General features: G+C 46.3%; 1 protein-coding gene and 2 pseudogenes across 1 annotated transcript; 2 read left to right on the top strand and 1 right to left on the bottom strand.

The window, feature by feature from the left end:
• The first annotated feature begins 34,947 nt into the window (after nucleotides 1–34,947).
• On the top strand, nucleotides 34,948–43,054 carry LOC140388559 (glutathione peroxidase 2-like; annotated as a pseudogene).
• Nucleotides 43,055–43,214: 160 nt separating this feature from the next.
• LOC140388558 (uncharacterized protein C3orf62 homolog) lies at nucleotides 43,215–81,523 on the bottom strand. The gene is made up of 3 exons (XM_072472956.1): nucleotides 81,107–81,523; nucleotides 69,104–69,207; nucleotides 43,215–44,195 (listed from the first exon to the last, which is right to left on the bottom strand). The coding sequence occupies exons 1-3, from the start codon at nucleotides 81,520–81,522 to the stop codon at nucleotides 43,942–43,944; spliced, it is 774 nt and encodes a 257-aa protein (XP_072329057.1). The 5' UTR covers nucleotide 81,523; the 3' UTR covers nucleotides 43,215–43,941.
• Nucleotides 81,524–89,860: 8,337 nt separating this feature from the next.
• Nucleotides 89,861–105,718, top strand: LOC140388560 (glutathione peroxidase 2-like; annotated as a pseudogene).
• The last annotated feature ends 12,056 nt before the right edge of the window (nucleotides 105,719–117,774 follow it).

Below are 117,774 nucleotides of genomic sequence, written 5' to 3' on the forward strand. Positions count from 1 at the left end.
TAGACTATTTTCTAATGGGAAGATGCTTAGGGAATCAGAAGCACAAAAGGGACTTGGGAGTCCTTGTTCACGATTCTCTTAAGGTTAAGGTTTATGGACAGCACGGTAGCACAGTTGTTAGCACAGTTGCTTCACAGCTCCAGGGTCCCATGTTCAATTCCCTGTCACTGTCTATGCGGAGTCTGCACGTTCTCCCCGTGTCTGCGTGGGTTTCTTCCGGGTGCTCCGGTTTTCTCCCACAGTCCAAAGATGTGCATGTTAGGTGGATTGGCCATGCAAAATTGCCCTTCGTGTTCAAAAAGGTTAGGTGGGGTTACGGGATAGGTGTTGGACGTGTGGGCTTGAATGGGGTGCTCTTTCCAAGGGACAGCGCAGACTCGATGGGCTGAATGGCCTCCTTCTGCACTGTACATTCTATGATATTAATGTGCAGGATCAGTCGGCAGTTAGGAAGGCAAATGCAATGTTAGCATTCATGTCAAGAGGGCTAGAATACAAGACCAGGGAAGTACTTCTGAGGCTATGTAAGGCTCTGATCAGACCCCATTTGGGGTATGGTGAGCAGTTTTGGGCCCAGTATCTAAGGAAGGATGTGCTGGCCTTGGAAAGGGCCCAGAGAAGGTTCACAAGAATGATCCCTGGAATGAAGAGCTTGTATGAGGAACGGTTGAGGACTCTGGGTCTGTACTCGGAGTTTAGAAGGATGAGGGGGAATCTTATTGAAACTTACAGGATACTGCGAGGCCTGGATAGAGTGGACGTGGAGAGAATGTTTCCACTTGTAGGAAAACCTAGAAGCAGAGGACACAATCTCAGACTAAAGGGACGATCCTTTAAAACTGAGATGAGGAGGAATTTCTTCAGCCAGAGGGTGGTGAATCTGTGGAACTCTCTGCCGCAGAAGGCTATGGAGCCCAAATCACTTTGTCTTTAAAACAGAGCTAGGTTTCTGGTCAATCAGGGGCTATGGGGAGAAGGCAGCAGAATGGGGATGGGAGAAAAATATCAGCCATGATTGAATGGCGGAGCAGACTCGATGGGCCGAGTGGCCTAATTCTGCTCCTATATCTTATGGTCTTATTCCTTTCTTCCTCCGGTAGTGATCTAGCTTTCTCGTACTTTATCTAGCTTTCAATACTTTATTCTCCTATTTTTTTTTAAAAAGTTACTTTTATTTTCTGTATTTTGTTCCATTGGCTCTTGTTCTTCATCTCTGTAGGCAAAAAACCCTTTTTCAAGAAAAGGGATGCTGAAATTTGCATAGTATCCAGAAGGGTAGTTCGTTTTCAATCAATTGGACTGCAGAATTTAAAGATTGATTTGCTTAAATCATAGATAAGTAATTATTTTGATTGAAGGACTATGTTTGTCTTGTGGACCTGGAATTTTCTGGCGCCTAGATTATTTAACTGCTTTGGAGTTAACATTCAAGCAGGCAATATTCTTCTCCCTGCTAAGTTTAGCTTAAAAACATTATTCATGTCTTCGTAGGTTTGGGGGCAAGGAGGGAAAAGAAAGAATAGCTTTATCCAAATTGTATTGCTATGTGCATGGCTTTGAGCTTGCTTGAAAGTCCCATTTTTATAAGGTATACACTACCCCTTTAAAAACTGCCTCAGGAAAGGAAGGTAGTGACTTCTTTTCTGTGCAATGATAACACTATCTGCTTTGATTTTATCGTGGCTTAGATTGGGAACTGGGCACATGGAAGTGCAGTGTGGCATGGTCAGGTTGAAGCAGTAACAAATCGTGTTGCCTTAAAAGTGTATTTTTAAACAATCCAGAGAAACTTAGGATACACTGCCCCTCATTTTATTTAATTCCTGCAGGAGGAGGAGCACCTTGAGTAGGGGATAATAAGCAGCAAGACCTGGACAATATTCAGGCTTGCACTGATAATTGGCAGATAATATTCATACCACACAAGTGCCAGGCAATGGCCATCTAACAAAAGAGAATCTAACCGTCTCCCCATGACATTCAACAGCATTACCATCACTGAATCCCCCGCTATCATCATCCTGGAGGTTACCATTGGCTAGAAACTGAACCGAACCAGCCATATGAATACTGTGGCTACAAGAGCATGTCAGAGGCTAGGAGATCTGAAGTGAGTAACTCATCTCCTGACTCTCCCAGAGCCTGTTCGCCATCTACACAGCAAGTTCAGAAATGTGATGGAATACTCTCCACTTGGCCTGGATGAGTGTAGTTCCAACAACACTCTGTCCTGTGGCTCAACACTGTACAGGACAAAGCAGCCTGCTTGTTTGGCATCCTATCCACCACCGTGCAACATTCACATTCAGCAATGCACAATGGCAGCAGTGTGTATAGTAGAGAAGGTACACTTCAGCAATTATGGGCGGCACAGTGGTTAGCACTGCTGCCTCATAACTCCAGGGATCCAGGTTCAATTTCTGCCTCGGGTGACTGTGTGGATTTTTGCCTTTCTCCCCGAATCTGCGTGGATTTCCTCCAGGTGCTGCAGTTTTCTCCCACAGTCCAAAGATGGGCCGGTTAGGTGTATAGGCCATGCTAAATTGCCCCTTAATGTCCAAAAGGTTAGATAGGGTTACTGGGATAGGGTGGAAGTGTCAGCTTAAGTAGGATGCTCTTTCCATGGGCTGGTGCAGACTTGATGGGCCAAATGGCCTTCTGCTCTGGTTCTATTCTATGGTTCTAATTAACCAAGTCTCCTTCGGCAGCACCTTCCTTAACCGAGAAGGACAAGGGACACCACCACCTGCAAGTTCCCCTCCAAGGCACACACCACCCTGAGAACTCTTATCACCCTTTCTTCACTGTCACCTGAGTCAGAAACCTGGAAGTCCCCAATAGCCCTGTTTCGAGGAAAATCTTAAAGGAGGAAAGGGTTGAGAAGCAGAGAGAATTCCAGGACTTAACGCCTCAGCAGTGAAGGCATAGCCATCAATAATAGAGCAAGTGCAATGAGGGGTGCGAAAAGCCAGAATTGGTGGTGTGTGGATATCTGGGAGGGCTGTGTAACTAGAGGAATCTGAGATAGGGAAGGGGTGAGGACAAGAAGTAATTTGACAAGGAGCATATCATTTTTTTAAATCTATACTTCGAGGGACCATGATTGGGAGAAGATTACAACAGATGTTGTAAAGGCAGGGCTTGCAATTTGAGTGTGTGTAGCAAACGATGACGGAAGATGTTTTAAAGATGTAAGATATGTATATGTACTCTAGGCAGGTGTTAATTGATTTAAATCCTTAGACGTGACTAACAAACAAAGGTGAATACCTATCATTTTTACTTAAAACCAGGGATTCAAGTTCAGCTGGTTCTTTTTAAACAAACAAATAAGACGTGCTTTGTCCGTGTGGAGTTTGCACATTCTCCCCGTGTCTGCGTGGGCCTCACTCCCACAACCCAAAAATATGTGCAGGGTACGTGGATTGGCCACGCTAAATTGCCCCTGAATTGGAAAAAAATAATTGGCTACCTTAACTTAAACAATAAATAAGACATGTTAATCATAGAATGATTTGCACAGAAAAGGGCCATTTGGCCTCGTAACTAGTTGTGAATCACGAGGTTGATATGAAACAGCTGCACGCCATTTGTCCACATAAAGATAAGTAGATGCAACAAAAGGCCTTCATCATTAAACAAAAGATTTTCTTTTTTTTAAACTGTGTGACCATATACCAGAGGTTATGCAATGATTCCGAAACTAAATCATAGTGTTTTCCCGCCCGCCCCCCCCCCCCCCCCCCCTAGTTTATTATGGTGTGTTCATTTCATGAGTGGAAATTGCATCAACATATTGAGGGATATTCATATTTACCTTTTAAAGTTATCTCTGCAAAGTTTTCCAAATCGATGATGTAGAATGGTTCAGAGAAAAACTAAACCTGGGACTGGATGAATGTAGCTTTTGAATATTATCGGCAAGAGGAGAAAATGCTGAAAATGTACATGAGGTAGATCAGCATTAGAGAGTTAATGTTTTGAGTGTAGCCCTTCATCTGAAATTCCCAGTGAAACATGAAGAAAGCAACACAATTTGAGGATTAAACTGATGCAACCATTGATGGTCAACAATATACGTTACCAGGCCTCTGAGAAGTCGGGAGAGCGCGTTCAATGTTGGTCTCCACAAAGCGAATGGAACGGCACTTGTGAGTATCTCCCAGGGGATCGGAGGCCCCAGGTGCTTGCCCTCTGGGCAGGGTGGCACCCTGGCACTGCTGGTGGCACCAGGGCACTTTGGCAGTGCCACCTGGTTGACAGCATGGCATTGGCAAGGTGCCCAGGTGGCAGGGGCAGTGTTATGCTGGCATTTTTCCTGCTGCGGGGATCGGGCCCCGAGGTGCCCTGCGCATGTGCGGGTGGGGCCCTGAGGACCCCCTCATAGGTGAGTTGGAGCTTTGTCGGGTGGTGGGGGGGGGTTGAATGATCAGCATGCCATTTTTATTTTTAAAATATGTATGTTAGCAACTATGGGGGAAACACAACTGTGCAAATGAAACCATTGTGAAATGTTCTGAACAAAATAAAATTGGTTACATTTGCCGGATATCTGATCAAAGGGTGGGATTTGCCAGCCCAATAGAGATTCATAATGTAAGGATCTATCTCCGTTAAACCAGCCCCCTTTTTTGATCAGTTTGATCATTAAGGATGTTTTGCTTCAATTATACAGAACATTGGTGAGACAACATCTCAAATACTTTCTGCAGTATTGATCTCCTTATTTAAGTAGGGATATAAGTGCGTTGGAGGCGGTGCAAAGGAGGTTCACTAGATTGAATACCTGAATGAGTGGATTGTGAGGGAAGGTTGGACAGGCTGGGCTTGTTTCCACAGGAGGTGTGAGTTGTGACTTGATTGAAGTTTATAAGATTATAAGATCCTGAACGGTTTAAACAAGCAGGACCTGGAAAGGATGTTTTCTCTTGTGGGTGAGCGCAGAACTAGGGGGCATTGTTATAAAATTAGAGGATACCCTTCTAGGACAGCGATGAGAAATTTCTTCTGAGAGTTGGGCAACTTTGGAATTCTGCCCATAGAGGCACTGAATATTTATTTTTGAGGTATTTGGAAATTTTTATAACAGTGACATAAACAATAACATGGAAAATAAACATTTTACCCCCCCCCCCCCCCCAGCCCAATCTTCACACACCTCAACCATACAACAACAACAACCCCCACCCCTTGGAATACTGCATCTGCTGACATTTTAATTTTTCCCGAGAAAGTCGACGAACGGCTGCCACCTCCGGGTGAACCCTAACATTGACCCTCTTACGGCGAACTTTAATTTCTCGAGACTGAGAAACCCAGCCATGTCACTAACCCAGGCCTCTGCACTCGGGGGGGCTTCGAGTCCCTCCACATTAACAAGATCTGTCTCCGGGCTACCAGGGAGGCAAAGGCCAAGACATTGGCCTCTTTCGCCCCCTGAACTCCCGGATTTTCCGACACTCCAAAGATCGCTACCTCTGGACTCGGCATCACCCCTGTTTTTAGTACCTTGGACATTGAGCAAAATTCTGCCAAAACCCTCTTAAGTTCGGGCATGCCCAAAACATGTGGACATGATTTGCTGGGCTTCCCATGCACCTCGCACACCTATCCTCAACCCCAAAGAACTTACTCATCCTAGCCGCTGTCATGTGTGGATTACCTTAAATTGTGTCAGGCTAAGCCTGGCGCATGATGATGAGGTATTAACCCTGCTTAGGGCATCTGCCCATAGCCCCGTCTCTATCTCTCCTAGCTCGTCCTCCCACTTGCCCTTAAGCTCCTCCACCGGAGTTTCCTCTGCTTCCGAAAGCTCCTGGCAAATATCCGATACCTTCCCCTTTCCCACCCAGGTACTGGAAGCTACTCTATCCTGTATCCTCCATGGCAGCAGCAGCGGAAAGGCCGGCACCTGTTTTCTCAGGAAGTCTCGCACCTGCAAATACCGAAAACCATTCCCTGCTGGCAATTTAAATTTATCCTCCAAAGCTTTCCAGCTGGGAAAGCTCCTGTCTATAAATAGATCCCCCGTCCTTCTAATTCCTGCCCTCTGCCAACTCAGGAACCCGCCATCTAGACTACCCGGTACAAACCTGTGGTTATTATAAATCGGGGTCCAAATCGCTGCTCCCTCCCCTCTCTTATATCTCTGCCATTGCCCCTAGATCCTCAGAGCCGCCACTACCACCGGACTTGAGTATCGGGCTGGTGAGAACGCCAGAGGTGCCGTTACCAGTGCACCCAAACTGGTGTCTTTACATGACGCCGCCTCCACCCGCTCCCATGCCGACTCCAACCCCACTACCCGCTTCCTAATCATGGCCATATTAGCCATCCAGTAGTAATTGCAGAAGTTCGGCAGCGCCAACCCCCCCCCCCCCCCCCCCCCCCCCGACTGCGCTCCCCCCCCCCCGACAGCGCTCCAGCAACACTTCACTCGCGGGGTTTTACTCGCCCACACAAAGCCAGAAATAATCTTATTCAATCACTGAATATTTGGGGGGGGGGGGGGGGTGGATACGTTGTTAGGCAAGAGAATCACAGGTTATCGAGGGTAGAATGGAATGTGAAATTCGAAACCGACAGATCAGCCATGATCTTATTGAATGGTGAAGCAGGCTCGAGGGGCTGAATGGCCATTTCTCCTATTTCACACATTCGTATGTAATTTTTAAATAGAAAATTTCAGAGGTGTTTTTTATATTACCAGTGTTGTACAACTGATCTTTAAAAGTACCAAGACCAGCTAACTATATTGATCCAACGCTGAACCATGGGCTTGCTGAATTCGTATGGTTAATACCACATTATCCAATTCTGTTGCTCACATTGTGGATCAAAGAATGTTTGAGTTCTGATTAACTTGACTGCCTGTTGGCCACGAGCCTTTAGTGGAGATAATTTGATGTATTGAACAGTTTATTTACTGCACTTGCTGAGATTCTATGAAAGGCAGTATTGGCCTGTGCACGTGCTGTACAAGAACCCATTTTACTTCCCAGTGGCAAAACCTTCTTGTATGATATTGCCGGGATAACCCACCAGTTTGGAGTAGGGTGTTACAGCACCAGTTTCTGCCTTTGGCCAAACTGCAAAATTGAGACTTCCCCTGCTGAGTAAGAAAGTGCAAATAAAATTATTTGCATAAATAAACACCGTATTCCATTTTCAAAATGTATTTTCAAATCATGAAGACTCATCTGAGTCCCTGTTTATCTGCTCACTTTCAGATCCTCTCTCCGGCAGTCCACATACAGTGAATTCACAAGTTTAACTCATAAATAGGAAGTTCTTAGTAGCAGCGCCTCTATCAGATTTTTCTCTAACTTTTCCCATTTACTTCCAGCCCCTCCCTACCTGGTAAAGCTCAGATCATGAAATATAAGCAGTTCTCCCATTCCTTGTTGCTAAGCATTAGTATTCCAGTATACTGTGCAATCTTTGAATTCCTACTCGTTTTAATCATCACTACCTGTACTTAAAAATATAAAGCTGTCATTGTAACTAGTTACATGATAACTATGAATCAACAGTCAAGATTTCTCACCACAGTGAGTCATTCTTTTCAGCTAATCAGAAACCAGCACGTTGGCAGCGGGAAACAATGAAGGGTGGATTGGGGCTTTAAACAGTGCAAAGAGTGCGAGACGTCTCTGGGTGTGTGGTGGGAAACAGCGAGAGCAGAGCAGGGCTTAAAACTGCACTGTCATGACCGCTATCCTTCCGAGACGTACGGAGGTGGGGATCTTGTGTTCCCAGAATCCTTGGGGGAATAAATGCTTCCCTGTTAAGGGTCGAGGTGACTTGATCCCTTTTGGTATAAAGCCAGTCGGTCAGGGACCGGCTGGCTCTCACTCGGTTGGGTATCGCCAAGTGTTGTGTACCTAAAGCTCCTGAAATTATTCCACTCATCTCAGTGTGGACTCCCCCTTCTTGCAAGTACAAAACTGGCGACGAGGAGTAAACCTGGTCAACTGTCAACGCTGAGGCCTTACAGCTCAACCACCTCTTGGTATTCGTATTGCAGGACTGGGCTCGTCATGCCGCTATTGGGCCAGCTGAACATCTTTGGCGCTGGGGTTGGGCCCAGTAGATGGAGCGCATGCGCAATTTTTTCGCACCAATAATATTGCGGGGCATGAGCGCCAAATGATCTTGTTAACCACTTGCGGAGTCCATACTCATGGGGTTATCTGGAGCCTCATGTGCCTGGTGGCGCCAGCCACCCACACCTTTGGTCAGCTCATGGAACTGGTCTCAACATTTTAGCCCACCACCATCCGCAATTGTCCAGCGGTATCGATATAACATGGCAGAGCGAGACACATTCTCGTGTCCAAGTTCATAACCCAATTGCGGAAACTTGTCAAGTCTTGCGAATACGGGACTTCGCTGTGCGATCGCCTCGTCTGCGGCATTGGTTCAACAGAGGCTCTTAGCCAAGCCTTTCCTGAACCTCCAGCAGACACTACAGATTTCCATGTCGCGAGAGTGTGGCGTCCAGAAAATACAGGGTAAACGGATGCGGTCCCTCCTGTGGTGCCCCCACCCGGTCTGACATATGGCAGGGCCCTGGCCCGTGATCACAGGCTCCTCATCCGTGACGGGAACCCTCCCCCTGGCGACATCCTTGCGTGGCCCCCATTCATATCCCTGTTCAGGTGAATGAGCACACGCTGCTGCGAATGGAATTGGACACTGGGGCGGCGGTGTCCGTGGTGGCCTAGAACAGATTCAACCACATCCGAGGGGGCGTCCAAACTTTGGCTTTGACGGACATGCGGCACGTTTGGCTACATACACGGGAGAACAGCTACAGATCATGGGAAGAGTGTTGGCCCCCGTTGTTTATGGCCATCAGTCAGCCCGACGACCTATTACCGTGGTTCATGGGGACGGCCCCAGCCTACTGGGACGCTATTGTGTTCGCCGCATGTTCCTGGACTGGCAACGCAGTCTGCAGGTAGACTTGTGCAAAATGCTCGAAGTTCCCAGAGGTTGTCCAGCCCGGTCTGGGACACATCTGATGTGGCGTGGTTAAAATCCGGGTAGACCCGGCGACTCAGCCACACTATTTCTGGGCACGTCCTGTTCCCTATGCCTTGGTGGATAAGGTGGACCTGAACCCGATGAAAAGTCTGGTCATCATTTGGCCCATGCGCTTCGCTGACTGGGCGGCGCCAGTGATCCCTGTCCTGAAAGCGACGGGTCAGTCCGCCTTTGCGGCAAGTACAAGCTAACAATCAATACTGCCTCGAGGCTAGACCGCCAGCCATGCATCGTATAGAGGACCTGTACGGCAAACTGGTTGCTCCTTCACAAGCTTGACATGAGCAATAAATATTTACAGCTACAACTAGACCGGCCCTCTTGACAATATGTCACAATTAATACACAGCAGGGCCTCTCCGAATATACCCGGATGCCCCTTTTTGAGGGCTTATTGGTGTGTGCAATTTTTCAGCGCATCATGGAGAATATCTTGCGAGGCTTGTTGAGTGATCTGATCATGGGAGCTACCAGACTCCTAAACGACCCTCTTATGGACTGACCTGATTAATACTAAACTCCTGTATGCTTCACCCGATGCCGGTGTCTATGTACTTACATTGTGTACCTTGTATTGCCCTATTATGTATTTTCTTTTTATTTTATTTTATTTTCATGTACTAAATGAATTGTTTGAGCAGCTCGCAGAAAAATACTTTTCACTTTACCTTGGTACACGTGACAATAAACAAATCCAGAAAGAGTGTCTGGCAGTGTTGTTTGGTGTAAAGATATTCCACCAATACGTATACAGTCAGCAATTCAACATCATGACAGAACATAAGCCTCTACTGGCCCTTTTTCGTGAGGACAAAGTGATCCTGCCCATTGCGCAGCACACATCCAGCGCTGGACACTACTACTGCCTGCATATGGGTACTCTTTTGAGTATTGGCCAGGGACACACACGTCACATGTGGACGCACTGAGCTGTTTATCCTGCCGATCGAGGCCTCGTCTACCCCTTCGCTGGACAAGATCGTGGCTGTATTGAACTTGATGGACTCTCTGCCTGTCACCGCATCACGCATCCGCGATTGGACCCTTGCCAAGGTGGCATCTCATCTTGGTTGTTGACCAGCATCATCAGTTGCCCAGAGAACTGCGGCCTTTCTCTTCCGGATACCCAAACTCAGTGTGGAGGATGGTATCCTACTGTGGGGCATGTGGGTTGTGAGCCCAGTGAAAGGCCATGAGCTCGTATTGAAGAATCTACACAACGGGCACCCAGAGGTATCTAAAATGAAACTGCTGGCGAGGTGCTATGTCTGGTGGCCGGGGCTCGATTCCGACAGAGAGGGTAGCTCAGCAGTGCCCGTCTGCCAGGAACACCAGAACCCCAGCTGCCTCACCTCTTCATCTCTGGGAGTGGCCGGGCCGTCCCTGGGCCCAGCTTCAGGCTGATTTCAATGGTCCAGACTCCATGTTTCTCCTGCTGATCGACACCCATTCAAAATGGTTGGAGGTCCACCGGATGACGAGAATCATCTCTCACGCTATCGCTAAACTACATCTTATTTTCCATACATGGCATCCCCAAGGGCTTCATTACAGACAACGGGGCTTACTTTACAAATGAGGAATTCCCAGTGTTCAGCAAGGCCAATGGAATTCGGCATGTAAGGACGGCGCCCTAGCACCCGGTGTCTAACGGCTTGGTTGAGAAGGCCATCCAGACATTCAGGCAGGGGCTCAGCAAGCAGACTCCGGGCTCCATGGAAACGCAATTGATTCAATTATTGTTCGCCTACTGGACCTCCTACTGGACCACATCACATGCAGTAACAGGAGTGACCCCAGCAGAGTTATTCATGGGCTGGCGACTCTGTACCCACCTACGTTTGCTATTCTCGGATTTCGAGGCAGACCTACGCCATGCCCAGGAGCAGCAGGGACATTGCCCTGCTCTGTATCGTCCATCCCGACATTTTTCTCCGGGAGACAAGGTGTTTGTTTGGAATTTCGCTCTCTGTGCCCACTTGCTCCGGAGGGCTGTTATCCCCCAGACCGCTCCAGTCTCCTACTGCAACTACGGCGCCATTTGGATCACCTTCGGTTGCAAAAACCTTTGCCCGGTTCCTGATGTACACCCTATCGAGGAGGATCAGGTTCCGCAGTCTGACAGTGGTGCCTCGTGAAGGCCTCTATATGCGTCTGCAGGATATGACCTCTTCAGAGTCTGAAATGGACATGCAGCCTTCAGCGGCCTCTGAGGTAGAATCCGCTGCACATCTGCCCCCTGCCACTGTCCTATTGTGGCGTTCCAGAAGAAATCTGCGTACCCCAGTGTGGTATTCGCTATCGGACCCAGTGCCTTGGGCACATGAGAGTCCGTTGGTTCTCCCCCCTCTGTTTTTCCTCCTCCTCGTCAACGGCCAGTGGAGGGTCCTTCAGACTTTGGGGGGGGGGGGGGTGGGGGGAGGAATGTCAAAACCTCTCTCCATATGAGACTTACGACGTCAGGGATCTTGTAATCCCAGAATCCTTGGGGAATAGGTTTATCCCCGCGAATGGAGAGGGGCGACTTGATCACTTCCGTTATAAAGCCAGCCAGTTAGGGACTGGCCGGAACTCACTCGGTTGGGTATCACCGAGTGTCGTGAATCTAAAGCTCCTGAAATAAATTTGAATGATTTTACTCATGGATGGTTACATCACAGAAGGAGGCATTTGGCCTGTCAGGTTCATGATGGTTGAATGCAAGAACAACTCTCCTAATCCCACTCCCCTGCTTTACCCATAACGTTGTTAACATTTCCCGTCAGATCATTATCCAATTATTTTGATGGTCTTGATTGAATCTGCCTTCCCCACTCTCGGGCAAGTGCGTTCCTAACCACTTGTTGCACCCACTGAGAAAGTGCCATGTTGCTGAATGGGAGGTTTCTCCAGGTAAGATATTAGAATGAGGTCCTGTATTTTGGTTCAAGTGGGTCTATTTAAAGATGAGCAGAAAGTTGACCTGACCAATATTCCTCCCTCAATCTTTATCACCAAGAGCAGCGGGTTTCAGCAGCCTTGATGCTGTTTTTGGTTTCATGCCATTATTTTGGCAATCTTACTTGGAGAAGCCACAAGTTCGTTTATGGAAGGTGGTCAATATTGCAGACTTTTCTGTCAACCCGATATTCTCCTCTGCTCAATCAAATGTGTTTATTCAAGCTAAATGTGGTCAACTTCGGTACCTTACCCAAGTGACAATTCCCTGTTTTGGCTGATAGACAGTTTAAAAAAAAAAAGACTTGTGTTTATAGAGCATTTTTCACAACCTCTTGACATCCCAACTAATGAAATATGTACTCTGGAAGTGGCGTCTCTGCTGTAATGCAGGAACATTGGTGGCCTAGTGAATTGTGGAAGCCATTGCAGAGAACAAACTAATTCTTCTGTTCAACACACTCACAGTCACTCAGTTTCAGCAGGGGTCGCTAGAGATCTGTAACAGCAGGGGTCGCTAGAGATCTGTAACAGCAGGGGTCGCTAGAGATCTGTAACAGCAGGGGTCACTAGAGATCTGTAAGAGAAAAAGAAAAGGTGGACGCTTGATCAATTTCCTCAGTTTTAGCGCTGGATTTTCACAATGACAGACTGGCTGTCAGTCCTTAGCCACCAGTGTCCAATTCTGTGAATGTGTGAAGCAAGTGAGATTTTATAACAAGATACACAGACTAGGACCATCTCGGTTTCTATTGCTGTCTTATGCTGACTTAGCAGTCATGATATTCAAACACACACATCATGATAGACACACCAACAGACAAATCAGAACACACAACACCACAACCAATGACAGAAAGATATAAAAGCACAGACACGACCCCCGGTGGTCAGTATTAGCTGCAGAGGAGAACCAGGACACATCTGTTGCCAAACACACTTAGGGAGACAGCACGTGCAGAGTATCCAGAACGAACTGTATTATAAGAGTTATAATAAAATAGAGTTGTACCACATACAACTGTGTTGGCTCATCTGTGCACCAGAGCACCCAACACCACATGGTACAGGAGTGGATCGATACCTGCCGGCATACCTCCGCGTACACAGACAACCAGCAGTGCCCAGGCATGATGTACGAGCTCCCGGTTCCGCAGCCGCTCCAGTGCCACGGCGACCTCCGCGAAAACTGGCGGCGATTCCAGCAAATGTTCGAATTGTTCCTGGTGGCAGCTGAACTCCAAGACCTGGATGATAGGGAAAAAATTGAATTTCTCCTCACCATCGCCGGTGCAAGGGCAAGAGAAATATTCAGAAGGTTCAGGTTCTTCAGGAGGCAGCAAAGGTACGATTACCAGGCAGTCCTGGGCAAATTCTCCAAGTACTGTGAAGAAAACGCAATCCAATCGGCACATAAAGGTAAGAAAAGCTGCAGTACTCACCTCGTGGCTGGGATCCCGGAGCCCGAATTCCCAGAGGCCGAAATCCCGGGCCTGAGAGAAGGCTGGGTCGAGGTCGGCGGCCATCTTGCTAAAGGTATCACGCTAGCACAGTTGCGCGAGCAGTGCGCAGAACCGGAAGTTTCGTTTGCGCATGCGCGAGATGCTGCGCATGCGCAGTCAAGAAAACGGCCATCGGTAAAGGAACAGCGATCTGAGCATGCGCAGTCGCTTCCTACGTGCTACATACCGAGCGTCAGGATGTCAGAGGCCCCAGACTGCACCAATTTAAAAGGGAAACGTCCCAAATCCAATTTAAAAGGGAAACATCCCAAATCAAAAAAACAAAAATCTGTTAAAGCTGTAAAACAACCTTCCCTCACCTGGAATGACAGCACAGTGCCGCAAATTGACCCAGGAGATGAATTTGACCTCCGAAGAACCCTCCGACAAGCAGTTACCTACGCACAAGCCGATGATTCCGACCTTGAATACTTCGATGACGATCTTTACAGTGTTTCCGGACCTCGCGAGCCCAATGATAGCTCCGTGGTCCTATATGACTATGACTCGGACGAACCTTTCGTGTTGCACATTGGCGGCCCCCACATTGAATCCGACGCAGATGCGGATTCATTTTTCGGATTTGAGGATCTTCAATCCAGCAGATATGACGTTCCAACTTATCAGTACCGGATGATGCTGCAGCCTGACATTAACAGACAGGGAGCGGTGCAAGCACACGGAGAGTGCCCTGCTGCCACACAGAGCGTGGTCCACGTCCCGCTCAACGTTCCCGACTCTATGAAAGAAGACATGCAAGACTCCAGAGTGCAGTCCTCGCATGAACCAGAAGTGACTCCAGTGTCACAAGCCTCCACAGAGAGCTCGTGGACAGCCTCCACGATAGAAGCAACGCAAGACTCCAGAGCACAGTCCTTGCACGAACAAGAAGTGACTCCAGTGTCACAAGCCTCCACAGAGAGCTCGTGGACAGCCTCCACGATAGAAGCAACGCAAGACTCCAGAGCGCAGTCCTTGCACGAACAAGAAGTGACTCCAGTGTCACAAGCCTCCACAGAGAGCTCGTGGACGGACTCCACGATGGAAGGAACGCAAGACTCCAGAGCGCAGTCCTTGCAGGAACAAGACCATGAGGGTCTAGCAACCTCTCCTGACCAACCAGCGGCAGACGATGCAAGTCTGCCATGCTCACGTGAACAGCAAGAAGGCTATAACAGCCTACCATGCTCCACTACACAGCAGCATGAACATGACGGTCTCTCATGCTACAATGCAGGGCACAGCGCTGAAGACTGTTCAAGCCCAACTGAAGACAAGCCAAAGGAATCGCCTCGTCCAAGCCCGAAGAAAAAAGGTTTATGCGCTGACCTTCAGGATCATTATAGCCGAACAGAGATTAATAATGCTGCACGGCCACAGAAGGATGCTGAGGATTTGCTAACGAAATTAATTGAATGTTTAACTTGCAAGGAGCAGACTGAGAATTGCCAGTGTTTTAGTACGGATCGAAAAAATGGACAAGACATTGATCCTCAGGTAATGGAAATAACACAACCTGAATCATATCTACAGCAGGGACAAATGTCTCCCTTCAACACAACACCGCAAAATCCCAACTTCGGAGACCAGCAGTTAGTCAGTAATGACTCTTCAAACCTTGAGGGGAACATTAATTGCATTGAACCTATACACGCTCCACTGATTATTGAGCAGAACATTGGAGCAAGAATCCTGAGGACACCGACATCGAGTAGCCAGATAACGAATTTAAAACCCACAGCAGTTTCAAGTGAACCAAGTGTGCTTTCCACTAATGGTGAAGATGCAGATAAGGTCGACCCGATTATCCATTGTACCACACTAACCCCAGTGATTAAGCAGTTATGTATGGGGAGTATAATGTGGGCAATTGAGAACAGTAAAAGAGAGACTGTGACCATGCCAGTCCCAGCAAAATCAGACCCAGAGACCATGAAGGCATGTACATTAGACAAAGATACATATGAGGCACCTGAGAAGAAAAGTGAAACGGAATGTTCTTTGGAAAATAGTACAATGTCGATAGAAACATTGGATCCTATATTCGAGACCATACCTATGGGAGAATTTGGGGGTAATAAACAAGGTTCTGCAATGTCTGGGGGAAGATTTAAAATTCCAAAGAAGAAAAGCCCAAATGAAGGACAACGGCAAGACAATGACAGTCCACCGACATGGTGTGCACCACCAGATGAAAACTCTGACAATTTACCCAACCCTAGTGAACAGCAAGCTGCTAATGAGGATCTATCCACGGGATGTGAGACGAGTGACGACAGCATCCCACTTCCCATGCAAAAGGTGCAAGGTGACGGACCTCGCCTAGTGCGTACCGAGGCACTCGACGATCACGGTGGGACCACTGACGACTGCGGTGGCGGCGCACCGCTTCCACCCTCGATGGCTCGACCCTCTCCACTGGTTGGTGCATTCCTGCATGTTCCGACTCCAGAAGTGCAGCTTCAGGGAATCTCGGCTGCCTCCAGTGAACCTGTTGGGACTCCGGACGGGGGGCATCGACGGAAGGCAGACCGGACTCCAGATGGGGAGCAGCCAAGCGCCGACTCTGATTCGCGCACGCCAGACCTTGCTCCGGACGGGCGGTGTCGCGGCCTCGGTGATGGCACGCTCAGGGTGACGGCGGATGCCACGGCGACAGGGAATGGATCGCGTGGCAGTCCCACTGGGTCGGCAGTGGCAACCAGCACCGGCGGTCCAAGATGGACACACCAATTCGCGCCATCGCCAGACGTTGATGCGAGCAACAATTCTCTCTCCAAGGCGACATGCTTCGACGTTTCTCTGCGGAGTCGCCCTTCCGGCACAGCAGGTGGCCGGAACCAGCGTACACGGTCTCGGCCAACTTCCACATCTGGCACAGTCATCGCCTTGCATGATATTAGTGATGGTGCTACTTCGATGGCAACGACCCATCGGCTACAAGATGCCGTCCACCACAAACATAAAAAGAAAAAGACTCCACCTTGTTCCTGGCATGCAGGGCGGATGGATTGGTGCGTAGGCGCAATCAGCGAGCTTTGCGCCGCCTTCCACGCTCGCAACTGAACCGTACGCACACGCCGGATCCTCCACTGGTTCCCAAGGATGACTTCGTGGAGATGCCACGGATCATGCCCCTTCCATCGCCACCAGAACCAAACCACAGCCAAGGCACCACTAACAAAGATGTTGAATGTTATATTTGCACGAATGAAAAAACCAAGCACTGCACGAAGTACAACAAATGGTAAAGTAGAGACTTCGGCAACAGCATCACCTCCAACAGTCCAAGGTGAACCAGTGTGACCCCAAATCTCCACAGCTGAACCGGCTTGAGGACCAGCCCATTCTTGAGGCGGTCACCCATTAGACTGGACTTATAACGCTGTTCATACGTTCAAAAAGTCAAACACTTCTGTATTATAACATGTTGTTGTTTATTGTTCCAGATATCGTCTGACCAGACCAATGTTCAAGTTTTTTTTTTTTCTCTCGCATCCAAGTTTTGTTATGGTACAACCTTGTTAGTGTGACGCACCCGACATCGCCCCATGTAAATAGTTACGTCATATACACACGCTGTACATAACACACACACACACTCTTCGATGCACTCACGACACAATTATATTTATAACCACGTAGGCACATATCTTTGTAAAAAGGGGGGATGTCATGATATTCAAACACACACATCATGATAGACACACCAACAGACAAATCAGAACACACAACACCACAACCAATGACAGAAAGATATAAAAGCACAGACACGACCCCCGGTGGTCAGTATTAGCTGCAGAGGAGAACCAGGACACATCTGTTGCCAAACACACTTAGGGAGACAGCACGTGCAGAGTATCCAGAACGAACTGTATTATAAGAGTTATAATAAAATAGAGTTGTACCACATACAACTGTGTTGGCTCATCTGTGCACCAGAGCACCCAACACCACATTAGCCAGCATGGTAAAATGGTTTAGCAATTGATCCGCCATGAGATATGCTGATGTATATCATGACATACACCTAACAACTTGAAGCTCTCGACCCTTTCTACTTCGTTCCCATTGATGTAGACAGGGGCATGTTCTCCACTACGCTTCCTAAAGTCGATGATAATCTCCTTCGTTTTGTTGACATTGAGGGAGAGATTATTGTCGTCGCACCAGTTCACCAGATTCTCTATCTCATTCCTATACTCTGTCTCACCATTGTTCGAAATCCGACCCACTACGGTGGTGTCATCAGCAAATTTGAAGATCGAGTTGGAAGGGAATTTGGCCACACAGTCATAGGTGTATAAGGAGTATAGTAGGGGGCTGAGCACACAGCCTTGTGGAGAACCGGCGTTGAGGATGATCGTGGAGGGGGTGTTGTTGCCTATCTTTACTGATTGTGGTCTGTGGGTTAGAAAGTTCAGGATCCAGTCACAGAGGGAGGAGCCGAGGCCAAGGCCACAGAGTTTGGAGATGAGTTTCGTAGGAATTATGGTGTTGGAAGGCTGAGCTGTATCGATAAATAGGAGTCTGACATAGGTGTCTTTGTTATCTAGGTGTTCCAGGGTAGAGTGCAGGGCCATGGAGATGGTGCCTGCTGTGGACCGGTTGCAGCGGTAGGCGAACTGTAGTGGATCAAGGCAATCTGGGAGGCTGGAGCTGATTCGTGCCATGACTAACCTTTCGAAGCACTTCATGATGATGGGTGTCAGAGCCACTGGACGATAGTCATTAAGGCACGCTGCTTGACGTTTTTTTGGTACAGGGATGATGGTCGTCTTCTTGAAGCAGATAGGGACCTCGGATTGTTGTAGAGAGAGGTTGAAGATGTCTGCGAATACCCCCGCCAGCTGATCCGTGCAAGACCTGAGTGCTCGTCCTTGTTTGCTTGTTACCAAAACCTAATTCACTAAAGCTTCTTTATCTGGAAAGGAGTTGTCTTGGTTTTGTGGTATTTCAAACTGCTTGTCCTGCTGTTAACCCTTCGTGGGACTTTTCCCTTTCATTTAAAGTCTCAGGCATTCTCAGTGTTACTTTCATGTTTCAAACATCATATTCTTCCAATTTTCAGTACAGGCGGCAGGGTGGCGCAGTGGTTAGCACTGCTGCCTCACGGCGCTGAGGACCCGGGTTCAATCCTGGCCCCAGGTCACTGTCCGTGTGGAATTTGCACATTCTCCCCGTGTCAGCGTGGGTCTCACCCCCACAACCTAAGGGTAGGTGGATTGGCCAGGCTAAATTGACCCTTAATTGAAAAAAAAAGAATTGGGCACTTTAAATTTATTTAAAAAAACATTTATTGCCCATTCTTAGTTGCCCTTGAGCAAGTGCTGGTGCGACATTTTTGTGATCTGCACGGTGAAAATGGTCCTGCCGTCTGGCTGGATAAAGAATTCAGGGTCTTCATCCAATGACTGATGGAATAATGATATACGATAGGATATGGTGATGGATTAGGGGTATTGTTGCTGGACAGTAATCCAGGGACCCAGGACCCGGGGGCTCTGGGGACCTAGGTTCGAAACCCACCACGGCAGGTGGTGAAATTTGAATTCAATAAAAATCTGTAATTAAAAAGTCCAATGATGACCACGAAACCCTTGCCGATTGTCGTAAAAACCCATCTACTGTCCTGACCCCATCTGGCCTAATTTCTTCTGGCCTAATTTCTTCAAGGGCAATTAGGGATGGACAACAAAGGCTGGCCTTGGCCAGCGACACCCACATCCCATGAAATTATTATTTTTTTTTCACAGCCAAATTGAGATGGTGTATGTTGTTACCATGCTGATGCTAAAATTTCAACTCCTCTTGAAAACATTAAAACGATGTGATTCCGATCGGGAAACCGATTCGTTCCGGAAATATGAACAATGCGAAATATGTAAATAGCAGAACCTGTGGCCAAAGTCGCATCTGGACCTGCAACCAAAAGTGGCTAAATAACTGAACAAAATGTGAAGAAAAATGTACAATGAAAATGAAAATCGCTTATTGTCACAAGTAGGCTTCAAATGAAGTTACTGTGAAAAGCCCCTAGTCGCCACATTCCGGCGCCTGTTCGGGGAGGCTGGTACGGGAATTGCCTCCAAAGCCTAATGCAGCTGCTGCCAAGCACTCCGGAACGGTTCACAATCCGTTTTGAACCAGAACAATGAAGAATATTTGGAAGTAGAAAGCTTAAATGCAGCACTGGAACTCTCCACAGCCCGTGGACATGGTAACTTTTTAAGCTTGTAATAAATAGTACTGCAGTGACTCAGCCTCCTAAAATATGAGCCAGATGTTGTCAACAGGGTCCGAAGTAGGTGGCACCTTTGGCTAACCCTAATGTCGGGCAATGAATGATATGGTGTGCCTCGCAGCTGCTCTGTCAGTATAATTCCACCAGGGTTACAAAAAGATGTCTAGCTTCAGTCATGATCACTGGAGCCCTTATTTTCCTCATTCATACAACCTCTACAAATACCAAATCAGATTATCAAACCATTCAAAAAAATCATAACACAGCCAGTCTTTCCCCACTCTAATCTAGATAAAATTGTTTTCTAACAACATATTACCTTCCAACCCTGAAAAAACATAAGCATCCCTCAAAAAGTGTTCATACTGGTACCCATAGGCTTTCTGTCTGTTTCAGGTCAGGTCAGGCATACATGTGATTCATTTAGTATAGTATGCCTGATTCACAGTATCTCACGAACTCTGTATTTTCTAAGTTTATTGGCTTACTGAACATTACTAAGAAATATTTTCTGCAATGAAAGCAAGGTCTCCCTTTTGGGAATGGGCCCTCTTTTCCAGAGATCAAAACTGGAAATCCCTGCGGTTGTATCAGTATTTGCAGGTGATCGCCAAAAGCATGATGATATTATCGGGGGACAGAAGAGTGTGAATATTTGCAGGGATTCCCTGATAAGAGTTCTACAGGTCCAGAGGGTGGCACGGTTGCACAGCAGTGAGCACTGCTGCCTCGCAGCACCAGGGATCCACGTTTAATTCCGGTCTTGTGTGAAGTTTGTACTTTCTTCCTGTGTCTGTGTGGGTTTCCTCCAGGTGCTCCAGTTTCCTCCACAGTTCAAAGGTGTGCCGGTTATGTGTGCTGGCCATGCTAAATTGCCCCTTATTGCCCAATGATGTGCAAGTTAGGTCATATTATGGGGTTACACATTCTCCCCGTGTCTGTGTGGGTCTCACCCCCACAACCCAAAGATGTGCAGGGTCAGTGGATCGGCCATGCTAAATTTCCCCTTAACTGGGGGAAAAAAAAAATTTTGTACTCTTAAATTTTTTTTAAAAATTAATGTTATGGTGTTACGGCAATAGGGCGGGGAAGTGGGCAGGGATGGTTTGCTCTTTCGGAGGGTTGCTGTGGAGCCGATCGACCGAATGGCCTCCTTCTGCACTGTAGGAATTCCATGGTCATGACAGAATTTGAAATGAAAATCGCTCATTGTCACAAGTAGGCTTCAAATGAAGTTACTGTGAAAAGCCCCTAGTCGCCACATTCCGGCACCTGTTCGGGGAGGCTGGTACGGGAATTGAACCATGCTGCTGGCCTGCCTTGGTCTGCTTTGAAAGCCAGCGATTTAGCCCAGTGTGCTAAACCAGCCCCTGAATTTGGAATAATTCTAGATATCAACCGGATTGTAAACATATTAGGCAATAAATTGAGATTTTTAGTAACCCGATATTTCAAATTCTAGATTTTGTCATAACTAAGAGCTGTATCTGCGAAGGTCAGCCAGTGTGGGTCCCGAAGGTCGGACAGTTGGCAAAAAGTGGGTCCCGGGAAAAAAGTTTGAAAAACGCTGATTTAAAGGGAATGATACTTGGTTTGGTTCCGCCATTAATTGTCTGGAAAGACCTTTCTTGTTAGTTTTATATAAACTTTGGGTTACTTTAAATTTATGTTTCTCCCGAGCTCTACATTTTTTCACTTCAGTGTTTTAGAATGTAGGGTTTTTATTTGTATGGTTATCTTGCTTAATTTTCAACTGTTTGCTTGTTATTAGCTTCATTTTGTTTTCTGCATTAATTAGTTTTATATTAAGTACCTTGAAAATGACAGGCGTACCATACTTCTAATCTGTACATCTTTAGAACCACTATTATCAATATTAATTTAGAGGTTAAATTAGCCAATGTCAAAGCATCTATTTTATCATCTCGATTCTGTATTAGACACATTGTAGCTCCTTTGTCTCTTAATATTTACTTCCTTCTCATGGTTAACGGGGGATAATTGTTTCTTTCACCTCTTCTGATGTAGAAATATAACCTACCAGCAAACGATCCTTGCTATTTGTCTTCTCTGGGGCCTTAATTTTTTTCTATGATTGACCATCTCAACAGTTCCATCTTTAATGTGAGATTTGTGTGACGAAAGCAGGATTTGAGATTTAGGAGTAGATTATAAACATTTGGCAATTTAAGGGTTAAAAGCCTGGGTTAGGGCGGCACGGCGGGGCAGTGGTCAGCACTGCTGCCTACGGCGCTGAGGACCCGGGTTCCATTTTGGCCCCGGGTCACTGTCCGTGTGGAGTTTGCACCTTCTCCCCATGTCTGCATGGGATTCACCCCCACAACCCAAAAAATGTGCAGGGTAAGTAAGCCAGTTGGCCACGCTAAATTGGCCCTTAATTAAAAAGAAGAATTGGGAACTCTAAATTTATTTTTAAAAATGAAAGCCTGGGTTAGAGAGTTGTTTGACTGCAATAGTCATGTGTTTATTAAATTTCCAATTAAGGGACAATTTAGCACGGCCAATCCACCTACCCTGCACATCTTTTGGGCTGTGGGGATGAGATCCACGCAGACATGGGGAGAATGTGCGGATGTACACATGGTCAGTGACCTGGGGCCGGGATCGAACCCGGGCCCTTGGCGCCATGAGGCAGCAGTGCTACCCACTGTGCCACCGTGCAGCCAGTCGTCATGTTTTTTAAAGAATCTTGTTTTCCAAGATCAGAAAGCTTTTAGGAGCCAGAGGTGAAATTGGCCATCGTAAAAGTCTGGGGGGGGGGGTCCCTATGGAGTTAATGTGTTTTCAGTCTGCAGAGTTAATTTGTTTTCAGCTTTGGGAGATGTTGTCATTGCTGGGTGGTGCTACTGCATTCAGACATTTTGAGAAAGCTTTTTGAGCGAAGTCTTAACTGGCTACCTTTTAGTCCACAAGTAAGGTATTTTGCTCTGACAGTAGGATACTTTAAAAAATAATAATAGTATTTAAAGCAGTGCAGACCTGTCAGAGGAGAAGGGGAAGCTGAAACAAATCAGTTGCAACAGCTTTTTGAAGATATCCAGCCAGAGTCTGCAGGTGTTCTAACAGGAGCCAAACCTGTTCTGGAATGCAAGTATTACTCTGTACTATTGGGATGTAGGATGGGTTGAGAGCTGTCTGTTTTTCATTCCTTGTTGTTTAATTGGGAATAGAGATAGTAATTAAGGGTATTGTATTTACTGTATTGAGTTATATTGTTTAAGGGGTAATTGTAAGTTATTTTTGGGTGTAATGTTAAAGAGTTTAATATTGGTGTTAACAATAAAGTTTTATTTTTAAAATACCAAATTCCCCGGGCGGCACGGTGGTTAATCATAGAATCATAGAATTTACAGTGCAGAAGGAGGCCAATCGGCCCATCGGGTCTGCACCAATTCAAGTCCAACTTAGATCTCCGACTTTAGGAATCTTCTTTCTGGCTCTTATCAAAATTACACCACGGGGGAGGCATTGACATAGAATTAATATCACCAGACTAGTAATCCAGAGGCCCAAACGAAGGCCCACCACAGCATCTGGTAGAATTCAAATTCAGCTAATAAATCTGGAATTAAAAAGAAAATCTTGGTAATAGTGACCTTGAACCATTGTTGTAAAAACCCATCTGGTTTACTCATGTTCTTTTGGGAAGGAAACTGCCATCCTTACGTGGTCTGGCTTACATGTGACTCCAGACCCAGAGCAATGTGATTGATCCTTAAATGACCTCTGAAATGGCATTGCTGCCTTATGGCGCTGAGGACCCGGGTTCGATCCTATCCCCAGGTCACTGTCCGTGTGGAGTTTGCACATTCTCCTAGTGTCTGCGTGGGTCTCATCCCCACAAACCAAGGATATGTAGGGTAGGTGGATTGGCCACGCTAAATTGCCCCTTATTTGGAAAAGAAGAATTGGGTACTCTAAATTTATTTTTTAAAAATACCAAATTTCTATTTTTCCGTGCAATCACTCCTGGAGTGAAGTATTCTTTCTGCACAGTTTTACAAAATAAACTAAAGTATTGGGTTTCGGTCCAGTATCCTAGCCACTGTTGCGGTCTGGTGTGGGATTGTAATACTTGCTGTTTGATTTTTGTTGTCAATGGCCTCACTTTCACAACATTGATGTTCTTCTGAACTTAACACTCTTTCTCTAAACAGCAAAGTATCAAAATCTCATCTTTAGGCCAAAATGAAATTTTGTTATGAGCGGGAAGAGACCGCCCTCCAGGGTGACAACTCGTTTTTGGTGTCTTTTAAATCAGGATGTAGATGGACCTCACGTTGATTGAAGTCTCTTTGAGTCTTAATTGATTTCTCACAGAAATTACATATCATCCTGTGGCCTCCCCACACATTTTGCAGAGTGACATGCTAGACAGTGTGATACAGAATTGGTTTTATCTACAAGTCATAAATTCACCATGGTGTTGTGATGTAGTAAACCAGAGAATGCAACCAAGAGATACTCCAACCACCACCTCAATAGGACATCTAGATCACGGCACCATGAGAAGGTTTTTAAATCTTTGTTATTGTCACAAGTAGGCTTACATTAACACTGCAATGAAGTTACTGTGAAAATCCTCTAGTCGCCACACTCCGGCGCCTGTTCGGGTACACTGAGGGAGAATTCAGAATGTCCAATTCACCTAATAGCACGTCTTTCGGGACTTGTGGGAGGAAACCGGAGCACCCGGAGGAAACCCACGCAGACACGGGGAGAACGTGCAGACTCTGCACAGAGAGTGACCCAAGCCGGGAATCAAACCTGGGACCCTGGCGCTGTGAAGCAACAGTGCTACCCACTGTGCTACTGTGTTGCCTATGCCATTGTGGGTTGAATATCTTACTAACTCACAACTTTCTGCTCTTTAGACTGCAAGGTCCCTCACTTCCTCTCCACCTCTCTGTATTCTCCCATTAATTGTGCATTCCTTTGCCTTCCCCAAATGAGTCACCTCACACTTCTCTGGGTTGAATTCCATTTGCCACTTTTCTACCCACCTGACCAGTCCATTCATGTCTTCCTGCAGTCTACAGCTGTTCTTATTATCAAACGCGTGACCTATTTTTATGTCAACTGCAAATTTCTTGATCATGGACCCTACATTTACATCTAAATGTTTTTTGTTCTTTTTCTTCTTTTAAGAGTTAGAGTACCCAATTCAGTTTTCCCAATTACGGGGCAATTTAGCGTGGCCAATCCACCTACCTTGCACATCTTTGGGTTGTGGGGGGCGAAACCCACGCAAACACAGGGAGAATATGCAATCTCCACACGGACAGTGACCCAGAGCTGGGATCGACCCTGGCACCTCGGCGCCATGAGGCTGCAATGCTAACCACTGGACCACTGTGCTGCCCTACATCTAAATTGTTGATATATCTTATTGAATGTCTTTTGGAAAACCAAGTATACCACATCTATTGGTTCCCCTTTATCTACCCTGATAGATACATCCCAAATAAATATTTCAAATATGATTTCCCTTTAGTAAAACTATTTTGACTGTTTCATCAAACAATTATATTTCTAAGTGTTGTTAAGACTTCCTTAATAATAAGATTCCAGCATTTTCCTCTTGAATGATGTCAGACCAACTGGCCCACTGTCCCCGTTTTCTCTTTCTCTCTTTTGTTGAGTGGCGTTGAAAGGTAGCAAATATAACAATCTGCTGGAATTGTTCTAGAATCTAGGGAATTTTGGAAAATAATAACCAGTGCATCCACTATCTCCTGGGGTGCATCTTTATGATGTGGGCAATTTAGTATGGCCAATCCACCTAACCTGCACGTCTTTGGACTGTGGGAGGAAACCAGATCACCCGGAGGAAACCCACGCAGACACAGGGAGAACGTGCAGACTCCGCAGAGAGTGACCCAGCAGGGAATCGAACCTGGGACCTGGCGATTTGAAGAAAATATGGAATTCAACTGTATTATGATCATTTTCCCCCCCCCAGAGGAACTTTTACTATTAAATTACAAATTAAACCTGCCTCACTGCACAGCATTAGATCTAAGATAGGTTTCACCTTCAGGTGGTTGCACAACACATTCCTCCTGGAAACTGTCATGAAAGAATTCTACAACCTCTTCTTCCAGATACCTTTGCCAATTTTATTTGTCCAGTCTATATGAAGTTCCGCCGTGATTATTAAATTGCCTTTGCTTACATTGTCATACTATTAGCGGGATACAGATCTAAACTCCAGTGTCGGGCCAACGTTTCTGCAAAGTGATTCTGGGTATAGGATTATTTTCATCCTAGAAAGATCTTTTGATGAAGCCTGGGTTTTACTACTGGGTCAAGTAGACCCTTCCCTTGGAACTAATACCTCATTGAGCTGTCTCTTGGAAATTCTTTCTGTGCACCAAAGGATTTACCATAAAGGCTGCTCCCGTAGTCTCCACTCCCACATTATCGTCTTCTGGTAGAGGGTCCTGATGGGCAACGGCTGTCTATGCTTGAGTTCTTCCCTGCCCCGCTACCGATTTAGAGTGGAGCATGTTGCAAAAAGCAGTCAGGTTTTGAAGTGCCTTTATGCACTATTCTATTTCACCCTTCTATTTTATAGCCGATATTTATGTGGAGTGAGACATTGCAGCCCTTATATAGCTACCTAAAGAGGTTGCTCCAGAACATTTAACTCCGTCTGTTAATCTTAACTGAGGTAGTCATAGTGTGAAAGGTTTAGAAGGAACGGAATTCTTAAAATGCATCCAGGAGAGGGCAGCATGGTGACGCAGTGGCTAGCACTGGGACTACGACACTGAGGACCTGGGTTCGACACCCAGCCCTGGGTCACTGTCCGTGTGGAGTTCGCACATTCTCCCCGTGTCTGCGTGGGTTTCACCCCCACAACTCCAAAGATGTGCAGATGAGGTGGATTGGCCACGCTAAATTGACCCTTACAAATTAATAATTGGGTACTCTAAATTTAAAAAGAAATGCGTCCAGGAGAACCTTTTAAGCCAGTATATAGAAGGTCCCACAAGAGAAAGGGGGATCCTGGACTTAATTTTCGGTAACGAAGTCGGGCAAACGGTTGAAGTATCAGTGGGGAAGCATTTTGCAGACAGTGATCATAACTCCATTTGATGCAAGATTGTTATGGAAAAGGACAATGATGGGGTTTAAATCAAAGTTCTAAACTGGGGGAAGGCTAAAATCAGATATAATTTGGCCTGAGTGGACTTGAAGCAGGGACTTTTAGATAAATCTTTGTCAGAACAGTGGGATGTATTCAAGGAGAAAGTAGGGAGAGTACATGAGCAACATGTTCCAATAAAGATAAGGGTGGGACAGACAAATCCAGTGAACCCTGGACATTGAGCGTTATACAGCATTGGATAAAGAGCAAAAGGGAGGCTTAATCCAGACATTGAGGGCTCAAAAGAGCAGACACCCTAAAGGAGTATAGAATGTGCAAGGGGGAACTTAAAAAGGAAATTTGGAGAGCAAGAAAGGACAAAAGGATATTGGCAGGTAAAATAAAGGAAAATCCAAAGTTTTTTACAAGTACATTAAGGGTAAAAGGATAACTAGGGAAAGAGTAGGGCCATTAAGGAACACTCGATCATCATGAAGTGCTTTGAAAGGTTCGTCATGGCACGAATCAGCTCCAGCCTCCCGGATTGCCTTGATCCACTACAGTTCGCCTCCCGCTGCAACAGGTCCACAGCAGATGCCATCTCAATGGCCCTGCACTCTACCCTGGAACAAAGAACAAACAAAGAACAAAGAAATGTACAGCACAGGAACAGGCCCTTCGGCCCTCCAAGCCCGTGCCGACCATACTGCCCGACTAAGCTACAATCTTCTACCCTTCCTGGGTCCGTATCCTTCTATTCCCATCCTATTCATATATTTGTCAAGATGCCCCTTAAATGTCCCTATCGTCCCTGCCTCCACTACCTCCTCCGGTAGTGAGTTCCAGGCACCCACTACCCTCTGCGTAAAAAACTTGCCTCGTACATCTACTCTAAACTTTGCCCCTCTCACCTTAAACCTATGCCCCCTAGTAATTGACCCCTCTACCCTGGGGAAAAGCCTCTGACTATCCACTCTGTCTATGCCCCTCATAATTTTGTATACCTCTATCAGGTCGCCCCTCAACCTCCTTCGTTCCAGTGAGAACAAACCGAGTTTATTCAATCGCTCCTCATAGCTTATGCCCTCCATACCAGGCAACATTCTGGTAAATCTCTTCTGCACCCTCTCTAAAGCCTCCACATCCTTCTGGTAGTGTGGCGACCAGAATTGAACACTATACTCCAAGTGTGGCCTAACTAAGGTTCTATACAGCTGCAACATGACTTGCCAATTCTTATACTCAATGCCCCGGCCAATGAAGGCAAGCATGCCGTATGCCTTCTTGACTACCTTCTCCACCTGTGTAGCCCCTTTCAGTGATCTGTGGACCTGTACTCCTAGATCTCTTTGACTTTCAATACTCTTGAGGGTTCTACCATTCACTGTATATTCCCTACCTGCATTAGCCCTTCCAAAATGCATTACCTCACATTTGTCCAGGTTAAACTCCATCTGCCATCTCTCCGCCCAAGTCTCCAGACAATCTAAATCCTGCTGTATCCTCAGACAGTCCTCATCGCTATCCGCAATTCCACCAACCTTTGTGTCGTCTGCAAACTTACTAATCAGACCAGTTACATTTTCCTCCAAATCATTTATATATACTACAAAGAGCAAAGGTCCCAGCACTGATCCCTGTGGAACACCACTGGTCACAGCCCTCCAATTAGAAAAGCATCCCTCCATTGCTACCCTCTGCCTTCTATGGCCTAGCCAGTTCTGTATCCACCTTGCCAGTTCACCCCTGATCCCGTGTGACTTCACCTTTTGTACTAGTCTACCATGAGGGACCTTGTCAAAGGCCTTACTGAAGTCCATATAGACAACATCTACTGCCCTACTGAACACCTAGATAACAAAGACACCTATGTCAGACTCCTATTTATCGACTACAGCTCAGCCTTCAATACCATCATTCCTACGAAACTCATCTCCAAACTCCGTGGACTTGGCCTCGGCTCCTCCCTCTGCGACTAGATCCTGAACTTTCTAACCTACAGGCCACAATCAGTAAAGATAGGCAACAACACCTCCTCCACGATCATCCTCAACACCGGTGCCCCACAAGGCTGTGTGCTCAGCCCTCTACAATGCTCCTTATACACCTATGACTGTGCGGCCAAATTCCCCTCCAACTCTATTTTCAAATTTGCTGATGACACCACCGTAGTGGGTCGGATTTCAAACAATGGCGAGACAGAGTACAGGAATGAGATAGAGAATCTGGTGAACTGGTGTGACGACAATAATCTCTCCCTCAATATCAACAAAGCGAAGAAGATTGTCATCGACTTTAAGAAGCGTAGTGGAGAACATCCCCCTGTTTACATCAATGGGAACTAAGTAGAAAGGGTGGAGAGCTTCATGATTTTAGGTGTCCAGATCACCAACAACCTGTCCTTGTCCCCCCATGCCGACACTATAGTTAAGAAAGCCCACCAACGACTACTTTCTCAGAAGACTAAGGAAATTTGGCATGTCAGCTACGACTCTCACCAACTTCTACAGGTGCACCATAGAAAGCATTCTTTCTGGTTGTATCACAGCTTGGTATGGATCCTGCTCTGCCCAAGACCGCAGGAAACTACAAAAGGTTGTGAATGTAGCCCAGTTCATCACACAAACCAGCCTCCCATCCATCGACTCTGTCTATAATTCACTCTGCCTCAGAAAGGGAGCCAGCATAATTAAGGACTCCACGCACCCTGGACTTAGTCTCTTCCACCTTCTTCCGTCAGGAAAAAGATACCAAAGTGTGAGGTGACCCACCGACCAACTCAAGAACAGCTTCTTCCCTGCTGACATCAGACTTTTGAATGGACCTACCCCGTATTAAGTTGATCTTTTCTCTACACCTTGCTATAACTGTAACATTACATTCTGCAGTCTCTCCTTCCTTCCCTATGTACGGTATGCATTGTTTGTACAGCATGCAGGAAACGATACTTTTCACTGTATACTAATACATGAGACAATAATAAATCAAATCAGTGCTAATTTGTGTGAAGCCGGATGACGTAGGTAGGGTTCTAAATGAATACTTTGTGTTGGTGTTCACTAGTGAGAGGGACGATGTGTGTATAGAAATCAGGGAGAAGGACTGTGATTAAAATTAAAGAAACTAACATGGACAACAAGGAGCTTTTGAGTGGTCTGGCAGGCATAAAAGTAGATAAAACTCCAGTGCCAGATGAAATGTATCCCAGGCTGAGTGAGGCAAGGGACGAAATAGCAGGAGCGCTGGCAATAATTTTCAATTCCTCTCTGGCCACAGGAGAGGTGCCAGAGGACTGGAAGATAGACAATATGGTACCATTATTCAAGAAGGGAGGAACAGATAAACCAGGAAACTACAGGCCAGTCAGCCTAACCTCAGTGATGGGGAAACTATTGGAGAGACAGAATTAATCTGCATAGGGATTGATCAAGAACAGTCAGCATGGTTTTGTTAAGGGGAGGTCATGTCTGACCAACTTGATTGAATTTTTTGAAGAGGTGACCAGGTGTATAGATGAGAGAAATGCATTTGATGTAGTCTACTTGGACTTCAGCAAGGCTTTTGATAAGGTCCCACATAGAAGGCTGATAGCGAAGGTAAGTGCCCATGTGATCCAGGAAATTTGGCAAATTGAATCCAGAATTGGCTGAATGGCAAGAAGCGAGGGTGACAATCGGGGGTGTTTTTTTGACTGGAAGCCTGTGTCCTGTGGGGTCCTGCAGGAATTAGTGATGGGGCCCTATTTGTTTGTGGCTTATAGAAATGATTTAGACTTGAAGGTAAGAGGGTTGATAAGTAATGTCGTGGATGATATGAAAATTGGTGGTGTGGTAAATAGTGAGGAGGAAAGCCTTAGATTACAGGAGGATATGGACGGGCTGGTCAGATGGACTGATTAGTGGCAAATGGAATTCAATCCGGAGAAGTGAGAGGTGATACACTTAGGCAGGACATCAAGGCAAGAGAGTACATGATGAATGGCAGGAGCCTGGGTAGCACCGAGGATCAGAGGGACCTTGGTGTGCATGTCCCTTAAGGTAGCAGGGCAGGTGGATAAAGTGGTGAAGAAGGCATATGGTATACTTGCCTTTATTAGCCGAGGCATAAAGTTTAAAAGCAGGGAGGTTATGCTGGAACTGTATAAAACATTAGTTATGCCACAGCTGGGTACTGTGTGCAGTTCTGAATTCCACATTATAGGAGGGATGTGATAGTATCAGAAAGGGTGCATAGAAGATTTACCAGGAAATAATCTCAGCTGGATTTTAGTTATGAAGAGAGATTGGATAGACTGGAGTTGTTTTCCTTGAAGCAGAGGAGACTGAGGGGGGACATGATTGAGGTGTATAAAATTATGAGGGACATAGATGGAGTAGACAGGAAGAAATCTTTCCCCTTGGTGGAGGGATCAATGACCAGGGGGCATAGATTTAAGGTAAGGGACAGGAGGTTTAGAGGGGATGTGAGGAAAAACTTTTTCAGCCAGAGGGTGGTGGGAGTCTGGAACTTGCTGCCTGAAAGGGTGGTGGAGACAGAGACCCTCATAATATTCAAGAAATATTTAGATGTGCACTTGTAGGGCAGCACGGTGGCGCAGTGGATAGCACTCTGCCTCACAGCACTAAGGTCCCAGGGTCAATCCCGGCTCTGGGTCACTGTCTGTGTGGAGTTTGCACATTCTCCCCGTGTTTGCGTGGGTTTCGCCCCACAACCCAAAGATGTGCAGGGTAGGTGGATTGGCCACGCTAAATTGCCCCTTAATTGGAAAAAATGAATTGGGTACTCAAAATTTATTTTTTAAAATGTCAACTTGTGATACCAAGATATACAAAGCTATGGGCTAAATGTTGGAAAATGGGATTAGAATGGTTGATATTGACCAGCGCATTCGTGATTGGCCAATTTACAGCATTTACTGTGCTGTAGACCTCGATGATGCTGTGGTTACCCAGTGCAGAGGGGAGGTGGTTATGGGCTGAATGGAAATACTCCCAGGCCTGACTAAAACATGCAATGTGTAGCTTCAGGACTGGTAAGGTCCATGGCTGTGTAGGGGGGGGGGGGGGGTAGTTGCTTTTTCATCCTGTTTCTTCTATCATCTTGTTGATGCCCAGCTAGCCCTTTGCAAATCAGTGTAGACTACAGAATGAGTTGTAGACATCAATTTTTAAAAATAAATTTAGAGTACCCAATTATTTTTTTCCAATTAAGGGGCAATTTATTGTGGCCAATCCACCTAACCTAACATCTTTGCAGGGGTGAAACTCACGCAGACACGGGGAGAATGTGCAAACTCCACACAGACAGTGACCCGGGGCTGGGACCAAACCCCGGTCCTCAGCGGTGCATGCAGCAGTGCTAACCACTGCGCCACCATGCCACCCTTTGTTGTAGACATCAATAATAGAATCCTGATTTGGTTGACAAAGTGGGAACTAATGCCAATTTTGTCATTATTTTCATTTGATTGGAACATTCTAAAAGTCTTTTATTTCTTCACAAGATGTGGGGATCACTGGCAAAACCGGAATTTACTGCCCATTCCTCAATTGCTCTCTGAGTGGCTTGCCATTTCAGAGAGCATTGGGCAGCACGATAGCACAGTGGTTAGCACTGTTGCTTCACAGCTCCAAAGTCCCAGGTTCGATTCACAGCTTGAGTCGCTGTCTGTGCGGAGCCTTGTTGCTGATTTTCTCCTTGGTTCAATTGCTCTGTTTTATTACCTTTGCTCTCGAGTCGCCAGGTATCTTTATGATACCGCCACGAAGTTCAAGTCCGAATAATGATCAATAACCCAATACACCGATTAGTAAGATTTAAATCAAAGCACATTTATTATACACAGTAATCGCTACTCATGCTCAAATTCTACGTCTAAGCTACTTCTACAGCTGACAGCGCCATACTTAACTTCGGACTGGCCCACCAGGTCAGGGGAACAAATGGCCTTTCGGTTGGGTTCTGAGTCTGCGGGATTCGAAGTTGGTACGGATTGGTAGCTAGGAGCGCCTGTCTCGTAGCGAGTGTTGAATTAAGGCTTACTTCTGTCGGTCGTCACTGCACCGGTCACGGTCAATGTTGGTTCGTGTTGCTGGGTGACCCGGGCAGGACGCAGAGGTGAAGAGGAGCTGAAGAGAGCGATTTGAACTTGGGGCTTAACTCTTATAGTCCCCAGGGGCTTCCCGCCTTTCGGGGCAGACCCTATACCTGGTCCCAAGTGATTGGACTTTGTCTCCATCGCTTGGTTCGATTTTTCCAATACTGGAGCGGTTCCCTGATCGATGGGCGGTCTTGAGGTGCTCGTTCACCTCCTTTGTGTTGGCTCCTGTTGGCGCCGAAGAGTCTGGTTTTGCTTTATGTGTCTAAATGTTGCTCATTGTTCCCGGGGATTGTTCATCAGTATGCAGATGGCTGTTACATTGTTATGCTGATGGTCGCTGGTATCGATGTTGTCTGGCCTTTGCAGAGGTAAATACACAGCAAACCTGCAGCTGCTGGTTTCTGTCTATGTTGGCTGACTTTCCCATCTGCCTTTGCCGTTCGCCATTTTAAATCGGGAGTTGGCCAATTTAGGTGGCTAGTCTGTATGCTCTCCTCGTGTCTGTGTGAGTTTTGTCCGGGTGCTCCAGTTTCCTACCACAGTCCAAAGACGTGCAGGTTAGGTGAATTGTCTATGCTAAGTTGCCCTTAGTGTCAAAGGTGTTGGGTGGTGGAAGGATGCGAGGCCCCCAAACGTGGAATCCTGGATCAGCGATATGGAGAGGGTGAAATTAAATTGGAGAGGGTGAGATTTGCCTTGAGAGGGTCGGTACAAGGGTTCTTTAGGCGGTGGCAACCGTTCTTAGACTTCCTGGCAGAACGATAGACATTGGTCAATGGCAGCAGCAGCTCGGGGGGGGGGGGTTTACTTTATTATTGTTTTTGTTATTTACACTGAAGGGCCTGAGGGGGTGTACATACCGGTTGTGTTAAGTTGGGGTGTTAATGTTAATTTATTTTTGTAAGGGGGGTATGAAGGGTTGCTTTTCTGGACTGTGTTTTGTACTTAACCCTGTTGGGTTCTTTTTTTTTTCTCACTTTGTTATTGATATTTTATGAAAACCTTTAATAAAATTTTTTTTTTAAAAAAGTGTTGGTGGGGTTGCTGGGTTATGGGAAGGAGGTGTGGGTTTATGTGCTCTTTCCAAGGGCTGGTGCAGGCTCAATGGGCCGAATGGCCTCATTCTGCACGGTAAATTCTATGTCTATGAGCCAATGTCATTGCTATGGGTCTGGACTCACATAGACCAGAGATTATAAGAATGTAAGATTTGTTTTGCTAAAGGACACCAGTAAACCACCTGGGTTGATGACAGTCCAATAGTTTACATGGTTATCCATAGAACCCCAACAGGCCATTCAGCCCATCGAGACTGCACTGACCCTCTGAAAGAGCATCTTTAGGCCCATTCCCCTACCCTATCCCCATAACCCTGTACCCCACCTAACCTACACATCTTTTGACACTAAGGGGCAATTTAGCATGTCCAATCCACCTAACCTGCACATCTTTGGACTGTGTGAGGAAACCGGACCACCCGGAGGAAACACACATGGGGAGAACGCGCAAACTCCATAGACATTATCATTATACTAAACGTTGTAGCAGTTTCATCTCCAGATTTGTTTATTAACTGAATCGACACATTTCCCAGCTAGATTGTGAAACCTCAAGTCGCCTCTGGAACGATTAGTCCACACTTTTGAATCACCAGCACCGTAACCACTTATTACTTTGCACATTTTTTTTGTCAGGTGGCCCTTGCTCAAGCCAACGAGCCCCAGCTGATCGGTGGACGGGGCCCTGGCCATGTGGGGAATTATAAGCATCTGGACCGAACATTTGCAAGAAAATTCCCTTGAAACTACATGGGGCAAACCCCAGTCTGGTAGCAGTTTCTGCTGATCTGGCTGGCTGGCGGACGGGGGCGGGGGGATGGGGGATTAAATCTATTGATTAACACAACTGCCTACGTAAACAATTGATGTGATAATTTCCCCTTGACGTATCTTTGCCACTCACAAATAAACTAATTAACCCCATATATTTACTAACCTCAAACCGTGTTTATAGCTTATCCAGGCTGTGAATATATCTTAAGAGTATTCTCTGTACATCAGTACTTTAGCTGGAGGTTTCCTTTGTGACTGGATACATTGAGACACTTGCCACCACCTCCCCAGTAACATTCAGAGCGGACGGGATTAGAGGTGCTGCAGAAGATGGCCGGCTGTGAAAAGAAATTTTATGGATTTTCCGCTAAACTTCTCAATGGCGAGATCCTAAACTTCTCCACATTGAAAGGAAAGGTGGTTCTGATCGTAAACGTCGCCTCTCTCTGAAGCTCGACCAGCAGGGATTATCACCATCTGAACCAGCTCCAGAAATGCTTTGGCAAGCAGGGGTTCGTGGTGATTGGCTTTCCCTGCAACCAGTTCGGTTACCAAGTGTGTCGTTTTTTCTTCATTGTATTTAACTAGATATCACCCCCCCCCCCCCCCCCCCCCCCATATTAACTGATTTGTGTTGTCCTGAAACCTCAAACTACAATTTGTTTTTTTAAAAAAGCTAATACCTTAAATTATTGATTTGGTTCTCGCAACATTGCTAATTTCAAAGCTATATTAAGTTTTAAAACCCTGCTTTATATAGACTATTAGATGCGTTATTTTTATATTTATGTGGTTCAGAAATACGCAGCGGGATTCTCCGTTCCTGAGACTAAGGATTCGTGGAGTTCCACAACAGCAAAACTGGCGCCGCACCTGGACCGATTCAGTGACTGTTGAATCAGTTGTTCGCACCGGCGCCACGTGGAACACAAGTGATTCCAATGAGAAACGGTGCCGGATTTGCTGGTTTCGCGATTGACACTTAGGAGGCTGACACTTCACTCCCCACACACACTATCCCAGCCATCAAGATGGCAGCAAGGAGAGCGGCCCCAAGTTTCACTGACGCCAAGCTGGAGACCCACCTGGACGGGGTGGAGGAGAGGCGGTTAACCCTGATGCCCGGTCCGGGAAGGAGGCTGCCAGATGCCGCCATGCCTGGGCACAGGTGACAGAGGCGGTGAGCGCCACCAGCAACACCATCTGGAACGGCCAACAATGCCGGATACAACTGCACAACTGCCTCAGGGCGGCCAGGGTGAGATGGCAGTACTGTGCCTCTGGCACCAAATTCCTTCCCACACACCCATAACACGACACTCATCCCACCCGGTGGGCGGCCGAACCCCCACCCTGCACCACATGCTGGCTGCCATGGCCGGATGCCCTGGCCACTGAGGCCACCAGATTCCAGCCATCTGCCCAAGACTCAGGACACCTCAGAGCTCGAGTCCAATGGAGCAGGAGTTGGTGCTGCCCATGGTGAGCCACCCAGGGTGGCATCCACGGTGGAGGCATGTGGGAGGGGGGGGGCGAGGGTTTTGGCTATGGAGCAGCATGTTCAAGACCTGGGGCATTCTGTGCAGGCTCTGGCTGAGGCCCAGGACAGGATTGCCGCCTCACAGTCAGCCATGTGCCAGAGACACCTGGAAATTGCAGCGGCGCTTCTGAGCATAGCCCAGTCACAGCAGGCCATGACTGGGAATGTCAACAGCATTGCCCAGGTGCTGGCCAACATGACAAAGACACAGAGGGAGGTGGCCCAGTACCAGAGGGAGATGGCACAGTCACTGGCTGATGTGACACAGACCCAGAAGGTGGTGGCACAGTTAATGGGTGACGTGGCGCAGTCCCAGATGGAGATGTTCCCTGTGCTACATGGCCATGACCATGCAGACCCTGGTCGAGACCAGAGCTGGCCTCCAGGACTAGCAGTGCCAGGTGGCAGGGGAGCCTCAGGGGATAGCTCCACTCACACCCCCATGGAGCAGCCCGGGTTGCCATTGGGCACCCCGAGGTAGGAGGTGATGCGCCAGTGTCGGTGACCCCCGCAAGGGAGGTGCCAGAACACCACAGCACTTCGGACTCACCCCCCGTCCTCGACCCGTCCCTGTCCCTGGCACATCCAATGGGCCGAACAGAGCAGCACCACGCCACCTGGGATGCCCGACCAGCAGCCAGGCCCATCCATGCCCGGTTGCCCCAGAAAACGCCTACCAACGGGAACCCAAGTCGCAGGGCAAGAATCACAACCGGCTGCCTCCACCCCTGATGTACCGTTATCGTGGAATGGCAGGTGCTATTAGTACACACAAGGCCTCATGCAGCCCCTCCTCGGCCTGTTGGGCGGCCAGCTCTCCATCCTGGTTGGCTGCCACCTGTTCCTTTGGAGCACGCTCCACTGCTGCACGCTCCACTGCTGCACGCTCCACTGCTGCATGCTCCACTGCTGCAGGTTCCTCCACCTCGAGCAGCGCCAGCTCGTACAGCCGCAGGGCATCTCCCACGGCTGCGGCGACTAGCAGGAAAGCCATCATTTCTGATAGAATTCCAATATCTATTGTCTGCAGGGGGTGAAAGGCCGACATGTTAGCATGGTGCGTACCCCCGTGCCAAAACAGGTCCAACGGGCTACATGGTGGCCCCGGTTGGCACTGCAGTCTTTGTCCCCGCATGTTCCCCCCATCTCCGCACCCCTGGCCCCCTTGTCGCCCAGCACTGTGGGGACTCTAGCCCTGGCGCCCGTCCCTGATGCCAGGGAAACCATTGGATGGCGCTGTCCTTGACAGCTGCTCCCACCCTGTGCCCTCTGTAGGAGCTACAATGGGCATTGCCCTTAAATGGGCTGCGTGCTGCCCAACTGGCGGGTGACGGCTAGGTGGGAGGGGGGAAATGACAGAGGGTGGTGTCATTCTGCAGAATCAGGGGTCAAGGTGGATGGTGAGTGGGGTGCGCAGCAAGACGGCAGTCTGTGGCTGGACACTGTCCCAGTCCTGTGGGGTTCACCCTGGCCACTGAGCCCATTCCCCCCTACGGAGGGTGGTGTCACTCTGCAGAATCAGGGGTCAAGGTGGGTGGTGAGTGGGGTGCGCAGCAAGATAGCTGCCTTGCAGGCCGCAGCGATAGCGGTCTGTGGCTGGACACCGTCCCAGTCCCGTGAGGTTCACCCCGGCCACTGAGCCCATTCCTCCCTCCCCCACCACCACCCTGCCAGCCTGGCCAGTATCTGGCCCGGCAGCCCATGGTTTCCATGTCCTACCTCCTCTCTCTCTCTCTCAGCAGCCAATACGCTGGTTTCACGATTTTTAAAAGCACAAGTAAACCACGCCTTCGGGAACTCGACCCCTCGGAGGCGGAGAATTGCGGAGGCCCCGGAGAATACTGGGTCGAGCCCGCGAATGATATGGAAACGGTGTTTACTGTACATGCATTCCAGACAGCATTGACGCCGCTGTCGAGGTGACAGAGAAAATGTGATCGCGCGTCAAATCGGCTCGCCACGATTTCAGAGTCGGAACCGATTCCCTGTCCAGTCACGTTTCCCAATTTTGTCGTCACCCAACGGAGAATCCCGCTCTCGGTCTATTTGGAATTTTCTCCCATTGCCATGTCATTTCGAAGTGTTTATCTGCATTCTCAATTTGTTTTTGTCATGTTTAACTTCACCTAAAAGCAGCGTCTTGTTTGCCTTGTTAAGTTATGAGGAGAGATTAAACAAATTAGGTCTGTTTTCTCTAGAATTTAAGTCTTCAAGATATTAACAGGAAAAGACAGGGTAGATAAACCATTTCCACTGGTTGGAGATTCTACAACTTGGGGGCATAGTCTAAGAATGAGGGCCAGACCATTCAGGAGAGATGTTAGGAAGCATATCTTCACACAAAGGGTGTTAGAGGTTTGGAACTCTCTTCCACAAACGACAATTGGTGCTAGATCAGTTGTTAATTTTAAATCTGAGATAGATAATTTTTTGTTAAGCAAAGATATTAAGGGACATGGGCCAAAGGCGGGCATATAGAGTTAGGTCACAGATCAGCCATTATCTCACTGCTCGAGGGAACAGGCTCGAGGGGCTGAACAGCCTACTGTTGTTCCTATGTTACGTTTATTGTTTAATTCTTTGAAGTGTAAAGTGTTTAGACCAGACTTCTCATTTTAATCCAAAGTGTAAAATAGGAATGAGTTCCCTTCCTACAGTTCATACAGACATGGCTTGGCCGAAAATGATGTTTTGCCAGCGTTGCAAGGATTCGTTCAAGGTTCCCGGGGAGACTTGTTTTTTTGTATAACCTTATTGCATGTCTCAAAGGCTGTTATGTACAATTGATTACATTATTGACTTGAGAATAATCTAAATTGAGAGAATGAATGTTCATGGTAGTATCAGTTTCTCTAAATGGTTATCCATTTCTTTTTATAAATTTAAAGTACCCAATTCATTTTTTCCAATTAAGGGGCAATTTAGCGTGGTCAATCCACCTACCCTGCACATCTTTGGGTTGTGGTTGCGAAACCCATGCAAACACGCGAGAATGTGCAAACTCCACACAAACAGTTAGAACATAAAACATACAGTGCAGAAGGAGGCCATTTGGCCCATCGAGTCTGCACCGACCCACTTAAGCACTATCCCCATAACCCTATAACCCCTCCTATCCTTTTTGGTCACTAAGGGCAATTTATCATGCCCAATCCACCTAACCTGCACGTCTTTGGACTGTGGGAGGAAACCGGAGCACCCGGAGGAAACCCACGCAGACACGGGGAGAATGTGCAGACTCCGCACAGACAGTGACCCAGCAGGGAATTGAACCTTGGACCCTGGCGCTGTGCAGCCACAGTGCTAATCACTTCTGCTACCGTGCTGCCCCTTGTGCTGCCCCAGAGTTAACCAGAGCCGGGATCGAACCTGGGACCTCAGTGCCGTGAGGCAGCAGCGCTAACCACTGTGCACTGTGCTGCCCTGGTTATCCATTTCCAAGACTCCTGTTTTGTGGGCTTTAAGGGGTTGCTGGGTTTTCAACAAGATTCCAACTTCTCAAAGGCTTGTTTGTCCGGCAACCAACCTTGATTCAAAAAGGATATTGGCATTATCATCCAGGGAAAATGGTGCAATAGAACTTGCCTAAAATGGAAATGTAGCTGCTTGTCAAAATGTTGCAGAACTAGGAACATAGGAACGGAGGAGTAGGCCATTCAGCCCATTTAATTAGAATGATAATGGTTGATTCACCTACTTCAATGCCACTTTCCCCGTGCTACCCCCAGTCCCTTGATTTCATTAAAATCCAGAAATTATCCATTTCTGTCTTAAACATGCTCAGTGATTGAGATACCACAGCCCCCTGGGGTAGACAATTCCAAAGGTTCACCACAATCTGAGTGATGAAATTCCTCCTCATCTCGGTCTTAAATGGCTTGTATCTTATCCTGAGTCTGTGTCCCCTGATTGTAGATTCATCAGCCAGGTGAAATGTCTTCTTTGTCATGCCCTGTAAGAATTCTGTAAGTTTCAATGAGATCACCTCTCATTCTTGGAAACTTTAGAGAATACAGGCCAAGTTTCCTTAATCTCTCCTCCATAAGGAAATCCTGATCAGCCACGCAATTTCCCAAACGTTTAAAGAATGGGTGAATGAGGTCGACGTGCCAAATAATTTTGTTGTTGACCTTGTTTTGCCAATGGTTTTGTAGGAGAACAACGAAAATGATGAGATTCTTAATGCATTGAAGTTTGTACGTCCAGGCAATGGCTTTGAGCCAAATTTCTTCATGACTGAAAAGACCCTGGTGAATGGTGCAAATGCAAATCCAATCTTCACGTTTCTGAAAGAGAGATTGCCTCAACCTCAAGACGAACCACGCATCTTAATGGGTGATCCCAAGTTCATTGTTTGGAGTCCAGTGTTTCGGAATGATATCTCCTGGAACTTCGAGAAGTTTCTCATTGGGGGAGATGGAGAGCCATACAAGCGATACAGTAAACTTTTTGTCTCCACTGACATGGCAGACGACATCAAACTTCTTTTGCGAAAGGTTCGATAATAATGAATTTTAAAACTGTAAAATATGTACCTGTACTTTGTTGAATTGTGGCGGTATGTTAACGCAAGACATTTTGCTATGATGGGTATACAAGTTTAGTCCAGAACTGTGTATCTGTAAAGTATTGAATCATAAGCCAGACAGTATCAAATATAAGATACGTAGGCAGAATTTTGAAGAGTTGACGGCCTCACTCCACCAAACAGGACAGTCCTGCAGGCATTTAATGTCTTGTGGAATCTAATTGGCCAGCAAGACCTGGACAATATCCAGGCTTGGGCTCACAAGTGGCAAGTAACATTCACACCATGCAAATGCCAGGCAATAGCCATCTCCATCCAACAAGAGAGGATCTAACTATCATCCTTTGACATTCAATAGCAGGATCATTGCTGAATCTCCCAGAAACTGAACTGGACTAACCATATAAATACTGTGGCTAGCAGAGCACAACAAAGGCCAGGAATCCTGCAGTTACTAACTCACCTCCTGACTTCCAAAAGCCTCTCCACCATTTATAAGGCACAAATCAAGGAGTGAATGGAATTCTGTCCACTAGCCTGGATGAGTGCAGCTCCAAAAGTCTCAAGAAGTTCAACACCATCCAGGACAAAACAGCCTGCTTGATTGCTACCCCTTTCACAAGCATTCAATCCCTCCCACCACCAAAGAACAGTGGCAGCATTGTGTACCATCTACAAGATGCACTGCAGGAATTCACTGCCATCTAGAATAACACCATCTAGAATGACAAGAGCAACAGATACCTGGTAATATTACCACCTGCAGTTCCCCTCCAAGTCACTCGCCATTCTGACTTGGAAATATATCGCCGTTCCTTTACTATTACTGGGTCAAAATCCTGGAATTCCCCTCCCTAACAGCACTGTGGGTGTACCGACACCTCAGGTTCAAGAAAGACGCTCATTACTTATTTTGGGAAAAATATTTTATTCCAAACATAAACAATAACATCACATTCCAACAACCTGGTGTTGTAAGACTTCTTACTGTACATTCCAACAAGATCAGAGTTAACAGTTTTTCCCCATTCCCCCCCACCGCGATGAACAGCTCCCAAATATCATCATGAACGGCCTCAAAACCCTCTTCTGACCCCCTTAACGCAAATTTAATCTTTTCCCCGTAAAAACTCGGACAGATCCCCTAGCCAAGCCGCAACCCCCGGTGGTGTATCCAACCTCCAATTCAAAAGAATCCATCGCCGGGCAATCAGCGAGGCAAAGGCCACGGTATCAGTCCCATTCCCCTCCAGCAGTTCCAGCACCTCCAAAATCCCAAAGATCGCCATCATGGGGATTCACTTCAGCCCCCACTATCCTCGGTAGCTCCCAAATATTACCTCCGAGAAGCTCTCCCAACTTCTTGCAACCCCAGAATATGTGAACATGCTTCGCCGGCTCTGCCAAACGTCTCACAGCCATCTGTCACCCCGGGAAGAACCCATTCATCCGTATCCGTCTCATGTGCACCCTGTGCATCACTTTAAACTGAATCAAGCTCATTCTAGCACAGGAGGATGTTCAGTTCACTTGCCGCATCGCCTCACACCAGAGGCCCCATCCTATCCCCCTCCCATTTCCGCTTAGTCCTTTCCACCAACACCTTGCCCTGCTCTCCCAGCCACCCGTATATGTCCACCACTATCTTCTGGACGGTTACTAAGGGTGGACAATAAATGCAGGCCTAAACAGTGACGCATACACCCTGTAAATTAAGTTTTTAAAAAGCTCTGTGTACCCAGCAATGTCCAGTCCCCAGATTCTAAGTACCTGAGCCCATGACCAGGTAATTGTGAGGGCTCTCATGACAGAAAGAAGTTCTTTGCCACTTAAGGGCCTCAATTGTGGCAAAGGCAGACAGCCATCCTAGGCTCCACCCGTAAACCTGCCAGTTGTGAACTGTAGAATTCTGCTGATTAGATCCTCTGGATTGTTTTTGTGCTAATCTAATAGGTCTGTCCCTTGTTTTAGACTTGCGCTCCTTGCAAACGAAAAAGACGCAGATGTTCTCCATTTGAATAAAAGAAGATCCCTTGCTGATCCTGATGAGTCAAGTCTGTTGTTAGGCAATTTACTATATGATGGTGCTTTTTGAACGGTTAACTGAAGAGCACTTGAAGCATCTTGTAAAGGTCTAACAGGTAACAACAACACAACACAACGTAACAGAAAGGACGCTCTAAATAAATTTGGTTTGATTTAAAAAAAATCTCTGACACTTGCTTACTTGTTCAGAGTTAGGCTGTATATAACTGGCAGAAACTTGTTCTCGTGTTAGCATGAAATCTTAAGTTCCCGACTGAACATGTGTGTTTTCCGGCTAGGAATTAATTCTGTGCTTGGGAAATGACATCATAAGATCCAACATGTGTAACCAACACTTTTTATTCCACAAAACGATTCATTTAACATATGCAACTGTTTTACATATTTGCAATATTACATGACCTTTTATATATAGTGTATTTAATACATTTGTCCATGTTTTTAAATATAGGGGAGTGTCCGTTATCATACTGAGCTCGGACTACTTGTGTTGAAAACTGCGCCTTCTCGCTTACCTCATGTAGCTGGACAACATAAAATAGTAAGGGACTTCCGAATGACTTGAGACGGTCCCTAGTTATCCTTCCAAAGTTGTGTAAATCGATCAGTGTGGGGTGTCAATGACCTTCTGTACAGAAGACAGGCAATCACAGCTCTCACTCCATAAAGGGATTGGACCAAATGTATGTCTTCTGTTTCATCCTGAATGCCAATTGCGACTGTACTTAGGTATTTTTGATTTGTTGATTCTCACAGGCAGAGCATTAGTCAAGAGCAGAATGGTAATAATCATTTTTAATATCCTCACTCCAACATTCGCCTGGCCAGTTGTCTAAAAAAACATCTTTAAAAAAGTAATTGCTTCTGCAAATCATTTGGCATTTTCAGTTGATTTCCGTGCTCCTGTAAAAGGCTGAGAACGAATCCCAACTGGAAGACAATTTTAAATAGTCTCTCCTAACTTCCAGACCAGTCAGATGCAATATTAGAGTATGCTCAGCATTTGGTGTTCCTTTTAACCAATCACTTTATATATTTATATCTATCGATCTATAACTTTTTCAACAAGTTGTAATCCTCCTCCATGTCCAAGACAATATTAATCAGGTTGTCATCATCTGAGACTCTGTATTTCCCAATGTGTGGTTCTTTCTTTATTGGGCTATAGGGTGGATCTGCAAAGAATAGGGCCAGAGTGTCTTCTGCAGATACTGACCCAGCAGATTGAGAGGGAGATAGACAGGATTCGCTTAAAGGTTCCAGCTTTCCTGCCAAGGCTTCAAGCGTTCGAATACTGGTGCTTTCTTAAAATATAAGGCATTAGTTAAATATGGTAGAACAATTGTAAAATAAAGTAATCAAAGCTGCCTACTTAGATATCTGTAAACCAATAAGTATTTTCAAGGTGGGACAATCATATTTGTTGTACCAGAAAACAGTGGTTTGATTAAAACATATAATTCAAACTTAAAGTGAAAAGTTTTTATTGTTTGATTTGTTAATACAGGTTAGTATGGATAGAACAAATAGATGTAAGCTAAAGTAATTATTAGAAACTAGGGAAGATTAGAAGTTCTCTTAATGGAACAGAGGTAGAGCGGATGTACTGTTCCAATACTAAACGTTGAAGCTTTAAAAATTAAACATTAAGTTGTTAATTTATTAGTGTTTAGTTTACATAACTAATAAACAGATAAAGTCATGGCAGGACATCTCAGTCCAGGCAATGCACATTCTGTTCCACGTGAGAACACCAGGACACAGGTCCTGGATAACCTCTTGTTAAGAATGTGTCATTCAGTGGGGGAGCTCGTGCAGGGTTTCAGAGCTTGAGTAACAGCAGCTGGGGTCATTGCAGTGTAACCACAAGGCTGAAAACTATGTGGACTGCATGTTTCTGGATGACGTCACTCTGCTGATTGAGGCTATGCTAGCAGAGAACGAATGGGTGACTGCCAGGCAGTCAAAGTGAAACAAGGCAGGTAGTTAAGAAAGCACCCAGAATGCATCTTGCTCTCCAACTGGTATTCATGGTGAGGGTGACGATTCATCAGGGAAATGCAGCCAGTGTCAAGTCCACAACACCACAGGTATCTATCTCAGTTGTACAGGGGCAGTAGGAAGGTTGGGAAATGGATAGAATTAGGAGATTCTACTGTTGTGAGGAAAAGACAGGTGTTTCTGCTCCTACAGATGCAAATGAAGGATGTTATGATAGCTCCCTGCTGCCAGGTTAAAGATGTCATTAAGTAGCTGCATAGCACTTTGAGAGGAGGAGGATGAACAGCTAATGGTTGTGGTCCATAATGATACCAACAATATAGGTAGAAAGGTGAATGATGTCCTGTAGAGGCAAGGTTTGGGGATCTAGGAAGGTGACAAGAAAGCAGGACCTGAAAGGTAATAATCTCCAGATTAGTCCCAGTGCTATGTATCTGTGAGTATAGAATTAAGTGGATAGAAGATGATTGCATAGCTGGGGAAATGGTGCAGGAGTGAGGGCGTTAGATTCCTTGGACATTGGGACCACTTCTTGGGAGGTGGAACCAATACAAATCATATAGCTTGGCACTTCAACAGAGCTGGGACAAATGTTCTTGCAGATGGTTTGCTAATGCTGGGGAGGCTTTGAACTTACTTGACAGGAGGGTTGAGAACCAGGATGTAACATTTGAAAGAAGAAACAAAGGATTAAGAAAGTCAGATCATGCCAGAGTAAAAAAAATAGGTGGGATCAGAAAAGAAAGGGAAGGCAATTCGGTCTAAATTAGGTTTACAGTACATATATGTAAATACACAGAGTGCGGTTTGGGCTGCAAGTGTAAATCACCTGGGAATATGATGTTATGGCTATATGAAAGATTTTGCACCAAAAAAGGGCAGGATTCAGTATTAAATAATCATGAATACCAGGTAATTAGGCAAGATGGGGGAGGAATGAAAGGAGGAGAGGTGGCAGTACTGATTAAGTAGCCTATTTCAGTACTTGCAAGAGCTGATTTTTTTAAAAAAAATCATTTACGGGGTAGGTGTCGGTGGTTAGGTCAGCATTTATTGCCCATCCCTAGTTTTTTTTTTAAATTTAGAGTACCCAATTATTTTTTTCCAATTAAGGGGCAATTTAGCATGGCCAATCCACCTACCCTGCACATCTTTGGGTTGTGGGGGTGAAACCCACGCAGACACAGGGAGAATGTGCAAACTCCACACGACAGTGACCCAGGGCCGGGATTTGAACCCAGGTCCTCAGCGCCGTAGGCAGAAGTTCTTGCCACTGTGCTGCCCCTTGCCCATCCCTAGTTGCCCTTCAGAAGGTGGTGGTGAGTTGCCTTCTTGATCCGCTGCAGTCCTTGAGATGGAGGTATACCCACTGTGCTGTTAGGGAGGGTGCTTAAGGATGTTGCCCCAGCAACAGTGAAGGAACGGCGATATATTTCCAAGTCAGGGTGGTGAATTACTTGGAGGGGAATCTCCACGTGGTGAGGTTCCCAGGTATCTGCTGTTCTTGTCCTTCTCGATTGTTGTGGTCATGGGTTTGGAAGGTGCTGTCTAAGGAACCTTGGTGAGTTACTGCAGCGCATTTTGGTGGAAGGTTTGAATGTTTGTGGAAGGAGGAGCAATCAAGTGGGCTGCTTTGTCCTGGATGGTGTAGAGCTTCTTTTTTTTTTTATTAAATATTTTATTGAAAATTTTTGGTCAACCAACACAGTACATTGTGCATCCTTTACACAATATTATAACAACACAAATAACAATGACTTATTTTATAAACAAAAAATGAATAAATAATAAATAACAAAAATGAAAACTAGCCCTAATTGGCAACTGCCTTGTCACAAGTAACACTCTCCAAAAATATAATTTAACAGTCCAATATATAATTATCTGTAGCAACGACCTATACATACTATACAGTATATATTAACAACCCTGAGAGTCCTTCTGGTTCCTCCTCCTCCCCCCCCCCCCCCCCCCCCCGCCGATCCTGGGCTGCTGCTGCTGCCTTCTTTTTCCCATTCCGTCTATTTTCTGCGAGGTATTCGACGAACGGTTGCCACCGCCTGGTGAACCCTTGAGCCGACCCCCTTAGGACGAACTTAATCCGCTCTAGCTTTATAAACCACGCCATGTCATTTATCCAGGTCTCCACCCCCGGGGGCTTGGCTTCTTTCCACATTAGCAATATCCTGCGCCGGGCTACTAGGGACGCAAAGGCCAAAACATCGGCCTCTCTCGCCTCCTGCACTCCCGGCTCTTGTGCAACCCCAAATATAGCCAACCCCCAGCTTGGTTCGACCCGGACTCCTACTACTTTTGAAAGCACCTTTGTCACCCCCATCCAAAACCTCTGTAGTGCCGGGCATGACCAAAACATATGGGTATGATTCGCTGGCCTTCTCGAGCACCTCGCACACCTATCCTCCACCCCAAAAAATTTACTGAGCCGTGCTCCAGTCATATGTGCCCTGTGTAATACCTTAAACTGAATCAGGCTTAGCCTGGCACACGACGACGACGAGTTTACCCTGCTTAGGGCATCTGCCCACAGCCCCTCCTCGATCTCCTCCCCCAGCTCTTCTTCCCATTTCCCTTTTAGTTCATCTACCATAGTCTCCCCTTCGTCCCTCATTTCCCTATATATATCTGACACCTTACCATCCCCCACCCATGTCTTTGAGATCATTCTGTCCTGCACCTCTTGTGTCGGGAGCTGCGGGAATTCCCTCACCTGTTGCCTCGCAAAAGCCCTCAGTTGCATATACCTAAATGCATTCCCTTGGGGCAACCAAGAAGGGTGGCAGGGATAATCCCGGGAACTACAGGCCGGTGAGCCTTACTTCAGTGGTAGGGAAATTACTGGAGAGAATTCTTCGAGACAGGATCTACTCCCATTTGGAAGCAAATGGACGTATTAGTGAGAGGCAGCACGGTTTTGTGAAGGGGAGGTCGTGTCTCACTAACTTGATCGAGTTTTTCGAGGAGGTCACTAAGATGATTGATGCAGGTAGGGCAGTAGATGTTGTCTATATGGACTTCAGTAAGGCCTTTGACAAGGTCCCTCATGGTAGACTAGTACAAAAGGTGAAGTCACACGGGATCAGGGGTGAACTGGCAAGGTGGATACAGAACTGGCTAGGCCATAGAAGGCAGAGGGTAGCAATGGAGGGATGCTTTTCTAATTGGAGGGCTGTGACCAGTGGTGTTCCACAGGGATCAGTGCTGGGACCGTTGCTCTTTGTAGTATATATAAATGATTTGGAGGAAAATGTAACTGGTCTGATTAGTAAGTTTGCAGACGACACAAAGGTTGGTGGAATTGCGGATAGCGATGAGGACTGTCTGAGGATACAGCAGGATTTAGAGTGTCTGGAGACTTGGGCGGAGAGATGGCAGATGGAGTTTAACCTGGACAAATGTGAGGTAATGCATTTTGGAAGGGCTAATGCAGGTAGGGAATATACAGTGAATGGTAGAACCCTCAGGAGTATTGAAAGTCAAAGAGATCTAGGAGTACAGGTCCACAGATCACTGAAAGGGGCTACACAGGTGGAGAAGGTAGTCAAGAAGGCATACGGCATGCTTGCCTTCATTGGCCGGGGCATTGAGTATAAGAATTGGCAAGTCATGTTGCAGCTGTATAGAACCTTAGTTAGGCCACACTTGGAGTATAGTGTTCAATTCTGGTCGCCACACTACCAGAAGGATGTGGAGGCTTTAGAGAGGGTGCAGAAGAGATTTACCAGAATGTTGCCTGGTATGGAGGGCATAAGCTATGAGGAGCGATTGAATAAACTCGGTTTGTTCTCACTGGAACGAAGGAGGTTGAGGGGCGACCTGATAGAGGTATACAAAATTATGAGGGGCATAGACAGAGTGGATAGTCAGAGGCTTTTCCCCAGGGTAGAGGGGTCAATTACTAGGGGGCATAGGTTTAAGGTGAGAGGGGCAAAGTTTAGAGTAGATGTACGAGGCAAGTTTTTTACGCAGAGGGTAGTGGGTGCCTGGAACTCACTACCGGAGGAGGTAGTGGAGGCAGGGACGATAGGGACATTTAAGGGGCATCTTGACAAATATATGAATAGGATGGGAATAGAAGGATACGGACCCAGGAAGTGTAGAAGATTGTAGTTTAGTCGGGCAGTATGGTCGGCACGGGCTTGGAGGGCCGAAGGGCCTGTTCCTGTGCTGTACATTTCTTTGTTCTTTGTTCTTTGTAACCCATATTTCTCGGTCAGCGCTCCCAGACTCGCGAACTTCCCATCCACAAACAGATCTTTCAGTTGCGTTATTCCTGCTCTTTGCCACATTCCATATCCCCCATCCATTCCCCCCGGGGCAAACCTATGGTTGTTTCTTATCGGGGACCCCCCCAAGGCTCCAGTCTTTCCCCTATGCCGTCTCCACTGTCCCCAAATCTTCAGTGTAGCCACCACCACCGGGCTTGTGGCGTAGTTCCTCGGTGAGAACGGCAATGGGGCTGTCACCATAGCCTGTAGGCTAGTCCCCCTACAGGACGCCCCCTCTAATCTCTTCCACGCCGCTCCCTCCTCCTCTCCCATCCACTTACTCACCATTGAAATATTAGCGGCCCAATAATACTCACTTAGGCTCGGTAGTGCCAGCCCCCCCCTATCCCTGCTACGCTGCAAGAATCCCTTCCTCACTCTCGGGGTCTTCCCGGCCCACACAAAACCCATGATGCTCTTTTCTATCCTTTTGAAAAAAGCCTTCGTGATCACCACCGGGAGGCACTGAAACACAAAGAGGAATCTCGGGAGGAGCACCATCTTAACCGCCTGCACCCTCCCTGCCATTGACAGGGATACCATATCCCATCTCTTGAAATCCTCCTCCATCTGTTCCACCAACCGCGTTAAATTTAACCTGTGCAATGTGCCCCAATTCTTAGCTATCTGGATCCCCAGGTAACGAAAGTCCCTTGTTACCTTCCTCAGCGGTAGGTCCTCTATTTCTCTACTCTGCTCCCCTGGATGCACCACAAACAACTCACTTTTCCCCATGTTCAATTTATACCCTGAAAAATCCCCAAACTCCCCAAGTATCCGCATTATTTCTGGCATCCCCTCCGCCGGGTCCGCCACGTATAGTAGCAAATCGTCCGCATACAAAGATACCCGGTGTTCTTCTCCTCCCCTAAGTACTCCCCTCCACTTCTTGGAACCCCTCAACGCTATCGCCAGGGGCTCAATCGCCAGTGCAAACAATAATGGGGACAGAGGGCATCCCTGCCTTGTCCCTCTATGGAGCCGAAAATATGCAGATCCCCGTCCATTCGTGACCACGTTCGCCACTGGGGCCCTATACAACAGCTGCACCCATCTAACATACCCCTCTCCAAAACCAAATCTCCTCAACACCTCCCACAAATAATCCCACTCCACTCTATCAAATGCTTTCTCGGCATCCATCGCCACTACTATCTCCGTTTCTCCCTCTGGTGGGGCCATCATCATTACCCCTAACAACCTCCGTATATTCGTGTTCAGCTGTCTCCCCTTCACAAACCCAGTTTGGTCCTCGTGGACCACCCCCGGGACACATTCCTCTATTCTCATTGCCATTACCTTGGCCAGGACCTTGGCATCTACATTTAGGAGGGAAATAGGTCTATAGGACCCGCATTGTAGCGGGTCCTTTTCCTTCTTTAAGAGAAGCGATATCGTTGCTTCAGACATAGTCGGGGGCAGTTGTCCCCTTTCCTTTGCCTCATTAAAGGTCCTCGTCAGTACCGGGGCGAGCAAGTCCACATATTTTCTATAGAATTCGACTGGGAATCCATCCGGTCCCGGGACCTTTCCCGCCTGCATGCTCCTAATTCCTTTCACCACTTCTTCTACCTCGATCTGTGCTCCCAGTCCCACCCTTTCCTGCTCTTCAACCTTGGGAAATTCCAGCCGATCCAAGAAGCCCATCATTCTCTCCCTCCCATCCGGGGGTTGAGCTTCATATAATTTTTTATAAAATGTCTTGAACACTCCATTCACTCTCTCCGCTCCCCGCTCCATCTCTCCTTCCTCATCCCTCACTCCCCCTATTTCCCTCGCTGCTCCCCTTTTCCTCAATTGGTGTGCCAGCAACCTGCTCGCCTTCTCCCCATATTCGTACTGTACACCCTGTGCCTTCCTCCATTGTGCCTCTGCAGTGCCTGTAGTCAGCAAGTCAAATTCTACATGTAGCCTTTGCCTTTCCCTGTACAGTCCCTCCTCCGGTGCTTCCGCATATTGTCTGTCCACCCTCAAAAGTTCTTGCAGCAACCGCTCCCGTTCCTTACTCTCCTGCTTCCCTTTATGTGCCCTTATTGATATCAGCTCCCCTCTAACCACCGCCTTCAACGCCTCCCAGACCACTCCCACCTGGACCTCCCCATTATCATTGAGTTCCAAGTACTTTTCAATGCACCCCCTCACCCTTAGACACACCCCCTCATCTGCCATTAGTCCCATGTCCATTCTCCAGGGTGGGCGCCCTCCTGTTTCCTCCCCTATCTCCAAGTCCACCCAGTGTGGAGCGTGATCCGAAATGGCTATAGCCGTATACTCCGTTCCCCTCACCTTCGGGATCAATGCCCTACCCAGCACAAAAAAGTCTATTCGCGAGTAGACTTTATGGACATAGGAGAAAAACGAGAACTCCTTACTCCTATGTCTGCTAAATCTCCACGGGTCTACACCTCCCATCTGCTCCATAAAATCTTTAAGCACCTTGGCTGCTGCCGGCCTCCTTCCAGTCCTGGACTTCGACCTATCCAGCCCTGGTTCCAACACCGTATTAAAATCTCCCCCCATTATCAGCTTTCCCATCTCTAGGTCCGGAATGCGTCCTAGCATCCGCCGCATAAAATTGGCATCATCCCAGTTCGGGGCATATACGTTTACCAAAACCACCGTCTCCCCCTGTAGTTTGCCACTCACCATCACGTATCTGCCCCCGTTATCCGCCACTATAGTCTTTGCCTCGAACATTACCCGCTTCCCCACTAATATAGCCACCCCCCTGTTTTTCGCATCTAGCCCCGAATGAAACACCTGCCCCACCCATCCTTTGCGTAGCCTAACCTGGTCTATCAGTTTCAGGTGCGTTTCCTGTAACATAACCACATCTGCCTTAAGTTTCTTAAGGTGTGCGAGTACCCGTGCCCTCTTTATCGGCCCGTTCAGCCCTCTCACGTTCCACGTGATCAGCCGAGTTGGGGGGCTTCCTACCCCCCCCCCCTTGTCGATTAGCCATCACCTTTTTCCAGCTCCTCACCCAGTTCCCACGCAGCTGTATCTCCCCCAGGCGGTGCCCCCCCGCCCATCCTCTCCCATACCAGCTCCCCCCTCTCCCCAGCAGCAGCAACCCAGTAATTCCCCCCTCCCACCCCCCCCCCCCGCTAGATCCCCTGCTAGCGTAATTACTCCCCCCATGTTGCTCCCAGAAGTCAGCAAACTCTGGCTGACCTCGGCTTCCCCCCGTGACCTCGGCTCGCACCGTGCGACGCCCTCTCCTTCCTGCTTCTCTATTCCCGCCATGATTATCATAGCGCGGGAACCAAGCCCGCGCTGCTCCCTTGGCCCCGCCCCCAATGGCCAACGCCCCATCTCCTCCACCTCCCCTCCTCCCCCCATCACCACCTGTGGGAGAGAGAAAAGTTACCACATCGCAGGATTAGTACATAAAACCCCTCTTTGCCCCCCACATTCACCCCACCACTTTGTTCGAACGTTCTTTTTAATAACCCGCTCATTCCAGTTTTTCTTCCACAATAAAAGTCCACGCTTCATCCGCCGTCTGAAAGTAGTGGTGCCTCCCTTGATATGTGACCCACAGTCTTGCCGGTTGCAGCATTCCAAATTTTATCTTCTTTTTATGAAGCACCGCCTTGGCCCGATTAAAGCTCGCCCTCCTTCTCGCCACCTCCGCACTCCAGTCTTGATAAACGCGGATCACCGCGTTCTCCCATTTACTGCTCCGAGTTTTCTTCGCCCATCTAAGGACCATTTCTCTATCCTTAAAATGGAGGAATCTCACCACTATGGCTCTGGGAATTTCTCCTGCTCTCGGTCCTCGCGCCATCACTCGGTATGCTCCCTCGACCTCCAACGGACCCGCCGGGGCCTCCGCTCCCATTAACGAGTGCAGCATCGTGCTCACATATGCCCCGACGTCCGCTCCCTCCACACCTTCAAGAAGACCAAGAATCCTCAGGTTGTTCCTCCTTGCGTTGTTTTCCAGTGCCTCCAACCTTTCCACACATCATTTCTGATGTGCCTCCTGCGTCTCCGTCTTCACCACCAGGCCCTGTATGTCGTCCTCATTCTCGGCTGCCTTTGCCTTCACGACCCGAAGCTCCCGCTCCTGGGTCTTTTGTTCCTCCTTTAGCCCTTCGATCGCCTGTAGTATCGGGGCCAACAGCTCTTTCTTCATTTCCTTTTTTATCTCTTCCACACAGCATTTCAAGAACTCTTGTTGTTCAGGGCCCCATGTTAAACTGCCACCTTCCGACGCCATCTTGGTTTTTGCTTGCCTTCCTTGCCGCTGTTCTAAAGGATCCACTGCAATCTGGCCACTCTCTCCTCCTTTTTCCATCCGTATCCAGGGGGGATTCCCTTCTGGTTTACCGCACAGTGTTTTTAGCCGTCAAAATTGCCGTTGGGGCTCCTATCACGAGCCCAAAAGTCCGTTTCACAGGGAGCTGCCGAAACGTGCGACTCAGCTGGTCATCGCCGCACCCGGAAGTTGGTGTAGAGCTTCTTGAGTGTTGTTGGAACTGCATTCATCCAGGCAAGTGGAGAGCATTCCTTTACATTCCTGACTTGTGCCTTGTAGATAGTGGACAGTTTTTGGGGGTCAGGAGGTGAGTTACTTGCTGTAGGATTCTGTGCCTTTGACCTGCCCTGGTAGCCACAGTATTAATATGGCTAGTCCAGTTCAGTTTCTGATCAATGGTAACCCCCAGGATGTTGATTGTGGGGGATTCAGCGATGGTAATGCCATTGAATATCAATGGGTGGTGGTTAGATCCTCTCTTGTAGGAGATGGTCATTGCCTGGCACTTGTGTGGGACAAATGTAACTTCTCACTTGTCAGCCCAAGACTGGATATTGTCCAGGTCTTGCTGCATTTGGACATAGATTCTTTTATCATAGAATTTACATTGCAGAAGTAGGCCATTCGGCCCCTTGAGTCTGCACCGGCTCTTGGAAAGAGCACCCTACCCAAGGTCAACATTTCCACCCTATCCCCATAACCCAGTAACCCCACCCAACACTACGGGCAATTTTTGGACACGAAGGGCAATTTATCATGGCCAATCCACCTAACCTGCACATCTTTGGACTGTGGGAGGAAACCGGAGCACCTGGAGGAAACCCACGCACACACGGGGAGGATGTGCAGACTCCGCACAGACAGTGACCCAAGCCGGAATCGAACCTGGGACCCTGGAGCTGTGAAGCAATTGTGATATCCACAATGCTACCGTGCTGCCCATGGACTGCTTCATTATCTGAGGAGTCGTGAATGGTGCTGAATGTTGTGCAATCATCAGTGCACATCCCCACTTCTGACCTTATGATGGAAGGGAGGTCATTGATGAAGCAACTGAAGATGGTTGGACTTAGGACACTATCCTGAGGAACTCCTGCAGTGATGTCCTGGAGCTGCGATGATTGACCTCCAATCACCACAGCCATCTTCCTTTGTGCCAGGTATAACTCCAACCAATGGAGAGTTTTCCCCCTGATTCCTATTGACTCCAATTTAGCTAGGGCATCTACCCTACCCTAGCTAGGGCTCCTTGATGCCATCAATACTCAGTCAACTGCTGCCTTGATGTCAAGGGCAGTCACTCTCATCTCAGCTCTGGCATTCAGCTCTTTTGACCATGTTTGAACCAAGGCTGGAATAAGATTAGGAGCTGAGTGACCCTGGCGGACCCAAACTGAGCATCCGTGAGCAGGTTATTGCTGAGTAAATGCCGCTTGATAGCACTGTTGATGACGCCTTCCATCACTTTGCTGATGATGGAGATTAGACTAATCGGGCGGTAATTGGCTGGGTTGGATTTGCCCTGTTCCTTGTTTACAGGACACACCTGGGCAATTTTCCACATTGCAGGGTAGATGCCAGCATTGTAGCTGTACTGGAACAGCTTGGCTAGGGGTGCGGCCAGTTCTAGAGAACAAATCTTCAGTACTATTGCCGGGATATTGTCAGGTCTCATAACCTTTGCAGTATCCAATGCCTTCAAGCGTTTTTTGATATCACATGGAGTGAATCCTATTGGCTGAAGACTGACATCTGTGATGCTGGTGACCTCTGGAGGAGACCGAGATGGATCATCTCCTGGCTGAATATTGTTGCGAATGCCCCAGCCTTGCCTTTTGCACATATGTGCTGGGCTCCTCCATCATTGAGGATGGGGATATTTGTGGAGCCTCCTCCTGCAGTGAGTTGTTTAATTATCCAACACCATTCACGGCTAGATGTGGCAGGACTGATGTGTTTGTTGTGCAGTCGCATTCTCTGTCTATTACTTGCTGCTTATGCTGTTTGGCACACAAGTAATCCTGTGTTGTAGCTTCACCAGGTTGATGCCTCATTTTTCGGTATGTCTAATGTTGCTTCTGGCATGCTCTCCTGCACTCTTCATTGAACCAGGGTTGATCCTTTGGCTTGGTGGTAATGGTAGAATGGGGGATATGCCAGACCATGAGGTCACAGATTGTGGTTAAATACAATTCTGCTGCTGCTGATGGCCCACAGCGTCTCATGGATGCCCAGTCACGAGTTGCTAGATCTGTTTGAAGTCTATCCCATTTAGCACGATGGTAGTGTTACATAACTTGATGGAGGGTATCCTCAATGTGAAGACAGGATGTAGTCTCCACTGTGAGGTGGTCACTTCTTTTTAAAAAAAAATGTAGAGTACCCAATTCATTTTTTCCAATTAAGGGGCAATTTGGTGTGGCCAATCCACCTAGCCTGTACATCTTTGGATTGTGGGGGCGAAACCCACGCAAACACGGGGAGAATGTGCAAACTCCACACAGTGACCCAGAGCCGGGATCGAACCTGGGACCTCGGCACCATGAGGCAGCAGGGCTAATCCACTGCGCCACCGTGCTGCCCTAGGTGGTCACTTCTACCGATACTATTATGGACAGATGCATCTGCAGCAGGCAGATTGGTGAGGATAAGTTCTGGTATGTTTTTCCCTCCTGTTGGCTCCCTCACCACCTGCTGCAGTCGAAGTATAGCAGCTATGTCCTTAAGGACCCGGCCAGCTCGGTCTGTAGTGGTACTACCGAGCCACTAAATCTTGGGGAGGTCAAGAACAGAACTTATTCGGTGAGAGTTCACAAACAATAACGGTACCAAACACTACTAGGTGTATTCTATAGGCCACCAATTAGTAGGAAAGGTAGAGAAACACATTTGGAGGGACATTACAAAGAGGTGCAAAAACAATAGAGTAGTGATAATGGGGTGCCTTCAATTATCTTAATACAAACCGAGATAATGATTGTGTTAATGGTGCAGAGGGGTACAAGATTTTGAGGCAGAATTTTGTGGCTTAGAAACAGCAGAGCCTCAACAGTGTGCATCATCTTGATCAGTAAAGATGGCAGGGTCTCTTGGAGAGCTTGTGATGTGTGTGGCATGCGAGATGTGGGAGGTTATGGATCCACAAGACATCCGGAACAATCATACCTGCAAGAAGTGCCAGAGGATAGCAGTCCTTAATCAACATGTGGCTGATTTGGACCAGCGACTCTCGTCACTGCGTACCATAGAAGAGGGAGAGGTTTCTGGAACAGTCATACCAGAGGGTGATAGGCAAACAAGGAGGAGTGTAGGGATGGCAGGAGACTAGGTGACCATTTGCTGAAAGGAAAAGAGACAGCAGGTTCAGGAAACCCAGGACTCCTTGGAGCTGTCTAACGGGTATGAAATTTCAGATGCCTATGAAGTTAGCAACATGACTGAATCAGGCAAAGATGACTGGAGGGAAAACCATAGTACCATGGTGCCTGAGGCTACTCTGAGAAAAGAGAGGGAGGCTGGTAGGCAAATTAGAAAAGTGGTAGTAGTGGGTGACTCAATAGTTCGAGAGATAGACAGTGTAGCTTGCAGCTGAGATCGTGAGTCCCATATAGTCTGTTGCCTCCCGGGCGCAAGGGTTCAACACATAACGGATTAACTGGACAAACTTCTGGAAAGGGAGGCTAGGGTGAACAACCAGAGGTTGTCGTTCATGTGGGAACCAACAACATAGGGGGGGTGCAGTTTTGAGGTCTTGCAGGACCAGTTTCAGGCGTTAGGGAGTAGGTTGAAACGAATGGCAGGTTGGTTAGCAAATTCAAAATGTTTGGGATTGATGGATCCTTGGCAGCATGGCTTAGAAGTTGGCTAAGGGATAGGAACAAAGGATTGGTATAGATGGGCATTTCTCAGACTGGAGACGAGGTGAAAGTGATGTTCCCCAGTGCTCAGTGTTGCGACCCTTGCTTTTTCTTTTTTTTTTTAAAAAAACTTTTTTTTATTCTCCATTTTCACATTTTCTCCCACACTTACATCCATCAACAATAAACAATAATCAGCAAGATATGTCAGTCCCCATAATAACAACAACGATCCCATCTACTCAGCAACCCCCAAACCTCAACCCGCATGTTTACATAAACAAATGACAAAAACAAATCAGGGATTACCCATAGTCACCCTTAATCTTACACAGCTCCCACCCCCCCCCCCCCACCCCCCAACCCCCACCCCCCCACCCCAGGCCTCCAGCTCCTCCCGTCCACTGCCTCTTGTAAAACTCCTCCCCCTACACTCGGTTCCTTCCCCCCAACATTCCACCCCGGCTAGACCACTCGGACCCTGTTCTGCCAGACTCCGATGGCCGCAGCCCCTCCCCCCACCTCACTCCCGTTCACTGGCCGGCACACACCAGCCAGCGTGGAGGCCCCCACCCGGGTCCCTTTCCCACTTGCCCGGCCCCAGGAAAGCCCAAAAATCCCCTTTTAGCACACAAACCCCACCTATCCACCTACACCCCAAAGAACTCTCATTTCGAGTGAAAGTCCCATCCCTTCCCTCGTCCAAATATATACCACCTTGGCTCCTTTAATCTCTACACCCGCGCGCAGTGATGCAAAAAAGAAGAAAATACAGTCATGAGGTTACATCGGCACATGGCCATTCCTCAGTTTGTCAGTTCTGCCACAGTCCTTCTGCTTTCGCAAACTCCTCCGCTGCTTCCGCCGTTCCAAAATAAAAGTCCCTGAGCTAGTAAGTCACCCTCAGCTTCGCTGGATATACAATGCCGCACCGCACCTTGCTAATGTACAGTGCCCTCTTCACCCGGTTGAAGGCAGCCCGCCTCCTTGCCAGCTCCACCGTAAAGTCCTGGTATACACGTATACCAGCTCCAGCCCACTGCACCACCCGCTTCTGCTTGGCCCAGCTCAGGACCTTCTCCTTCACCCTGTACTTACGGAAGCACAGAGTCACTGCCCTTGGCGGCTCACTCGCCTTTGGTACAGGCCTCCACGACCGATGAGCCCGATCCAGTTCATATCGGGAGGGGTCCTCCCCCTCCCCCAGTAGTTTTGCCAGCATCGCGGCAAAATACTCAGTCGGCTTCGGTCCTTCAACTCCTTCGGGCAGCCCCACAATCCTCAAGTTCTGTCGCCTGGATCTATTTTCCAGGTCTTCCATTTTTCCTCGCAGATCCTTGTTAGTATCCATCACCTTCCGCATCTCTTTCCCCATCGAGGCAAGTTGACCACCGTGCTGCAATAATGTCTCCTTCACTTCTTTCAGCGCCTCCCCTTGCTCTCGCACCTCCGCCACTGCGCTCCGTCCTCACCGGGGAAACCGCCTCCTCCACCAGCACACTCAAAGCCTCCCTCATCTCCTTCCTCACCGTCTCCATGCATTTCGCAATCTGCGCCAACTGCTTTTCAAATTCCACAGCCATCACCTTGGTTATTTCTTCAGCCGTAAGCAGTGCGGCCTTCCCTGGTGCTCCAGCCTCCATTTTTCCTGGTGACCCCACGGTGACCTTTCCACTCCCCGACGGACCTCCAGCTGGTTTTTTTTCTGCCGTTTTTCTGCTCACCCTCAACATTTTTCTTTGGGTTTTTTTCCCTCCTGTGTCTTCTCAGTGCCTCCTCTGTGCCTTCTCCCTTCTTCTGCCGCCTCCGTGGACCCTGGGACCGGGCTTAAAGCCCTGAAATTGCCGTTCCCGAGCGGGGGCTCTCCATTGTGCGGCCGCCTCCCGCCCGCCGTCACCGGAAGTCCCGACCCTTGCTTTTTCTGATTTATATCAATGATTTAGAAGTGGGTGTTTAGGGCAAAATCTCTAAATTTGCAGATGATATTAAGCTAGGGGAATAGTAAATTGTGAGGATAACACTGATTGACTTCAGAGGGACGGACATTGACAAGTTGACCAAATGGGCAGACACCTGGCAGATGAACGTCAATACAGCGAAATATGAGATAATGCATTTTGGTAGAAGAAACACGGGGAGACAATATAGGCTCAATGGTATAACTTTGAGGGGAGTACAGGAGCAGAGGGACCTCGGGATTCAATTCATAATTCTCTGAAGGTGGCCAGTCAAGTTGAAACAGTTGTTAAGAAGCTTTATAGCATCCTTGGGTTTATAAATAGAAGCATAGAATATAAAAGCAAGGAAGTGATGCTATACCTCTACAAATCATTGGTCAGACCACATTTGGAGTATTGTGTTCAGTTCTGGGCACCTTACTTAAGGAAGGATGTTAAAGCCCTGTAGAGAGTGCAGAGGGGATTTACTAGAATGATACCAGGAATGAGGAATTTTAGATCCAAGGAAAGATTGGGGAAATTCAGCTTCTCCTTGGAGCAGAGGAGACTGAGGCGACCTAATTGAGGTGTTCACAATTCTGAACAATATTGACAGGGTAAAGAAGGATATTCTGTTGTCACTAGTTTGTATGTCAGTGACTTGGGGGCCACCCTTTCAAGATGATCAGCAAGAGAGCTAGGACTGAGATGAGGAGAAATTTCTTTACTCCGAGATTTGTTGGGGTTTGGAATGCGCTGCCCAGGAGAGTGGTGGAGGTGGATTCTACCGGAGTTTTCAAAGAGAGCTGGTTATATATTTGAAAGTGATGAATTTAGAGGACTACGGAGATAGGGCTGGGGAATGGGACTAGCTAGGGTGCTCTGCTGGGAGCCGGTGCAGACACAATGGGTTGAATGACCTCTTTCTGTCCTGTAAATAGCATAGATACCATACAAACTAACAAAAAAAACAATTTTCTTGATCAGTATGTTTTTAACCCAGTTAGTGAAGCATTGTTAGATGAATCTAGGTAATAACCTGGACTAAATATCAGTAAGAGAACAGTTATGGAACTGTGGTCATAATATCATAAGATTTAGGTTAGCTATGGAAAAGGACAAGGAACATTCATGAATAAACAAAACTTTGAGGAGAGCCAATTTCAGTGGGGTGAGAACAGGCCTGGCCCAGGTAATCTGGAATCAAAGATCGACAGGCAAAGCTGTACTGGAATGAGAGGAGATGGTCAGGGTACATTCTCTTTAAAAAAAATAAATTTAGAGTACCCAATTCATTTTTTCCAATTATGGGGCAATTTAGTGTGGCCAATCTACCTACCCTGCACATCTTTTGGGTTGTGGGGGCGAACCCCATGCAAATACGGGAAGAATGTGCAAACTCCACACGGACAGTGACCCAGAGCCAGGGTCGAGTCTGGGACCTCGGCGCCGTGAGACAGCTGTGCTAACCACTGCACCACCGTACTGTCCTAGGGTACATTCTCAACAGGGGACAAGGTTGGGCAAGCAAAGCCAGAGCCTTTTGGCTCACAAAAGATTGATAAAGCAGAAAAAAGGTTGGATATGACCGATACAAGAGCAAAGTACTGCAGGTACATAGGTGGAATGTTGTCACCAGTAGGAAGTTCCAACATTGTGGACAAAGTGGGAAGCATGAATGTTAAGATGAAAGGGAATTTCATTGGGGCCATCCAGTTAATGGCTGGCAGCTGTGGGACCCTGCCAATATTGAGGAGTGGGTGGGGGAAGTCTCAGGTCTCGAGGTGCAGGCACCATATTTAAAGGGGAGGCAGTAGTCCTATTGTAGCAAAAGCAGAGGCGGCTAAAAGGGAGGCCAGACAAGGATGGTGTAGCACAATGTCAACTGCTAGAGCATTGGTGATATATAGGTTCAGTGATGTATCTCTGGAGGTTCTCATTTAGATGGTAACAGTGTGGAGGGAGGCCCTCTTTTTACATGATGGAAGCAGGAGGCCAGACCAAGAGGAGGATAGTAGCAAAGAGATGGTCCCCAAATGCTATTCCATCGTTGAAAGTGAATCAATGACCTGATGCAACCTAGCAAAGTGAGAAGACCTCGTAACACTATGCTGGCAGCCTTGAATCACCAAAATGTGCATCTGAATTGTGAGCATTTGGTGTCCACGAAGATATTGGCAATGACCAGTGTCATATGAGAGTACCTTTTAAGAAATGGGTGTTTAAGAAATGTACCTTTTAAGAAATGGGTGTTTATCAGTGATGATAGAGTGTGGGTGGAGCTGGGCTGTCTGTCAGCTTTTTACTTTTGTTTTAGGCTGTTTGCTGCAGGGTGTGTTTTAGTTTAGTTTTCAGTGTTGGAGCTGAAGCCAGACCAAGCAGGTGTACTGCTGTTCTCTCTGCCATCAAAAGACTATCTCTTGATCATTTAGTGAATTCAGAATTATAAATGTTCTCAGTAGTGAATGTAAACCTAATGTGCTTCTGTTAAAAGGTGTTTCTTTTGTCTTCTGGATGTTGTTTGGGAAATTATTAAGGATCACTTAGTGTTGTATTCTTTGGGGGTTGTATTTGAATTGATGGTTGCTAAGATGTTCACTGTATGTTTTAAAAAGGTTAACTTGAGTTCATAGAATAAACATTGTTTTGCTTTAAAAAATACTATTCCATTTCTGCTGCACCACGCCTGTAGAGTGGGCCGTGTGCTCCCCATAGCACAATCTATTAAAAGGTGTGGGTCAGGTGAACTCCATGATACACTTTGGGGTTCTCTAAACCCTGACCTATAACAAATTGGGGGCTCGAGGGGGATACAAGTCTATCTATTGGATTGGCTTAGTGAACTTAGACAGTGAGGGGTGAGCATATTGTGGGTGCTTTTCAGGTGTGGTTTTTTAGTTAGGGAGTGTGTTGTGAACAATGGCTCTTTCAGAGGCTCTGAAGTTTTTGGGGGTGGAGACGGTCACACGCAGTACCTTACGAACAGAGACTAAAAGCAGACTGTTAGATTTGGCAAAAACATTGCAGTTAACATTACCTGACAAAATGCGAAAAGATGAGGCAATTATGGCGGTGGCTAAGTATTTAATGTTGCCCGAGATACAGTTTGACTCATTGGAAATGGCAAAAATTCAGTTATAAATTAAACAAATGGACCATGAGAAAGAATTAAAGCAGCTTTAATACGAAAGAGCGAGAGAGGAAAAAGAAAGAGAGAGAGGAAAAAGAGAGAGAAGAAAGAAAAGCAGAAAGAATAGCCCTAGCAGAACAAAAAGAAAGAGAAAGGGAGATAGATCAGGGAAAAAGATAAAGAAAGTTTGAACTTCAGAAAATGGCCATGAAACATGACAATCAGTTAAAATTGACAGACGTAAAGGGAAAAGTACAGTTGGATGATAGTGATGAGGATAGTGAGAAAGAACGTCATAGTCGAAGGCTTGGTGGGGATCTATTTAAATATGTCCAAGCATTGCCAAGGTTTGACGAGAAGGAGGTGGAAGTCTTTTTCATTTCATTTGAGAAGATAGCTAAACAAATGAAATGGCCGCAGGACATTTGGGTATTACTGATTCTAACAAAGCTGGTAGGTAGGGCTAGTGAAGTGTTTGCATCACTACCAGAGGAGGTATCTGGGACGTATGAGCAGGTGAAAAAAATCCATCTTAGGTGCATATGACTAGTGCCTGAAGCCTACAGACAAAGGTTTAGAAATTTAAGGAAAGAATTTGGTCAAACATACATGGAGTTTGAAAGGATCAAACAGAGTAATTTTGATAGGTGGATAAAGGCTTTGAAACTAGACCAAACATATGAAGCTCTCAGAGAAATTATGCTTTTGGAGGAGTTAAAAAATTCAATTCCTGATGTAGTGAGAATTCATGTGGAAGAGCAGAGGGTTAAAACTGCGAGGTTAGCAGCAGAAATGGCAGATGATTATGAATTAGTTCATAAATCAAAGCTTGGTTTCCGAAATCAGTTTTAGCCTGTGAGGGATAGAAACTGGGAACATGAGAAATACTCAAGTGGTAAAAGTAAAGGTGATCTGATGGGAGATAATAAGGAGAGTGTACCTCAGATTAAAAATAAATCCAGGAGGGTGGAAGAGACATGAAAAGTTTCAAATGTTTTCACTATAATAAACTAGGCCATGTAAAGTCACAGTGTTGGTGGTTGAAGTAAAGCACTGGGAAGGCTGATGTGGTAAAACAGGATAAGACAGTGGGGTTTGTGAAAGTGGTAAAGGAAAGCCCAAGTGAAGCGAAGGAGGTGCAAAAGATTGTACAGCCTGATCAAGATGTGATTGATAAGAAGGTGCCAGATCTCTTTAAAGAATTTACTTGTGTGGGTAAAGTTTACTCATGTGTATCAGGAGAAGCAGGTAAAGAAGTCACAATTTTAAGAGCTACGGGAGCTCGTCAATCTTTAATGGTAAGAGATGAGGAGTTATGTAGTTTGGGAAGAATGTTGGCAGAAAAGATGGTAATATGTGGAATTCAGGGTGAGAGGAGTACTGTTCCATTATATAAGGTAAGGTTGGAAAGTCCAGTGAAGAGTGGTGAAGTGGGAGTAAGTGTAATAGAGACCTATCTTGTACAGGAATACAGTTTATCTCGGGTAATGATACAGTTGGATCGCAGGTGGGAGTGATGCCTACTGTGGTTGATAAGCCAGTGGAAAATCAGACAACTGAAGTGTTGAAGGACGAATATCCTGGGGGTTTTCCAGATTGTGTTGTAACAAGGTCGCAAAGTCACAGGTTAAGACAAGAGGAGAAATCAAAGAGTGAAGATGAAGTTGAAGTGCAATTATCAGAAACGATTTTTGATCAGATGGTTGAAAAAGAACAAGAACAGGTGGTGGGGGAGGCGGATATTTTTTAGTTCAGGAAAATTGGCGGAGTTACAACGGAAAGATATAGAAATAAAACGGATGTATCAGAAAGCATATATGGAAGAGGAATCTGAGTGTATACCAGAGTGTTATTACTGTAAAAGTAATGCCTTGATGAGAAAATGGAGACCTTTACATATGCAGGGGAAGAAAAGTGGGCAGAGGTTCATCAAGTAGTATTGCAGGTAGGGTATAGAAAGGAGGTGTTGCGAGTTGCACATGAGGTACCAGTGGGAGGTCATTTGGGAATAAGGAAAACTTAAGCTAAAATCCAAAAACATTTTTATTGGCCTGGACTACATAAAGATGTAGTTAAATTTTGGCAATCATGTCACACATGTCAAATGATAGGGAAACCGCAAGCAGTGATAAAACCAGTGCCCTTAATACCCATTCCAGCATTTGATGAAGCTTTTACAAGGGTCCTAATTGATTGCGTAGGACCGCTTCCTAAAACAAAAAGTGGGAATCAATATCTTTTGACAATAATGGATGTGTCTGCTAGGTTTCCAGAGGCCATTCCAGTATGTAATATTACAGCTAAAAAGATTGTGGAGGAGTTACTTAAATTCTTTACTAGATATGGATTACCCACAGAAATACAATCGGATCAAGGATCAAATTTTACCTCAAGGTTATTCAAAGAAGTTATGGATAGCTTAGGAATAAAACAATTTAAATCAACTGCGTACCATCCAGAATCGCAGGGAGCGTTAGAAAGGTGGCATTAGACATTAAAGACAATGTTGAGCGCTTATTGTCAAGATTATCCAGAGGAATTGGATAAAGGAATTCCATTCGTACTGTTTGCAATTAGAGATGCACCTAATGACTCAACCAAATTTAGTCCTTTTGAACTAATTTTTGGTCATGAGGTAAGAGGACCACTTAAGTTGATTAAGGAAAAATTGGTGAGTGAGAAATCAGAAATTACATTATTGGATTACGTGTCAAATTTTAGGGAACGATTAAATAGAGCAGGTGAATTGGCTAAACAACATTTAAAAGTTGCACAAAATGTGATTAAGCGGGTCATGGACAAGAAATCCAAAGTTCGTAGTTTTGCCAGTGGAGATAAAGTTTTAGTGTTGTTACCAGTGGTAGGTGAGCCTTTAAAAGCTAGGTTTTGTGGACCGCATCAGATTGAAAGGAAATTAAGTGAAGTGAATTATGTGGTAAAAACACCAGATAGAAGGAAGATTCACCGAGTGTGTCATGTGAATATGCTTAAAAGGTACTTTGAAAGTGAGGAGAGAAAAAGGAGGAGGTTTTAATGATTCTAACTCAAAGTGACGAACCAAATCCAGATGACTGTGAATTTGACATATCTCAAATTAAATTGGAAAACGAGGATGTTCTTAAAAATTGGGATACATTGTTGAGTTACCTTCCAGAGGAAAAACAAACTGACCTGAAAGAGTTATTGATATCACGTGGGCAAGTTTGTAGAGATAAATTTGGAAGTACCAAAATGGCTATACATAATGTAGATGTGGGAAATGCTGTTCCAATCAAACAACATCCATACAGACTTAACCCTTTAAAATTGGCACAGGTTAACAAAGAGATTGAGAGTATGCTTAAAAATGGCATAATTGAAGTGGGTTGCAGCCAATGGAGCTCACCCATAGTGATGGTACCAAAACCAGACGGTACCCAACGGTTGTGTGTGGACTGTAGAAAGGTTAATGCAGTTACAAGAACGGACTCTTATCCTATCCCACGATTGGAGGATTGCATTGAGAAAGTGGGACAATCAGCTTTTATTTCCAAACTGGATTTACTTTAAGGTTACTGGCAGGTACCTTTATCCGAAAGGGTGAAGGAAATTTCAGCTTTTGTGATTCCAGATGGTATATACCAATTCAAAGTTATGCCATTTGGCATGAAAAACACACCAGCCACATTTCAACGGTTAACTAACAAAGTTGTTTCAGGATTACCCAATTGTGAATCGACGATCTGGTAATTTTCAGCCAGATATGGACAGAGCATTTGAAACATCTGATGGAGTTATTCGATCGACTTCAGGAGGCGGGTTTGGTGATAAAAACCTAGCCAAAAGTGAATTTGGAAAAGCCCAAGTCACTTTCCTTGACCATACAATCGGACAGGGTCGAATGATCCCACGGGATGTGAAAACAACAGTTATTGAGGAGTTTCCGATATCCTCAAGACGGAGGGAAATAATGAGATTTCTTGGCATGAGTGGATTTGATCGAACATTGATGAAAAATGTTTGTACCGTGGTTGCTCCACTGATGGACTTGCTGAAGAAACGTCGAAATTTCAGTGGACAGCGGACTTTCAACAGGCATTTGATGGCCTGAAAGCTGTGATAACCAATGCTCTTGTGTTGGAGAATTACAAGGGACTCTGTGATCAGATTGAACTAAAGTATCTGACTTTAAAGAGAAATGTCACAGCATAGAGAAATGGACGGATCGTGCAGAGACCTTCTTGTTCAAAGAGACTGTCAATCGAGAAGGATTTCAGTTGGAGAAAGAAGAAAAATATACCTGTTTGCGTGTGTTTTTTAAAACGAAAAAGTATATTTACTGTGTATTTATTAAAGGATAGTGAAAAGGTGAAAAATGAAACCGTCTTGAAGATGATGGTTTCTTTTTTTTCTTGGGGGGAGGTGTCATGTGAGAGTACCTTTAAGAAATGGGTGTTTAAGAAATGTATCTTTAAGAAATGGGTGTTTATCAGTGATGTTAGAGTGTGGGTGGAGCTGGGCTGTCTCAGCTTTTTACTTTCATTTTAGGCTAGTTGCTGCAGCATGTGTTTTAGTTTCGTTTTCAGTGTTGGAGCTGAAGCCAGACCAAGCAGGTGTACTGCTGTTCTCTCTGCCATCTTAAAGATTATCTCTTGATCATTTAGTGAATTCAGAATTATAAATGTTCTCAGTAGTGAATGTAAACCTAATGTGCTTCTGTTAAAAGGTGTTTCTTTTGTCTTCTGGATGTTGTTTGGGACGTTATTAAGGATTACTTAGTGTTGTATTCTTTGGGAGTTGTATTTGAATTGATGGTTGCTAAGATATTCACTGCATGAATTGAAAAGGTTAACTTGAGTTCATAGAATAAACATTATTATGCTTTTAAAAACGTTTCCATATCTGCTGGACCACACCTGGAGAGTGGCACATGTGCTCCCCATAGCACAATCTATTAAATGATGTGGGTCAGGTGAACTCCATGATACACTTTGGGGTTCTCTAAACCCTGGCCCATAACACCAGGTGCCAGTGTCCACTGTCAGATGAATAGAAACCTCTCCGTGGAGAACTCTGGTCTGTCAGAGTTTTCCACTACATGACTGACACTGGATGACTGAATCCAGCAGGCAACCCTGTGGTGCAATGATGGACCTTCCATCAACATGGGTTAGTGAGACGCAAGTGGGAGGAGGAGCTGGGAGGAGTGATATAGGATGATCTGTGGGCGGACGCATTGAGTAGAGTCAACGCGTCCGCAACATGTGCCAGGCTCAGCCTGATACAATTTAAGGTCATTCACCGGGCTCACATGACAGTGGCCCGGATTAGCAGATTCTTTGGGATGGAAGACAGGTGTGCAAAATGTGTGGGAGGACCAGCGAACCATGTCCACATGTTATGGGCATGTCCGAAGCTTAGGTGGACTTTGGCAGGGGTTTGCAGATGTCATGTCCAGGGTGCTAAAAACAAGGGTGGCGCTGAGTCCAGAGATGGCGATTTTCGGGGTGTCGGAAGACCCGGGAATCCAGGAGGAGAAGGAGGCAGACGTTCTAGCTTTTGCTTCCCTGGTAGCCCAGAGACGGATACTATTAGTTTGGAGGGACTCAAAGCCCCCGAAGTCGGAGACCTGGCTATCGGACATGGCTAGCTTTCTCTGTTTGGAGAAAATCAAGTTCGCCTTGAGAGGGTCACTGTTAGGGTTCGCCCGGAGGTGGCAACCGTTCATCGACTTCTTCGTGAAAAATTAATCGTCAGCAGCAGAAAGGGGGGGGGGGGGGGGGGGGGGGGGTTTAGTTTAGCTTCGAGTAGGGGCTTAATAAAGGTGGGACCTGTAAGGGAGGGAGACTGCTTTTGCACTTTTGCACCCGTTTATAGTTTCATGTACATTGGTCATTGTGTTGTTGTAATAATACCAAAAAATACCTCAATAAAATGTTTATTAAAAGAAAACATGGGTTAGTAGCGGGCGGCACGGTGGCGCTGTGGTTAGCACTGCTGCCTCATGGCACCGAGGACCCAGATGCGATCCCGGCCCCGGGTCAGTGTCCATGTGGAGTTTCCACATTCTTCCCATGCCTGCATGGGTCTCACCGCCACAACCCAAAAAGATGTGCAGGATAGGTGAATTGGCCACGCTAAATTGCCGCTAATTGGAAAAAAAAAAGAATTGGATACTCTAGAAAGGCATAGCTAAGGGGACAAGTGACAATATGAATTTCTGTGATTGCAGAAGAGAGCACACAGCACCAGAGAAAGGCAACAGATTGGAGGACGTCTGCCATTTCTCACTGTACTGATTGACAGAAGAGAAGGTATTGTAACGAGACAGCTAGGAAGCAGGGCAGGTCGGGAGCCCCGGGACAGCCCTTCTGGTGAGCAATAAGTAGTGCTCCTGTGCTCATCATTGAACTCCAGGGAGCTCCAGTTGAAGGGTAGTCAGAAGGAGGTGCTGGAATGCACAATTCCCACACATTGCTCGTCTCTCACAAGTCAATTAGAAGATAAAGCAGCAGCCATGCTGGTGAAAGTATTTTGCACCTCAGAGGAGGAGGAAACATCTGAGGAGGCAGCATCACAACATCCCAGTGCACTCTCCACCAGTGGAGATACTCTCATGTCAATGGGTGTTGAAGTGGGCTTAGGCATGGCAGCATCATCTAGTGAACACAAAACAAACAATATTTAAATAACTCTAACTCTAATTTCAATGCATGTAACTTAAATAATGCAGCAGTTCTGCAATAAACAAATATTACCTATAACTTCCAGAAGATTTTTTGTCAGTTCTTCACATGAATTGCTTGGAGAACTATTTTCCTGTGCTTCTAGACAGGTATAATTGTTGGTTTCTTGTGAAGGACTTGAGAAAAGGGAAATGCAATTTTTTAAAATTTAAAATAAAATATAAGAAAAATAATAATTTGAGTTCCTTAAATTTGGTTTCTGCTTTGCCCACAGCACTGAGACTACACTAATTAAGATCACAAAAAGCAGGCTGAATTTTCCCAGCTCTTTGGAGACAGGCTATGAGGTGGACATGCTGGCAACATAGCAACGGGAAGGCTTCAGGAGGGGAGCCTGATTGATGTCTTTCTTCCATCATAGCATATTACCAATGGTGGGAACATTAGTGGCACAGTGGCACTTGAGTGCTCAATTAAAAGTCACTTCCTGGGGGTGGCGCAGCGGTTAGCACTGCTGTTTACAGCACTGAGGACCTGGGTTCGATCCCGGCCCTGGGTCACTGTCCGTGTGGAGTTTGCACATTCTCCCCGTGTCTGCGTGGATTTCACCCTCACAACCCAAAGATGTGCAGGTTAGGTAAATTGCCCCAAAATTGGACAAAAATTAATTGGGTACTCTAAATTTTTTTAAAAAGCCACTTCCCACTGTCATGGGAATATAGCCTGCATCAGAGGGCCCACCGCCCATATGGAAAGACTTCCAGGTAAACTGCTCCCCGGCAGACACTTTGCTGGTTTCCTGGGGTAGGAGTGTGCTTGGATGCTCTCAATAAACATTGCGCAGGTCAAAGAGACACAGCCTGAGTGAGTAAGACACATCCAGAGTGGGAATTTGAAACTTGGTAATTTGGTGCAGTGAGGTAACCAGGAAAGGTAAGTGGTTAATCTAATTCTGCTGTTTTTCAGTTAAAAGTGCAGTGTAGATTAGAGTCTGATTGGCTGAAGCTGCCCCCACCCTAATTGCTGAGAGGCAGTTATCTGGCAGTCACCTGAGGCCTGTTTAGGGGCACAAAGGTACACATTGCATTCTTCTCTTTGAAGTTTTAGTGTGAGTCATCCTGAAGTCTGTATAAAAGACAGACAGAAAGCACACTCAGTAAGCGTTGCACAGGTCAAAGAGACACAGCCTGAGTGAGTAAGACACATCCAGAGTGGGAATTTGAAACTTGGTAATTTGGTGCAGTGAGGTAACCAGGAAAGTTTTGGGAGCTGTTCGGAGGAGGAGGAGCAGTCTCTGTGTGAGTATAAAAACCTACTTTAACCCGGGGATCGTGGCCTAGTTTCGGGAGTCGTTCGGAGGAGGAGCAGTCTCTGTGTGAGTATAAAAACCTAACGGTAACTTCCCGTTTTCCACTTTTTTTCCCTCAAAATTGACGTCAGAAGGAAGCTGTGATCTGATTGGTTGATGGCAAATCTGCCCCAAATTTAAAAAAAAACACAGCTAAACTCGTAAACTTAAATTAAACTAATTAATTAATTAGAGATGGCTGGTCAGGTGATGTGCTTGAGCTGCTTGATGTGGGAGCTGGCAGATCCCATTGCGAGCTGCAGCGACCACGTCTGCAGTAAGTGTTGGCTGCTCGAAGAGTTCCGGCTCAGAGTTAATGCGCTGGAGTCTGAGCTTCAAACACTGAGGCACATCCGGGAGGGGGAGACTTACCTGGACACTGTGTTTCAGGAGGCAGTCACACCTGTCAGAGTAAGTAGTTTAAATCCTGCCAGTTGCCAGGGACAGCAGGGTGTGACTGCAAGTCAGGCAGGCAAAGGGAACCAGCAGTCAGGAACTCAGGAGCCTCAGCCCTTGACCCTGTCCAACAGGTACGAGGCCCTTGCTCCCTGTGTGCATGGCGAACAGGGCTGCAGGAAGGATGAGTCAGCTGACCAAGGCACCATGGTTCAGCAGGCCATTCAAGGGGAGGGAGTAAATAGGCAAGTTGTAGTTGTAGGGGATTCTATTTTCAGGGGGATAGATAGTATCCTTTGTGAGCAGGATAAAGAGTCCTGCATTGTATGTTACCTGCCCGGTGCTAGGGTGCGAGACATCTCTGACTGGCTTGAAAGGATACTGGACAGGCAGGGGGAGGATCCAGTTGTTGTGGTCCATGTCGTTACTAACAACATAGGCAAGTCTAGGAAAGAGGACTTGTTTAGAGATTATAAAGAGCTAGGATTCAAATTTAAAAAACAGGTCCTCAAGGGTCATAATCTCCGGATTACTGCCCGAGCCACGTGCAAATTAGCATAGGGAGGCAAGAATAAGGGAAGTTAACACGTGGCTGAAAGAGTGGTGTGGGAAAGAGGGGTTCCTTTTCATGGGACACTGTCATCAGTTTTGGGACGGGGGGGACCTATACCGTTGGGATGGTCTCCACCTGAACCGAGCTGGGACCAGTGTTCTGGCGAAAAGAGTAAATAGGGTGGTCAATAGGACTTTAAACTAGAGATTTGGGGGGGGAAGGGAAAGTCAGGGAACCAAGAGGTGAAGTAATCAGTGGGAAGCGTAGCTGCTTAGGAATACAAAAAAGCACGAAAAGACAGAACTCAGGAGAGGTTACGATAGTCCCCATCTCTCAAAATATGACACAGTGTATGGAAAGGCTCAGTAAACCAAGGTCCACCACACTAAGAAAACAAAAAGGGACGGTCAATAGAGAATTAAAGGTGCTATATTTAAATGCGCGCAGTGTACGGAACAAGGTAGATGAGCTTGTGGCCCAGATTGTGACTGGCAGGTATGATGTGGTAGGCATCACAGAGACGTGGTTGCAAGGGGTTCAGGACTGGCATTTAAACATCCAGGGATTCACAACCTATCGAAAAGACAAAGAGGTGGGCAGAGGGGGCGGGGTTGCCTTGTTAATTAGGAATGAAATTAAATCAATAGCACTAAACGACATAGCGTCAGTTGATGTGGAGTCTGTGTGGGTAGAGTTGAGGAACCACAAAGGCAAAAAAACCATAATGGGAGTTATGTACAGGCCTCCTAACTGGTCAGGACCAGGGGCACAAAATGCACCACAAAATAGAAAGGGCATGTCAGAAAGGCAAGGTCACAGTGATCATGGGGGACTTCAATATGCAGGTGGACTGGGTAAATAATGTTGCCAGTGGACCCAAAGAAAGGGAATTCATTGAATGTTTACAGGAGGGCTTTTTGGAACAGCTTGTGATGGAGCCCACGAGGGAACAGGCCATTCTGGACTTAGTGTTATGTAATGAGCCAGACTCGATAAAAGATCTTAAAGTAAGGGAAACACTTAGGAGGCAGTGATCATAATATGGTAGAATTCAGTCTGCAATTTGAAAGAAAGAAGGTAGAATCAGATGTAAAGGTGTTACAGTTAAATAAAGGTAACTACAGGGGCATGAGGGAGGAACTGATGAAAATCGACTGGGAGCAGAGCCTAGTGGGAAAGACAGTAGAAGAGCAATGGCAGGAATTTCTGGGAGTAATTGAGGACACAGTACAGAGATTCATCCCAAAGAAAAGAAAGGTTATCAGAGGGGGGTTTGTCATAGCTGACAAAGGAAGTCAGGGAATGCATCAAAGCAAAAGAGAAAGCCTAGAATGTGACAAAGAGTAGTGGGAAGTCAGAAGATTGGGAAGGCTACAAAAACAAACAGAGGATAACAAAGAGAGAAATAAAGAAAGAGAGGATCAAATATGAAGGTACGCTAGCCAGTAACATTAGGAATGATAGTAAAAATTTCTTTAAATACATTAAAAACAAACGGGAGGCAAAAGTAGACATTGGGCCGCTCCAAAATGATGCTGGTAATCTAGTGATGGGAGTCAAGGAAATAGCTGAGGAACTAAATAAGTACTTTGCGTCAGTCTTCACAGTAGAAGACATGAGTAATATCCCAACAATTCAGGAGAGTCAGGGGGCAGAGTTGAATATGGTAGCCATCACAAAGGAGAAAGTGCTATAAGAGGTCTAAAAATTGATAAATCTCCGGGCCCAGATGGGCTACATCCTAGAGTTCTAAAGGAGATAGCTGAAGAAATAGTGGAGGCGTTAGTTATGATCTTTCAAAAGTCACTGGAGTCAGGGAAAGTCCCAGAGGATTGGAAAATCGCTGTTGTAACCCCCCTGTTCAAGAAGGGAACAAGAAAAAAGATGGAAAATTATAGGCCAATTAGCCTAACCTGGGTTGTTGGCAAGATTCTAGAATCCATCGTTAAGGATGAAATTTCTAAATTCTTGAAAGTGCAGGGTCGGATTAGGACAAGTCAGCATGGATTTAGTAAGGGGAAGTCGTGCCTGACAAACCTTTTAGAGTTCTTTGAAGAGATAACAAATAGGTTAGACCAGGGAGAGCCAATGGATGTTATCTATGACTTCCAAAAGGCCTTTGATAAGGTGCCTCACGGGAGACTGCTGAGTAAAATAAGGGCCCATGGTATTCGAGGCAAGGTACTAACATGGATTGACGATTGGCTGTCAGGCAGAAGGCAGAGAATTGGGATAAAAGGTTCTTTTTCGGAATGGCAACCGGTGACGAGTGGTGTCCCGCAGGGTTCAGTGTTGGGGCCATAGCTGTTCTCTTTATATATTAACGATCTAGATGACGGGACTGGGGGCATTCTGGCTAAGTTTGCCGATGATACAAAGATAGGTGGAGGGGCAGGTAATATTGAGGAGGTGGGGAGGCTGCAGAAAGATTTAGACAGTTTAGGAGAGTGGTCCAAGAAATGGCTGATGAAATTCAACGTGGGCAAGTGTGAGGTCTTGCACTTTGGAAAAAAGAATAGAGGCATGGACTATTTTCTAAACGGTGACAAAATTCATAATGCTGAAGTGCAAAGGGTCTTGGGAGTCCTAGCCCAGGATTCTTTAAAGGTAAACTTGCAGGTTGAGTCCGTAATTAAGAAAGCAAATGCAATGTTGCCATTTATCTCAAGAGGCTTGGAATATAAAAGCAGGGATGTACTTCTGAAGCTTTATAAAGCACTAGTTAGGCCCCATTTAGAATACTGTGAGCAATTTTGGGCCCCACACCTCAGGAAGGACATACTGGCACTGGAACGGGTCCAGCGGAGATGCACACGGATGATCCCAGGAATGGTAGGCCTAACATACGATGAACGTCTGAGGATCCTGGGATTATATTCATTGGATTTTAGGAGGTTGAGGGGAGATCTAATAGAAACTTACAAGATAATGAATGGCTTAGATAGGGTGGATGTAGGGAAGTTGTTTCCATTAGCAGGGGAGAATTGGACCCGGTGGCACAGCCTTAGAATAAAAGGGGAGTCACTTCAGAACAGAGATGAGGAGAAATTTCTTCAGCCAGAGAGTGGTGGGTCTGTGGAATTCATTGCCAAAGAGAGCGGTGGAGGCGGGGACGTTGAGTGTCTTTAAGACATAAGTTGATAAATTCTTGATTTCTCGAGGAATTAAGGGCTGTGGAGAGAGAGCGGGCAAATGGAGTTGAAATCCGCCATGATTGAATGGTGGAGTGGACTCGATGGGCCGAATGGCCTTACTTCCGCTCCTATGTCTTATGGTCTTATGCTCCTTGGTCCATGTGGTGGCTGCCCCCTTGCCTGAGTTGCAAACATTGCAAGTCTGATTACCAGGGATTGCTGGTAGGTCCTGGTTTGATAGATAATTGGTTTATTGAAAAATCATCATGACTGCAGTTGCTGAACTGTGATACTATTACAAATAAAATAAGTATAGTTATAAATTAAAACTAAAATAAAGTATAAAATAATAAAATGATTTCACTGTTATGATCATTTCAGCAAACAAATAATTATAATACATTGCAAAATGCAAGTCTCCTTAATTTACAGAATAAAAATTAAAGGTCTACTGCACTCTGCATTAAAGTCCATTGCTCATATGTAGCCATTCTCAGGAAATTCTACAAGCTTTTGAGGCATTGGGGTCCCCTCCCTTGTTCTGTAGACTTAACAGAGACCACCGCTAGCTGCACTGCTGCCAAGGCTGCAGAGTTGCCAATCTTCTGGTTGGACAGCAGCTCTAGGGGAGAGGAGGGTTTTTCATCTTCAATTCGATGGTGGCCCCGACAAAATGCTGCTTACAGGTCCTATCGTTTGTCAGAGTGAAGTCAGCTCCGCTTTTACCCTGGCAAGAGGATTATGCCTGAGTAAGGAGTTGGGAATTTGGTTCAAGTGGGAATTTTCTGGTGGGAATATGGTGCCCAAGGGGAAAGAGGCTCTCCTTTTTCTACTTTTTCTTCAGCCTCCTGTGGTTGGTGAATTTCTTTCCTCGTCTCCAAGTGAACTTGTGTAAATATTAACTAATTGATTAATTAAATAAATAAGATTGGACAGAAAATACCAGGCTGCTGGTCTGCTGAGATTACTGCATGTGGGAATCTGTGAAATGCATTGTAATCCTAGACAACCATATCTGCAGGAAGTGTTTGCAGCTTAGGCAACTTTGGCTCTGAGTTGCTGAGCTGGAGTCTGAGTTGTGGACATTGTGAGGTATTAGGAAGGGAGTGAATTATCTGGACACTTTGTTCCAGGAGGCTTAGGTTAGGTAGAATCTCAGTGTTGGTCAGTGGTCAGGACAGGAGGATGTGACTGTTAGTCAGACAGGGAAGGGGAACCAGCATTTAGTGCTGCAGGAGGCTTAGCTCCCTCCTTATCCAACAGGTATGAGGTGCTTTATACCTGTGTGGATGAAAAGAAGCATTGCAAGGTGGATGAATGGACAGACCATGACAACGTGAAGAAGGGTGCCATTCAAGTAGAGGGAACAAAGAAAAATGTAATAATAATAGGAAACAGTATAGTTAGGGGAATAGATACTATACTGTTCGCTGCTGTTGAGTGCATAAGCCCAGATGGTGCCAGGGTTTGGGTAGCTTCAGGGCTGGAGAGGAACTTGCAGCAGGAGGGACAGGATGCAGTGGTTGTACTCCATGTAGGTACCAATTGTGATGAATGTAGGAATTTAAGGTTATATATTGTATTATATGTATCTGATGCAGTAATGGTTAAAAGCCTGGGTTAGTGTGTGCATGATTGCTGCAGTAATGTTTTTAAAGATACTATTTTAACTCAAGAAGTAGAGAGGATTTTAAACTAATTAGAGGGGGAAGGGATGATTCAATGAATTATAAGGAAACGACGGGGCAATAGATCAAGGTAGCAATAAAGGTAATGATAATAAAAATATAGCAGGAAAGGACAGTGATTGCAAACCTTTTTTTCCCCTAAATATTTAGTGTACCCAATTCATTTTTTCCAATTAAGGGGCAATTTAGCGTGGCCAATCCACCTACCCTGCACATCTTTGGGTTGTGGGGACGAAACCCACACAAACATGGGGAGAATGTGCAAACTCCACACGGACAGTGACCCAGAGCCGGGATCGAACCTGGGACCTCGTCACCGTGAGGCTGCAGGGCTAACCCACTGCGCCACCGTGCTGTCGACAGTGATTGCAAACCTAAGAATGTGCCAGCAGATAGGGCTAGAGTTTACAAAAATAGTAAAAACAAAACCTGAAATAATCGCTCTCTATCTGAATGCCTGCAGCATTAGAAATAAAACAGATGAATTGACAGCTCAAATAGAAAAGTCTTTTGTATGACCTGATAGCCATTACAGAGAGATATGGCTACAAGGAAACAAAAGGTGGGACCTGGATATCCAAAATATGTGATATTCATGAAGGACAGGAAGCTGGGAAACGGTGGTGGGGTAGCTTTGTTAATTAAAGAGGGTATTAGTACTGCAGTGAGAAATTATCTAGTTCTAAAGATCAAGATATACAATCAGTTTGGGTGGAACTACGAAACAGCAGGGGGTAGAAAGTATTGGTGGGGATTGTTTATACGCCACCATACAGTAATGGTCATGTAAGTCACAGTATAAATCAAGAAATTAGAGGTGTGTATAACAATAGTAATCATGGGCAATTTCTTTTTTAATAAATTTAAAGTACCCAATTCATTTTATTTGTCCAATTAAGGGGCAATTTAGCGTGACCAATCCACCTACCTTGCACATCTTCGGGTTGTGGGGGTGAGATCCATGCAGACACGGGGAAAATGTGCAAACTCCACACGGACAGTGACCCAGGGCTGGGATGAAACCCGGGTCCTTGGTGCCATGAGGTAAATCATGGGCAATTTCAATGTACCTATAGACTTGATAAACAAAAATTAGTGCTAATATTGTGGAGGATGAATTATTGGAATGCATGCAATGTGGTTTTCTAGAATACATTGAGGAACCAACTAGGGAGCTATTGTTAGATCTAGTATTGTGCAGTATAAAATGGCTATCATAATCTTATTGTAAAGGAGCCTTTCGGAAAGAATGATCATAATATGACAGTAATTTACATGAAGTTTGAAAGTGATGTAGTTCAATAAGAAACAAGGGTTTTAAGTCTAAACAAAGGAAACGATGAAGGTATGAGAAACAAATTGGCTATGGTATACTGGGAAACTATGTTAAAAGGTATGACAGGCACTGGCTAACATTTAAATAATTAATACATGGTTTGCAACATAATTATATTCTCTAGACACAAAACCCAGTAAGGAAAGTGTTCCAATCATGGATAATGAAATAAATCAAAGATTGCATTTGCTCAAAGGAAGAGGTACATGAAATTGGCAAAAACTGCAAGCCGAAAAATTTTGGGAGCATTTTAGAATTCTGCAAAGGAGAACCAAAAAAGGTTAAGAAGGAGAAACTGGAAAATGAGAGTAAACTAGCGAAAAACATAAAAACAGACTGTAAAAGCTTCTATAGCAAAAACAAATGTGGACCCATTACAAGCTAAGTCAGGTGAATTTGTAAAGGGAAGTAAGGAAATGACAGAGAAACTAAACAAGTACTTTATGTCTGTCTTCACAGAAGAAAATACTAAAAACCTCCTAAAAATAATGGTGAATCAAGGAACTATTGTAAACAACGAACTGCAAGATATTAATATTAGTAAAACTAACTAGTACTACAGAAATTAAGGGAATTAAAGTACATAAATCCTCTGGACCTAATGAGCTGCATCCCAGAATATTGAATGGCTTCATTGGTGATCATCTTTCAAAATTCTATAGACTCTGGAATGCTTCATGCAGATTTGAAAGTGGCAAATGTAACCCCACTGTTTAAGAGAGGGACAGAGAAAACTGGGAACTACAGACCTGATAGCGTGACATTAGTAGTAGGGTAAATGCTCAATTCTAAATAAAGAATGTGATAGCAGGACACTTGGAAAATAATGGTAGGATTGGGTAGAGTCAACATGGATCTATGAAAGGGAAATCATGTTTAACAAATCTGTTGGAGTTTTGTGAGAATGTAACTAGCATAATAGATAAGGGGAACCAGTGGATATGATATATTTAGATTTTCAGAAAGGTTTTGATAAAAGTTGGAGAAATGTGAGGTTATCTGTGGCGAAATTCTCCCACCCGCCCCGCCACATTTCTGCTCCGACCGGCCGGCGGGAGTCTCCGTAACACCGGCCGGTCAATGGGGTTTCCCATTGTGGGGCAGCCCCACGCCGTCGGGAAACCCCCGGGCACCGGCAAAACGGAGACTCCCGCCGGCGGAGAATGACGCCCCTGCTTTGGTAGGAAATACAAAACTGCAGATTTTTTTTAATGGTGAGAGGCTTGGAAGCGACTTGTGTGTCCTTGTTCATGAGTCACTGAAAGCTAACATGCAGGTACTGTAGGCAATGAAGAAGGCAAATGATATGTTGGCCTTTATTACAAGATGATATGAATATTGGATAAAGATGACTTACTGCAATTGTAAAGACCTTGGTGAGACTGCACCTGGATTTATGTGTGCAGTTTTGGTCTCCTTACCAAAGGAAAGATTATATAATAATCTTTATTAGTGTCACAAGTAGGCTTACATTAACACTGCAATGAAGTTACTGTGAAAATCTCCTAGTCTCTGTGCACACTCCGGCGCCCATTCGGGTACACTGAGGGAGAATTCAGAATGTCCAATTCACCTAACAAGCACGTCTTTCGGGACTTGTGGGAGGAACCGGAATGCCCAGAGGAAACCCACGCAGACACGGGGAGAACGTGCAGACTCCACACAGACAGTGACCCAAGCCGAGAATCGAACCTGGGACCCTGATGCTGTGAAGCAACAGTGCTAACCACTGTGCTATGTGCCGCCCATACTTGCCACAGAGGAAGTGCATCAAAAGTTCACTAAATTAATTTCTTGAATGGACGATTTGTCCTATAAGGCTAGATTAAATAGACTGCCTTTATTCACTGGAGTTTAGAAGAATCAGATGTGGTCTCATTCAAACATACAAAATTCTTACACTGCTAGACAGGTTAGATGCAGAAACAGTCCTTTACTTGGCTGGATATTCTTGAATCAAGAGACACAGTCTCAGAATAAGGGACAAGCCAGTTTGAACTGAAATAAGGAGGAATTGTTTTACTCAGAGGGTGACGGATTGCGGATCTTCGGAATTCTCTGCCCCAGAGGTCTGCAGGGGGTCAGTCATTGAGCATGTTCATGACTGGGATTGATGGATTTCTATACGGGAAAAACCTCAAGCAATAGGGGATAGTGCAGGAAAATGCTATTGAAGTAAAATAACAGTCACTATCTCATTGAATGGCAGAGCAGGCTCAAACAACTAAATAGCCTATTCCTGCTCCTATTTCTTATGTTCTTAAGTTCAGAGCTGTCAAAATACAGCCAAACAGCTTGTGTGCAAAGATAATTGCATGACTTTCTTTATCCCCTTGAAATTCTGCTGCCTTTCACATCATTGGCCAGTCCATCCTCTTTGACTACACTCCTTGGTCCACCACCAAGACACTGCTTTTTTCTAGTTTCACTCTTATTTAACACGGGTTCTCCATTGTTGCCAGTGGCTTTGCCTCCTAGCTCACAGTGACCACTAGTGCTTCTCGTGCTTGTTCCTCTCTTCTTACTACCCACATGCTACCCTTCAGAGATATTATCTGGAAATATGGAAGCAGCTTTCACATTTATGCTGTTGACTCGGAGCTCTACTTTATTGTCTCCTCCATGGACCTAAAAGTTATTGCCATACTTCCAAACTGCCTGACTGATATCAGGACTTGCATGAGCCAAAAACTCGTATTGCTGAATATCATCATAATCAAGGTAATCTTATTTGTCTCTTGACATCATATCTGTGCTTCTTGGCCTTGACTCAATCTTCTTATCTAACTGCCATTTCAACTGTCTACTTTCAGAAGGTGGGACCTTGGCACTGTGCTTGACTCCACACTCACCTCCTTTCAATCATCTGTTACTTTATGAAGATTGCTTTATTCTATGTCCATGACATTGCCCACATCTTTTCCTTCTATTGCGGAAACCCTAGTTCACACCTTCATCACTTTAAGGTTTCAAAGCCCTAATGTTTTACTCGTTCTCTTCCCACCTTGATTTTTTGAGAAACTGAACTGCTGCACAGCATTACACCTTGTGTTCTTCGGGAGAGAAAAGTCCAACATTCCATAGAACCACTGTACTTTCAAAGTTCGATAAGAGTCCTCATGTTTCAGTATGTTAATTTCCAAATTACCTTGTTTTCAATCTCTTCATGGCACCACCTCACTTCACTCTTACAATCTCATCTTGGTCCTTTAATACAGCACTTCTAACCTCTTGTCTCTCCAGTCTATCCTGGGCAACAACTTATTTACTGCAAATGTACCCGCCAGAACTCTCTAACCTAGTCTATTCACATATCTTGCTGATTATTGTTTATTGTTGATGGGTATAAATGCGGGAGAAAATGTGAAAAAGGAGAATAAAAATATATTTTTTAAAAACCTAGTCTATTCAGTTCCTTCCACATTGTTGTCCTCCTCGTTTTCAAAAACCTTCTATTTCCTATCCTAGGCATTCATTTACTGCCCTTTCCCCATTCTATCCCTTTTCCTCTGTTTTGTAAAGTGTTTTGAGACATCTTCCTGCATCCGAGGGCTATTAAAAGGGAAGATGTATAATCAATGTTGGAAACTTACACAATTCCTAGCTTAGCTATTCAGTACCTGATGTATTCTTGTGTAAAGTTATCTGTGTTCTCACACCCATTCTCAAAGGGACCATCAGGCACTGGAACATTAGCATTTACAACAAAGCTTTCCGCATTTCCAAAAACAAGCCGCTTTACTTTAAATGAAATATTATTGCAATCCATCAAGGCAAGTTCTGCAGGCACACAGTAATATGGTCCTCTCTCAGAGAATACTTGCAGAACTGGTTGTGTAAGATGTGGCGAATTGAAAGATGGATACATTCTAGCAATGGGATGGTTAATGAATGCACCAGTGTTTGGTTGCAGTAACCTTCCTGACTCAAGCCACTCGGAGTCTGAAGAGAACACGGGAGATACAATGTTGTCCTCCAGAGCTCGGTCCAGAGCTGCTGCTAGGTCCTCCCTGCACTGTTTCAGTTTCTCAGACATTTTATTTCACTGCATGGAAAAGCATAACAACAAAATCTAGTTTACTACTTAGCATTAGATAAACATACAAGAGTAATGTGAAACTACAGGGAAATAGTAACAAAATTTAAATTGATTAGTAATATTTTATCTGGTGTAAACAAAAACTATCAACACACCATTGAATGTTCATATGAGAACTGTTGTAATTTCTGATACTTCCACAAATTCATTAAGTCGCATAAACTTAAATTATTCAGCATTAGAGTTGTGGTTTTGAAATTAAAAGGATCACAGACAATAAAAATCAATAATAATCTCTAAAACTGAAACAGTGATTCTCATGAATCACGATAATATTTACCTCCTCTTTTGCACCCCCTTTGCCCAGATTCTGTCTCTTCCACAAAATACAGCAGGAATATGAATAATATGACATGGTCGCATCTATTAAGTTGTCTTTGTCATAGCATAAGTAGTTGAAGTGATAAGAAATATGAATGAGGAGCCAGAATGATCATGGAGCAAGCGAGCATGTGCTTGACACTGTCATTGAACACAAGTATAATACAGTACTACATTTGCTTTACACTGCTGAGTCACCTTTGGTAGTAGTAGCACAATAAATTGAACAAATCTGCTCCCTCTTGAGGGTTCATTACAGATTTAAAAGGATGGTTACTATGAGCACATTTCGATGCAGGCCAGACAAAATGACAATGTAAGATTTACAACAAGAAGCAGAAACGCCCTGAAAATTCACAGAATCATTTATATTAGTCCTGGGTCACAGAGGGGCAATTCCATCTACTGGTTGTTGCAGTGCAGATCCTACCAGAGAGCACAAGGTCAACTAGTTTAAATACCCATTGGCATTCCAGTTGTGTAACATCTCAGCAGTCTGTTAGAACGTGTGGAAATTTGTTTGGCATGCTTTTAAAAAAGTTGGAAGTGATTAAATTATCTGGGGTGCAGCCATAAGTACCCGATATTTTGAAAGATTGAGGTAATTGTTAGGGATATACCATAGATAGCTCACCTAAGAAAATGAGACCGTGGCAGAAACTTCCAAAGATGTAAACGGCATGCAAAAGCAAGCGTGGCTCGGTACCACCACTACTGACCATTCTGTCTGAGTCCTCAAGAACATACCTGATAGAATGGGTCTGTGGCAGGTGGTGAGAGAATCAGAAAAAGGAAAAAACCTACTTGACCTTGTTCTCACCAATCTACCTATCACACATACTTCTGTCCATGACAGTATCAGTATGAGTGATCATTGCAAAGTTCTTGTGGAAGTTTGGTCCTGTTTTCACTTTGATGATGTAGTCCATCATGTTGTGTGGAACTACAAATGTAATGAATGGGATAGATTTTGATATACCCAGCAACCGAAAACTGGGTATCCATGAGATGTTTAAAAAATATTCAAAGACTGCTTCTACCACCTTTTCAGGAAGAGAATTCCAAAGACGCCCGACCCTTTGAGAGAAATGTTGTCTCATCTCTGTTTCAAACACTGATTTTAAACACTGACTTCTAGATCTATATTTTTTACAAGAAACATCCTCTCCACATCCATCCTGTCAATGATTTTATATATTTCAGTCAAGTCACCTCCACCTCTTATTCTTCTAAACTTTGGTGGATAAAAGCTTAAAATTTCTGTGAACTGCTTCCAATACATTTACTTCCTTAAATGAGGTGACCAATACTGTACACTACTCCAGATGAGGTTGCACCAGTGTTCCATACAACTGAAGCCTAACCTCCCTTCTTTTGTATTCAATTCCCTTGCCCATTCTATTAGCTTTCCTAATTACTTTCTGCATCTGCATTTCATGCAATTCATTTGCCTTTCAATTGCCTTTGCAATTCATGCACTGAGACACCCTCTGCATCTCAGAGCTCTGCAATCTCTCCCCATTTAGATAATTGCTTCTCTTTTATCCTGCCTGACCAAATGGGCAATTTCATATTTGCCCACATTATACTCCATTTGCTAGATCTTTGCTCACTCACCTAGCCTATCTATGTCTCTGTGTAGCGTCTTTATCTCCTTTTGACAACTTTCCTAAATATCTTTATGTCATCAGTAAATTTTGCAACCATCACATCCATCCCTACATCCAAGTCACTTATATAAATTGTAAAGAGGTCCCAGCACTGATCCCCGTGGCACAGCACTCGTTACAGCTTGCTAACCTGCAAAATACCCATTTATATCTACTCTCTGCTACCTGTTAGCCAAACAATCTTCTATCCATGTGATATACCATCAATAATAGACGACGAGTGATAGACGTAACTGAGGCTTTAATACACTAAACAGCAAGCCTCCTGCCTCTGGACCCCAACTGGGTCCGGAGGCGGAGACTTGCCACTTTTATACAGAAGCCCTGAGGGGAGGAGCCACAGGCGGAGCCAGCCTGGACAAGCCCAGGCATGTACAACACAGCACAATGAATATAATACAATAAACACAATAACGTGGTTTACCACATTCACCCCCTGTTTAAAAAAAGTCTGGTGGGGGTGAAGTAGTGTTAAAGGTCAAGTCTGTCGGGGGCCTTGACCTTCCGCTGTGACCATCTCAGTCCCGGCTGTGGTGTTGGCACCGGTGTTGAGACCTGCGCGTCCGGGAGCGTGTTGTCATCTTCTTCACCCAGGTGTTGAGTCGGCGAAGGGGGGGGGCGGTGTATGGACGGGGGTGGTGGTGCTCGTCCTCGGTGGGCCTGCGGGAGTCAGTTCATGAGGGAGGTGGGCGGAGGTGGGGGGGAGACGGTGTAGGGTGGAGTGTGGTGGTGATTGTCTCCGGGGAGCCTGCAGGAGCCAAATCCCGAAGGGATACCGTGTCCTGCCGCCCGTCCTGATGTGTCACGTAGGCATATTGGGGGTTTGCATGGAGCAGCAGGACCTTCTCGACGAGGGGGTCGGTTTTGTGGCTCCTCGCATGTTTGCGGAGAAGAACGGGCCCCGGGACTATCAGCCAGGACGGAAGCGAGACCCCGGAGGTGGACTTCCCGGGGAAGGCAAACATACGCTCATGAGGTGTCTGGTTAATGGCCGTACATTGAAGCGACCGGATGGAATGGAGCGCACCGGGGAGGACCTCCTGCCAGCGGGAGACTGGGAGATTTTTCGACAGTAGGGCCAGGAAGACGGCCTTCCAGACCGTCGCGTTCTCCCTCTCCACCTGTCCGTTTCTCCGGGGGTTATAGCTGGTCGTCCTGCTGGAGGTGATGCCTTTGCTGAGCAGGAACTGATGCAACTCGTCGCTCATAAAGGAGGAGCCCCGATCACTGTGGATATAGGCGGGGAACCCGAACAGGGTGAAAAGGCTATGCAGGGCCTTGATAACGGAGGCAGAGGTCATGTCAGAGCAGGGGATGGCGAAGGGGAATCTGGAGTACTCAGCAACGATGTTGAGGAAGTATATGTTACGGTCAGTGGAGGGGAGGGGCCCTTTGAAGTCCATGCTGAGGCGCTCAAAAGGGCGGGAAGCCTTTACCAGATGTGCTCTGTCTGGCCGATAGAAGTGCGGTTTGCACTCCGCGCAGACCTGGCAGTCCCTGGTCATGGACCTGACCTCCTCGATGGAGTAGGGCAGGTTGCGAGCCTTGATAAAGTGGAAAAAGCGGGTGACATAGGTCATTGTGGAGGGCCCTGAGTCGGTCTACTTATGCACTGGCACATGTACCGCGGAGAGGGCATCTGGGGGCTCATTGAGCTTCCCAGGCCGATGTAAGATGTCATAGCTGTAGGTGGAGAGCTCGATCCTCCACCTCGGATCTTGTCGTTCTCCAATGTCTCACAGCTTCTACTATTGCTTGTACCTCTTTTTCGATGGAGGAGTGTCGAATTTCAGAGACATGGAGGGTACGGGAGAAGAAAGCGACGGGCCTACCCGCCTGGTTGAGTGTAGCGGCCAGAGCAATGTCCGACGCATCGCTCTCCACTTGGAAAGGGATGGACTCGTCCACAACGTGGTGGACTTGATCAGTGGGCGGGCTTTGTCCGCGTAGTTGGGGACCCACTGGGCATAGTAAGAGAAGAACCCCAGGCATCTCTTCAGGGCCTTGGGGCAGTGGGGAAGGGGGAGTTCCAGGAGGGGGCGCATGCAGTCGGGGTCAGGCCCTAGGACTCCGTGTTCCACGACGTAGCTGAGGATGGCCAGGCGGGTTGTGCGAAAGACGCATTTCTTTCTATTATAAGTGAGGTTCATGAGTTTTGCGGTGTGGAGGAAGCGCCGGAGGTTCTCGTCATGGTCCTGCTGGTCACGGCCGCAGATGGTGACGTTGTCTAGGTACCAGAATGGGGCCCGCAGCCCGTACTTGTCAAACATTCAGTCCATTTCCCTTTGGAAGACCGAGACCCCGTTGGTGACGCCGAAGGGAACCCTGAGGAAGTGATAGAGGCGGCCATCTGCCTCAAAGGCAGTGTATTGGTGGTCCTCCGGGCGGATAGGGAACTGGTGGTACGCAGACTTCAAGTCGACTGTAGAGAGGACTCGATACTGCGCAATCTGATTGACCATGTCAGATATGCGGGGGAGGGGGTACGCATCAAGCTGCGTGTACCGGTTGATGATCTGGCTATAATCGATGACCATCCGGTGCTTCGCCACAGTCTTGACGACCACCACTTGGGCTCTCCAGGGGCTGTTACTAGCCTCAATGATCCCCTCTCGCAGGAATCGCTGGAACTCTGACCTGATGAAGGCCCTGTCCTGGGCACTGTAGCGTCTGCTTCTGGTAGCGATGGGCTTACAGTCCGGGGTGAGGTTTGCGAAGAGGGAGGGTGGGGCGACCTTAAGGGTCACGAGGCTACAGATGGTGAGGGGGACAGGGGTCCGTTGAACTTTAGGGTAAGGCTCTGGAGGTGGCACTGGAAGTCGAGCCCCAGTAATAGGGCAGCGCAGAGATGGGGGAGGACGTAGAGCCTAAAGTTGGTGTACTCTACACCTTGCACAGTGAGGGTCGCGACACAGTACCCCCGGATCTCCACTGTGTGGGATCCGGAAACCAGGGAGATTTTCTGGGTCCCGGGTAGGATGGGGAGGGAGCAGCGCCTTACCATATCTGGGTGTATGAAGCTGTCCATGCTCCCGGAGTGGAAAAGGCAGGCCGTCTCGAGCCCGTTGATCCGGACGGTCATTGTAGACTTCGCGAGGTGGTGTGGCCGGGACTGGCCCAGTGTGACGGAGGCGAGTGTCGGAAGACGGTCGGCGGACTGGTCGGCGGTAGCGGCGGCCAGTGTACGGTCGGGCGAGCTGCGTTCCCGGGATGCAGCGGAGGGGTCCCAAGATGGCGGCCCCGTGGGTCGCACGTGGCGGGCGAGGTGCAAGATGGTGTCCAAGATGGCGGCCCCTGTGGGTCGCACGTGTCGGCTGAGATTAAAGACAGCGGCGCCCACGGCGGGTGGCGCGGCAGCTAGGAGTGGCCCTGACCGGCAGCAGGCAGCGCTGCTGGGCCTAGAAGATTTAGGAGGGGGTCGGGCCTGGCAGGCTTTTGCGAAGTTGCCCTTCTTCCCACAGCCGTTACAAGTAGCGTTCCGTGCCAGGCAGCGTTGTCGGGGGTGAGTACCCTGGTAGCAGAAGTAGCACTTTGGGCCTCCGCCGTTGGCGGGCCGCTGCGCGGCGCAATCTTGTGTCGTGCCCGGGTCGGTTGATGGCTGCGCCCACGAGGCCCACGAGGGTGCCGCATGGTTGGAGGTGTAGGCCCCCATGTACTGGGAGGCCACCTCCAGTGAGTTGGAGAGCTGGACTGTGTCTGGGAGTCCAAGTGTCCCCCCTTCTAATAAACGCTGACGGATATAGTTCAAGTGCATGCCCGCGACATAGGCATCCCTGGTCAGCAGCTCCGCGTGCTGGATAGCCAATATCACCCGGCAGTCACAGTTTCGACAGAGGATGCGCAAGGCGCACAGGAATTCCGCGAGTGATTCCCCAGGGCGTTGGCGTCTCGTGGCGAGGCGGTGCCTATCATATACCTGGTTGACGGATTTTACATAATGTCCTTTTAGCAGCGTTATCGCCTCCGCGTACGAGGGGGCGTCCCTGATGAGGTTAAAGACTCTTGGGCTCTCCCGTGCGTGGAGGACCTGCTTCTTCTGGAGGTCCGTGAAGTCTTTGTTGAAAGATGCGAGGTAGGCCTCGAAGCAGCTTAGCCAGTGTTCAAAAGTCTCTGTAGCGTCAGCTGCTTGTGGGTCCAGTTGCAAGCGATCAGGCTTGAGTGAGGAGTTCATCTTGAGTGAAGAGTCCATCTTTAGAAGTTTAGTGTATTAAATTGATACACCATCAATAATAGGCGATGAGTGATAGACGTAACTGAGGCTTTAATACACTAAACAGCAAGCCTCCTGCCTCTGGACCCAAACTGGGTCCGGAGGCGGAGACTTGCCATTTTTATACAGAAGCCCCGAGGGGAGGAGCCACAGGCGGAGGCAGCCTGGACAAGCCCAAGCATGTACAACACAGCACAGTGAATACAATACAATAAACACACTAATGTGGTTTATCACACCATGCCAATATATCACCCCAATATTATGAATTTTTATTTTCCACAATAACCTTTGATGTGGCATCTTATGAAAACCCAAGTACAGTACATCCACAGCACGTTACTTCCTCAAAGAAATCCAGTCAACTGGTTAAATATGATTTCCCTTTCACAAAATATTTTATAGCCTGTGACATGTGAAATAAGACTAAGCTGCCCAGTAGAAGTTTGAGAGTAGCAACTGGCTTTGCCTTCCTTGCAGGAGCAAGGGGATATCCTGATCCCATGAAGCTTTTTGAACCTAAGAGTAGGCAATCACCTCTCATGACACCAACCCTTAGACTGCACCAAAGAGAAGCACTATAACAGGAGAAAACAAGACATATTTTCACACCTAGGATAAGCAAAGCATGATGAAGGAATAGAACAGCTCATGCTCACTTTTGAATTGCTTTTGAGAAAGATTGTGTATCTGTTTTTAACTTAAACGTGCATTGCCATATTGGGCCAAAGGGGACTGATGTAATGTTCTAGGATGGGTACTGAGTTGAAACAGATGTATTTTTTGTGAGAGTGGGGCAAAGCAGTAATGGTAAAGATTAAATGGTTAAACTTTACAGGTGAGACTCTTTCACTGATAAATTGAGTTAAAATTCTTCTTGCAGCTGTCACTGAGGAGTCCTCTGAACATTCTGTTCCATGCTGCTCTGCTTCTAAAACAGCTAAGGCTACTTCCCCAAGGTTTTCAATGTCCACAAATCTTTGGATGGCAAAGCTGCGAAGGCCATGCCTAGCTGCAGGATGTATGATTTGGAGCATATTGCAAAGTTCTACCTCGTACATTAATGCAGGAAATGCACCCTTTAAGACTAGATGGTCTTCTCAAAGATCACACTGTTGGACGCATGTGGCAAGTTTGAATGCTCCACAGCTGCTGTTATTGCAAGTCTTCAAAGGAGCATTATCAATGTTAGCAGGATTATGCTTTGTCATCCACAAACCATTCTCTTATTTTACTATCTTCCTTGAAGAGTTCACAGAGGGCAGAATCCCTGAGGATCAATGCATTATGGCAACGTCTGGAAATGGGCCATTCACATTAAAGTTTCTTTGAATATGTGCATTCATTAAATTTGCTCACTTGGTGAGGAAACATGGAGGGGACAATGGTAGGGACATTCAATGATATGTGGGTGCCCGATATTAGAACTTGCAATTTAACTTATCCAATAACTTAATGAAACTGAATGGTCCCATGCTGCCACCACCTTGCTCTCATGTCAAACTGGATCGATTTCCCAGCTCTCTTAAAAAGCACGATTTCATTGACCAAAGGTGTTATTGCACAGATGCCCTGTGTGCTGCTTGAAATGAGTCACTGGCAGAGAATTTCCCCAACAGGCCTTCTTCTTGTTGGGATGAATTATGTCCCCTTCTGTGTTCTGCGTCTCATGCAAGTTTCTCTTGCAACAGGGTTAAGTGAACTCGGTAAAGGCTAAGAAAGGCCCTCCATTACATCAGATATTATGAGATCTAGTGGCATTGTCCTGTTAATGGGAAAAAGGTTTTAAGGTTCCTCATCCAAGTAATTGCTGGTCAGCAAGAAAGCAAATGCAGTGCGGAGCTTTAATTGTACTGAGGTAAAGGGAGGGTGGCCAATATGTACCATGCCCACCCTCATCATATAGAATCATACAGCGCAAGAGGCCATAGGGCATACTGTGTCTGTACTAGTTCCCTGAAAGAGTTATCCTATTAGTCCCACTTGCCTATTCTGTAGCACCTTTCATGGCCTCAAGGCGTCTCAAAGTGCTTTGCAGCCAACGTGAAGTACTTTTGAAGCGCGGCCACCGCTGTCAATGCAGGAAACGGGGCAACCAATTTGCGGGCATGAAGCTCCCAGATCATCCGGTTGAGGGACAAAATGTTATCCAGTGAACTGAGGCTACGAGGCGCGAATGCTTCTCGAAAAGCGATCGTGACCATTCTAGGTGAAAATTAAAAAAAAAATATTTAAGATCAGTACAACTTTATGCCTAAAAGTAAATCAGGGGTGGGGGATTTATTTTGCATTCCCTCGGGGTTGGGACCAGTTACTCACCGGCCCCTCGGTTGGGCGAGTCCGCTCGAGCGTTTGAAGCTCGCGCGCGGAAGGCGGGATAACGGTCACCGGCTCGCGGGAGCGGCGAGGGTGGCGGTGTAACGGTCACCGGCTCGCGCGAGTGAGGGGAGGGATAACGGTCACCCGCTCGAGCGGATTTGAGCCCCATCGCCCCCCCTCCGTTAACGGTGCAGCTCCCTCCCCCAATTTAACGGTTGAACGTTTTCACACGGCCGTCCGTCGCAGTGGGGAAGCCAACCGAAGGGACGGGTGAGTGCATTCGTCGTTATTCCTTATCCTCGTTTTAAAATAAAATGGCAGACGGAGGGTCAAAGCCCAGCCCAGCCCGGAGAGAGGAGCTCCCAATGCTCACTGAGCTGAAAAGCCAATATCTCTTCACAAGTACTTCCTGAACCTTTCCATCCCATGTCCCAGCCAAGCTGAGGAGAATATATCATAGGAGTCAACGGGCCGTTGAGCTCGGTGCTGCCGGGACTTTTCCAACACCTCGGCCTCGTTTCGCTTGAGCGAGAGGGTGACAAGGCCGGTGAGTAGCGGGAGAGGCCGAAAGCGAGATCCGCGGGCGGGCGCCAAAACCGTTTGCGATGCAACCGGCCCGCCCCCGTAAGCGAAATCGGGATCTCGCCCTAACGTGGCGAGAAAGCAGTTGTCACCACTTAAACCCCATTTCCATACATTTAACGGGAGCAACCCCATATCCTATGGCCTCCTGTCATTCAGCGGCCTCCCCAGCAAGTGGTCGCACTGGCACCGATTGGTACTCCTTTTGAAAAACGTGAACCTGGCAGAAGGGCTTCTGCGGGGATCCGAGGAGGTGAGCAGCCATCTTCGTTCGCAGGCAAAGAGCCTGGGGGTGCTGGGCTTGCTGCCCCTGTGGTCTGAGGGCTGGGTGGTAACTGGGAGGGCTGCAGTCCCAGTTGGGGTGGTCCGCCATAGGTGATGGGGCGAGTTTATCGGGGGGGAGGGATGGCAACCGCGTGCAGGTCCTCCATGCCAACCTCTGGATCACCTGTACCCATCCTGTGAGCAACCCTAGTCCTTGTCTGTCTGCCCCACCGACCGCGGAGGCCTCTGGCCGTTGCTAATAGAGAATTGTCAATCGTAGTTAAGTGAGCTCCACACATTCAAAGTGGGTCCCTGTGGGTGGGCGGGCCATGGAGCATGTGGGGCCTATTGCCTTGCATCCCAATCAGACCGTGATGCCTGGGCACTGACCTGGACACTGCAGAGGCAACACCACATGCAGCAGCCAACCTCCAAACACCCAGAGGATGGGCCCCAACACTGGGCATATATCTGCGGCCGGGGTATGGCGACGTTCTGTCCCGGTGTCTGAGGTGCAGGGTGTGTGATCCGGTGAGCAGCCCCCCACCCCCCCACACTGTGGCCATGTGTGTGTGTGGGCAGGGTGTGTTGGGTGGGGGGCGGGGGGTGGCAGGACCCCATGTCTGAAGGCGATGGGGGCAGGGGATTGGTGGTCGGCCCACATCGCAGAACGAAGAGCCAGAGGCATCGTATTGGTTGTGGTGAGGGCTTTTAAATTGTTCTCAGACAAGTGTACAGCCCCACACTCCCCTCCTTACCCCCCTCCCAGTGCCTCTCGGTGATCCTCAACGTGCTTAGCCTTCCTTGCTCTACCTCTGTGTCTAGATGTTTCCCCAGGATGCACATCAGAGGTGGAGGCAGCCAGATGTTTACCATGTCCCGTGACCTTCAATGCCCCTGGCGGGGGTCCTCTGGGGCCAGAGAGCCCTGGCACACTTTCTGGTGGCACAGGCACTCCTGTTCCGGCAACGTCAGAGGGGTGGAACTCTGAGGAACTGGTGGCCACCGTCGCAACTTCATAGGATGGGTTCGTGTTGGCATTCAGCGCCCCTCCTCCCGATTGGTGCCCATGGGGCCCTAGAGTTCACCTCAGAATGGAGGAGCAGCTGGATTGAATCCTGGCTGCCCCTGCGTCATCTCACCCTGCCAGCCTTGGTGGCTCTCCAATGGCTGCACGATGGTGTCGGTGCCCTCGGCGAAGCGCCTCGGTGACTGGGCCACGCTCTGCAGTGCCTCGGCAATGTGCGCCTGCGACTTGGACAAGCTCCGCAGCGCCTCGGCCATTCCCATCTGAGACCGGGACATGTCCCGCAACGCCTCATCAAGGTCCGCCTGGTACTGGGTCACGTTCCCCCAGCGAGTCAGGCAGTCTACAGAGGCCAAAGTGAAAATGCTGGAAAATCTCAACAAGTCTGGCAGCATCTGTAGGGAGAGAAAAGAGCTATCGTTTCGAGTCCAGATGAACAAATTAAAAAGTATTAGTTCTATTACTTAAACTCCTCCTTGCTTTGTCTCACCGATCAGTTGATGGTTGGAAACCAATAGATTTGTTTTTGTGGTTAAGGAAATTATATGGATATGTTTTAAGTTATTTTCTTGTAACAATTTAAAGTTAGATGTTTAGATGCTGCAGTTGTTAATGTAACAAAGTAACTTTGGGGGTTGGTAATAGTGGATGGGGCTGGTGGCTTGTGTCAACAAAGGATAAGCAATAGAAATTTTAAATTTTGCAAATCCAGAACTAGTTTAAAATTTCAAGTGAGATTTCGAGTCAATTCTGAGAAATTAAATTATACTTGAGCCATACATCAAATTCACCACATTGGGAAAATCTGAGATGTGAAAAGACCTTTTGCAATGTGATCACTATTTAGTGAAATCATATCCTTTTGCTTGGTATTTTCTTTTCATGTCTTGTGAGACATGTTTTAAAGTCCTTCTCCCACCTTATCTTCCTATTCCTGGATGCATTGATTACTTGGAAGTACAGAACTTGAATATTGTTGAAAAGAGAGACATGTTGAAGTTTTTTGTCTTGCACTTATCAGGACAAATGCAAGAATGCCAAATTTCAAATATCTCAATTTATACTCCAGAAGAAAAGGGTTCTGATTGAACAACATCATAAGCAATCCGTTTCATGCTATTATTATTCCATAGCTATGTGAGTGGTATTTTCCACTAGCAGGATGCTACCATCAGTTCATAAACATTCTGCCGACCACCCAATTGAGCAACCTTTTGTATGAATTTAAGTGCCGGTGCAATGGCAGGTAAAGTACTTAGGCCATACATCTCAACAATTGGCGAATCAGACAGCATGTTTCTTTGGCTTTAATAGGCAGAGTGCAGGTCATATCAGCCCATGCTTGAAAAACCCAAAACAAAATGTTTACTGTTAGATGTGATTCTGTGATTTGCAGTAATTTCTGAACAATCCTGAGTGCACTAATAGCTATATTAGCAACCAATTTGAGATATTCAGCAGAGCTCATAATGTGTCTTAGTCATACTTGCTAGAAGTGACATACAGTCACATGCAAGGACCTGTTCCAAGCAAACTAAAGGAATATGTTTAAGCCTTGCACTTTTTTGAACTTCCTGGGAGCTTGAGGAACCTATAGTTCCCTGTTCCTTTCTGCATGGCAATGCCTTTACCAATTAGAATTGACTTGTCAGCACTCTCTTGTCCTGTGGAATAAATTGCTGTGATCAATTGAAATTTGGCATTCTTATATTTATTCTGATGACGATGAAAACTTCAATGACATCTCTCTTTTAAGCAATATATGTTCATTTTTTCAACAGCAAGTATAGTCATATAAGGAAGGGTATGAAATGGGTGCCACAGCTGAATCGCTACTCAGCGAGTTTGTTTGTAAAGCAGATCTTGAAATGAACAAACTAAGCACAGCCCTGCAACTACGACAAAGTTAGGATTTTTTTTGGTATATTTTGTTTTGGTTTAACTTGCTAGAAAAATACATTTATTTTTAAGTAGCAGAGATATTCTGTAGCATTACACGTAGGGAGTTGTCTAGTCTTTAGTTGAAGTGGGGGTTACAAATATCACAGACCAGACCACAACAGTGGCTAAGATACCCCAATATTTTCCGACAAATCTTCCAACCACGCTGATGCCTTAAGCAGCGCCAGTGCCCTCCATCTGAACAAGATTCGCCTCCGGGCTATTAGAGAGGTGAAGACCAAAACATCAACCTTCCTCCCCTTCTGCAGTCCCGGCAAGTCCGACATTCCAAAGATTACCACCATTGGGCATGGCTCCATTCTAACTCCCAAAATCTCTGACATTGTTTCAAAGAAGGAAACCCAGAACTTAACCAGCTTAGGGCAAGACCGAAGCATGCGTGAGTAGTTCACCGGTCCCCATGAACAATGCTCACATCTATCTGCTACCCTTGTAAAGAACCCACTCTTACATACCCTGGTCAAGTGGCCTATGTACCACTTTAAACGATATTAAACTTAACCTCACACACAAGGAGGTATAGTTAACCCTATGCAGAGCCTCACTCCACATCCCCCCCTCCAAAACCAAACCTAACTCCTCTTTCCATTTTCTCTTTACTTCCTCCAAGCGAAGTCTTCTCCATCGCCACAAAAGCATAAACTTCCTTCACCCTGTCTGATAAAGGTATTTCCAATATCCTTTAAATAAGTCAAGTTTGGTAATAAAATTTGCTTGTCCTACCTTTTCAACACAGTCTTCCAAATGAGGAATAGGAAAAGAATCTGACTTCGTACCTGTGTTGACGTTCCTATAGTCCACACACAATTGTTGTGTTCCATCTGGTGTTGGTACCATGACAATCAATGAGCTCAAATCATTGCAACTCAATTCAGTGGTATTATACTTAAGCATGCTGTCAATCAATCTCCTTTTGTGCCTTGCTAACTTTAGTGGACTGAGCCTGTAATGGTTCTGTTTAATGGGAATAGCATTTCCTACATCTACATGGCTGGTTTAGCACAGTGGACTAAACAGCTGGCTTGTAATGCAGAAAAAGCAGCAGCACGGGTTCAATTCCTGTACCTGCCTCCCCGAACAGGCGGTGGAATGTGGCGACTAGGGGCTTTTCACAGTAACTTCATTGATGCCTACTTGTGACAAGCGATTATTGTTATTATTACATCATGCATAATTACTCTCATACTCCCAATTTATTCACATGTATAGCTCCATGTGGTTGTAATAACCTTTTGGGCAATTTTGACCTTCCTCCGGAAGTTAACTCAATTTATCCTAATTTCTTTATGCTCCTCATTGTCCAATTTAATTTGAGGAATGTCGTTCAGAATAATTTATCTCTTATCCTTGAGTTACAACGACTAACACCTTTCCTTCTCTTCAAAATACCTTTTGAGCATATTAACGACGTACCTGTGAGTTTTCCTTCTGTCTAGCGTTCTTGTCAAATAATTCACCTCCCTTAATTTCCTTTCAATTTGATGAGGCCCACTAAATCTTGCTTTTAATGGTTTAGCTACCATTGGTAACAATACTAGTACTTTCTCCCCACCAACAAAACTACAAATTTTTGATTTCTTAGCCACCTCTTTTTTCCTCACATGTACCCTAGCCAACTCACGAGTCCTAGTTAATCTCGCCCTAAAGTTTGACACATAGTTCAATAATGTAGTCTGCAAACGCTGACTTGCCAATTTCTCTTTGATCAATCTAAGTGGTCCTCTCACCTCATGACCAAAAATCAATTTGAATGGACTGAATTTAGTTGATTCATGAGGCACATCCCTAACTGCAAATAGTACAAATGGAATTCCTTTATCCCAATCCTCTGGATAATCCTGACTATAGGCCCTCAGTATGGTTTTTAGAGTTTGATGTCATCTTTCTAATGCCCCTTGTGATTCCAGATGATACTCCGTTGAATTAAATTGCTTTATTCCTAAACTAGCCATAACTTCCCTGAATAACTTCAACAAATTCCTGTCCATTTCTCATCTGCTTGAAGGTCTCATTAATACATTATTTCTAATGTAATAACACTCTGGTATACACTTAGGTTCTATTTCCGCATGTGCTTTGTGATACAACTGCTTTATCTTTGAACAGTTCTGCTGTAATTCAACCAACTAAAGATATCTTCTTCATCCACCACCTGCTCTTGTTCTTTACCAACTATCTGATCAAACATGGTTTCTGACAACTGAACCTCAGCCTCCCTATCGGTACTCCTCAAGTTCTCTTCCTCCTGTCTCAACCTGTGGCTTTGTGATCTTGTCACCACACAATCAGGAAACACTCCAGGATATACTTCTCGCAACATCTCAGTTGTTTGATTTCCCACTGGCTTTTCAACCAGTGTCAGCTGCACTCCCACCTGTGATTCAGCTGTATCATTACCTAGGATAAATTGTGCCCTTGAAAAAGGTAATTTTCTATTACTTCTACCACCACTTCGCTTTTCACTGGACTCTAACCTTACCCTACCCTACATAATGGTACTCCTCTCACCACTAATTCCACATATTACCACCTTTTTTGGCAATACTCCTTCCAAACTACATATCTACTTATCTCTCATCATTAAAGATTGACTTGCTCCTGTACCCCTTAAGACCGTATCGCCGTACCGACTCCACCTTGTATACATGAGTAAACCTTACCCTCTGTTGTACCTCTTCCATTGGGACAATGGTTTTCCTTCCCTCTTGAATAAACCCCACTGGCGTACCCTGTTTTACCGAGTCTGTCTTCCCGGTACTTTTCTTAAGCACCAACACTGCAACTTCACATGTCCAAATTCATTACAATGAAAACATTTACGTTTTCTTATCTCTCTTCCACTATCATTGGTTTCCTTTTTACTCTGAGGCACACTCTCTTTAACATCACCAACAAAACATATTTTGCATTGACCGCCTGTGAATTTCCCATTTCCCCAGTTTCTATCCTTCACAGGTTGAAATTGACGTTGAAAAGCAGACTTTGCTTTGTGAAACAATTCAAAATAATCTGCCATTGCTGCTGCCAGTCTAGCAGTTTTAACTCTTTGCTCTTCCACATGAGTACTAACTACTGCGTAAAGTGAATCTTTAAATTCCTTCAAAATAATTGTATCCCTAAGAGCTATTTTTAATATGCTTGGCCATCTATCAAAATTATTTTGTTTAATTCTTTCGAATTCTATGTATGTCTTTCCTTAGATTTCTAAATTTTTGTCTGTAGGCTCATGGCACTAGTTCTTATGCACTTAGAAAGACTTTTGCTCACCTCATCATAATCCCTAGATACCTTCCCTTTTAGTGATGCAAACACTTCACCAGCTTTACCTACCAACTTTGTTGGAAACAACACTACCCACATGGTCTTTGGCCAATTCAATTGGTTAACCATGTTCACAATTGTTTGGGGAATTGGATATTCTGAATTCTCCCTCAATGTACCCGAACAGGCACTGGAGTGTGGCGACTAGGGGATTTTCACAGTAACTTCATTGCAGTGCTAATATAGAATCATAGAATTTACAGTGCTGAAGGAGGCCATTTGGCCCATCGAGTCTGCACCGGCTCTTGGAAAGAGCACCCTACCCAAGGTCAACACTTCCACCCTATCCCCATAACCCAGTAACCCTACCCAACACTAAGGGCAATTTTGGACACTAAGGGCAATTTATCATGGCCAATCCACCTAACCTGCACATCTTTGGACTGTGGGAGGAAACCGGAGCACCCGGAGGAAACCCACGCACACACGGGGAGGATGTGCAGACTCCGCACAGACAGTGACCCAAGCCGGAATCGAACCTGGAACCATGGAGCTGTGAAGCAATTGTGCTATCCACAATGCTACCGTGCTGCCCACGGTATTATGAGATGAAATAGGCTTTCACATCTTTCTCATCAAATCTTGGCAATTCTTAAATATATTCAAACATACATATCCCTACTAAACCTTTGACTAAGAAGTATTCCTCATTCCTCTAGACCTTCCTCAGCTTCTGCCTTTAACTCCAATCTTTTAAGAACCAGGGGCTGGTTTTGCACAGTGTGCTAAATAGCTGGCTTGTAATAGAACATAGAACATAGAAAATACAGCACAGAACAGGCCCTTCGGCCCACGATATTGTGCCGAACCTTTGTCCTAGATTAATCATAGATTATAATTGAATCCACAGTGCAGAAGGAGGCCACTCGGCCCCCCGAGTCCGCACCAGCTCCCGGAAAGAGCACCCTACCCAAACTCAACATGCAGAACAAGGCAGCAGCGCGGGTTCAATTCCTGTACCAGCCTCTCCGAACAGGCACCGGATTGTGGCGACTAGGGGCTTTTCTTTCACAGTAACTTCATTGAAGCCTACTTGTGACAATAAGCGATTATTATTATTCTCGCAGTTCCAGTTTCCAAAGTTCAAATTCTCTTATCCATATCATCCTTTGCTAATCTTTCCATATCTACCTCAAGCTTCCTCCCTTCCATTTCCTTTTGGAAATACCCTTTTCCTTTTCTTCTTTTTAAAATGTATTTTATTACAAACATGTATCAAAACAGGTTACAGCAAATAAATACCCCGGGAAACATACTTCCCAGCAGTGAACTATACAATCCGTACAGATTTTTTGTTCCCTTCAGCACCCCCCCCGCCCCCCCCCCCCCCCCCCACTCTCCCATCCCCTCCCATCTCCCGCGTCGAACAGCTCCTCAAACACGGTAAAAAACACCCCCACCTTTCTCAAACCCCACTGCAGAGCCCCTTAACTCATACTTTATCTTCTCCAACCAAGCCACTGACCCTGGTGGTGATGTTGATCGCCACTCCAGTACAATTCGCCGGCATACAATCAGAGAGGGCAAAGGCCACGACATCAGCCTTCCTCCTCTCCATGAGCTCCGGCTTCTCTGAAACCCCAAATATCGCCACCAAAGGGCCCGGTCCACTGCCTCCTCCACTATCCTGGCTAAGACCGCGAACACATCCACCCAGAATCATCCCAATTTTGCACAATCCCAAAACATGTGCGTGTGATTTGCTGGCCCCGCCCACACCTCTCACCCTCATCTGCTATCCCATGAAAGAACCCACCCATTCTCGCCCGAGCCATTTGCACCTTGTGCACCAGCTTACTGTATCATGCTCATCCTTGCACTAGAGGAGGTCCCGTTTACCCTTCGCAGTGCCTCACTCAATACTCCCCAATTGATCACCCCTCACAACTCTGCTTCTCATTTCTCTTTGATCTTCACCACTCTGCTCCCTCAGCCACTTGTATATATCCCCAATCCTTCCCTCCCGATCCACATCTGGAAGCAGCAGTCGCTCCAGCATGGTGTATCCCGGCAACCTAGGGAACCCCTCAAGACCTTTCGCGCAAAGTCCCTAACCTGCAGATACCTAAACTCACTCCCCCTCGGCAGCTCTACCCTCTCCCTTAGCTCCACCAGACTGGCGAACCCTTCCTCCAAATACAGATCCCTCTCCTTGGCCAGCCCCACTTCCCTCCGCCTCCTGTATACACTATCCATCCCCCCTGGCTCAAACCCATGATTCTCACACAGCGGCGTTAACATCGACATCCCTTCCAACCTAAAATGCAACCTCAACTGATTCCATATCTTCACCGTGGACTGCTCCACCAGGCTCCCAGAATACCTACTTGGAGCCATTGGCAACGCTGCCGTCATCATAGCCCTCAAACTAGACCCCTTATAAGATTCCTCCTCCATCCTAACCCACTCTACCCCTTCTCCTTTCTACCTCCGCCGCACCTTGTCCACATTCGCTGCCCAATAATAATGAATCAAGGTTGGCAACGCCAACCCCTCCTGCTGCCTCTGTAGCAGGATCTTCCCCATCCTCAGCACCTTCCCCGCCCATACAAAGTCCGAAATGAAAGTGTCCACTTTCCGAAAAAAGGCCTTTGGTTCTATAGATCAGGAGAGCCTGAAAAATGAAAGAATATTCAGCAGAATATTCATTTTCACCACTTGGACCCTCCCCACCAACGTTAAGTGCAGTGTACCCCACCTCTTAAGATCCTCCCTGGCCTCCTCCACCAGCTTCATTAAGTTCCACTTATATAGCCCCATCCATTCCCTCGCTACCTGAATCCCCAAATACCTCAACCTTTTTTTTTGTTTTATAAATTTAGAGTGCCCAATTATTTTTTTCCCCAATTAAGAGGCAATTTAGCAGGGCCAATCCACCTAATTGCACACATCTTTGTGTTGTGGGGGTGAAACTCACGTAGACACGGGGAAAATGTGCAAACTCCACACGGACTGTGACCCAGGGCCGGGATTCGAATCTGGGTCCTCAGCGCCATAGGCAGCAGTGCTAACCACTGTGCTACATGCCGCCCTGCCAAATACCTAAACCTATCTGTCGCTACCGTAAATGGCATCCCCTCTAAATTAGCCTGCTATCCCAGCTCATTCACCGGGAAAACCTCTCTTTTCCCTACATTCAGTACCCTCCAAACCTCCCCAGCAAGCCCATAATCCTTCCCATATTCTCCAACAGATCTGAACATACAGAAAGAGCCCATCGGCATTCAGTGACACCCAATGCTCCCTCTGTCCCCTTATAATCCCCTGCCACTCTGCCGACCCCCTAAGCTCCATCGCAAATGGCTCAATGGCCAGTGCAAACAGCAACGGGCACCCCTGCCTCGTACCCCCATGTAAGTCAAAGCTTTGTGAGATCATTCGTCCTCACACTCGCCTTTGGTGCCACATACAGTAACCACACCAATGCCACAAATCTTGGCTCAAACCCAAACCTTCCCAAAACCTCAAAAGTACCGCCACGCCACCTGATCAATTGCCTTCTCCACGTCCATGGACGCCACCACCTCTGGTACCAGAGCCCCGACGGAACCCTTTTCCTTTTCTGCCCTAACTCTCCTTTTCTTCTGCCATTGCCAAACTCTCCTTTTCTTTCAATTCCAATTTCTTCAGTTCTATTTTGTTATGTTTATCTTTTTCCTACATTTCTAATTGTTTTGTTTATAATTTAATTCTAGCTAATTCCAATGATTCAGACTGTGTCTCTGGCAAATTTAACTTGAGCTATGGCTTGTAATATTTCTACCTTCATCACCCCTTTAGATCAGGTTAATTGCAGCTTCTCTGCCAAACCCAAATGTTTTGTTTTAGTCTCCCTTTGTAAACCATCCTGTGTAATCTCTTCCATACCCAGGAAAATCTTTGCAACTGAAACTGCCAACTTCAATCACTTTCTATTTAAACTACAAAACCTGAAAGAATGCAATCGTTCCAGACACACACTCTGTTTTTATGTTCAATAATCCCAAGACAAACAAGGAAATATAATTAACATCCCGGACGAGCCCCCAATTTTATTATAATCCCAGACCAGACCCCAACAGTGGCTAGGACACTCGACCAAAACCCCAATATTTTAGTTTATTTTGTAAGACTGTGCAGAAAGAATACTTTGCTCCAGGAGTGATTGCACAAAAAAATAGGGATTTGGTATTTTAAAAACAAAACTATTGGTAACACAATATTAAACTCTTTAACATCAGACCTGAAAATAGCTTCCAATTACTCCTTAAACAATACTACTAAACACAGTAAATACAATACCCTTAATTACTATTTCTATTCCCAATTAAACAAGAAGAAAAAACACATACAGCTGTAAATCCACCCTACATTCCAATGGCACAGCAGATTTGGCTCCTGCTAAAACCGATGCAGACTCAGGATGGATGTCTTCAAAAAGCTGTTTCAACCGGATTGTTTCAGCTTCCCCCTCGTCATCTGACAGGTCTCCACTGCTTTAAATACTATTACTCTTTGTTAACTATCCCACTGTAAGAGCAAAAGACATTGGGCGGGATTCTCCAATAATGGGGCTATGTCCCCATTCCAGCATCAAAACGCGGGCGTTTCACTCTAGACTTTCCTGAAGAAAGTCCAGAGTGATTCTCCTATCTGAAGGGGGCTAGCAACGCCCCGAAGTACACCTCGCAGGCTGCCGATACGGGGCCCTGCACGGTAGTCCGTGCATGGCGGCGGTCTTCAGCAGCCGCCCAGTGCGAAATGGTGGACTCGTACAGTGGACCGGCCCCGAAAATATAGGCCACCCGAGATCGGGTGTGCCCGCGGATCGGTGGCCCCTGATCGCTCGCCTGGCCGTCCGTGAGGCCACCCCCCTGTGAAGGATCCCTCCCGCCCCCCACCAGGGCGGCCGCAGACTGACTCCGCAGCCGCCACTGGCCATTCCCGATAAGCAAAACGTGGTTAGAACCACGGCGTTGGGAACGTGGCCAGTTTTCGGTGGAGAATTGCGCGACCGGAGAATCGCGCGAGCGGCGTTGCGCCGGATTTTGCCATCAGCGGCCATTCTCTGCCCCCACGCCGATCGCGATTTTGCCCCGGAGGCTTGGAGACTCCCAGCCATGGAGTATGGACTCAGTATTAGCCAGATCAGAACTCAACTCAAAATCTTTCTCAAAATATCTGAATGCCATAGCTGCACCCAGCAATGCCATTATCTCGCCAAGCTGAAAACAAATTAACTCCCCAGGCTGAAAACACGTTAACTCCCCAGGGACTCTCCCTAGTCAAACAAGAGTGGCATTATTCCAGGCTTTTACGATGGCCAATTTCACCTATGGCTCCTAAAAGCTTTCTGATCTTGGAAAACAAGATTATTTTAAAAATAAATGAATACTGCAGTCAAACACACTAACCCAGGTGTTATAACCCTTATATTGCCAAATGTTTATAATCCAATATATAGAATGTAATCCAATAATCCAATATGTCTAAAATCCTACATCTATCACAGATAGCATAACAGATTAGATGTAGCAGACATAATTCAATCAATTTTAAAGTGATGGTGAGAGTCTTTGAAGTGTTTGTTTACTTTTTCTCAAAAATGGGTGATCAGCAGTTGTGAAATTAGTATACACATTTCCTCATTTGAGTCAACTTTTAGGCAGTCCTTTAAATGATTGCCTAACATTACTGTTAAAAAGAGGCTAGATGCTCTTGAATATGCAAATAGCGTCCTACACTTGTAAGGCTTCAATTGCAACATCCAAGAAGAAATGGGCAAAGCAGCATGGCATGCCAGTGTCACTTTCTCCAACCATTGAGTGGCCAATCCAGCTGTCCTTAAAGTAGGTGTTGAGTTTGCTGCAGCAAAGGAGTTTCCGTGCAACCTCGGTTGTCGAGCTGGGGGCTGCACAATTGAGATGCTACAGCATCACTTCTGGCAATAGTGAACATTAATCACAGCATGGCAAGTTTAATTCGGCAGATTCCATTTTAAATATGTCAGGTGTTTATAATGGGAAAAAGTTGATTAAAAAGTGACAAAAGCAGAATAGGATATATGCAGATGTAAGATTTAAATTCCTAGAATTTTAATTCATATTTAATTTATCCTCTCCATATTTTATCTAGAACCGTGATGCTTTGTGTTACTTTCCTTTGATGAAACACAAATTTCAGTCAGGATTATTACTGAATTGATACCTTGGTCAAGTGTTTCTACTTACTTGACAGTACAAACCGATCTGTATGTAAGAGTGGAATTGCAGGCAACACTGCAGAAGATTACCAAGGAAGATGGCGAATGTTGCAGTGCAATTTTATGAATTGTCTGCCGAACTTCTCACTGGTGAAATCGTCAGTTTCTCCAACTTCGTAGGAAAGGTGGTGTTGATTGAAAACGTTGCATCCTTATGAGGCACAACTATCAGGGATTACCATCAGATGAATGAGCTCCAGAGTCGCTACGGCAACCAGGGGTTTGTGATTCTGGGTTTTCCCTGCAACCAATTTGGTTACCAGGTAAAACCTAATATTGGAGAAGGTATCGTTTGTATTTTTCAACAGAACATGTCACCACTTATTTTATTTGACAAAGAGTTTTCACGTGGAAGTGTTGTAAATACATTTCAGCTTAAGTTTTAGGACCTGACCCTAGCCTTTACTATATTTAGTAATATTTTGGCATTTTCAAATTTCAGTAAGTTAAAATAAACTTCTGATAAAAATAAACTTCTGATAAATGTATCATTAAAATATTATCATAGTCTATATAGCAATTTAGATGCAAATATTTTTTATTTCTGTATTTGATTTTCAGATGATTTTTAAAACTTTTGTCATTTTATACAAAAGTACAGACAACAATAATTGTAAACTAAAAGGAATAAACTAATCTACGTAACACTCCTCTCAAAAGGACCCCCCCCCCCCCAAGCTAAAAGTGACCAATTCCTTGAAATATAGTATAAGCGGTTACCATCTCCGGTACAACCATTCAATTGACCCCCTCATTGTGTATTTGACCTTCTCCATGTGCAAAAACCCCATTAAGTCCCCTAGCCATGTCGAGGCACTAGGTGGCGTCGCTAACTTCCAACTCAATAGGGCTCGCCTCCTGGCAAAGATTTTCAAGGCAACATTTTTAAGGAGCTTCTCTTCCAGTCTCTTTATTCATATCATATTTTGTAATAAATTGTTAACCTTAGATTAATTCGGAGTCTGGTTTAGTTATCACTTGAATAGAAAAGTGCAATGTAGTAAGATGGGATCTCTGCTCATTCTAATCTCAGTAGTGATATGCAAACTTGTTAAGCTTAAACAGAAATCATGACCAGTTGGGAGCGAGTCGCAGTCGTTCGATGAATCCAACATTTGATACTTTGAAAGCAGTAACATGCATATAACATCTTACCACATCTATCAGAAATATCTCAAATTATGTCATGTACAGGTTACTTAAAAGAGTATTTAAATTTGGAAAGTAATATGCACCAGGCAGTCATCATCTGTGGAGAGAATAGGCATTGGAGGTTTCAGGTTAATTCTTTTAGTTCTGAAGGGTGAAAATCAAAAACGGGTGATGATTGGCTTGGTTTCCATATAACGGCCCTATGTCATGTCCCAAACATGGCTGCAAATCAATAATTCATGTACTTGATCTTGGATTTTGTAGGAAAATATCTACAATGAAGAGATTCTTAATTCACTGAAATATGTCCGTCCAGGCAATGGCTTTGAACCAAATTTCTCTTTGTCGAAAAAGATTGATGTGAATGGAGAAGACGAGAATCCAGTCTTCACTTTTCTGAAGCGGAAGTTGCCTGAGGCTCATGATGATCCTGAAACCTTAATGGGTGATCCCAAGTTCATAGACTGGAAGCCAGTCCGTCGGTCTGATATTGGCTGGAATTTTGAAAAATTCCTTATTGGGCCAAATGGTGAGCCATATAGGCGATACAGCAAAAACTTCCTCACCATTGAGCTTGAAGAAGACATCAAAACGCTTCTTCCAAAGGATGAATGACTTGGTGATGCTGAAGATATGTGTTAAAATTTAGTGGGTTAAATATAGAATGGTAGGTGTTATATTACAGATGGCACTTTTTTAAAGTTGAGCCAAGCGTATGTGATGAGCTGTAAAATTTTAAGGAAATACAGAAACCACCACATTTATGCAAATTAGATTCACATTTATAGTGAGATTCTAATATGTCTGTTGGCTCTGTTTAGAATTTATTTTGTTGTAAATGTAAGCTACATTGAAACCTGTTCTTGTCAGTGAGATCCCAATATCCCCACTGCATGAATCAAGTTAGTTTCTGATGTTAGATATTTTACTATATGATGGTACTTTTTTTAAGGTCTACTGAAAAGTACTTAATGTAGCCTGTAAAATTCTAACTGGATATAGGAACTAACTTGTTACAGCCAATATAAAGGTGATTCTTCTAATAAATGCATTTTGATGAAAAACTGTTTCACTCCATTTTCATTATACAGACTTAAACCACAGGTAGTCTTTCATGAGATTTTCCACAAAATTTCATCTCCTGCATTATCTTTCTTCCACAACATAATGCATGGAATAATCTTACTCTGATTAAAAGATATTAAAGAAATAACTATATAAATCTATCTTCAACTAATTCCATTCTATCGAGAAGACTATTCTCAGGTTCTCTATTATCGAGCTTATATTTTATAATTCTGCACTACATTTTGAATGTATCTCATGGCCTGCAATGTATGGAATAGGAGTATGTTATTTTTTGTATTTAAAGCAGGACACATGCTGTCATTTACTAAAATTGAAAATTGCATTATTTTACATCATGGGCCAATCCATCATATAAAATTTGGTATTAATAGGCTGCAACATAGCTTGAAACTGTCTGGGGACATCCAGTGGGAGTTGACATTGGTCACTGTATATGAAATTGGAAGTCAAAGTTCATATTTAGAAATTGTTAAAAATATGGTTTGGAATTTTTTTGCTAATTATCAGATATGCTTCTTGATTGTCGCCCACATTTGAGAAAGAAACCCTGAGACTTCTCTATATTTTATCAGATTGGGAGATGTCTGCCCATCGTATCCTTCTATGCTCTGTGGCAGTGTGGGTTTGTTCATTACACAGGGTGAACTTGCTTGAACATTCAAAGCTCCATATAATGGGCTTATTGGGCTCCAAACTTCAATCAGCAGTCATGCACAGGAATAATGCTCCAGGGAGAACCACAAGATACGGGCATGGGAATAACAGCTTTTCCGCAGGCTCTGGTGTTACACTTTTTGCCAGCCTTCTTTTACCTTGTTCGCACAGCCTATGCATGCCTAATCTGGAAGTTAATACTCTGTAGTATGTCCCTTAAACGGATTCTTGGATGAATGTTGGAGAAAAGATGCTGCAGAATCCTCAGAAATCTGTTGATAAAAGGGAGCCGTCAGATGGAACAGGGGTGAAGCTGCCTTCTCAATATGGAGGTCTGATCCTCAAGGAGGCTCTTGACCAGGCAATTTCTTTCTTTAAAAAAAATAAATTTTTTCCAATTAAGGGGCAATCCACTTAGCCTGCACATATTTGGGTTGTGGGGGCGAAACCCACGCAAACACTGGGAGAATGTGCAAACTCCACACGGAAGTGACCCAGAGCCGGGATCGAACCTGGGACCTCGGCGCCGTGAGGCAGCAGGGCTAACCCACTGCGCCACCGTGCTGCCCACCAGGTAATTTCTAACGCACTGTAAATGATGACTGTGTACCTCTTCAACAATATCAGAGTGCTTGACGACAAACTCAGATTTTGACACAGAGCCTAAGTGCTCATGAGACAGAGCTGCAGCATACTACTAAAAGGCTTGATGAAGCAGAGGAAAGAATCCTGAAAGTTGAAAATGTTGCTTCCTGGGCAGCATGGTGGAGCAGTGGTTCACCCTGCTGCCTCATGGCGCTGAGGATCCAGGGTCGATCCTAGCCCTGGGTTACTGTCTATGTGGAGTTTGCACATTCTCCCCGTACTTCGCAAAACCTCACTTAAGTATATGTAAAACATGGTGGTGCAGTGGTTAGCACTGGATGTACTGGCGCTGGAGGGTGTGCAGAGGAGATTCACAAGGTTAATCCCAAAGTTGAGGGGGTTGGATTATGAGGAGAGGTTGAGGAGACTGGGACTATACTCATTGGAATTTAGGAGGATGTAGGGGGAAGTAGATTTAGGTCTGGGTTTAGGAGGAACTTCTTCACCCAAAGAGTTGTGAATCTATGGAATTCCCTGCCCAGTGAAGCAGTTGAGGTTCCTTCATTAAATGTTTTCAAGATAAAGATAGATAGTTTTTTGAAGAATAAAGGAATAAAAGGATATGGTGTTCAGGTGGGAAAGTGAGCTGAGTGCACAAAAGATCAGCCATGATCTTATTGAATGGCGGAGCAGGTGCGAAGGGCCAGATGGCCTACTCCTGCTCCTAGTTCTTAGGTTCTTGTGTTCTCATGGAGGCGAGGACCCCACAACCCAAAGATGTGCAGGATAGGTGGATTGGCCCTGCTTATTGCCCCTTGGGAAAAAATGTTTTGGGTACTCTTAAGTTTATATAATATATATATAGAGAAAATGTTACTTCCTTGGCTGTAACTCACATTCAATCCTTGGAAAACCAGCTATGTGGTGTGTCAGTAATCATGGAAGGCTGGAGGAAGAATGTCCGGGTCATTGGTCTGCCAGAGGGCACGGAAGGTAAGGTTCCTGTTAAGGTCTTTGAGAGCTGGCTATCAGGATCCATAAGCTGGATGTGAAGGCTGGGTGTTTCAAGTTGGAAAGGGCACACTGTGAGGTCGAGTGATAATCAGCATCTCAACCCATAATCATTTGCTTTCATAACATTGCCATAAGGTTCTGGAAGCCATGAGGCGTGATGGAACCTGGCTCCATGAGGGGGGCGAGGATCTGTGTTTTGCAGGACTTCTCGGCGGCAACACAGCTGAAGCGCCGAGGCTTCAATGAAGTTCGAAAACAGTTCAAGGCAGCTGGAGTGACTGTGCTTTGCTTTATTCCGCGACCCTGAGGGTGATATTCAACGACTCAGTTAAGTCTTTCGATAATCTGGCTAATGCCTTGGCTTTTGTAAAGTCCATGGAAGGCCTTGGACTCACAATCTACAGCTCATTGAAATTTGAACTTTCTTCCTGTTAAATTGTTTTTTGTCTGACTTTGTATTGTTATATATCCTGTTTGTTGGAAGGTGTTAACACCTTTGAGCACTTATTCTGAATGTCTTATCCTTGAGGTAGCATGGTAGCTGTGCCGCATGCCAATTATCCATCATTTTCTTAGCCGCATCTTTATTGGTTGTTTGGTATCTTCACTTTATTCATGATAGAATTGAGTGGCGCCACTGCAGAAGTGGGCAGAAGGTTTAGGTCTCATGGGTGGGTCAAAATGTGGGAGGGACATTTGGCTTCCATTCCCTTGTTGACTTTTCTCCTCTGTCAAGCAGTACCTGTCCCGATGGTAAAGATGGTATGCGGAGGGTTAGCCTTATGAGTCCTCTCTTGTGTTGAGGAACGGCTCCTTGGAACTATTGTGGTCATGTTCTTTTTTTGTATTTTTGTTGTGTTTTGGTTTGCAAGATGAATCCTGCAATGATACAGACATCTCTTATTTGAGAAAAGAATATTACAAGGATGTTATGCTTGTGGCATAACTTAAGATGGGTGGGGGAGGGTGGGGGTTTCGTGCACACCCGAATGTGATCTATGTTATGAAAATCCTACCCTATTTTTCTTCTGGTGGTCTGTGCAATGGCAGGAGCTCATTTTAAACTATGTGCTTAGAATGTGCGAGGAATTTATCATCCTATCAAAAGGAAAAGATCCTGTATCCTTAATGAGACAACTTTATGTTACGACTCTTATTTCCCTGGTGGAAAAAATTCCTGCAGAGTCTAAACTGTTAATTAGCAAGTTTTATGATATCTTGTGTACTAGACCCTGTGTTGGGTATCTTGCAGTCCTGGAAAAGAGACTTGGCAACGAATAAAATATTGCCGTTTTCCAATTTTACAGAATGATACTTTTAATGAATGGTGTACCTGGTATTTACATATATATTTCTTAACATACATTCTCCCCATCCCCCACTTACCCCCTCCTGTCCCCTCAAAGGTAACCACGTCCTGGGTGTCCTACTGCTGAGTACCGCTCCTCTTTTCTGCCGCCTTTGTTGTTGACCTTGGGATCGTGGAGGAACTTCCTGCCCCCCCCCTTTTCCCAGCCCATGCTTCTCTCTGTGGCTCTCTTGTACATCCTCGTTGCATATGTTCTTGTCTGCTCTTCCCATCTCTCCCTCTTTGCCTAGTCGCTTTTGGCCTCGAACAGGTCTTGGAACAGGCCGGCGAATGCCCCCATGCTTTGTGGAAGCCCTCGTCCGGCCCTCGGATGGTGTATTTAATCTTCTCCAGGAGGAGAAATTCCGCCAGGTCTGCCAGGCAGTCTACAGCTGTGGATGGTGCTGATCGCCAGCCGAGCAGTATTCTCCAGCGTGCGATTAAGGATGCAAAAGCAAGGGTCTAGGCCCCTTCCCCATATGTAGCGCTGGCTGTTACGATACCCCAAAGACTGCCACTCTCGGGCAAGGCTCCACCCTCACCCCCACAACCTTGGATATCGCCTTGAAGAAGGATGTCCCGAACCCTAAAGGTCTGGGGCAAGCCCAGAACATGTGGGCGTGGTTGGCTGGGCCTCCTTGGCACCGTTCACATTTATCCTTCACCTCCAGGAAAAACCTATTCATTCGGGTTCTGGTTAGATGCGCTCTGTGTACCACTTTAAACTGCATGAGGCTGAGCCTTGCGCAGGGGGAGGTGGAATTGGCCCTGCTCAGTGCTACGCTCCAGAGTCCCCAACCTACTTTCGTCACCAGTTCATCCTTCCATTTTCGTCTGGCTTCGTCCAGTGGTAGTCTTGCCCTATCCAGTAACTTTCAGTGGTTAGCACTGTTGCTTCACAGTGCCAGCATCCCAGGTTCAATTCCCGGCTTGGGTTACTGTTTGTTCGGAGTCTGCACGTTCTCCCTGTGTCTGCGTGGGTTTCCTCCGTGTGCTCCGGTTTCCTCCCACCTGAAAGACGTGCAGGCAATTTGGACATTCTGAATTCTCCCTCAGTGTACCCAAACATTCGCTGGAATGTGGCGACTAGGGGCTTTTCACAGTAACTTCATGGCAGTGTTGATGTAAGCCTACTTGTGACAATAATAAAGATTATTATTATTAGATGTTTCCACAGTTCTCCTGCCCTCCTCACTGTCTGTGTTTATCAGTTCCTCTAATAGTGTGGCTCCCGGGGCCCTGGGTATCTTGCCGTCTCTTTGCGGAGAAAGTACTTGATTTAGAGGTGTCTGAGTTCCTGTCCTGTCGGTAGTTCCAGGTCTTCCATGGTCGTTAGTCTGTCCTCTATGTAGAAGTTCCAAACTGTTAGCGTCCTCCCGTCCTATCTCCATTTCTAAAAGGTGGTGTCGAGCATGGCTGGTAGGAATATGTGGTTTCCGCAGATGGAGACCGTGGGAGATATTTTGATCACCTGCACTCTCCCTGCCAGGGAGAGCGAGAATGCATCCCCTCTCTGTAACTTCCTCCACCAGACTGGTCAGAATCCACTTGTGGATCCGCATCCAGTTCACCGGGATAGCCTCGCTCCTACCCAGGACAGTGGGCATCGGGGACAGTGGGCATCCCTGCCGTGTGCCTCTGTGCAGCTGGAAGTATTCAGAGCCAGTGAATTTGGTCTGAACTCTCGCCTTGGGGGCATTGTACAGGAGTTTCACCCACGAGGTGAACCCTGCTCCTAGCCCAAACTGCTCCGGTACCTCAAAGAGGTACTTCCGCTCGGCTGTGTCAAAGACCTTTTCTGCATCCAGGGAGAATGAGGCAATACAGTCCCGCGCAAACATGGTAACTGTTCAATAAGTCTGTTTCATTAGCGATCTTCCTCCAATCTGCCTTCATCGTTGCCTCGCCTTCCCTTGTCTAGGCCGTTGGCCTGAACAAAGTTGTTTGCCTCCACCGGGTTTGAAGTAGTGCTCTTTGTTCTGGTATGTGACCCAGAGTCTGGCTGGGAATAGCATGCCAAATCGCACCCATTTTTGTATAGCAGCGACTTTGCCTGGTTGATCTCGGCCCTTCATTTCACCCGATTTGGACAATGGCTTAGTAAATATGGATTCAGTGTCCTTCCCATGTGCTCGCTCTAGTCTGTCTTGCCCACCGCAGGATCCTTTCCTGTTCCTGATATTGGTGCAGTTTCGCAATGATCGCTCTTGGCTGCTCCCCCGCCTTGGGCTTCAGTCTGAGTGACCTATGTGCCCTGTTGAGTTCTGGGGGTTGGGGAAGCGGTCTCTCCCGACTAAGTTGCCCAACATTTGGGTGATGCAGCCTGTCGTGTCTTTACCCTCGATTCCTTCTGGTGGCCCACAATCCGAACATTATGTCGTCAGGACCTGTTCTCCTGGTCCTCAACCATCCACTTTAAGCTCCCTTGGGACCCCATCAACCTTTTGACTTTTGGTTCCAGAGCGACAATCCTGCATTTCCCTGTCCACACTTTCTTCCCTAACCCATCGATTGTTTTTTGTAAGGTGACCATTGCCTCTGTCACCACCACCTTGATCGCCACCTGGATTTCAATTCTGATCACCTCTTTCATGGCGGCTAGCTCCGTCTTGAGGAAGGTCTCCCATCCATCTCTAGGTGGTGAGGGGGAGGCTGATGCTCGGGTCGATGGTCTGTCTCTCTTGGGTGGCCGGCGCCCCCTCGCCTCGTGAGTCCAACGGTGCGTCCGCTCGCTGTTCGTGGCCCTTTCCTCCACTTCTGCTGCCCCTTCGACCCCTCGAGCTCCCGTTTGCTGGCATTTCATTTTTCAGTTGTTTTCCTTCCTCTGTTGGGGTTAGTTTGCTTTCGATTTTTCGGGCAAAATTCACCTAAAAGTGCCTATTTGATTCTGATTGGGAGGAGAGCCACCTAATGTGCGTCTGCTCAGCACATCACCGTCACCGGAAGTGGCTTGGCAACTAATATTGATGAGGAAATGTGGGAGTAGTATATGAGATTATGCTAATAAAATATCAGAATGCAACAGAATGAAGGAAATTCACTTGCATGTCATACCACGTTTGCGACACACGCTTGATCATGCTATATCCCCAATGTGCCGAAAGTACATGGTAGTTGAGGGTGATGAGACACACTGCCAAGGATCTGTGCCAAGATTCCATCATATTGGTTTGGTGCGGTTAAGGAGTTTGGAAGTATATTTGGTAGGGCCCTAGAATTTGATCTATTGTTCCTAATTCTGGATCTTCCAAATAGGAGAATTATTGACATTAATGAAAAAAGGCTGTATAACATCCTAAGTTTAAAAAAAACACATTTAAAATGTTTTTTCCATTTAAGGGGCAATTGAGCACTGCTAATCTGCTTACCCTGCACATCTTTGGGTAATGGGAGTGAAACCCACGCAGACATGAGGAGTGTGTGCAAACTCCACAAGGTCAGGGATCTGGGGCCAGGATCGAATCCGGGTCCTCGGCGCAGTGCTACCACTGTGCCACCGTGCCGCCCTATAACATCCTAATTTTTGCAGCTTTGAAAAATATCCTCTGCTCCTGGATCAGTGATAAGTATCCTTCAATTCAAAACTGGCATGAAATAGTCACGGAGTGTATTCCTATGGAATTCCTGACATCTGTGCTTTGTTCTAAGTCTGATAAATTCCATAAAGTGTAGGACCCCCATCACAAATTTCTAGGCTCTGCTTTGTCCGACCTGCTCTTGCAAGGTTTCCCATGAGCCATATTGTAAGTCACGATTGGATAATATCAAGTTTATATGGGCTTAATCTCTTTCCCGCTGCTCCCCCATTTTCTGATTGATCCGGTCTATAAATGGAGGCACTAGTTCTGAAGGACTACTGTTCTGAATTTATCCTGTCTTTCTCTGTTCTTACGTTTGCAGAAATATTTGTTCTGTACTGTACCAGTCACGTTTTGAAAATTTGTTGCATTACCTGTAAAAATGATAAAACGCTAATAGAACTATAAAAAGTATAACGAATAATGCTCGAGGCTGTGCAAGACTAAACTTGCCCAAAACAGTGACTCTCACTCAACCATGTCAATGCTGCTCTTCTTGGGCAGTTGCTCAGGGTTGAGGATGATTTGCTTCCATTCCAGGGAGGTGGGTTCTGCAGTGGCCGAATAGTCCAATTCTGGATCCGCAGACTCTGCCACAGGTTTGGCAGGTGATGTTTGATGAGGCAGGTGGCTGGGACACCCTGGATTCGGTGCTCTTTTTGCTGTTTACGCTTGGCCTCTGTATGCCCACTCTGTGACACACGAGGTGATTAGCACCTTCATGGATGCTTCTTCCTCAGCTTGTGCATTCTAAGGCAAGCGATTCCCACATTTCGATAGGGATGTTGCATTTATTTAGGGAGGCTTTCAGAGTGTCCTTGTAGCGTTTCCCCTGCCCTCCGAGTGATCACTTGCCATTGCGAAACTTGGAGTAGAACACTTGTTTCGGGAAGAGGCTCGCGAGGTATGGGAAATGATCCATATTGTCCAGGACTCTCAGTGGATCATGATAGTCAGGGGCAGATGTGTGTGTCAGAGGCTGGTCAAGAACCTTTATTTTCCAGATGTTGAGACCCATTATCTCATGCCTCGGTAAATGTGTCGACGATGGTTTATAGCTCGGCCTCCGAGTGTGCGCGCACACAGACATCTCTGCACACTGCAGCTTGATGACAAAGTTGAGGCGTTGGAGGTTGAACAGTTTCCTGCTTGTCTGGTAGGTTAACTGAACTCCAACGGGGAGCTTCAGGTTAATCGGCTGGAGTGTTGCTGCGAGGAAGGTGGAGAAGAGTGTTGGTGCGATGACTCAGCCCTGTTTGTCACCAGTTTGCACACGCATTGGTTCTGTTGGAGAGGATCACGGCTTTTATGTCATCGTGGCGCTGTCGGAGAATGGTGATGAATTTCTGCGGGCAGCAGAATTTCAGTCTGTGCCACAATCCCTCACGGTCGACAGAGTGGAAGGCCTTTGCGAGATCAAAAAAGGCCATGAACAGATGTTGATGCTGCCCCCTGCACCTTTCCTGGATTTGTCACACATTGGAGATCATATCCATTGTGCCTCATTAGAACATAGAACATACAGTGCAGAAGGAGTCCATTCGACTTATTGAGTCTGCACCGACCTACTTAAGCCCTCACTTCCACCCTATCCCCATAACCCAATAACCCCATCTAACCTTTTTAGTCACTAAGGGCAATTTATCATGGCCAATCCACGTAACCTGCGCATCTTTGTGGGAGGAAACCAGAGCACCCGGAGGAAACCCACACAGACACGGGGAGAATGTGCAGTGACCTAGTGGGGAATCGAGCCTGGGACCCTGGCGCTGTGAAGCCACAGTTTTTTAAAAAATATATATTTTATTAAAGTTTTCAAACAGATTTTTTTCCACTTTACAAATCAACATAAAAATGAAATGAAAAGAAAATCGCTTATTGTTCACAAGTAGGCTTCAAATGAAGTTACTGTGAAAAGCCCCTAGTCGCCTCATTCCGACGCCTGTTCGGGGAGGCTGGTACGGGAACTGAACCGTGCTGCTGGCCTACCTTGGTCTGCTTTCAAAGCCAGCAATTTAGCCCTGTGCTAACCAGCCCCTTAGTATACAATAACTGATAAATAACATTATTTAAATAAAATAGTGAACTAACAAGGTAACAAAAAATAGTGCGCGCGCCCCCCCCCCCCCACCCCGGAGAACCCCTGGGCCGATCCTCTCAGCGCAAATTTCATTCGTTCTAGTTTTATGAACCCTGCCATATCGTTTATCCAGGCCTCCACGCCGGGGGGGTTTCGCTTCCTTCCACATGAGTAAGATCCTTCGCCTGGCTATCAGGGACGCAAAGGCCAGAATATCGGCCTCTTTCGCCTCCTGCACTCCCGGCTCTTCCACTACCCCAAATATAGCTAACCCCCAGCCTGGCTTGACCCGGACCTTCACCACCTTTGTGATTACCTTTGCCACTCCCCTCCAGTACTCGTCCAGTGCCGGACACGACCAGAACATGTGTGTGTGGTTCGCCGGGCTTCCCAAGCACCTCCCACACCTGTCCTCCACTCCGAAGAACGTGCTCAGTCTTACTCCCGTCATATGTGCTCTGTGTAGAACCTTAAATTGTATCAGGCTAAGCCTGGCACATGACGACGAGGAATTTACCCTACTTAGGGCACCAGCCCACAGACCCTCCTCAATCTCCTCTCCCAGCTCTTCCCATTTTCCCTTCAGCTCCTCTACCAGTCCCTCCCCCTCGTCTCTCATCTCCTGATATTGGACACTTTGCCCTCCCCGACCCATACCCCAGAAATCACTCTATCTTGGATCCCCTGAGTCGGGAGCAGCGGAAATTCCCTCACCTGTTGCCTCGTAAACGCCCTCACTTGCATGTATCTAAAGATATTCCCCGGGGGCAACTCATACTTTTTCTCCAGCGCTCCCAGGCTTGCAAACTCCCCGTCAATAAACAAGTCTCTCAGTCTCCTAATTCCTGCCCGATGCCAGCTCTGGAACCCTCCGTCCATCCTTCCTGGGACAAACCTATGGTTATTCCTGATCGGGGACCACACCGAGGCACCCATCACCCCCCGTGTCGCCTCCATTGCCCCCAGATCCTTAAGGTCGCCACCACCACTGGGTTCGTGGTATACCTTTTCGGGGAGAGCAGCAGCGGCGCCGTCACCAGCGCCTTTAGGCTTGTTCCCTTACAGGACGCCATCTCCAGCCTCTTCCACGCCGCCCCCTCTCCCTCCCTCATCCACTTACAAACCATCGCCACATTGGCGGCCTAGTAGTAGTTGTCCAGGTTCGGCAACGCCAGTCCCCCTCTGTCCCTGCTACGCTGCAGGAACCCCCTCCTTAACCTCGGGGTCTTCCCTGCCCACACAAAACTCATAACGCTCCTGTCTATTTTCTTGAAAAAGGCCTTCGTGATCAGAATGGGGAGACATTGAAACACGAAAAGAAACCTTGGGAGGACCATCATTTTTACCGCCTGCACTCTGCCCGCCAGTGAGAGCGGCAGCATATCCCACCTCTTGAAATCCTCCTCCATCTGCTCCACCAGCCGCGTCAGATTAAGTTTGTGTAGAGTTCCCCAGCTCCTAGCTACCTGGATCCCCAAATACCGGAAGCTCCTTTCCACTCTCCTTAACGGCAGGGCGTCTATTCCTCTTCCCTGGTCCCCAGGGTGTATTACAAAAAGCTCACTCTTCCCCATATTTAATCTGTACCCGAAAAATCTCCAAACTCCCTCAATATCTGCATAACCTCTGTCATCCCCTCTACAGGATCCGCCACATATAGCAGTAGGTCATCTGCGTAGAGTGACACTCAATGTTCCTCTCCCCCTCTAACCACTCCCCTCCATTTCTTAGAGTCTCTCAACGCTATGGCCAGTGGTTCAATTGCCAACGCGAACAGTAGTGGGGACAGGGGACACCCCTGCCTTGTTCCCCTATGCAGCCGAAAATACACCGATCTTTGCTGGTTTGTGACACTTGCCACTGGGGCCCCATATAGGAGTCTGACCCAATTGACAAACCCCTCCCCGAACCTAAACCTCTTCAACACCTCCCATAAATACTCCCACTCTACCCTATCGAATGCCTTCTCCGCATCCATCGCCACCACTATCTCTGCCTCCCCCTCCGCTGGGGGCATCATTATCACCCCCAACAGCCATCGAACGTTGACATTCAGTTGTCTCCCCTTTACAAACCCTGTCTGGTCTTCATGCACCACCCCCGGGACACAATCCTCAATCCTCGTCACCAGCACTTTTGCCAGCAGCTTGGCGTCTACATTTAGGAGTGAGATAGGCCTATATGACCCGCATTGCAGCGGATCTTTATCCCGCTTCAGGATCAGTGATATCGGCGCCTCCGACATTGTCGGGGGTAGAGTCCCCCCTTCTCTGGCCTCGTTAAAGGTTCTCGCCAGCAGCGGGGCCAACAAGTCCACATATTTCCTGTAGAATTCCACCGGGAACCCGTCTGGACCCGGGGCCTTCCCTGCCTGCATATTCCCCAGCCCTTTAGTCACCTCATCCACCTCAATTGGCGCCCCCAGACCTGCCACCTCCTGCTCCTCCACCCTCGGGAACCTTAGTTGGTCCAGGAACTGTTGCATTCCCTCTTTTCCCTCCGGGGGTTGGGACTTATATAGCCTCTCATAAAAGGTCTTAAAAACACCTCATTTACCTTCCCTGCTCTCTGCTCCGTAGTTCCTGTTTCATCCCTAACTCCCCCAATCTCCCTCGCCGTTATCCTCTTGCGCAGTTGGTGGGCCAGCAGCCAGCTCGCCTTTTCCCCATACTCATATCTCATCCCCTGTGCCTTCCTCCACTGTGCCTCTGCCTTTCCTGTGGTCAGCAGGTCAAACTCCGTCTGAAGTCTTCGCCTCTCTCTATATAGTCC

Source organism: Scyliorhinus torazame, chromosome 13 (assembly GCF_047496885.1).
Source record: "Scyliorhinus torazame isolate Kashiwa2021f chromosome 13, sScyTor2.1, whole genome shotgun sequence".
Lineage (NCBI taxonomy): Eukaryota > Metazoa > Chordata > Chondrichthyes > Carcharhiniformes > Scyliorhinidae > Scyliorhinus > Scyliorhinus torazame.

Bases quoted from the DNA above. Each gene is read 5' to 3' on its own strand.
- LOC140388558 (XM_072472956.1), bottom strand. From the start codon at position 81,522: ATGTCTGAGAAACTGAAACAGTGCAGGGAGGACCTAGCAGCAGCTCTG. The intron at 69,208-81,106 runs GTACTGAATAGC...CCTTTTCTCAAG, and splicing joins TTTACACAAGAATACATCAG to TCCTTCACAAGAAACCAACA. The intron at 44,196-69,103 runs GTAATATTTGTT...TTATATTTTAAG, and splicing joins AAATCTTCTGGAAGTTATAG to AAAGCACCAGTATTCGAACG.